Source organism: Apteryx mantelli, chromosome 23, assembly GCF_036417845.1.
Source record: "Apteryx mantelli isolate bAptMan1 chromosome 23, bAptMan1.hap1, whole genome shotgun sequence".
NCBI classification, from domain to species: Eukaryota; Metazoa; Chordata; class Aves; order Apterygiformes; family Apterygidae; genus Apteryx; species Apteryx mantelli.
The window spans coordinates 5,022,713-5,166,076 of NC_090000.1; the positions used below are offsets into that span (position 1 = coordinate 5,022,713).

The 143,364-nt window shown below is 44.2% G+C and overlaps 3 protein-coding genes and 2 long non-coding RNA genes across 5 annotated transcripts; 2 read left to right on the forward strand and 3 right to left on the reverse strand.

Annotated features, from left to right (window-relative positions):
* The first annotated feature begins 23,918 nt into the window (after positions 1–23,918).
* GRAMD1B (GRAM domain containing 1B) lies at positions 23,919–60,061 on the forward strand. The gene is made up of 20 exons (XM_067310332.1): positions 23,919–24,113; positions 25,710–25,730; positions 31,607–31,627; positions 40,419–40,503; positions 41,396–41,499; positions 41,655–41,750; positions 42,230–42,310; positions 44,729–44,844; positions 45,348–45,504; positions 46,222–46,411; positions 46,787–46,930; positions 47,897–48,015; positions 49,502–49,644; positions 50,329–50,432; positions 50,880–51,083; positions 51,295–51,385; positions 53,898–54,005; positions 57,473–57,590; positions 58,375–58,493; positions 60,005–60,061. Exons 1-19 carry the CDS (start codon positions 24,000–24,002, stop codon positions 58,462–58,464), a joined length of 2,106 nt encoding a protein of 701 aa, XP_067166433.1. The 5' UTR covers positions 23,919–23,999; the 3' UTR covers positions 58,465–58,493; positions 60,005–60,061.
* Positions 57,684–59,187, reverse strand: LOC106490240 (uncharacterized). The gene is made up of 4 exons (XR_001293579.2): positions 58,926–59,187; positions 58,326–58,460; positions 58,127–58,222; positions 57,684–57,802 (listed from the first exon to the last, which is right to left on the reverse strand). It is a non-coding gene; the product is annotated as an uncharacterized lncRNA (long non-coding RNA).
* Positions 59,505–66,076, reverse strand: LOC136994059 (uncharacterized). The gene is made up of 5 exons (XR_010886293.1): positions 63,499–66,076; positions 61,864–61,997; positions 60,981–61,124; positions 59,997–60,157; positions 59,505–59,662 (listed from the first exon to the last, which is right to left on the reverse strand). It is a non-coding gene; the product is annotated as an uncharacterized lncRNA (long non-coding RNA).
* A 25-nt stretch (positions 66,077–66,101) lies between these two features.
* SCN3B (sodium voltage-gated channel beta subunit 3) lies at positions 66,102–74,945 on the reverse strand. The gene is made up of 6 exons (XM_067310331.1): positions 74,637–74,945; positions 72,916–73,079; positions 70,954–71,179; positions 69,800–69,938; positions 69,020–69,116; positions 66,102–68,515 (listed from the first exon to the last, which is right to left on the reverse strand). Exons 1-5 carry the CDS (start codon positions 74,689–74,691, stop codon positions 69,053–69,055), a joined length of 648 nt encoding a protein of 215 aa, XP_067166432.1. The 5' UTR covers positions 74,692–74,945; the 3' UTR covers positions 66,102–68,515; positions 69,020–69,052.
* A 27,432-nt stretch (positions 74,946–102,377) lies between these two features.
* On the forward strand, positions 102,378–122,713 carry ATP12A (ATPase H+/K+ transporting non-gastric alpha2 subunit). Its single transcript, XM_067310017.1, has 23 exons — positions 102,378–102,386; positions 104,398–104,589; positions 106,336–106,395; positions 107,277–107,480; positions 108,077–108,190; positions 108,374–108,508; positions 109,028–109,145; positions 109,343–109,611; positions 110,657–110,855; positions 111,331–111,440; positions 112,171–112,305; positions 112,586–112,778; positions 113,232–113,407; positions 114,476–114,612; positions 115,321–115,471; positions 117,593–117,761; positions 118,501–118,655; positions 119,312–119,435; positions 119,794–119,939; positions 120,596–120,729; positions 121,680–121,781; positions 122,400–122,491; positions 122,685–122,713. Exons 1-23 carry the CDS (start codon positions 102,378–102,380, stop codon positions 122,711–122,713), a joined length of 3,153 nt encoding a protein of 1,050 aa, XP_067166118.1.
* Positions 122,714–143,364: the final 20,651 nt, after the last annotated feature.

Consider the following 143,364-nt stretch of genomic DNA (forward strand, 5'->3'; position numbering starts at 1 on the left):
CCTGCATAGCTTTGTCCCCACAGTCTACTCTTGCTACTTCTTTGAAGTCTAGAAGAACAGAGCTGTGAAAGAGACAGGAGGAAGGCGTTCTTCCTTCAGCTACAGAGAATTTGTGCTTGCTATAATACCATAAAGTTACAAATTTGGGTTTTGGGTGGCTGGGCTTCTTGCCATTTACCTTCTTAAATACATAGTGAAACAATGATGCTATTTACATAATTTTTGGTTTTATAGTGATACTGCAGAGACTTAAAGAGCTACCCTGTGCAATGAAAATGAACTTTGTTCTGTTGCATTGTCAATGAAAGATTAATTTTCAAATCAGTTCTTTGTCAATTTATTGGAGAAGTCTAGCAAGGTAGTTTAGTTGAAGTTACGTGGTGTATGATATTGTTTGGGCTTCACATTAAAGGTTAAAACGTTATGTTTCAGTATTATTGTCTCCTCTGTATTCATCCCTTCTCCTGTCTTTGCATCTTTCTTCTCTGTGCTTTTTATTCAGAAGGAAGAAATAGATACTGATAATCTTCCACTAAAACCCATCAAAGATGACCGACATACATATAACTTGCAAACTTGGCTCTAACATTTTGGAAGCGAGAGGCTTTCATTCCTTATAAATTCTGCAGCTGGATCTTAGGAATCAAAATGTTTCAGTTTGTTGACAACACGGTAGGAAGAGAGAACCGTGCTAATATATCAGTCATCTCTGCAGGTATCTAGAAAGTTCTGAAAATTTAACGGAATTTTTGTCTATAAAATGCAGTTTCTTTCTTTTCTCCTTTAGTAGGAATAAATTTGATGATGTTACATCAGATGATTTGGCAAAATCTTTGAGCAGTATCTGCAGATTTATTTTGTAAATGGTTTCATGGTTCAATAAAGTGGTTAGCAGGCATTTTTTTGCAAATTTATGTGGGTTTTTCACTCCTGGGAAGTGAAAGTAAGCAGTTAAGAGCCTAATCCGAGTCCACTAATGTCAAGGAAAGAACTCGCAGGCAATTCACGTGGCCAGACTGTACTCGTAGTCAGGAATTGAGACAAAAATAGAACCAAGATCAACCCATTCCCATTTTTTGTCCTCAACTGCACACTGCTATACTGAATTAATGCTTTCATTGGTGATATGGTATAAAGTACAAGTGAAGTGACTATCTCAGTTACAAAAAAATACAACAGAAGTAGAATATTTGGAAAAAAAAACTGAGTCGTTATGAGGCCCTTGATCTGAGATTTGATTTGCTGTAGCTCTGTGTGATGATAGACTTGCAAAACTACCTTGTTAGGGTTTTTTGTTTGTTATGTGGCATGTTTTTGGTATTGCATTTTGACTTGAAATTTGATAAACATCCAACATTTTATTCTCTAATACTTATGTGCTTTCTGAAATCTTTCTGAAGGCAGCTAAACAGAAGGAGTCTTTGACTGATATGAGCAGAAGATGCTTTGCAGTACCTCCGCTGCCAGCACCCAGTATCTCTTCCTCAGATGTCTACTTGGGCTGGAGATTATTTTGGCTAATTGAATCCCAGTAACTTGTTTCTAAAATTGCATTATCTGCTTATCAGATGGTGAAATCACCTTGCTCTCTGTACAGTCCTTCACCAGCCTCAGAAATGTCAAGTGAAGGGCAACAGCTCAGAGCAGTCCCTGGAGTTCTGGGGGCATCGCTTGCTCAGGGCCTGAAGTTAAGATGAGTGAGGCTTCTCCAGAGATTCTTCTCTTCATCCATGCAGGATGAAAGAGCTTGTAAAGAGGGAAATCCCGTCAAAAAGGGGCTATAGATAAAATTTAGCATATGCTAGTTTTCTTTCTCGGAGCTTGAACATGTTGTTTAAGACTGTTGGTGTGCTATTTAAATGCATGGCGACCTTCAAATAAGAAGCAAGATCCTGGCTATTGGAGCCAGAAGGGAAGGCCAGTTTTATGCCAGGATCTGTCACTGACTTGCTGTATCATCTTCTTGACTCTGCCTCAGTTTCCCCATCTGCAAAATGGGACATACCATTCCTCTCTCCATGCTTTCCTTGTGCTCCCTCACTTAAGCAGTTTGATATTTGCATACGAAATGTGCTAGAAAGGGTGTCTTAAACACTGCTTCATGATCTGTGAGCGTGTGATCCACCCTGTGTGCGTGAATACTTCTATTGAAGCTAAATTTCTGCTAGCTCAGGCTAGACTCTTCAGCAAATGGGCAAGGTCAAGGCCTGAAAGAGCCAAATATTACTGTCACAACTCCTGTGATGCATTTTTCAGGAATCACTGTGTCCTGTTCAAGATCTCTTTCGGTTAATCACATTTTGCCTACTGAAATTCCTTTAAAATTTTTTTTGGACTAATCCAGGGTTCTTCACTTCTCACTCTAAACCAGTTTGTGGTATTGCTTTGACCTATTAAACAGCTGCCTTGTTTATTCTTGAAATGTTCCTTGTATGCCTGTGATTTCAGTCCTGGTTAGAAAGTGTAACATAACGGCAGACTGTCGTTATTATTATAATTGGTATTTATTATGCATGGAAAATGTTAATTTCAGCACTTTTAGGCTGGTAAAAGCAATTTATATAAATTGAGATATAATAGCAAGTGGTATCTAAGTATAAAATGTCTAAGTTTGAGAAAGGGTGCTTCAGACCAAAACGAATGCTATACATAAATTAGAAGCTTTTCTTTTCTGTCTGTAACTTATTTATGTTCTTGCAGAGCCAGCTGAATACAAGATGGTGGAATGTTCTCTAAGCTTCTCCTTTACTAAAGTTTTCCATTTGGCCAGCTTTTGGGCTGTGCTGGTTTTTATACTTTATGTTTTCCAGTAGTTTACTCTTCATAACCATTTCTCCTAGGCAAAATGCTGCCTGTGGCTAGCCAAGTGACCTGGGGATAGACGCTCTGTTTTTTTTCAGCTAGTGCAAGATGTAAAACCCTGCCATCCTCATTTGACAACATGCTGCACCCACTCTGCCCGTATGTCAAGGGAGCACAGAGGAAAGGATTTTTTGTTTTTGGGGGAGGCTGTATGTTTTTGGGATATATATTTTGCGTAATTTCAAACTAGTTGGAATATCAGGTTAGGAAAAATGCAATTTGAACACACCTATTTTCAGGCCTTAGAACTGGAAGGAGTAAAATGGACGAGAAACTAGTTGAGTGAAAAAGACGTAGCGGGGAGAGAAGGTGGTACGTATTGTGGTGTAGCAAAGGTTTGGTAAAAGAAAAGATTATCCATATATGTACGTAACATAAGGCAGCAAATTAGCGGGGGGAACAGGGAAGAGGACAAAGACTTATCTTCGGTATAGAGAACAACTGTCTCTTTAACTAGATTTGTTCTTTTAATTAAAATACTTAGCAAACCTCGGTTTAAATGGCAGGAGGAAGAGAAGGTAAAGTCTGAGGATTTCAAAGAAATAGTTTGCAAGGTCTCATCCCTCGCTCGTGTAGCGATGACACGTGAAGTGCTATGAAGGTACAGGTTTGCAGTGGATACAGAGGCATTCTAGGAAGCAGGTGGAGAGCTAGAGCTGTAATGTTGCTGTATTTCTGACCCTTTAGGGATAGGCATCAAGCAGCTGTAGAGGTCCGCAAAAAGTGTCCTCTGCTTGTGAGGAGGTTGTTGAGGCTGTCCAGCCCTCAAAACCAGAATTTATTTTGTTCAGAGCTGTCAGCAATTAGGAAATAGAGTAGTCATGTGGTGGCCTTCAGTGAGACCTTCGTCTTGGGAATGAGGTTTGTGAGGCCAACCGTTGTTTAGCTGTAGACCTTAAAAGAAGATATGTGTCGAAGAGCTGGAGCTCAGAGAGTCCTACCAATAGTCAGTGTCTGGTTTAAGGCAGTAAACCTATATCATTGTTTCAAATGCCTGTCAAATTATTTTTCCAAACTTTCCAGCAGGAAGAATAGGTTCCCCATTCGCTCTTCTGAGTTTCCTTTTGGATGACAGCTAATGGCAGAACGGATTTTGGAAGTGGATCTGTTTTTAAGATTCTGTTGTGTTACACTGAGAGTGTCTTATGAGAAGGGCTGTGCTGTGCCAGAAGATTTTCATGCACGTCTTCAGAGACAATCTGTGCCCCGAAGAGCTTGCACCCTATGTAGGCAAGACAGACAAAGTGCAGAAGAGAGGAAGTAGTAGTACCCTTGGTTTGCAGATGAGGCACACAGAGATTAAAGGCTTTTCTACTTTTAACGTGTTGGCTGATAGAGTTGTACTAGAAAACTTCCCTGATGGAAACTCTGCTTAGGTGAGAAAAGATGGTTATAGTTTAAAAGAGTTCTTCAAAGAGAACAAACTATACTGATGGAAGAGCTAGTATCAGCGATGTAATCCCAGCCTACCATATCCCCTGCACTTCTTACAGGTGACCTGTCCAAAGTCACAAGCTGAATCTAGATAATTGTCCCAAAGCCACCCATGTTTTGCTCATATTTGGAAACATCGTAATTGTCATAAGGACTTTTGTTCTCTCAAGGGTCACAGCCCAGATTCATGGTCTTGAGAACTTCGGATGATTTTAGATGGAAGTTTGCAGCATTTCCCTTATGAAACTCAAGATCATGTGGATATGTTTCACTTGAAGGTTTTGGAAACAAAAATATAGGAAGTCAAAATTAGCACATAACTCTCTATAAATCATGATGCTCAGACAGCTCCGATGCTTACCTAACGTAATGCAAACTCAGAATCTTTAAGAGTCTTGCATCACTAGGAAACAGCAGTAACCAGAAAGTTATTGGAGTGGGGCTGCATCCTATTAGGACAATTATAGAATCTGGAGACAAAAAGACTACTGGAACCGAGTCATTAATCCGTGCCCCTGCCAATGCAGGAATGTTCCCCGTTATGCCTTTATTAATGATTGTCCAGCGCTTTTTATAAACATGACAAGTGAAGGGGCTTATACCGCTTCTCTGTTTCTCACGACTGCAAGGATTTGACTAACATTCAGCCTATTTTTTTTCTTCAATTTAATTACATCTCATTGTGCTTTGTTATTAAAATCTTTTAATACAGTAAATAGCTTCTCTTTCTCTCCTTGGTATTTGCATTCTTCAAATATTTGTTGACTGCTTTGTTTACCCTTCAAGTTTCTTTTCGTGAGAATCATGAATAGTGTGATTTTTTTTTTTTTTTTGCTTTATTTTGAACTTGTTCCTGTATAGGAATATCTTTCTGATTATATGGCAACTATAATGAAGTTCCTGGTACAGGTTAACGGATCATACAGAGCAAATATTCTATCAGCTACCATGAGATATGATTGATTAGTGTGTGCAGCTCTGAATCGCATTAGTCTCTTCTGCTGCTATATCATGTTGCAGGAACATGTCTAATTTTCTTTGTGCTCTTACCCTGCACGTTGTCTGAACTGTACTGCTTTCTTGCTTTCTTAGTTCTTTTAATCACTGGGCATGACCTGCTGTTTCTCGCTTACGCCTGTTTGCAGTAGGTGCAAAATCAAGGACAGCCACAGGATAGCTTTCTTCGTGCTTTGCCAAGAATCGGAATCAGTCCCAGGCTCTGTTCATTTTTGTTCGGAGGCAGATTTTTATATATATGTTTGTATACACACTTTGAATATGATTTGCATTCTTACCTTTTGCATCTTCTAACCTGTCTATAGAAGATGGTATTTCAAAGAGCTTATATTTGGAAATAACTGCGTGTCGAAGATTAGTATCTCTCCTGTTGCTGGCAGTGTTGCCTGCTGTTGTATTGGGGCAATAAGGAGTTTGTGTCTGCTCAGGTTCAGAGAGGGTGCATAGCCCCTCTCGCTCAGCAAGATAGAGTCAGTATGTCTGTAGAAATGACGGAGTATTCAGAGAAGAGTGTTTTGTGGGAGGAAGGAGGCTGAATTCAGAGGTGTTCAGGCTGCTTAGGTCAGTGCTGACTGCTCCTTCGCCATCACAGAAGTACTCCGGTGCTTCTTATAGGAGGGAGTACAGGGACATTTAATAAAGTTCTGCTGAAGAGTCCCTGTGCAAAGGTGCGGGATGGCAGGAATGCGCAATGACACCGAGAAGCTTCTCCAGGGCGGTAGAACAGGAAGGTGAGAACAGAGGAGTTAGAAAATCGAGGAAGTCCTGAAATTTCATAGCTGTCTTCAGTGGATGGGGTGAGGAGCAGCCAGGGTTAACGAAGCTCCAGTGATGTGGGATAGAGGGCATTCTTAAAGAGACAGCGAATGCATTTCTTCCTAGTGGACCGCAGCCAGTTCAGATGCCAGAGCTGGGCAGCCAGTTGCAAAGAAGCCTTTGTTTCAGCCATGCGGAACCGTTATCAGAGCGGGGAATCTTTTTGTCAGCTACTGTTGAGAACATAAAATGCATCGGAGCAGTGAGATTCTTGTATGGTTTGAGGATCTCTCCCCCAGCAGAATCACTTCTGTCTGCTGTTTAAATGGTGGTTTCAGAATCGGAGAGCAGAGGAGCAGGGAAGGCACGCGGCCGCACCCCGGGAAGTGCGATGCGGTAACAGGTGGTGAGGCGATCGTGTAGTTCTCCGTTTCTCATCTACCAGGAGGCAGGAGGGCTCCTTCCTGTGGCTGCAGGTTCCTTTGTGCTTGTGCGTGTGTTGAGAGGTCTGGCAGTTCCTCAGGAAGAAGGATGCCCTGCCGCAGCGCAGGGCCGGGAGGGAGATGCGGAGGGTTCAAATGAGGAATCTGAGCCTGGGGTGGAAGGGACGGCGGGGGCTCGACAGAGCTCTCGGGAAGCGGCATTTTGCGTCTTCGTGGGAGTAAGGGCCAGACTCGGTAGCTGATCAGTGTTGTGAGCGAGCGCTGCGGAAGATTACAGGAATGTGAGACCATCTTGGAAGAAAGGGTCAGGCAAGGTTAAGAAAGTCAATCAGTGAGAGCGGGGATGAATCCAGTGTGTCTGAATGGGCATCGGGACAGAAGATCAGAGATGGTTCAGGAGGGGTCCATAAGCAGGGATTGGGGAAGTGCTTTGGGAAACGCTTTAGGAGGCTGATTTTGTTCGGGATAAGCATATTGGAGAAGTCCTGAGAAACGGAGAAGCTGGCATAACTGTGAGTGTATTATATGACGTAGAAGCACTCACTGCACCAGCCAGCGCTAAAGAAAGAGGTTGGACCCTTTTAGGGACCCCTTCCTCTCTTCTTTCTCCTCATAAATTTGCTCGGGGGTCAGAGCTGTTCAAGCTTAATGCAACATGGAGTAGGGAGTGGAGAGGTGGTGGTGGAGGGGGTTGAAGGAGCGGGGCATGTCTGTACCAGGAGACTGGGTGTAGCTAAGCTGCTGGCGCAGAACAGCTGATGTGCATTTTGCTGTCTCCAATGGCAGCTATTGAAGCTTCATCCAGATGTCAGGGAGTTCTCTCTTTGTGCTGAGCCTGCAAAGGGACAGCATATATGAGGGTTGTTCCCTCGTTACTGGGAGCAGAGATGGACGTGGCGTCCTCATATTGAGAGTGGTACCCAAAGAACGTGATTTGTATTGTTGGGACCGAGGTGAAGCTTTGCTGCTGCTTGTCCCCTGGTGGCTATGCTCTCAACATAACCGAAAGTACAATGGCACGACATTTAATCTATTCTGAAGGTATGAGAAAAGAAAGATATATAGATAGATAGTGGAGGCAGTATTATAATGTTTCCCCAGGGACCTGTAATTAATGGATGATCTGTTATTGTTGTTGTTCTTTGTGTGCATGATATTCTTCCCTGGTTAACCAGTTGTTTTGCTTTTCTCCTCCTCCTCTCTTAAAGCAGGCCCTAACATTGCATGTGGGATGCACTTACACCTTAGCAGTTGCAGGTGGCTCCCTTGACTGCAGTAAGGTTTGAAGTGAGTGCAGCCTCTTGTCTTCATGCCTGTCACTGCAGGGTTGGTCTTGCACTCTGCAGAGTGAGGGTCCTGTTTCCTTCTGTGTCTGCAAGCTGCCCAGCCCGCAGCACGGTGCCATAAAATAAATAAATACTGGTGTTACTTTTATTAGTGCTTGAGCTGAGAGAGAGTTCTGGCAGCATTACTGATGCTCTTGTTAAGCTGGTTTTCAAGTACACTCTCTATGTATGCGTTATCTGTCAGTGCGGTGCATGTGCCTCTGGGATAAAATATTCAGTAGCTTATCGGTACACTAGAACGGAGCATTTCAAATTTTTTTACACAGCTTTCCCTTCACTGAAAGATTTCAGTTCATTCTGTAGGTGATCAACATGCACAAGAATTTTTCAATGGGAATTTTCATCAGAATATTTTTGAAGTTACAGTTTTGCCTTTAATTACGCTTAAACCATTAGAAATTCAAGATTTCGGATATGGGAAGTTGGTGCAATATAAGAGCTGCATAACTGAGAAAATAAACACCTCAGCTCTTTGTCACATCAGCATTTGGGGGAGTATTGTAAATACACAATTCACAAATAATCATGTTTGGGACATATCATTAGAAATTCAAGATATGGAATTTGTGGGAGGTCAGTTCAGCCAGCCTTTTCCAGTGCATCATCCGAAGCCAGTGGTTTCCAAGCTGGGATCTATTGCTCACGCATAATCCACGAAGCGTTTGCTTTGTGCTGTCCATTTACCCTGACCAGGATACTATGCCTAGTCATGGTGGGATACGATTTTGTCAGACTCGACCTACAGGGCAGAGTTGGGGCTAAAAAGCAAATTTGACTGGTTTACCTTGGGCTGTCCTTCCTCCTTGTTTTCGGATATCACATTGAATTAAAGAGGACAAGAACTGCATTAAATATCCTCATGGATATTACTGGTAGTGAAAGCAGTTACCGTACTTACCGTAGGGATCTTGGGCAATTCCAAATGTGATGTCGGGTGGCTGATGAAGAAGCTGTCCAGAAAGGTACTGGCCGTACGAAAAATGTTTGTCCTATTTGATGTAGAGTCCAGCTCTCAGTGGGACCCTCGCTTCCTGATGCTGAGCCTAACTCCCCCCACCCCTTTTCCTAACATCATTTCACCTTTCCCACTTTTGGCTTGCCACGTGCTGATTCTCTGAGCATGGTGTTGAGGACAACAGGTAGGGCTGTGTTTGCTAGGTGAGGTGGGATCTGCTACTGCGAATGTCTTCAGTTCTGCGTGGTTCCTTCTGTGCAATTAAGGAGAGCTAATTAGCTCCTTTTAGTGCAGTCTCCTTGTGGAGGTAGCTGACCTCTTGTTAATCCTGGATTAAGTTCTTAGTAAGAACTGGCTCTTTGTGCGTCCCAGTTAAGATGTTGACACTTTGTTCTCTCTCTCCTTGTTCTCCTCCTCCCCCTCTTCCTCCCCGTGCCTTTGAGCACATGATTGCCTGCCTCCTCCCTCCCCCAGTACTGTAGGAATCCGTGCACTCCTAGCAGCCGCTGTATCTTGCTCCATGAAAATGCCATTGTCAGTTCAGAGCGCTGCAGGGAGATTTTGCTTGATCCGGTACCTGTCTAGGAGCGCGCTCGCTGTAAAGGGAGAAGGAAGAGTTTTGGCCATGCTACTTATTGCTTAATTGAGTGAGAACAGCGGGGTTTGAAGCGTAGCACCCGTTTTGTACCCTGGAGGGTGGGAGGATGTTCCCTGGGCTGAGCAGGAGCTAGCAAACAGCACGGCGCAGCCTGGTCGGAGACCTGAGCCTGTACAGTGCCGCACATTAGACAGCAGAGCCCATACAGTTGTAGTAACGGGAGTACCTAGGAGAAAAGCAGATTCTGTGCTCTGACAAAGGTATGAGCAACAAATGAAGTATGTGCAAAATACTAATTGCCACCCAGATGTGTCAGTTATCAGTTTCTGCTCATCCTCCTTGCAGATCTTGAGGCTGTAGCACTACACTGAGTGTCTCCTGAGGACAGGCTCTCTGGAGATTTCTGACATGTCTTTTTGAAGACAAGGCCAGAAGTACTATGAAAGTATTAGTCTTCCTCTGTTCAGTTCTGAACTCAGCTGAAAAGTAGAGGTGTTGGAAGAATCTGTTCCAATGGCTTTAAGTTTTCAAAAAAGGTCCTATTAAAATTAGACAAAGAATTATTGGGGAAGGGGAAATGAGAAATCTCATCTATTTTCAAATCCAGGTGCTCATCGCTCACAGATGTTTTGCAGACAGACTTTTCAAGACTGCTGCCTGTTTCCATATTGCTGGTGTGGCTTCCAGGGAGAGTAGGATTGCTTTAGTTGGATATAGTTTGTCTCAAACCTAGTTGTAGCTCTACAGGCCTGGATGCTCAGGTGCTGGACCGTCTCCTGTGTATCTGTCGTCAGCCTTGGGCTTTAATTACTTGGACACTGCATCGTTTCCTGTCACCTGAGAGATGCAATATGTATGAGTAAGCTTGTGTTACGGCTGGGTCTGAGACAGCAGAACAGAAAGCAGCCCTGTCACTCTGGGTCCAGCAGGCAGCGAAGGTAGAGCTCGTCCTGTCAGCGTGAGTGCTGAACAGCCTGCCGCAGACGCGCGAGAGCGTCCTCGGAGGAGCGCTCCTGCTGTATGAGTTTGCACCTTTCTGGAGGGCTCGGTGGTCCTGTGGTATTAGTGCCATGGCATGGGGCCCTACCGTGCCGTGGGTAGCTCAGCAGCCGTGTCCTCCTAAAGCTGTCCTTCCCACATGAAACGATGTCTTACTGCTTGTTTTGCTTCTTTCACACTAGTGCTGGGGCTAGGGCTGCGAGGTGTTTGTGCAGAAGCAAACCAGTTGAGATAAGATGAGAGTTTTACAACTCTTGAACCAAATGGGAACTTGCAGCTTTATGTTCAAAAGAGCTTCCTAAAAGGCCTCTAAAAGTTCCTTTTCTCAGTACAATATTATCAAAGCACCATGAAATAAGCTGTCTGCATAGTAACATGAATGGTGCTCGAAAGAGCCAGAAACGTAACAAGAGTGTCCTTCTGAGAGTTTTGCCTGAATTTTGGAGATCTGATAAATTTTGTGAGGCATTTGAGGTGCTGTGTGATTCTTGAAATTACCCAAAACTTTGCCTTTTGCATGCCATGCAAGATAAGCCAAAGGAGTTGAGAAAACTTTTCTCAAAGTAACTTGTTTGCGTTTTCATGATGGCTCTGTTCAGCGCTTTGGAAAACAGAACTTCCTTTTGATTCATCTTAACTCTTGACAGTCTGCAGAGTGGGTAGACGGTCTTAAACTTGCATATTAGAGCTGTCCTGCTGCTTCATGACCTGTTTTGAGCCTTTGCATGATCTCCACGGTTGAAAATCTGAAGTAGCCATCGTAGTGAATCTCATCAGAATCATTTGGTCAGTGTAGCTCTCATGTGATTATTGAAAAATAGTATCTTGTTGAAACCTTAACAGTCATTCAGACAAAACATATCAAAAGTTTTAGAGGCAGAGAACCACACTCCCAACTGTTCTCATATATCTTTCAGAAAAAAAAAAAATTGGAAGATTCATAGATTGTAAAACCAAAAGATTATCTCTTCTGAACTCCTGTTAGCTGGAAAGTCTAAGACTTTCCTGAATTGACTTCTGTTTGATATACCGCACAGTGTTTAGAAAAACACAAAATTTTGCTTATTATTATTTTCCAGAGATGGATAATCTAGCCTTGAATTAGTTCCAGTGGTTAGTTTTGTTTGCTTTAAACGTGTCCCTCTCTCCCAGTATGAATTTGTCTAGCTTGAGCTTTCAGCACTTGGTACTGTTATACTTTCAGCTGTTGCCTAGTGTTACCAAATTTGTGTTCCAAGTAAATATTTAAAGTTTGTCATTCCTTGACCTTCTGTTTAAGTTGAACAGACTCAGCGCATTGTCTTTTATCGTTCATTTGCTCTTACCTGAACCCTGTCCAGTTTATCTACATTGTTGGTGAGTTGAAGCTAGATATAGTTCAAGACGTAGCGTTTCAGTGGGAATTACACCGTCCTTTGGATATAGAGGTACCGTTGCATCAGACACAGGGAATAGGATGGTTTGTATATTACTGGCCATTTTTCTGTAAATACGTTCTGGAAAATTCACCAGTTCATAAACTGCCATAAACATTTGAAACTTGTAATAGTCACATATACAAATAAAAAATCAAGTTGCAAGTTCTAGTGGCACTGCTGATCGCTTTGGTTTTTCTGACTAGATAATGAGATTTTGCTGTATTCCTGTTAGTGCTTAAGTTTGTATTGCAGAAACGCTTCAGTGTTTTTGGTGAGGACTCCAAGGCTGCTGCTAGTTGATTTCTCCAGTAGCAAAACACACAGAGAAACGTGGTCCAGTGAACCCAAAATTTAAGTCTGGAGAAGAAGGCATCGCAAAATTAACGCGGGGTTCTGTGTGGGTGAAACGTCAGTATATGTGTGGGCAAGACGATGCAGGATTTGGCCCTAATTCTTCACTGCCTGTTGTTACTTAGCTTTACACCTTATCCTGCTAAAGACAGCAGGTTTCCATATAGGTAAAAAGCTCCGTCCTTGTGGGGACGTGCATCGTTAAAGCCTAAAATGAGACATTACTGGATGAATTGAAGTGACAAATATTGTTGCCAGCTCTTGTGGTTGTATTATGAGTTTCATTTTGTTTGGTGCTCTTTGTAATTCTCCAGTGCTTGCAGATGTGTAGTTGTATGAGAAACTTCACTTTCTCATTTTAACAGAAGTTTCTACCATGATTTCAGAGACTATCTTGAGAACTCAGCCTGAATGAATGTGTGGTAAAGGATTTCAGAGGAGTAAAAACAGGTTTGCTTTTATGAAATTAGATTTTATGAGCCAAGTTTATGTCTGGGATGAAAGTTGACTTGTGTTTTGGATGTTTGCAATTGGCAGTACTGTAAACGGAGAACGTGTAGTAAGCAGCTTGGTCACGAGAAGGATGTCACAAAATTGACGTCAAGCTGATGGATCTCTAGATGCAATGCATTTATTAGAATAGTTGCATATACATGGTGAACCCATTTGCACGTATATTCTTTCAGTAATACAAAAGAGATGCTGTTACTGTTAAAGTATCCTAGTACAGATGTGTGCATGGTGATAGATGTTTTCAGTTCAAAAGCCTGCACAGCATTTGCACTGCGCAGTGGCATGAGCCTGCTGGTGCAGAGCGTTGATTCTTAGGACCAGGGCATCACCCACTCCCGTTGATTTTGATTACTGTGAAATGATGGATGCTCAGCCGTTTGGAGAGATGGTCTTTTGGGACATCAGTGCTGAAAGCTGTGGCCGATTATGAAGAGAAGAGAAAATGATCGACCATTTTACCCACTGCGAGGAGTGGGTAAAACGCAACAGAAGAAAGCAATTGGCAGAGCAGAGAGTATTTACATCACTTAACTTCAGGCCCAGCTCCTTGTGTTATCAGCAAGGAGCAGTACGTCCCCCAGGGAGTCATTCACAGTATCTGAATTTGTCTGTAGTTAAACTTGAGTTAGGTACTCTGAATCATACTCTGGAGCTGCCTGCCTTGCTCAGTGGGCAGCACAGGGAGCTGAAGCTCCTAAAGTAAGCGTCTAAGGTAGGCAATGTCAATACAGACTGAAGAGACCGCTGAGGAATAGAATTGGCACAAGGCATAAATTTTTAAACCACTGTAGCCTAACTGATACAGGAGCCTCTCTGGACGCTCACTTAGGCCTACCTATGCTGGAAAGTTATTTCACATTTAAAGCCCTAAAATAACACAGAATACCTTACCACATGGACACTTGTGCTTCAGATCAAGTGTGTTAATAGAGGAAGCTGTTCTAGGATAGTTCTTCTGCGTGATTTCCTTGCACAGACAAGGTCTGGTTTTGTACTGGAAGGAAAAGTGTAAGCTAGTCGATTGTTTTGCTTTCTCCTTTTTCATCCTCCAGCCTACTTAGTCTATGTTGTATTGGAAGAGGTTTTCATAGAGACTGAACCCCCTTTTCCTTATTCTGGCATAAAAATATGTGGGTGTATAGGGATACAGTGGTGCGTATGTCCCCTGAAGTAACGCCATGTGTGCTACTAGAGTTGTAAACTTTCCTTTGCTACGTGGCTTAAAAATCCTAGGCCTGTTTACATGTGGACAGTCATGAAAAATTAAACCAAATTAGCCTCTTGGATGAGTAAGCTAAATTGAGTTGAGCTCACCTTAATTGTGAATGAGTGTGTCCTCACAGTGTTTAATTCAGTTTAGATAATCCACTTTGCCAGTTAATTAGGTTTAATTTTCCTGAGTGTTCCTGTATTGACTTGCTTGCAGGTTTGGAAACTTTCTCCTGTAGGTATGGCAGGTCCGGTGCGCAGACAGGGAGGATGGAGGTAGTTTTTTAACCTGCAGAATCTTAACTCGTAGGCCTTGCCGAGCAGTACCAACAGCATCTAGAAATGACAGGTATAATCAGAGGACCTTGGGCAAAAACCCAGCAGCTCCCCCTCCCCCCTTTCTTCGGGCAGACATGGGTAATGAAGGCGTGAAGGGGGTTGCGTTATGCAAAGCAGCAGCCCACAGGCCGCGTGCACGCGCGCGCACGCGTGTGTGTTTGTGTGCGCGTGCAGGAGCGTGTGTGAAAGACGCCGGCAGCCGGGGAGGGAGGCACCGAGACCTCGGGAGAGCGCACACACAGTCGTAATCACAAAGAGCAGGGCGGGGGGAGAAGAGAGGCTGAGCCATGGCAGGAGCCCGAGCGCTATGCGGGGCGGCTGGGAGAGAGGGCTCCCGGTGCCCGTGAAGAGCCCCGGGCACCTCATCCTCCCTCTTTCCTCAAGGAAGGGCTCTGAGATGGTGCGGGAGGTGAGTACCCTCCCACCTCAGCGCTGGCCCACCCTCGCTCTTCCCCCACCACACACAAGTGCATGAATGAATGAATTCCTGGCTGCTCCGCGCTGCACTACAGTCCCTAATGGCTACCAGGTTAGTGTTACTCTCCTGTTCTTCTGCTGATGCCTCTCTTCCTCTCCCCTCTGCGTGCGTGCTGTCTGCCGGCTCTGAGCGTGTGTGTGCGTGTGTGTATGTTTGCATGTATGTGTGTGAAAGACGGAGCCAGAGGAGACCGGCTCTGTGTGCTGAGCTTTGCACAGGTTTACCGAGCAAAAGCTACCATCTGAGACATACGCTTTCAAGGCAGATTAAATCTGGAGTCCATGTTGGTTGCTGCTGCTGCTCCTTTCTGTTTGGGGGACTTGAAAGCAGACAGCGTGACATCATGTTGCAGGGATGCTTCGTTTCTTTTCCCTTCCACAAGCTGAGTGCTTTTTCTCCTTGTTCTCCCCCAGGCACGCGCCTACCTCTGCTGCATGGCACTGCTAAAGCAGCCTTTTCGATTGTTTGAAACAACAGATGATCAAATCTGACTGTCGGTTGCAGCTTTCGTTCCCCTCACCCCTCCTCCTTTTCCCTCTACGCCTCCGTTTCCCCCATCCCCCACCCCTGAAGGGGCAGTTATTACTCTCTTAACATCTGGATATGTTGAAAAAGGCAGAAGGGGGTTGAAGTTGGATGAACTGGCAATGCGTCACAGAAGGGCAGCTGGAGCTGCTGCAGGGATGTGGTGTATTTGTTTGCCCATGTGCTCCCTGGCTCTTAACAAGGCTCGGAGCATGCACGCTGTCTTGGTTCTGCTTTGCATTCCTCTCTGTGTTTATATATTTGCAGTGAGGGGGAAGGACAGAATTTGTTTTGTGTCACTTATCAGGCTATTCTCCAGAACCTATACAGGTGGGGTTTTTTGTTTGGTTGTTTTTTTGGCAGGGGTTAGCAGTCGGAGATGAAGGCTCATTGCATTGTGCATATTTTTAGGCAGTGAGAATCTGATGAGCCCCCATTCCCTAAAAAAATTCCTTTTTCTTAGATTGCTGGTGACTAGCATTGTCCTGTCCATCATGGAAATCACTGTATTCTTTAAAGAGAATGTATTTGTATCTCTTTGCTCTGCGAGTCAAATGCATTTTCAGGAAAACTCCTTTGGAAGCTGGTAGATTTATAATGGAGCTTGCGGTTTTGGCTCAGTAGGATGGAAGGAAACTTTATGCCAAATCTCAGAAATATATTTTCCATCAGTGAAATGCCTTAGGTTGACCGGTGTTCTGCCAGGGGAAGCTCCTAACTGCTCATGACCCTGAAAACTAGAAAGCTGGATAAAGAAGAGAGAATATGCCATGTGGGGACAAGCCTGAACCAGGCCCTCAGGCCAGTGGACTCTGTGCGACTCCTGCACTGATGTACTGATGCTTTCTAACACTTCACAGTCCCAGCTGCAGCCCTTGGCCTGTCTGTTTTTAACCTTCAACCAGACAGTGCTTCTGCATCAGGTTAGAGCAAAGGAGAAAGGTTGCATGGAGGATATGAGGGGGGTGGTGGGATGTGAAATCGGTGCGTTGTTGTTTTCAGAATGATAAAGTGATGGAACATAAAGGGATGAGCAAAAGAAATTGGTTTGAGCCCAACTTCGAAGACCACAACATCTTTCATTAACGCATGAAAGCTGATGCCGAAGAGCAGCAGGTAGCGAGTGGGAAGATGTAAAGCTCTAGCTTCATCTTCCAGTCCCGAGATATACAATACCCCTATCCACCTCCGCCTTGTCGCTAGTAACGTGGTGTGAGGCTTCGTTAGACATTTAATCTGTGGGTTATAAAACCCCTGCCACAAGACTAGAATGTGTTCGAGGACACTACCTGCACCTACAGAGAAAGTCCTGGGATGCCCTTAGTGTTGCTGAGGTTGGAGCAGGAGATGGGGAGAAAGGAAGAACGCTTGTGCTCCTCTTGAGGTAATCCAGGAATTGTATCGCACAAATACATCCTTTTCCAAAAATTAGTACAGATATTTGTCATAAGATGTTTAGTCTTGTACTGTGAATATATGCACATGAATTGCTGTATAACAGCAACATGGTGTCTCGCAACCACTGAAAGATTTTGAAATAATTAGTTTTAAAATAAATATATTCAGGTTTATTTTCATTTGCTTTTTACTTTTGGGACTGTCAGGTATTCAGACTTTTCTTGACGTCAAAAAAGGCTTAACTTTTTTTTTTTTTTTTTTAACACGAATTGCAAGCTCTCTTCTGTATACCCAAGATCTGGGTGTGGAACAGCATCAGATACTGCAATTCCTGCTAATTACTGGGGCCTCGACTTTGTGGTGGGGAGGAGAGGGGACAAAGCACGTAGGTGTTCCTGCTCCGGAGGTACAGATGTGAGTGAGCAACCCGCAGGTGACAGTGTTGGGGCTTTGCCATCAGCTTCAGAGGGATGTGAAATTCTTGTTTTGCACTTTCTCCCCTGCGTTGCTTCCCAAATTTCATCTCATTGCACATCATAGTGTGGTTTTCTTTCTTCAGAGCAGGTGTAGCTCTATTAATTTGTGAGTGATGGAGAGGTTTAGTATGTAATTTGTAAAGCATTTTGCTTCCATCCAGGTCAGTGATCCTCTCTAATATATGATCATTGTATTATTAGACAATATTATTAAGATCTGTCTGGTTCTATTTTGAAAACACTTTCTGGCTTGTCCTTGGGATTTTTGTAATTATTCTGAGAGCTCGCAAGTTAGGAAGGAAGCAGTGGAGGGTTTGTTTCAAGCACAGCAGAGTGGGAGTTTCTGTAAGATATCACAGCGTTTGTCCCTCAGCGCTGATATTCTTTCTCTAGTGGTAACAAGTATCAGATGATTCAGAGAAAGACAGTGACATTGTTAATAATATATTTGAGCAACCTTGCAGGGCCGTATATGAATAGAAGGCAAATTCCTTCCTAACGCTTGCAGTGATTTGCTAATCCCCTGAAGCATAGTAATTTTATTAATTTTATCTCATGACTATGGAAACATGCTATTGAATTTCATAGAAGAAGGACACCTTTTTATGAAACTTCAAAATAATCAGAGCAATTCTTTGACAATGGTAGAATTCTGCGTTAAAAACTCTGTGGTTGTTTAAAAAAACATGCAGAAAGGTTACTATTCTCAGGTACATTTTTAAAGCCACTGTCATGAAATACTGCTCAATTTCTGTCCAGCCCTACCTTTCTCATTGCTTTTAAATTTAATGCTTTTGTTTTTTTCTCTTTCCTGGGAGATGTAAGTATAGCACGTTCCTGTTGCTTTCAGAGCAGTGGAAAGCTAATGGAATTGGTTGAGGATATATGGAGGTTTTCATTCGTGGATTGTCGATTTGAAGCGAGTGTAGGTTGGCGATGATCAGAAGTTGTTACCATCTGCTTGCTGTTTGGTAGACTGCATAATGAGTTTGTGCAGCTCATCTTTTCCCAGTGATGTCAGACCGTATCACAGAGAAGTATCTTTGTAGGCGTCTAATTCACCCCCTTGCTAGCTGTTTCTGAGGAGAATTAACTCTTTTTGTGCTACAGTCAGGCTTGAGGTGCCTTCTTGACCTTGTAGTTTTGTTGCTCTTTTCAGGACTTTATGAGCAGACCACTGTTTTTATCCCTGCAGATATCCTCTATTATTGTTCAGAAGACGTGTAAGCATAGGCGTGACTTTGTCTGCACGGCCAGTACACTTCTCTTACAGATAGCATAAATATATGCTGAAGTTCTCTGCTAATCTGGGGACGTGGTGCTCAGCACTTTCCAGAATTGAGTCCAGTATTGGCAGTGCTGTTGATGAGCCCTATTTTGTGCCTTGAGGCGTTTACTGTTGGGTAGATGCTATGGGATGCAGGGAGACAGAGATAACTTAAAGGGATTTACTCTTGTAAACCACTTCGTTTGGGAACTGTGGCAGACTCAGAGGCTGCCGATTAGCTCTTCAGATCAGGACTTTCTTCAGGAGGCCTGCGAGGCTTGGAAATACTCTGCAGGAAATGGTGTTGATGCTGATCTGTTTGGGCCCTCTGGAAAGCTCATGATCACAGTGAAGGTAGGGAGCATCGTGCGGCTGAAGCGGCCACTTGCTTAGACGAGCTGCCCTCGTTGTTACGAATCCCTTGGTACTCTTGGTAACGTGGTGATTACTGCTGGCTAAATTCTAATTCACGTTCTCAGCTGGCAGATTCACGTGGGTTTGCTGTGCTTCTGTTCTTAATCTGCGCGTATCACTACCTGAGAAGGAAACAACGAGCCGCGATTTTGTACTGTCGTCCCAAGTGCTGCAGTACTTCACTGTAAGCTGCCGTGCTCTGGAGGATGGCTGCTGAATCTTGTTGCGTTTGTGGTTTGGGAATAGACTGTTACAGGGTGCTTGTCTTAGTCCCAGGGATGGCTGTGTTTTATTAGCAGCAGTGTGATTATTTCAGAAGATCTAGTAGGATGAACAGGCTTTCACATCAGTTCCAGGACTGCTTCAGTGTCATTCATGCAAAATTTATTTAACAAACTCGAACAAAATCAGGTTTCTTCTTGAGTGCTCTGTTAGAGCATTGCAAGGTGTTAGATATGGTCCTCTGGTTCCTTTACAGCTGCAAGAGTCGCAGGCTTAGCTTGTGGAGTACAGACCGTAGCCTTTCCCGAGAGCTGCTGCTTGTTGGAGGGGAGGTTTGCGCCTTGCCTTGCATCCTTGCTTAGTGGAGTGCTCGAGGTAGAGTGACCAGGCAGCCTGTCCGTGCTCTGCCGGATGTTCTTTCAGTTCCCACCGTCTAAAGCAAAGCTCACTTCTGTACTGCAGTGCTCCGGGTATCTAGGCATGTTCTCTGCATGACAGGGAACAGAATTTGGCCTCTTCCTAGCCGCCTCACTGCTGCTCGTGTTATTTATATTGCAGTCGCTCTTAAGAGCTCCAGTCATAAGGGTAGGTGTTTCTGTTGAGGGCTGCACAAACATTAGGAGACGTCCGCTGCCTCCTGTGCTTGCACATACTCCATGCAAGGGTCTCGCCTAGGAGCAGGAGGCTTCATCTTAGGTGGGCCTGTTTGTGTTGTGTCCCTGATTTAATCTGTTGCATCTACTGAAGGCTGTACTGCAGGGGGATGTGAGGCCCTGAATGCTCTCTGGGCAATTAGTTCTGTAAAGCATTATTTATTACTATTATTTTTTTTTCAAAGTGGGTCAGGCTGTTTTGGCATTTCAGGCATTGATTCCTGGTTCTATTGCAGGCCTCGGTCACTATGGCAACTGCAGAAAGCGTTGGTCATGGCTGTTCCTTGGGTCAGATTCAAACTTCGGGGACGGAGCGGCAGCAGCGAGAGTTTTGTGAGAGGCTGGGGGGGGGAAGGCAACTGGGACGGAGCTGCAGCCTTGTGGTTTTTGTGCCCGTCCTCGCTGTAGTCGAGATGAATGCCTGACATAACAGACTTTTCCTATGCTTCATTGTGTGCGCGCCAGTGGAGTCCGCCGTGTGAGAAATATTCAGCCTCATCCAGTCATCAGATAATAAAAGGAGGAGTCAGACCTCTGGAGTCTGGTCAGCTCTCTGCCCCTCACTTAACAGATGGCCTTAGAAGGTGCCCTTATAGCTGTCTTTTTTTTCCCTTATCTCTGTAAAGTTGATCATCTGTCCATGCATAACACAGTATGGATGGATGGATTTGTTTTTCTTAAAGCGTGCCAGAGATGCTAAGTGGTGGAAAATATACCTGTAGGCCAGAGTCTGCTGTCAGAAATTCCCCTGGGTACTTGCAGAGCTGGTGCCAAAGCACAGGGCTACGGTAGTGTAGGCTGAGCCCGGACAGATGTGTCTGCGCCGGCTTTAAGCTAGTTAGTGCTGATGCTGCTAGCCAGGTAGCTGCAGCAGCCTGGGTTTCTCAGCCATGCCTGAAGAAAACACCTTTGGAGGAGCTGTGTAAGTCCTTCAGTGATTAGCTTTAATTGGCCTCCATACCTGCACACTGCTTAGCCATATCTGAGCTGGATGTGTTAAAGCCAGTTTTAGTATGTGTCTGCAAGCTGTAGTGTGGATGTACTCGGACTATGGAAACTGAGAAGGTATTTTCCACGTCAACATGTGAGTGAGGGTATACTGAAGCCAGTATTAGTGTATTTATTACAGTCCACAAGAGGCAGAATTTATCTCATTTCTCATTGGATTACAGTTTGGGTAAAAGAGTACCTGACTTTTTAGCAAGTTTCATCTGAGTTTCACATGCACGTGGTGCATCTGTGCCCAGATTTTGAACTGTTTTTTCTATGCTTTACTTGAGATCCAGGCAAAACTTGGTGCTCCTTCATAACCGTAACCTAAAAGCAAGCAGGAACCTTGGTCTATTTAGAGTTGCTTGAAGCTGAAGCTCAAAGTGAAACTTGCAAGGTTGAATTCACATGAACTGAAAATGAGAAGGAGCTTGTGCATGAAAAACTCAGGTTTCGTAGAGCTGTAGAAAAATGAGTCAGTCTGTTCAAATGCGTTTTGTACAGTGATATGCATCTCGGGAACATTGACTTCAGATTCTTGTCTTGTATTTCTGGGGACCTCTCAAAGAAATCGATTTATGTTGAACCAAGCATGTTGGGGCAAGATTTAGGAAATTTGACGTAATGCCAGATGAACACTTACACAGCGTGGACAGCAGCAGTACAGCTCTTAATAACCATAGGAATGGCTATTCAAAACCGTTTTGAATTCTGGAAGCATTTCTGATACAGTTCCAGTTTTAGTACCATTTCCACAGCACCTCGTGTGCATAGTTCCTGGTTGTGTTTGGTGTTCCTAGATGCAGTTCAAACAGTAAGAGGCAGTGTGCTGGGTGGTTAAATAAGTTTGTGGATCTTGAATTTAGCCTGGAAATGCAGCAGCAGGGAGCAGAAAAAAGGGAAATACTCATTTTAACTGGATCATCTGAAAATCTGTGAAGAAACCTGGTACTTCTGTATATTTCTGTAAGCCAAAAACCCCTGGTAACTTCACTGAATTTCACTTCATCCTGTACCTAATCTATTGCAGACGATGCTGCTGGGAGACGGGTCCAGATCTTCTTTTGCTCAGTTTTTCTTTTGTTTCAAATGTAATCCTGAGGGACGAAACCTTGGACATGGCTCCAGTTCTGTTACACAGGCGCTCAGAGTTCGGAATACCTGTGCACTGAGCCGGTGAAGGGAGGACGCAGAACACTGTTGGCCTATTTCACTCGTGAGACCTGCCGTTGTTAAGCGTGAACTGTGTAGTAACAAGCCAAAGGATGGACTAAATTATTAGGCTGGGCTTTGCCCTGGAGCTAATTTGAGGTTTAGAGGGCAAACCTAAACCTCGAACAAGTTCCTTTTTATTCTTCTATGTCTATTTGATTCTTGATCTATTAAGGAGAAACGTGTAATGGAGCAAAGCCTATAGTTTATTGAATCTTTCTTCCTGCTTGTAGAACATCTTGCAAACCTATTTTCTCCAGTTTGTTCGTTGTTTGTATGAGTTTTCATACTTTATATTCTTGAAAATGCCTTTTAAGGGTTTTTTGCAAAGTATCATGCTAATATTCGTGCCAATTACGAGGTCATCATGTGTATGAGCATGAAATTTGATTTCTGTGAAGGTTTGCATAGGCGACTTTGTTGCATGCTTTCTGGAAGTTGTCTAGTGAAAGTTTCATCACTTATTTGTTAGATTAGAAGGAGCAAACAGAAAGAGGACACGTTATGAGACCAGTTCATTCAAGACAAAAACAAGCCAAACTAAACCTGATAATGACTGGAGAAAATGTATTGCATTATCTACCCGTATCTGCTAACGAATATTTGTCAAATGTTTTAGTATTCTCAGAGGAAAGAGGTGGTAAAATGCTATTTTTATCTGAAAGTGCATGAAACCTCAGGCATATATTCAACTTTTCTAGATTCTCAGGCAAGAAAGGGCTCATTTTAACTGCCTCAATGTACATCCTATTGTATGGAGCAAACTTCGATTTGATGTGTGTAAGCAGGCTGAAGCTGTAGATCTCAGAGTTTGATTTTACTGGATCCTTCAACTCAATCCCCTACAGTCGTAACTCCCTCATCCTTTTTCTTTTGCCTGCTTTTCTCTCAAACGTGGCCACCTTCTCATGCTCAGAATATAGCAGGGTACCATAACAACTCAGCATGGCAGAGCTGACATGAAGTTCATCTTTGGATCAGCCCAAGTTCCATGGCAACCTGCAGACTGCAGAGCAGAACAGTACCAGCCCGAAAAGCCTTCAAGACCTTTGGGCTGGTCATAAAATAAATTTGACCACTGAAGGAAATTAGTTATTTAGTGTAAAATGGATCAAGTATGTGGTGTTTCGAGGAGTCTGGCAGGAAAAAAGGCATGAAAAGCGAAGGAGCAGTAAGGAAATCTGAGTTCCCCTGTCTTATACTGAGATTTGCTGCTCTGCTCTGTAGAAATATGTTGTAACTGGCTTTCTGGTTGTAGGTGTTAGGGCATTCGCTGAAGATGTGGAATGAGAAGTTCCATTCCCCTGAATGTTTCATTATTTCTGTAAAACTCTGAAAGGTCTTACTTTTGCCCTGCTGTGAAAGGGGAACTTTTTTCTTTTTTTAAAATCATGAAAGCTTTTATGAGAAAGGAAAACTTTTTCATACCCTACTGTAACTGGTGTGAGAAAGGATGATTTGATATGGGAAATCATAACTGCACTGTCTGTCACTGGTATCACATCCTCCTCCCCTCCCCCAGGGGCTCTGATGATCTTTACGGGAGTATTTTCTAAGATACGGTTCCATTTCTGTGCATGGGGGTTGGGTGCACTTCCTGAAATACAAAAATAACGGAGGGACAGAGTGGCACTGATCAACACCACACCACCATCTCCCTCATTCCTGAGCACAACTTTAGGTTTTCTAAGCTCGGAGCATCATTTTAAACTCTTAGAGCCTACGGGAGACACTGAGTTTGTTCTCTCATGAATTTCTCTGTGGGCAGATCAGTTGAGGAGTGGGTGGAGAAAGACAGTGACAGGCAGTTAAAGTTATCTTTGCCAACAGTAAATGCTCTCTGTCTATTGCCTAATTTTACTGGAGAGACAAGGGGTGAGTGTGGCACTGGATGCATTACTTCAGGAAGCCAGATTTGGCCAGTGTGTTAGTGGAGAAATCCACGGGTAATGTTCCACCTCAAGCCATGGGTATAGTTCCTCTCTGTTTGAGCTGAAGGTTATTGACTCTGCTCTTTCTTTCTGCAGCACTGCCAGTAACTCAAACCGCAGCACGCCTGCCTGCTCCCCTATCCTGCGCAAACGGTCCCGGTCCCCAACACCACAGGACTCCCAAGGAGACGCCATGGTGGAGAAAGGCTCGGACCACTCGTCAGACAAATCCCCTTCCACGCCGGAGCAGGGTGTACAGCGGAGCTGTTCCTCTCAGTCAGGCCGCAGCGGGGCTAAGAACTCCAAGGTGAGGAGCGAGTGAGTGAGCGACTTAACCCAAAATGTGCGCACGTCCCTGCTCTAAACTCTCTAATGTTGTACACTGGCTTTGTCCTGTACCTTTTTTTCTCTAACTGTCCTCCTCCTTCCCCCGTCACACTTCTGAAAACTCTCCTAACTGGGAGCTATTTGAATAGGTCAGACTTCAGGACAGCTCTGTCATCCTCTTAGTGAACTCAGTTCATGAGCTGCTGATGGCTTGTACTGCAGCTCTCTAATGGCTTTTGTAGGCGAAACTTTTTGCAGTCAAGGCCCTGTTTCCTTAGGAGGCTCTGTGATTTTGAACAAGACCTTGAAAATCAACTGCTGCAATTACTCTTTATCAACTGGATCTTGAAGGGTCATGGAACAAATTCAGACAGCCAGTGAGGGGCCCGTGTATTTCTCCAGTCCCGTCCAAGCCCTACGTTGAGATGAGATTCAGATGGCACTGAATCCTTTTGCCAGTCCTCTGCCCCTTGGCAAATTTATGTTACAGCTGTCTGGCACGTTCTGTGCAAACCTTGGCCAGAGTAGATGATTCTTGCCCTAAAACAGCTATCATGTCTTTCGACTGTAATAGACCCAATAGCAGCCTTGCCTTTGCTGTACAAAAATGCATGAGGAAGCGGGTTTCAGCTTGATTTTTTGTGGGCAGTGGGACCTGGCGAAACACACACGAGGGCCTTGGGAACCAAACCGAACCTTTGATTATGACCCTCATGTCAGATGCTTAGTGTAAGATAGTTAGCTGTCGGGAGCATTTGTGGTTTTCCAGCTTTGTGTAGTGAAATGTTTCAGTCTGAACAACTTCACAGTGTCATAGGTGACCACATAGCATTACTCTAATGCCTTGTGTGAAATGAGCTGGTGGATCCTCTGCCCAATTTATTGTTGGATTGTGTCATGCACGCCATAGTCCCTGTCCGCACCCTGTTTGTTGTCACTGTCAGCAGAGGAAACGGGATTCACTGGGCCGCAGAGGCCGAATTCATCTCTCGCCACTGAAGGGAGTGTGTGTGTGTGTGTGTGTATGTGTTCAAAAGGGGGGACAAAGTGTTTCTAGATGATTATTTGAGACCTATCAGTTCTGAGGTTGTCCTTGAGGTCAGACTTGCTTCCTGTGCACACAGTAATGTACAAACACAGCCGCTGGGCAGCGGGACCGGATGACACTCTCACACGTTACGGTGCCGCCAGGCTCGTTCACGTCGGCTGTCTTCAGTCTGTCCCCAAGAGAAAGCCATGCAGATGGGAGGCAGCCCGGATGCAGAGCACGTTACGTTTACAGCCACGCTGGGGGACACTCTGTCAGGGGAACGGACTCCTTGATAAGGCGGTGTTACAGGGATGACTTGCATTACCATGGCCCATAACGTGCTGTGATTCAAGGCTGTGGGCGTGCAGTTCTGCCAGCACAGTGACTACTAAAGGTGGACGTTAATTCTCAGAGCTTTCCGCAAGGAAGAGGGGGATATAATGCTTTCGGTTGGGCTTGTGGGTTTTCCTTCTCTTGATTTGTGAGGCGATTTCTTTTTTCTTAATTTCTCTCTTTTCATTCCTGCATGCTTTCTCTCCGATTAAGTCACACAAGCGCCTCTCCAAAGTAAGCCTTCTTTTTTCTCTCCTGTGCCCCACTGTCGAATTGTCTCCTCGCTCAGAAACCCTCCCCGTGGTACTGAGCCGTGACCCGACTAAGGCATTCTCCTGGTGCGGCTGGGAGAATGTCAGCGACAGCTCACCCCGCTGCCTGTAGCTGTGAAGCTGGTTTCACTTATGTCACTGGGATCTCAATATTTGCTCACACGGTATGAACACTGGCCCATTCATCACGCTCCTTCAATTACTTCCAAGTAATTTCAGGCTTCATTTTAAGATTTGCTGTTCCTCTCCCTTAAACAGAGCTGCTGTCTTTGCAGAGAAAGATCTGCTGGCTTTGGTAGGCTGTACAGCACTCTAATCCCTTCTCTTTCACCTCTTCTCACTTTATGCCTCTTAGAGATGGGAGTCGGTCACCGTACCTTCTTGCCTGCTTTTTTTATGATGAATAATAGATTTGTGGCCATTGATCTCAGTTTCCTGCCCCTACACATTTCCCTGCGTGATGTAAATATTAGAGATCAGTGATTTCAAATGAACCCAGCTTAAACCCATTAGAACAGACCTGTCCCTAATGAATTGTGAGAATTCATGGGCTCGCTCTGAAAGGTTATGAGTGGAAAATCTCTGTGTGGGTGCTTGGACTGGACATGAGCTCGTGCGAGATTTGATCTCAAATCTCTGTGCTACCCTCAGAAGAACGTAAAAGTCAGAACTGCTGGTGGGGTGCTTATTGGACAAAGTGCAAGACTGTTGACATTTCCACGTGTATACAAGTACAGTTAAAAGCAGAATGGCTTGCATAGCGTCATAATCCACTAAATCAATGTCTTGGCCTTTCCCCAGTGGGTGCCTTGGATTAAGTTCTAGGAAGTTCCTGGTAAGCAGTGACATTTACAGTACTGGCTTGCTGTTCCTCCTTGGTTGTATCACTCCTCGTAGCCAGCTCTGCCTTGCATGATTGCTGGTGTCTGCTGGAAACTCCTTGATGCCTTTCTTCAGACAGATTGTCTTTTGCATGGTAACTGTAGCTTGGATGCTACAAATGAGGATTGTGGGACTAATGTCTCAGGGGAGGTGTGCAACAAGTTTTCAGGAAAATGCAGGTCTGGAGTAGCCGCGAGTCCTGAAAGGACTGCCGGTGAGTGGAGATGTGTGGGTCAGGACAAGTCGCGGCTGGGCTATGGTAGGCCAGAGGTGCTTTGCCTAAGATATGGAGAGATTCGTTAGGAAGGGGGCTGGTGGGAAGAGCATTGGTAGAGAGATGCATGTGTAAAGCGTGTTCGTGGTAGTAATATGATGTGCTTGCAGCCAGCCGCTTGCTTTGTTGAGAGAAAAAGTATTTTAAAAGAATTAGCAAAACTAGAGTGAAATGAAGCTGAGATGAACTCCCGTGCAAGGAAGCCACATGTACAGAGAGAAGGGAATCCCAGGCCCATCCTCCGAAGGCTGCGAGTCAGAGCCCCCTGCCCTGCTCGCTGGGGCCGGAGCGCAGGGTGAAGGCCGGTCTCTCTGTGCGCTCCGCAAGTGGCTTTCTGTGGTATGAGTGAGGTATCTTAGGCCTAATAAGCCCCCAGATTCCCCCCCAACACAGGTGATGTCTGTTCAGGATGGAGAGATTGTGAACAAAGAACTGAAAGGCAAAGATTTTAAAATCTCCTTTCTCAGCCTCTTCTCCTCTCCCCACCTCCTCACCCCCTTCTGCAAGAATAAAAAATGGTCTGATTTTCCAACCTGTCTCGCTGATGAAAGGAAACAGCTTGAGCCCATGAGTTTGATGCTGTGTTTATACAGTTGCTGACAGTTCTGCTTGAAGTCCCTTGCCCTCTTTTGTCTGTTGTGTTAGTTGTCATACTGCAGTGTTGCCATCAGAGGGAGCGTTTCACCAGGAGTGTTTAAGCACTGGATTACATGTGTAGGAAATCCTTTCTGGAGCTTGCTTTTCCATGCTTTCCACCAGGCTGCCATGGACCAAACCACCTATGGGCCTGCATCAGCCTTAGGCACTTACTGGCTAACAAAGGTGCTTCTGAAACAGCTTTCTGAACTCAGAAACAAAGTTTTTTGCTTGCAGCTAAAAATGAATTTTGTATTTTTAACTCTTTTGCTCTTGCCCATGGGTAAAAGTGTTTTCCTCTCCATTGCAAATCCTTCAGAATCTTCCCTCTGTCTGTAGCTAATTACGAATGCTGAGGATAAAACAGTCCTAGGTCAGGTTGGAAGAAAACATGAATTTTGATATAGGCCCTGAGGACTTTTAGAACAGTTTAGGTCAGAAAGGATCCCTGAAGGTCTCTAGTCCAACCTCCTGCTCAAAGCAAGGCTAATTCCATCAGATCAGGTTGCTCAGAGGCTTTTTCCAGGCACCTTTTGAACGTCTCCAAGGCTGGAGATTCCACAGCCTTGCCGGGCCCCTGCTCCAGTGCTTAACCACTCCTGCGGTGAACAGGTTTTTTCCTTCTATCCAAATAGAATTTCCCTTACTGCAGCTTATGACTGTTGCATCTCATCCTTTCACTGTGCAGTTAAGAGTTTGGCTCTGTCTTTTCTTGTACCCTTCCCACTGTGTGGTAAAATCCCTCCTTAGGTAGATCATGAAATTCTAGTTATTTTGGATCCATTTCCATCAGTTTCTTTGCGTTTCTTGGCCGTGGGGGTTCAGAAGCCAGATGACTAGCTTAGATCTTAGAGGTACTTGGATTGGGAGTGAGGGTCTCCTGCCCTGACGACGGGACATGTGATTCACTTGGCAAAATGTTTCCGTTCCCCTGGAAGCAGTAGTGTGGAGGAGTGAGTTACGATCCTGCTCCCAGTAATGCTAGAAGGTGAAACTTCTGTTGGCATCAAGCTACCAGGCTGCATTTCATGTACAATGTGATCCACTGCCTCCCATCCACACTGGAAAGCTGTAATCTTCCAGAACAGTGTATGCAAATATATGGTCATAAAGCTATGAAGAGTTAGATGCAGCTGTGTATTAATTAAAGCCTCTGTGAAACTCCCCCATTTCTCTCCATCCTCAGGGTGTCCTAAGAGAAGTTTTTCCCAGTTACAGCCACCATGTAACTATGAAACCTGTTGTCTGCCCCTATAGCATCGTCTCCGCAAATCAGTGACATCTTTTCCACTTCTGTGTACAACTCCGTTCCTCTGTTACTTACTTACTTTTCTCTTTTCAGTTCTAATGCTTATGATTTCTTTTTCCAGTATGACAGACTTAACCTGCTCAAAGTAAGAATATGTTTTTCCTTTTCCTTTCTTTCTTCCCCCCATTTTATTATTTCTTGATTTTCACAGTTCCCATCCCCCTATATCCCGACTCGGAGTGAGTTAAAACAAACCAACCCCTAAGAAACAATTTGAAGATAGAAGCAAAAAGTCAGATTTACACTGAGGCTTGGTCTCCCTTTGCTTTGGGCTTTCTGTAATATGTGCTACCTGCAAAACACTGGGCTCAAGAGAGAGGGATCTCCTAAAGTTTAGAGCACTTGGTGGAGGCAAAAGATGAGCCTGGGGTCATTTCAGCAAGACGTTGCTGTTTCTGTAATTTCCTCTGACAGTAAAGATGATCATGTGCATTACATGGTAAATAGTGCATAGTAAAAAGGCTCAGGGAAATTATTCTCCCATACAGAATAAACATTTCAGCAGGGTGGAATTGTGAGATGGAGAAGAGCGAAGGAAACATCTGATGGCAAAAACCAGCAGGAATGTGTACACAGATCAGGGAGGCTATCAGTGTAGTTGTGCGGAAGAGGGAAAAAGTGCCACAGAGGAGCCAGGCTTTGGGGAAATCAGCTGTGGGTTACTGTAATTGATGCAGCAGAGGGGAACAAAAACCCATTGCAGCGTGCTGACACCACCACATGTGCAACCTGCTTTAAAAGTCACAGGGACAGCAATGTTTCTGTTTTCTCTCTGCCACTTTTAGTTGATTATGGATTTTTTCCCCAGCTGACTAATGCTTTTTGCTCATTCAGACAGACAGATGGCAAGACAAATCTGCAGGAAAATCACTCTGTCTTAGACCCTGTGCTCCTGAGCACAAGGTGGGGCATACATGGATTAAGCTTAATTCCCCTGATTTTTTTTTAGTATAGCCTGAATTGCATAAGGCCTTTTTCTGTGCCCTACTTGCAGAGGAGAGTGACTTGAACCATACCCTTCCCGAAGCAGTGCACACACCCTCGATCGCTTAGTGCAGCGTATGGCCAGCTGTGGAAAAGTGCGGCTAGTACGAGAAAACTCCTCTGGCTAGGTGACGAGCCATGCTGTGTATTCAGGTTGTCAGTTCATTCCCTTTCCCCAGGATCTGTGGAAGGGCTTTAGGGTGGTGTTCTTTGTAATGTGTAGCTTTTGTGTTTTGGACTGTGCACGTACCGTGTTGCTGTGGGGGTATTCATTGGAGAGCAGTGCAGTGAAACAGGATGCTTTTCCACCTGGCAGAAGTGGCCAAGGCTGCAAGGGGATCCTTGAGAAATTTTGGCTCTGTGAATGAGATCCAGACGCTGGTAAAACTGTCTGTTGAAGTGGCATATAGGGAGTGTAGGAAACTGCGGGCACTGAGGTCTAGGAAGAGAAAGAACGAACAGTGTCAGCAACCACGTGCCGTCTTCATCATCTCTGGTTCAATATGATCTCATGAACACTTTGCACTTACTTTCCCTTTGTGTTTTCCTTCATTTTCCAGACTGGATATGAAGCTGTGAAAAATACTCTGGGTCCTAGGTCAGAAGCAGGGTGACATCAAAGAAAAGTAGTAAAACGCTGCTTCTGTCCTTGTCCATTAGAGTGAACTCCCCCAGTGCAGAGCAGCCGTGCTGGCGCTGGTGAGCAGTGGGCCCGGGCACGGCTGTGTGGCTGCCGGCACACACGGTGCCTGGAAATGCACGCTGTAGCTGCCCACTGCTAACGGTGAAAGGCTACAGTGCTCCGAGCTTCATTGCCCTGAGGTAAATCTGCCCGAAAATGGGGGATGCCTATACTTTCTGACTTTTCCAAAATACACTTTCAGTTCCGCTCAGTGTCCTTGTGTTGGAAAGGCAGCAGCACTTGGTGTGGGAGTGTGAAGCTTGTTTCTTCCTCTCCCTGCGCAGATAGATCTCACCTCCAGCTGAAAATTGCCAAGTGTGGCTTTCCAAGCTGAGCTAGGTTTTCCACATGCTCTAATGTGACATGTGGCCTATCCTCTCAAACCGTCTGAAATGCCATAATAAGGACGAAAAAAAAAATCACATGTGCAGATAATGCAAAATGCTATGCACTGAAGTTTTGCCAAAAAACAGGGGAGCGGGGGAGGCTGCTCAGCTGTTCTAGTGATTTTCATCAGCAGTTTTCCTGTCTCTGTGCGTGTCCCTTTTAAAATTTAAAATACTATTGAAAGTTTTGCCTGATGGCTACTGTGAGTAAAATTGTGTCCCTGCCTCCTGATAGTTCTTTGAAGGCTTATTTGTTTGCGCAGGGTCCTTAGACCACAGTGTGATTTTTACAACCTAGCCAGCAGATATGTGGAAAAATGAAGCTGCTAAAAGAAATGGCTGACAAATGATTAGCTTCTCTGTTGCTAGTGGGCGCTGCTGTTCTGCCAAAGTGATTGCAGCATGCGTGCGCGTTTGTGTGTGTGTGCGTGCATGTGGACATGCACACATTAGCCTGAACTGTTTCCTGTAATAGACTTGTGCTTTTGGATTTCTTCTTTGTTCCTGTGACTGGAAATAACCATGTTAGACCACGCTGTGAAATCCATTGAAATCTTCTGTTTTATCCCACTTTCAGTTGACTAATTATACAAACCAGATTGGACTTAGTTTCTCTGTCCATCTTTCTTTTTGATCCTAAGATCTCTGTGCTAACTAATGCTTCTCTTTTATTTTGTCCTTACAGAAAAGCCAGAGTTGGTATAATGTAAGTACTCCAGTTTCTCTTGTCCCTTGGCGAATACGGGTTGGGTACTTGGGAGGGGAAAGGTGCAAAGGGGCTTTGCAGTGGCACTGTGGTATACTGACCATTTCCAAAAAGAGGAGTTGGAAATGGCTCAGAACTGGCAAAGGAGGACTGACATCCTAATGGGAAGGATGCCAGAGATAGGGAGCAAAAGCTCTGTCTGTTCTGTCACACTTCTGATGGTCTCCACATCCTGTACTTCCCAGTTTCTCAGCAGAGTTTGTCTTGATGTGGTGCCAGAGCTGCCACCATGCAAACCCTTTGCATCTCTCAGGGTGGTTTGGGGTGAGAGAGGAATTATGTTCTGTTGACCTCACAGAAACACAAACCGTCTTGTGCTTCTGCTTTGATCTTATTTTTTGCCCTGCAAGCGTGAGTGGCAGTGTTTTAGGCACCAAGCTGCTGGTTAGCAAATTTCCACAATCCAGTAGTGTCACCTTTGCACAGTTGAACCTCCACCTCTCAAGCGCTTTAAAGTAGATAGCAGCAGTGCAATGACGTTGTAGGCAACTGCGGCAGCCATTCTGTGTTCAGCAGCAGTTCCCATCTTCCTGCAGCCTAAGACATTAGAAGCTGTGATTGTAGCTGACCCGCTATGGTCAGCTTTGACAAAGGCGTGGAGGGCGGACTCATTCTCTTGCTGTAATCCCACTAGCCTCAACTGAAGTTCATTGGGCAAAAGCAATAGCTGCACCAGGGCCTGATCTGATCCTGTGCGCGACTGGGCACTAGCCTTTTTCATTCAACAGTAGTTTCAGAGGATACTCCATGCCAGACGGATGACTGAATGTTTTCTGGATTAGTGCTGCCACTTTAGCTGTTCTTGGCCCGCCTTTCGGAAGTGTCTGTTGTTTTTTGTGGAGAGAGCAGGACGTTTCTGTCCAGTCAAGCGCTGGAGTATGGGTTTGACTTTTGGATACCTATGTAAAGTGAAGCATTTGTTTAAGGGGCTTGCTCGAAAGGCTGAATCCAAACCTCTTACTTGAATGCTTTTGCTGAGCTCTAAGCTCGGTGGTTTCCCAGCCGGTCTGCACTACACTGTAACCGAGCTGTGAGAAGCCCGGTTTCTTTGGCTTCCTGCTTCCAAGATTTCCAAGACGTGTCCAAGAGGGGCTACTGACAGAGCCTGCTCTTTCTTTGTTGCCAAGTGAAGGAGGAGGTATGTTTTCCTTACTCATTTTGCACCTTTCCCTGCTTTGGTAATTATTAGCTCGGATGGGTCTGCCATGCCTCTGAGATGAAATCCCCTTTGAAGATTATTTAAGATGTTAAATGTGCTTGACTTGATGTAGGGATTCTTCGTACTGTGGATGGGAAGTGGACTGGCCTCCCTCGACAAGAGGAGAGAGCGCAAGAACCTTGGAGAGGAGGGACAGATAACAGGGTGAACAGAAAACAGCTGTCCTCCTTGCCGTGGCATCAGTGCAAACCCCCTTTTGTTGCTGGGGAAGAGCCAGTTTGGATAATCAGATCAGGAGTCAGAAGCGTGGGGCAGTGACACTAAGAATGAAGCCTGAACCACAGCAGACCAAACTGGCAGAGAAGTGGCAGTTAAAGGAGCTGTGGAATGAGACGGTTTGGGCAGATACACATGCCTGACCAGGCACGTGAACAGATTACAGCAAAAATGTGAAGTCCATGGCCGCAGCTAGAGGTCACCTTTGCTTTTACACAAGAGCTGCTTCTGACTGTAGCTGCTGAGATCCATACCCTGCTGCATGATGCTTGGCTGTGGTCTGCTTCTGTGGGTCTCCTGTGTTTTCATGTTCTCTCTATCTTATCTTTCTGTTCTCTTGTTTTTCCTCCATGTATTTTCAGCATGAGAGACAGTACATCCGGAGAGTAAGCACTGGCTGCATTCTTTGTGGTTTTCCCCGCCCCCACTTATTTTCCTTAAAACCCAACCAAACCAAAACAGAAAACGTGTTCTAGTTTCTAGAGGCATTCTAGCCGGATAAAAGCAGCGATGTGGAAATGGGGATGGGCCACAAACTCCAGGAAGGCAGTCAATCCTACTTGGCAGTATTATCATTGTCAAAAACGCACTAGTGCATCTCCTTGCTACAGTTTCCCCTCTTTGCCAACCCCTTGCAGGCAGGATTTTTCTGGCACTTGGGCCATTTGGATTGCCCTATTCCTTTCTGCACTGAGAACAGCTCCAGAAGTGAACCTGGGGAGGCTACCCCTCCATGAAGTCTTGCAATTTAGCTTCCCCTCACTTTCATTTTTCTTAAACTTCTGTATGCTCAGAGCAAATGCCCCGCATTGGTTTTGGTGTCACTTTGGCAACGCCAGGTGGCACATACTATACAAACATAAACCAAAAAGATAGTCCTTGCCCAAAGAGCACACAACCCTCAAAACTCCCCAGAGCATCAGTGGTCAGAAGGCCAGTTTTCTAAGATGATAACTTCAGTCTGCTGCTTTTAACTGGTCTTTTTGTCCTTGTAGCACTGTATCCCTCTTTGCCGGTTGGAACCTTTCCCTTTCTCTCTTCAGGATTCCTTTTTCTCTATTTTTTCCTCAAGATGTTCGCAACTTCTTCTCTCTCCTGGTGTATTCTCCTTTTGATCCTACCAATGCATTTTGGGATTGCTATCCCTAGCGGATTGACAAGTGGGAGAAAGGGAGTGAACCAGGGTCATGGTATGGTTTGGCAAGAGACCTTTCCTTTCTTGGTCTTGGTACATTTTCTTCTTTGCTTTCCAGAGGAAGAGTACAGACTGGTCATGGCAGGTGCCCGGTGAGATTTAGAAAAGAGCACCAGTTTGAGAGTAAAGGTACTCAACCTTATGGTGTTTGCTTTGTGTTCGTGTCCTCGTGGCGGAAGAGCACGCATCACTGGGTTGGCGGCGCTCACGAGCAGCAGAAAGGAGAAGCCCTCTGAGGTGTTTGTTGTGCCTTTGGTGAGGAGCAGCAGGCAGGGAGACTCTGGTCTAGAAGAACCGTTACTCTTGGGGACTAAAACTCAGTTTGCTGGTCAGCTGTGCTTTAGGCCCTGCCGGTTTATGCTTAGGTATCAGGATGCGGTTTGAGTGTCTACTTTGGGCTTGTGTGTTTGCATGTTGAATTATTATTTATTATTTATTTTTTTAGAAAAGAATACAGCTCAAAACCAAGTTGTCTCTGTAAGTTTGTTTACTAAAACACCCATGGGCCTTGTTCCACAGATCTGATGTGCTTAAAGAGGTGAGGAATTCGTGCATCTCCTATCTGGTGACTAGTGGGGAAGAAAACAGTGAGAAGACACTAATTGCCACTCTCTGGTGTTCTCAAATACTACTAGGAACTTTTGCTCTCTTTGTAAGACTTCTGCTGAGAAGCCTGGCAGCAGCACAGTTCTACCCACTTGTCTTTGGGAGAACAAAGCCTGCGCTGCAGATTGCGCTGAGTGGGACAAAGCCCTGGCAGAAGCCCTGCATCTGCAGCTCCGCAGCCAAGCGCTGTGCACACCCGGGAACTTTCCTACCCATGGCTCCAGAGTGTGGGTTTGTGTAGGCCTCTGCTGAGCCATTCACAGAACTGAACAGTCAGCTTCTGGTTTCGTCTCACTGAAAGCAGCGTGCGTTTCCCTGTGGTCACAGGTCTGCAGCAGTGGAGGCTCTCTCCAGCTGTAGCTCTGGAGCTGTGTACGGCGTGTCACTCTTCGTACCTTTGCAAAGCGGGTGGGAAAATAACGCTCAGTGAATATAGGAATATTGGGACTGTGCAGTCTGTGTGTATCCTCTGTAACTTTTGAACCTCTGAGCCAGTTTTGGCCTGGCTTGCAGCGGTGGAAGTCTCAAAAATAACTCTGGTCATACGCAAATAGGTGTAAAGGAGGGAGCCCCGGCTCTGGGAAAACCGCAGCAGCAGTGTGTGTGTGTTATGAGGTAGGGGATGGTTGAGATTCCGTGGCAGATTGTGATGCTGTGAAGGGCCTTATTTGTGGGAACCTTCACGCAGAACTAGCAGCTTCTTGAAAACAACGTTGAACAATCACGATGCTGAATGCCGCATGAAATCAGCCTTTGCTGGCCTTAGTGTGGTGTCTTTTTTCCCTTGCAGTACCCTACTGGAGATCTCACAGATACCAGAATGGAGGGGAAATGCCAGCTGTTGGAAAGAGTAAAATATTCCCTGTAAAGTCTGTGAGAGATAAATTATGCATCTTTTTAGAGAAAATATCAGAAACAGCTTTCCAACGGGTGGCAGCCTGAGCCTGACTCAGCAACAGCAAGTGTGTAAACAGAAGGTTCGTTGCAGAAACGCCAGGCCCACCGATGAGTTAGTAAGGTGTCGAACGAACAGCAGTTTTCCCTGTAAATCAGTGGAGTCAGCTTTAGGTTTTGGCAACCATTTTGTCAAATTACTTCTGGAGCAGTGCAAACTCATTGTCTCACAGGTTTTCTCTGCAGGCGGTTCCTTTCAGATTTTTCCCACATGGATTACGAGGCCTGGCATCGTTATTGTGGTTTAGAAGTACTATACTGCAATGGCTTTTGGTGCAAGTTCAGGCGATGCTGAGTTCAAATCTGCTTTCCACTCCAAATTGCCAGGGATTTCTCTGAAGCCTCTCCCTTTGCCATTCATTCACTTAAAAAAAAAAAAAAAAAAAAAAAAAAAGGCAACTTCTCCTGTGGGGCAGGTGGCCAGGGTCTCTGCTGGCATTAATCAGCATCGCAATCCTCTCTCAGTGCAGGTCTAAACTCTCCCAACCAAGCAGGGGCATGTGTTCTGTTCTTTTCAGTAATTTTTGTGTTCTCTCCAGGAAAAACAGAAAATTTCCCTAAAGAGTTAGGAGTAAGGCCATCATTCATGAAATCAGAGAAGAGGATTTTCCCTCCTCCTCTTCTCCTTTCCTCTTGCCATCTCCTCCCTGCTGTTTTCTGCGGTGCGTGCTGTACAAGACTATGCCTTTCTCAGTTCTCGTGTTGTCCTGTCCCATCCCCCAGCAACAGTGGCTTTAGATTTCCTGCCAGAGGATTTGGTTGTGTATTAACAGCCAAAACCAGTGAGATTTTGCCATGGGAGAGCCACCCTTTTCTCCCCTTTTCCCCCACTGAGCCTCTGCTCCCCACCCTTCCCAGTGCCATTCTGTCCTGTCTCTCTGTGTTTGCAGTAGAGTTAATGTTTACTGTCACCAGCCCCGGGTAGCCCTTGCTATCACATGTGCCATTCATGCTCTGTAAAGGGAGGCGGGTGGGTGTGTAGACACAGATCCTGGCGGCTTTTTGGGGAGTAAGTCCGTAAGCAGTTCCAGCAAAGAGGCCCAGTCAGTAAACAGTCCCGGTAGCGTGCACTTGTCTGTAATGCCAATACCTTGTCCTCCCGCTGTCGAGCAGGGACTGCAGCGAGTATCATAGGTTACAGCAATTTTGTTGGTTCTCCCCTCCTCTTGCTGGCAGATGCATATACTGCTTTCCTTCTAACAGTGCTAGCAGAGATACCTGTGAGCTGTCTAGCGCCAGCAGGGCTTTTGTGGAGCATCTGAGGGGAGAGAAGAGGGGAGAGCGAGCTTGTCTGCTCTTCCTGTTGGAGAGCAGCTTGTGCTCACTGGTCCTGGAATGAAACAGTGACTTTGCAGAGTTTTTCCTGTTTGTTTTGTTTTGGAGATGTCTGTGTGCCCACTTTGTTGGGAGGAATTAGGGGTTTTCTTCATATGCTTATGACTGCTTTCTGCAGGCCCAGCATCACGGCTCAGCAGCACTGGTGGTGTGGTGAGGTCTTTTCCCTGTGCGTTTCTGTACTTGAGCAGAGAGGGATGGAGAGTTTGGGTGCCGACAGGGAGTTCCAAAGCTCCAAGCCATCTTCCTGAAACCTGCAGGGAGTTGGTTTGCTGGAGCCTGAAGGAAGCCTTTGCCCTTCCTTTCCAGAGTGACCTGACTAATGAATGAAACCTAGTAAGACCCCTACTTTTTCAAGGCTCAGAGATATGTACAGGATTTGCAGAGCCCCTGAGAACTCCAGCTATTTGGGTCTCGCAAGGCTGATTTCATCATTGCTTTATTCTTTAGACTGGTCTCTCCTTACCGCCCCCCCCCCGCGCCTCCCCCAACACGCACTCTGTCCAACAACTTTCCATTACAGGAAACATCTGCTGGGAGGCAGGGCTGAGCCTGGGTTACTGCAGGGCATTGGCCGACAGAGTTAGCCAGCTACAGTAACTTAAAGCATGTGCGAGTCATTTTGGTATCTCCCCACCCGCTCCTTCCATGAGAAACATTAGCAAAGACTAAAGCTGCCTTTCAGAGAGAGGGACTAGAGAGGAGAGCCTGAGGCAGGCACTGAAGGAATGGGAATCACTGCTTCTCTGGCTTTAAAGAGAAAAAGATAGCTGAAGTCTCTGAGCTATTTACCGTCCTGTGGAGTCCTGAAGACGGCAGCTAGATCTATGAATTACAGCTAGTCCAGTGGGGTGCTGCCTGTCGGAACTATTTAAGTTACTTGCTCTGGCAGTCCTGGATGTCGGGCCTGGGTCGGGAGTTACGGATGCCTTACACAGACCTGCTTTGGACTGCTCAGGCTGCCGGCACTTTTGCAGTGCTCCTTTAAGGGATACCTTCAGCAAGAAGCTGGTGAGAGTGGAGCAGAAGAGTGCAAAGGTTGCTCGCCAGCACGCTTCCCCTAATGAGCCACTTCTTCAAAGTCCTCTGGAGGGTGAATCCTCTCTCAGATCAACAGAGGCTGTTAGGGCAGACAACCTGACTGTGAGCAGGAAAGTAGGGGAAGGCGCGTATACTCCTGCCAGGCTGCTGTATCTCTTTCGACTTTGAATCTAAACAAGAAACAGTGACAGCAGGAACAGGAAAAGCAGAATTTGACTGAGAACACGGGGAGCTGTGCAAGTGCTGAGGGAACACCATGGATTCCTTGCTGGAGTGCGGGGCTCTCTGGGATCTTGTACTGCATCAAGAATTCCCATGCCTGCTCGGGGACCTGGAAGGGCTTGTCGACGTATGCCAAGAATATGTCAGCCATGGATCAGATGAAATTCCAGCTGTGAGTGTCTCTAAACTGAGCTGTTTGTCACTGTAACAGAAGTTCTGGTGCTAAACTGAAGTGTCTGGTAGGATCCAGGTTTTGGATAGGTCAGGACATCCCTGATGCAGGGAAGGGCAGGGAGCATCCCTCCACATGGAAACTGCACTGCTAAGTCTGGTTGCTGTAAGGCATTGGACCCAAAGCTCAGATCTCATTATAATCTCTATTCCTCCCTCCGTTCCTATCCTCTCTGCCTGCCCCAGGAAATACTGGGCTTGGGCTCTTGCTGGAGCCCATCTCTGACCAAGATCTCTATCCCAATATTCAGGCTAGAAGTTTGGTGAGTAAAAAAAAGCTTCTTTCATCTACTGATTTGCATATTTTATTCAGAAGTGAGACACCTTTCTTTGGGCCCACAAGAATGGAGCAAATACCTGAAGTGCTGAGCTATTAAAAAATACTAATTTATTGATAAATCATATTAAAATGTTGATCGTGGAGTGCAGCCGGACTTCAAGGGAGAGTGTTTCTAGTTCATTGTATTGGTGCAAGAAAGAGGGAGTGCTTTTTGTGTGTGTTGGGGGGGGGGTGGTTCTATGTTTCCGTCTTCCGTTTGACAGCATTTGAAAATAGTGTAAGGCTAATGCTAAATAATCTTGATATCCCCCCCATGCCTGTGACCCCACCAATACCGCTTCTCAAACAGAAGGTGCCCTCTGTAATCACATTCATTTTTGAGGGCCTTGCTGGGAGGTATGTCCACCGTTCTGCGTTGGGAGAGTTGTATTGCACGGCTGGAAGAGGTGGGAAACGATTGTAGAGAGAGGAGGGGGAGACAGGGAAGAAGTTGTACCTCAGGTTGCTTCACCTTCCTTACATTTGAGGGAGAAAGCAGGATAGATTAGATGAGAGAGATGGGCCTCCCGAATTTGTACCTGCCTCTATTTCAGTCAGCTCTGCCTCCAAAGGATGTTCTGGCTATTCTGAGCAGCTGTCAGCATGTGCATGGTGTGTAGGAGGCGGTCTTTGGCTGGAACTGTAGCTCCAGAGACGGAGTCATGTTAAAGTTTAGTAAACACCGGGAAGCCAGCTCCTGATAGCCGTGCAGCCAGCAGCACAAGTTTTCTTTGACTGCCTTCTGTGAGGCCAAGCGTCTGCCTAATAACTGCAAAATGTGGTCGAGTCCCTGTGAGAACCTCTTTGGAGCCCCACAGAAGTGTTCCCGCTACCCCAGTGAGTAGCTGCGGGTTCACTGGCTGCCAGGCGCAGCGCTCGATGGGGACAGGAAAAGGGATGACTGCAGAATTCCTGAGCTCCTGATGACAGTGATCATTCAAGCTTCTTGGCAGGATTGCAGCTGTACTGAAGTGCCTCTTTTCTGGGGTTGCTACACTGTTCCTGGGAGTGTTGGGGATTGGCAGCTAACCGATGAATTGCAAACAGAGCATGTGTCATACCTTGTGCACAGTGTAGGATTGCAGGAAATGAGATTTCTCCTACAGCCACAACTTCCACGCAATTCCGCACTGCTGCCTAGCGGACAAAGGCATAGCCCTTCCACTCTGTTCTTGCTCTTTCCTTACGAGTCAGGTTCTCCTCTTCCTCTCACTTAACGCACTAAATCCCAAATCCTCCCATCCGTGTGTCTGGTGTGATGGGAGCTCCTGGCCTCATGCTTTGTAAGTGCATCTGATCCCCTTCCTCCTTACCAAGGTGTTCCTGTTTTCCCACTCCATTCCTCTGTACTCATGCCTGCCCCTCTCTTTAACAGGCACTCTGTTATTTGCAGGTGTTGAGTCCGACATACAAACAACGGAATGAAGATTTCAGGAAACTCTTCAAACAGCTTCCTGACACAGAGCGCCTCATTGTAGGTAAGGACAGCCCCCTTGTGCTGCCGTCTGCTGTGCCAGCCCATAGTCTGGGAGGAAATCCAGCACCAGGGCATGCAGCTTTTTTCCTCTTCAAAGAGATTGCCACCAAAGGAGCTAGCCCGGCATCTCTTTCCTGTGGACGGTCAGTCCCTCTCCTTGCCATTTCTAATGGGTTTCATTCATTTGGCTTCAGGAGAGCAATGCTGATTTGTATCAGCTGCAGCTCTGTCTCCTCGTGATTTGAGGAGGGTGCTTTCCACTGCTGTGCTCCCCCAAACCGGAGAGTTTGTCAGTGCTTGAGCTCTTTTGTCACTGGGTTAGGATGGCACGTCTCAACATGCATGCTGCTGAGCTTCCCCGTTTCTAACCCCTTTGTGCGTGCACCGGGCTCCCTACTCACGCGTCTGTCCTTCCCATATCCATTTAGGCTTTGGCCCTGCAACGGGCTAGTGATTGCCTAGGGCACTGCATCTGTTCTTTTATCTTATGTAACTGGTGATCTCATACCATGTGCTGTGCCGTTGAAAGATGCGCATACTAGAAGAGAAACGCAAATTGTTTGGGATGCTTAAACTGGGAGAGAGATGAACAGTGGCACTAGAAGGTGAAAAGGGTTAAAATCTGGCAATATTTTGTATGATGCTTCAGAATGCCCTGCTAATAAAGCGAGATAATCAGTCAGTAAGACAGATTGCCTGTGATGTGTCCTTGGGAGGAATCCTAGCCTAGCGGATAGAGCAGCGATTGTGGCACAGCACCTTCCGGCTCTGCCTTTGACTTTCTGCAGGATTGTGTCAAGTAGCTTCTTCTCTTGGTGCTGCTGCTTGTCCTCACCCTTAGGCTGTCCTGTCTGTTTCTGATGCTCCTTAATTATCACGTTCTCTACCCACAGATTATTCATGTGCGCTTCAAAGAGACATTCTCCTGCAGGGCCGCCTCTACCTCTCCGAAAACTGGATCTGCTTTTACAGCAACATCTTCCGCTGGGAAACACTGGTGAGGCTCTCTGACTGTCCCACTGGGCGTGTGTTTTATGTCAGCATATTTGCTGACAGCCTTAAAAGCACTCTTTCCATTGCCTTTCTCATCAGTGTCTCTCTCTACCTGCTTTCATTTTCTCCCTTCCCCTTTCTGCATGGCTGTGACTGTAGCTGACAGTTCGCTTGAAGGACATCTGCTCGATGACCAAGGAAAAAACAGCACGGCTCATTCCTAATGCCATCCAAGTTTGCACTGACACTGAAAAGGTATATCCTTGAATCCTCCCTCTCTGGGGCCACACTTGATGGATTTCAGGGGCAGGGGAATATGAAGTGTATTAAGCTACCTCCGAGGGATGGTTCCAGACTGCCTGCTTGTGGTGCCTGGGGGCTGGCGGGAAGCACTAAGGGAAAAAGGGGATGTGTAGAGCTTCTGCAGACCTCAGGCTTGAGCTGAATCTGAAATGTATGTAGCTCTTATGTGGGGTGTGGGGCAGGTAGATCTGAGCTATGCAGTGGCACACAGCTAACTGAGCTGTTTCTGTGCTCAGACTCTCTCCCTCAGGTGAGAGGCACTCAGCTCTCTCCTTCAGTCTGTGCCCAAGAACTGAGCAGCTGTGCTGTTTGGCTCGCTCAGTCCTTCTGTGAGCTGTGGCTGGAAAGTGATCCAAACAGGCTTGTCCCTTCCTCTCCCCTTTTCTGGGCCTTTTCTGAACTGATTTTTCTCTCCACCTCTTCCCATTCAGCACTTTTTTACTTCCTTTGGGGCCCGAGACAGGACGTACATGATGATGTTCAGACTCTGGCAGAATGCCCTCCTTGACAAGGTACAGAGAACAGCACCTCAGTGTTGGGGTGGGATGACAGGGAAGTGGTGAATTGATGCAGAAGCATAATACCGCTGTCTAATTTATATGTGAAGAAAGATGTAGAGACAGTAAGCACGTATGTTTTTAAGCAAAGCGGGTACTTAACTGCAGGTGCAATTATCTCTTTTTGCATGGAATTCCCTTTATGCAGGGACATGTCTTGCACACGTGTCTGTGTGCCTCTGCTGAGGTGTGGAAGCGTCTGCCTCCAGAAGGAGTTTTTGTGAGATCCTTAATTCAAGTGAAACAGGCCAGAAGAAAGCAGTGAAAAACTGCGGCGCTAGTAGCTGACTCCACGAGCAAAGCTCTTAGCAAGTCTAGGCTTCAAAAGGGTAGAGTTCAAGACAGGACAGGACAAGAATGTGCGTTCAGGGCATCCCCCAAAACATATGAGAGCAATGGCAGGTGCAGGGTGCGTTGGGTAAGGGCTCAGTGGGCTGGATTCTAAAATAAGGCAGGGATGTGCACCTGCTATGCCAGAGGCCCCGTGTATCTTATGTCTGATCTGAGCAGCAGTTCCACAGTGCATTCAGTATTTCTGGCTCACTGCAGGAGCGAGACTCATGAACCGATCTTACAGGGCTGTGAGCATTGGAGATGTTCTGAGCTTGAGTTCATACCATACTGGAAGGATTAAGTAATCAAGCACCAGAATGCCCGACCTGAGATCAGGGCAGTATTTAGTATGCAAAAGGATCGCTTTGCATTGGGTGGCTGGTATTGCTCCCATATGCTGTAATTTAATCAGCCTTGCGAAGTTCATAGCAGAATTCAGTGCCCTTGGTTTCAAGGTCAAAGCAAACGGGAACTGAGATTTGGAGCAGTATAGGCAGGAAACACTTAAAAAGCTCTCTTCCCAAATCTAGGGTCCAAGACTGGCAGGACAGAGGGAGGGAGAGAGAAAAAACCTGGCCCCGTTTTCCTGATAAAACATGTGAAGAAGGTGAAACAGAGAGAGATACTCTTTGGACTGGTTTCTCATTTGAGTTTTTCCATGCCTTTGATTGTTACTTTGACAGTGCTGCACTATTAGGAGCTAGATTAAAATTTTCCTAGCTTATCACATGCAGTAACTGCAGGAAGAAGTTCAAGCCAGCCACCTCCTGAAAAAGTTCACTAGATTTGTTTCCCCTCATTATGAAGAAATTTTTGTCACTGGTCATAAATTTCTCACGGGTAAAAAACCCAGCCCTTTTCATCCCTGTGCCCCAGATTTAAGTCATGAGTTCTCCAGCCCTATTTCTTAGGTGCTCCAGGATGCAGTCATATGGTGATCAACTGATCTGCATCCCTAAAGAGTCGTCTTGATAATTCATTTTCTCTTTCTAACTGGAGATACCTACAGGCTTTTCACAGTAGTATCCGGTGAGATAAACTCTCTTGATTTTAAACTGCAGCAGGAAACGTTTCTCTCTTTTTGCTGCTGTTTCAGATAGTTTTAACTGCAGCTGTAATCTTTAGGCAGTTTTCATTTAAACAAGCTTGAGGAAGAAAACTCATAAGGCTTTGGAGTTTGGTATAGTCGGAGATACTAAATAGAGGTACAGCAGAAGAGAGGAGAAGAACCTGTATGGAGGAGAGATCAGTTTCCTAGAAAACGCAGAATTATTGCTCACATTATCACAAATACAGCATCATAGTTCTGCAAGAGCTTATTAAGTATGCAGAAACCCTCGTTTCTTGTGCTGCTCTGGATGTAGCCTCGTGTTTGCTTTCTGAAGGTGCTTTAAATAACATGAGATTATGGCATGGAAAGATAACCAAGTTGGATTTCAGGGCAGAACCTGAGCCGACAGTAAAATCTCGCTTGGCCAAAGTGCCTGTTATCCTCGATCAGGGCACTTTCTAAGTCAGCTTGGCACAAGTGTGGAAGAACACGTATGCCTGCAACCCCTAGCCAGCGTGGAGCTGGGCCAGCCTCCCCATAGCACGCAGTCCACCGCGTAGCACGCAGTCCACCTTGTAGCAGCACCGGAATTCAGTAAAGGTGAGACCATCGGACAGCTCTGACCTCCCATCAGGGGTTGTGTCAGAATCTCTCACTTTTGCTTTCAGGGCAAGAAACTTTATGCTCCTGAGAATGAATGTTACACTTGAGAAAGAAAAAAGCGTGGCATAAGCTTTTTGAATGCCAGCATTTTGGGTTTTGACTCCTACCGAGAGAAAAGTGGTTGGGGCTGGGGAAAAAGGCATCACAATCCTTAGTGCTGTTCACTGCCATGACCTGTTGCCTAAGTCAAACACGAAAATTATTTAGTCAATACCAAATTAGCACTTGGAAGTGCGAGACCCAGCGTAGATGTGAAGTGAGGTGAATTCATTAGCTTTTAGGATTCTCAGGTGGAAACGTACACTCTTCTCTGTTCTCCCCCTTAGCCTCTCTGTCCGAAGGAGCTTTGGCACTTTGTCCACCAGTGTTACGGGAATGAGCTGGGTCTGACCAGTGATGATGAAGACTATGTGCCTCCTGACGACGACTTCAACACAATGGGGTGAGTGAGGAGGAATAAAATCTGGTTGCAATGAGAAAAGATGGCCTCGGGAAAGCAAGAGCCCTGATGCATCACTTGCCTCGAACTGCTGCTGCTTTCTTTCCCGTGAGAGATTTTGGGTTCTGGCCGAGTATTTGACCTTAAATGTGCAATGTCTGAAAAGCTTAAAACATAACACTTCCTCGTGGATGTTAGTAGGAACTGAAATGGCTGGCTCTTTCCTTGCCGAGCTAAATGATCAATTCTGTTAGTTCTTGGCAAATACCAAAATGTCCCAGTCACCAGGCCAGGCAGTGTGTTACCTGGTCAGAAACTGCTGATGTTTGTCAGCTCTTTGTGTAAACGCCCGAGAAGTCTGGGCTTGATATCCCCTGCACTGAGCCATTTCTGCTTCCCGTCAGACCGCCAACTGCATAGAAACTGTCTTACTTGCACCATGTGTCCAGTTGTAGCTGCACTGAGAGGGGTAAACATAAAAACTTGTGTTCTCTGTGGGGTCTCAGCTACTGTGAAGAAATCCCCGTGGAAGAGAATGAAGTCAACGACAGCTCCTCAAAAAGCAGCATGGAGGCCAAGCCGGAAGCCAGCCCTCAGCTGCCAAAGAAATCTGTCACTGCCAGCACGTTGACATCTACAGGAAGCAGTGAAGCACCCGCCTCGGTAAGCGTTCTTCCTCCATTGCAGTGGGAACAGTAATCCTTGTCTCTGGGATCGCGCTGGCACTCCCTGAATGCACAGGGTAACTGTTTACCCTGAAACTCCTCTGCCACTGCAGCTGACCGCAGTCCTTGAGTCACTGATGTCTGTGGGCATGGCATTTACTGAAGAAAAAATGAGCAAAACTTGCCTGTCCGAACAGCCAGTGAATCAAGACTTTCAGCAGCAAGGGTATCTTCCCATCTGTAGTTTTAGATTAAAACAATCGGGGCTTTGGAGAAAGGTTGTATTTTCTCCTCTTCCTTCAGTCATCCTCTAGGAAACACTGTGTGCCTTCGTGGTATCACAGCAGAGCAGACCTTGTTTAAATATAACCTGAACTCAGATTTTCCTACGCTTGTTCAGGGAGAAAAAATAGTATTGTTCATGTTCTTTTCTGTCATTATGTGTGCGCATTGGAAAGAAACAAAAAACCTGGTGTACATCCCAAACTTGAACGGTATGCGCTTCTTTGAGAGGAGGTGATTTAATACATCCCTGTGTTTTACAAAGAGCATGGGGTAACCCTTCCCGTCTCTGTTAGCTAACTTTCTGACGTGTTGAAGCCACACAAACATTCGAAGCCATGAAAATTGTCCCACAGATTTAAACAGTTTACAGAAGGAACCACCACTTTCCAGGTGCTGGTTGTGCCCTCATTATGCTCTGTCCTTGCTGCAGTTTGATGGAGTGCTACCAGAAGAGGAGGAGGCAGTGGTGGAGAGTCCTGTGGAGAAAGACCTGGCTATTGCAAATATCATAGGAGAGAAGATAGAGATCATTGCTCCCGTGAACTCCCCTTCCTTGGACTTCAATGACAATGAAGACATTCCCACTGAGCTCAGTGACTCGTCAGAGACCCATGATGAAGGTATGTTGGAGGAGGGCCACTCTGTTAGCGTTGTGTTCAGCCTTCTACTGTCCTTTCCAGTGAAGGACTGGGGTAGCAATTACCGAACCCCTTTTCTGAGCCCCACGACCTCAGAAGGCACAAAGAACTCCCATTCTGGGCTGCAGAAAGTGAATGTGGAGGGGGGGTAGCTGGAAGGATGTCACTAAAATAACACCATGTGGTTAATTACCCCTTCTGATGTTATAACTCTTGCCTTGGGATCAGTGGAGGAAAAGGGCAGAAGAACCTCCTTTGGGTCCCTTCTTCACTGGGGTTAGAGTAAAACTAACTAAAGTCTTGGTACTCTAAAAGCACAGGATCATGGTTGGGCTTTGCGGGCCTGTTTCCTCACAGGGGAAGTCCAGGCCTTTTACGAGGATCTGAACGGTCGTCAGTATGTGAATGAGGTGTTCAACTTCAGCGTGGACAAACTATACGACTTGCTCTTCACGGACTCCCAGTTCCAGAGGGACTTCATGGAACAGCGCCGGTTCTCTGGTGAGCTGTCTGGGATGAAGCCCAGTGACTGATAATGGGCACGTTCCCTGTGAGGAGCAAAGGCCTGCACAAAAGGAAGGTCTCTGCATGTGGTTCTTGAGTACCTTCCTGGAGATGCAACTTTGCCTGAAGATAAAGGGTTTGGGTAATATTTTGAGAAAATCTTGGGGTCGCTTTCGTCTGTGCTCACAGTAATTGAAAGGGGTTAGAACCAGCCTTGTTCAGCTATCTAAATTATATTTTCTAAAAGCCCGATCTAAGTAGTAGAAGAGTCAGGCTCTTTTTTTTTTTTTTTCCCCCACCCCTAACATCAGCTAAGGCCTGATCCTGTTTTCAAGGCTTAACAGTCCCTAGAAAAATCCACATCAGACACTGGAACAGACTGTGCAGTTGATGACTTTACAAAGAGGGTGTTCCTTGGCATACTGTGGTCTTCCTTTGCCCTGTCGCTCTTGGTTTGCAAAAGGAGAGAGACCTCCAGCCTCTCTCCCTCCCCATACATTGAGAGAGGGGAAAGTATTTCCCAGACTTTGTATTTCTCAGGCACTTCTAAATCTGAAGCCATGCTACAATGAGGCTCTTTCTACAGCTGCTCTGCCTGTCCCTCTGAGTAGCAGACTTGTGGGACTCGAAAGGTCAAGGCAAAGCCACTGGAAAAAAAAGAAATCGTATGTTAACTGTCCGATAGACAGCCCCAGGCACAGATGTCCCCACGTAATCTTGGGAGTGGTAAATACCAGCGGTTATGTCCCTGACTCTGTTGTGCCGATATGCCTCGTCCCTGCAGGGCCGCATTTAGGACAGGAGACCTTTCTTTAGCACTCGGTCTGGCTCTACTGCTTCTGCTGCCAAGCTTTGCAGGGAGGAGGAAATATTCTCTTGAATTTGGTTGTATGATTATGCTTTCCCTAGGGAACTGAGACCCCTCTCCAGTTACTTTGATGGAGTATTGTTTTTTTCTCCCAGATATTATCTTTCATCCCTGGAAGAAGGAAGAAAATGGCAATCAGACCAGAGTGATCCTGTACACTATCACCCTCACCAACCCTCTGGCCCCCAAAACTGCCACTGTCACTGAGACGCAGGTATGTGAAAGGGGAGCAGGGACGTAATGCTTTGTAGAAACAGATCTGGCATTTATTTTCATGTCTCGGGCATGCGGCTTTGCATGTTTTCATTCTCCTTATTCATTCTCCTTTACACCTTTTTCTTGTATTAACTTGCTGCCCAGTATCACTGCAAATGTGAATAGCTAATCTTCCACGCGCACTGGATTGCATTGCAAGGAAGGGACTGTGAATTTTCCAGCAAAAGCAGATCAGTTTGCAAACAAGCAGCATATTCTAATGACCGTGTTTGTTGCCTGTACGGGTGATCTTGAGCCTGTGGTCAGTGAAACAGATGCTGTTCATTAGCAGGACTGGCAAGAAGATCAGATACTGTCAGCTAGTCCTTGCCACAGCTGTTCATAGAGATGTCCAGGCTTTTTACGGGTGAGGAGAATCAGATGACCTGTTTAAACAGGTGAAAAATGGGTGCATCTGCAATGCACTACAAGAGCCAGGCTGGCTGTGTGTGCTAGGGGCTGCAGCTGCACAAGGAGAAAGGGCAGCAGCCTCCATCCGTGTCCAGAGACGTGTCCAAGTGTTCAAGGGTAAAAGCTGTGAGGTAGCTTGGGAGAACATTAAGAGGGAGTCAAGAAAAGATGGGGTGGTTGGGTAGTACATTTCAGAAAGAAGAGAATCTCAGCAGCAAGGTGTACCGTGTAGGGATGGGAGGAACCGTGCTGAAGCAGAGACTGTGTGCAGGGAAGACAGAGACAGAATAGGAGAGTGATGGGCAGAGGGAAGCAGTACACTCTGAGGCAAGCAGGGACATAACCTATTTGATTCTGAATATGGGGTCAAGCACAGAGATGCACTTTGCAGTGTCCTTGCTGCAGAGGTAAGTGGAAGGAGTCTGTAACAAGAACCATACTTCCACATACAAGTCTGCAGTTACTGTGTCTGCCCCCTTGTGAGGTTTGTTTTGGGGCAAAGGAAGAAAGATCGGAAGCACTTAAAAGAGATGAATGACAGGTTTTCTGATATTTAGAATCACAGAATAATTGAAGATAGAAGGGACTTCAGGAGGTCATCTGGTCCAACCTCTGCTCAAAGCAGGGCCATCCCTGGTAGTAGAGCAGATTGCTCCCTCATGAGCTAGTGATCAGTTTAGTGAGAAGAAGTAACACTGATCAGTTGCAGAAGCCCTGAAGAATTGGTACTCATGTGGCGGCGTACGTAACTACATAACTGATACAAAATGCTGGAGGTTGAGCTGCTGGAACATACGCTCATTTTGAAATATGCCATTGGGAACACCCGAGAGGAACTTTTGGTTTTCTTGAATATGCCTGTCAGAAAAGATGAGCTGCTTTTATTGAAAAATTGTAGAGATGGAGCTCAGGCATGTGCATGGCCTCTTATTTGCGGTGGAGCTGTTTTTGTAAAGTGGTAGTGAAGATGCCTATCTACCAAAGCCTCGTTCTAACCAGACTAATAATTGCCTTGCATGCTGTCTTTTATGCAGACAATGTACAAAGCCAGCCAAGAAAGCGAGTGCTATGTCATAGATGCAGAGGTGCTAACTCACGACGTTCCCTACCACGATTATTTCTACACCATTAACCGCTACACGTTGACTCGTGTTGCCAGAAACAAAAGCCGACTCAGGTACACCTCTTGGGGGGTAAACAGCCTTGCTGACAACCCAAAGTCACCTCTGGGAACTGGAGTGGGAATTCTGCTGCTTGGTTAGAAGAGGTTGGGGAGAACTTAACCTTATTTCTTTGACCTTGTTGTCAGAACCCTCCTGTTGTGGGAGAGGCAGCCATCTGTTGTGGTGACCTCGAGCAAACAACAAAATTGCTTCAGAGGAGTTGCAGTTGGACAAGGGACAGGATTTACAGACTTTTTTTGCCCCCTTCTTTGAAGCAGTGGCTTGCAGAGCCAATTGGCATGCACAGTAGACAAAATGCAGTAGGCAATAGGATGCATCTCCAGAGACTGTCTCTCTGAGAAGCATTTGGGGGGACAAGCAGAGGAGTTTGGTACCAGGCAAAGCTATGGGCATTTGTGTTTGACTTGGATAAGTAATCTGTCTGTCTGCCACTTGGCCAAAAGTCTTGGGAGTTTGGGAGTCCTCTCTGCGGAGGCTCCCTTGAGGCCTTCCTGCTGCTGCCGCCTTTGGAAGGACTTTTCATGCAGTGCTTCAGGCCCAGAAACACAAAGGGCTGAGACCATTCCAGAAGTAACAGTGTGCATGATTATTTTTGCATATTTATATGGACAAAGGCTTGTGAATTGACATCATCTCCTGGAAGCAAAATTCAGTGTGGCTTTCCCTCCTTCACATAGGGTTTCCACAGAGTTACGTTACAGGAAACAGCCTTGGGGGCTGGTGAAATCCTTCATCGAGAAAAATTTCTGGAGTGGCCTGGAAGATTATTTCCGTCATTTGGGTAAGAAGACTGGCAATGACTGGAGCTGCAGTAATGTTCCACAAACAGTGGCACCCTAAAGCCTGTGCAGGCTTCCCTGTAAGCAGGCAGCAAACAGTGTGCCATCTGCTTGCCAGCCTACCGGGGGTCAGATCTCAGGGTGGCTTTCAAATGGGGCCAAGCCAAGGTTATTACCGCAACAGTTGGTAGCACTTGCTGGAATTACACAGGTCATCAGATCCTGCTCTCTGGCATGAGCACAGGCAGTCAGGGCCCAGGGCTTGGCTACAGGCGTAAGGGCTCTGCAGCGTTATCTTCCTCTGGCACAGCCCCTGCTAGCCCATGCCAGGATGCTTTGGCTCGGATGGTACTCCACCAAGCGGCTGTGCCATTAGAGGGCTCTAAGTTGATGTCAGTGTGCAAGGCTGGTGCCCCTCCTATTAAACGCTCCTCTTCCTTTCTTTGCAGAGAGTGAACTGACCAAAACCGAGAGCACGTACTTGGCTGAGGTCCACAGACAATCCCCCAAAGAGAAAGTGAGCAAGCAATCGACCGTGCGCCGGAGGAAACGGGCCCATGCCCACCTGCGGGTGCCACACCTGGAGGAGGTGCTGAGTCCCGTCACCACCCCCACGGATGAGGAGGTTGGACATCGAATCAAGCACGTGGCAGGTCAGAAATGTGCGGACACCTCGGGGTTGGGGCTGGAGAACTGGGCACCTCTGGAGACAAACTGGAGCCTTGTGGGAGGGAGGGTTAATGGGAGAGAGCCATCAGGGTTTTCTAGAGCAGCGGATGCATGTGTTTGAGTGAGATGGAGGGGTGCGTAAAGAGTCGCCCTCCCCGTCGGATGGCCTTTCACAGCCTAAGCGCGTCTCCTCAGGTTCCACTCAGACACGGCACATCCCTGAGGAGAGCCCCAGCGGTTTCCACCTGCAGAGTGTCTCCAAGCTGCTCCTTGTTATCAGTTGTGTGTAAGTGATCTTTTCTGCTCTCCCTTCACGGTCCGTCTTTCTTCTTTGGGCCTCTCGTGTCTTTGGCGTTCTGTGCTCCCCTGTGCCAGTCTTTTCTCTCTCTTGTTCCTCTCTGTTCCCAAACTTTGTCGAGGACAGAAAAGCAATGAGAGGCAGAAAAGAAGGAGTTAAAATTTCTCCCAGATGCCCCATCAAATGTTTTGTCTGACTTGATCGCAGCTCTTGCAGACCTGAGCCAGCCACTGATCTGGCTCTGTAGCTTCTTATTTCTTTGAGGTCTCTGCTTTCCCCTCAGTTCTGACATTGCTTTAACCAAGCACAGGCTCCACGTTCCTGCGTGTACCTAGGAGTCCTCGAGGGAGGTCTGCTCTACTGTATGGGCCGCAGGCAGCGTTGTTAGCTGGCACACAAGGCAAGGGGCAAGCTGTGCGAGGAGAAGGGGAGTCAACAGTTAAGGGAAATGGGACAACCAGAAAGAGGCTCTTTTATTTTAGGGACCCAGTTTAGAGATTTTGATTAATTTTTCTGATGTCATCTAAAAAATGTATTTTGTGAACCAAGTCTTTTAATGTCATATGCCAACAAGCTAGCTGTTACCAGGAAAGATCACCGTGCAAAGCGTTCTGGGTGTGACTGAGAGTGTGCCATCACAACAGGGCTCAGTGTTTGCGAGGAGTCTGTTCGCTACCTCTTTCCTCTGAACTGGCAAACTCTGGTTGGGTACTGGGAAATGTGTGTTCCTGGGCAGTGACTTTGGAGAGAGATACCATCCTGGAAAGAAGCCGGACCGTTTAGGGATTATTTTTGTGAAATAAGGATAGGAACACAGGAAGCAAAAGAGCCTGGTGAGATTTCGGTAGCTCAGCGGCAAGAACTAGGTTCATTTTGGGTCCTGTTTCCTGCTACCACCTTTCACAGTTGCTAGTCTTGGACATACTGGATCTGTGCTCAAAATGAACCCCGCATATCCCTATGACTCTGCCGTTAGGCCCAAAACCCGGGAGTATTTATCAGTTCTCTGCCTTTTGGGCTTTTTAGAGCTTTCATGCATTTGTGTTGGAGCTGTTGCGGGACAGGACTTGCGAAGCAGTACAGTCTGAATGAGTGATCTGGATATGGCTGATGTTTCTTTTCAGCACTTAGGGAAATGGAAACCTAATGCTAACCCTAGAAGAGTAGAGGACGTTTGCGCATTCTTTGCTTAAGCTCCATCCACCTTTTTGTGAGGTCTGAAGAAGCTGAGATTTGTAGACTGATGTTGCGTTTCAGAATTTAGCTCCTTTCTGTGTTTCCTTTTCCCACAGAGGATAAAGACTGGATAGGTTTACAGCAGCAAACCAAAAGCTTCCCATCAAATGCAGTTTAGTAACTGTCTGGCATTCAGGTAGATGTGACTGCACATGTAGCAGCAGTGCAGGTGTTTGCGGGAGACATGTGGGCTGTGTGGCAGTTATTTGTGGGCAGACAGTCTGGTGCTGTCTTCTGTGTCTGGACATGTTAGATGCAACTGATGCTTTTGGTAGGAAGGCACGAATGCTTTAAAACAATCTCTGCTTACAGGCTACTAACTTAGAGTGGTCAGAGCACCCTCATTAATGTTTCCAGAACACATCTGGCCAGTTGCCATCTGCCTGAATTGGCTTATAGTGGGCCATTCTTCCAGCAAAATAGCAGCATTATTCAGAGGCAGGCACAAGCGTGTTATTTTGCAATCTATTCCCTGAGCCTGTCAGTGTGGCTCATCGATAGGAGGAGCGGAAATGCCAGTGTGGTGGTGGTGGAGAGGAGCAGTTACAGTACCTGTCTGCTAAGAGGCTTGCGGTGGTGTTCCCATCTGTGGGCGTGGTGTCAGTAGGTAAGGGAGAGGTGCATGCAGGCTGAAATGTGCATTTCCCTATCCGACAGTGCCCCACCTGGGCACTCTCTGTGCTTGTCGACAAGAGCCACCCGCAGCTAATCTTTTGCTGACTCTCACCCACAATTGCAGGCACATGAATATTGTCTTTCCTTCTTGCCTCTCTTCCCACTGTTCCTTTCTTCCCTCCTCCCCCATATATCTTCTGTACCCTCTACGAGCTTTCTCTGCTCAGCCCAGTTTTTCCCATTCTGTGTCAGTTCTGTGTCTGTTTCTAACCTGCAGCTACTCCGTCTTTTCTCTTCCCTGCTCCCATTAGGATCTGTTTCAGGTACTGTCTCTTTTTTTAACCTCTTTATTCTCCTATTTCCCGCCCTTTCTTTGTATTCAGCACAGCCACCTATCCAGCCTATTCTGTCTGCTCCATCTGTCATCCCTGTCTCTCTGTCCTCCTTGTTCTCACATCTCTCCCAGAAGGTGAAGTTTTGAGCTCTGATCACCTGGCCCGTACTCAGATTAAATTCCCACTCCTGTACAGAGTAGCCCTGGGCCCCAGAAACCTTGTTAAAGCATTGGGTGTTTTCCCACGTGGGACTGGCAGGGAATGGAGTTATGAAGTGCTCAGAGTAAACTGACACGTCTCTTTTTTATTCCTAGTCTGGTGTTGTTGGTCATTCTTAATATGATGCTGTTCTACAAACTCTGGATGTTGGAATATACCACCCAGACGCTCACGGCATGGCAGGGCTTGCGGCTACAGGAAAGGTAATGTCACACCTTGTCCATTTTGTCTTTGTCTCTTCTTGCATGCTTCCTATTGACGTTAGATAGAGGGTTTTATAGACTGCCAGAGCCTAGGGTTCTCAAATAGATGGCTTCCCTTCTGTATTTACAAGAAAGGTAAGATTTTTAGACAGATCAAGCTGCTAGGTAGCTGAAGCTGTGAGGCCATCACCGTTTCCGGATAAGTAAGTTTTATACTGTTGGGCAGTTAGATAGAGCAGAAGATGGTGAGTTAAAGGCAACTTCTGCTTCTCCTCAGTCTCCTGTGTAATTGAGGACAGAGGCTCTACGAGCAAATGTTCTGCAACCTTAGGCCAATGTTGTCACCTCCCTCCTTTGATGGCTAAGCTTCTCTGTATTTATGAAAAGCACGTGTGTCCAAATGAGAACTGGAGCTTGTGACACCCAGTTAACTGAGAAGTATTTTGAGAGATCCAGATACCAGCAAATTGCTATAGTGTGGGAGGAGGAGAGCGAGCACTAGGAGGGCACAGGGAGCTCCATAATGACCCGTTCCCTGGAGGTGTGCATGGTAAGCAGCGAGAAGCGACTGCAGATGACTGCCTCTCTTCATAACTGGTAGCATGGAACCTTGTCCAAGGCTTTTTGAGCACCCTGTTACATAATGTCTTACAGAGTGCGTGCTTACTGACACGTGTGCAGGTCTTGAGGCAGTCAGGCAGGGTTTCCATGTTGTCCTTTGCAGGAGGCAGGCTGCCTGCCTGCCTCGAACCAGCCCGAGTTTATTCTTGGGATCAGTCTTTATTATAGACTCCCCCATCTTGTCTAGGGTCAAAGACTGCTTTGCCAGCTGCTATTTCCCAGGATGCCCTCCAGAGCCCTTTCTGTAGATGGCACTTACACCGGTGGCTTGATCTTGTTTGTAATGAGGGCCAGCAGTTTTGTGTTGCGAGTTCCCTCTGGCATTTTGGGCAAATGCTTTCTGTACACAGAACGCTAGATAATCCTGCTCTCCTGCTTTGAGTCGCTATTCTTAGCAGTTGAGGTGGGGAGCATAGAGCCCCCCTTTTTTAAGGTGTTTGTTTTTGTCCCCTTATGCCCTGGCAGTATTTTTGTGTGGTCGCAGTGAACCCCTTGCTGGCTCTTTGCTTTGTCTTTCAACATCTTAGCAACGTGCTACTTCAGTGATGTCTTTTTCTGGCAGGACCTGCCTCCTGTTACGGGCTTTCCCATTTCTCCTTTTCAGGGAGGGCTTGCTCTTTTCCATAATAGCCTCTGTATAGTCTTGGTATTTGGGCTACTACTATAGTATTAGTGTAGGGCTCATGCAGTGCTTGTATGCTTCTTGTAATGTGCATGTACTGGAATTATATTATTCCCTTGCAAAGGTAACCTCATTGTGTCGCGACAGTGATTGCAGAGAGGCTGTGGAAATAGGTGCTGCACTGCACCCTGCTCTGTGAGAGACCAAAACCACCTGCTGGGATCCAAGGCTGGGCGTGCTTAGAAGTGGTCTAAGGCTCCACAAACATTTTCTTCATCGCTGCTTCTAATGAATGAGGCTTAGATTCAGGGTGGAGAGGGGCAGTCAGTGGTCCCCTAGACTAAGTACCAATTCTAAATGTGTAACCTCTCCAGGCGGACAGGGAAAGCAATCTTTATTAGTAGCAGAGTGTTGCTATTTTAGAGACTAGGATTTCCACCATGGGGACTGGATCAACTGTTTTATTGTCATGTTTTTTTTACTGTGTTACACTTTTCGCTATCTGTTGTGTAGCAAATCCCAGGGCTGGAGGATGCCAAGTCAGACAGGTGCCAGCGCTCAGCCACTGATGGGGAGGCAGCCGGGACTGGCTGCCTGCGGCTGCCACTCAGGGGCACGTGATGGGGCTCGGGCAGGTGCCAGCCCGCCCAGGGGGTGGAGCCCGGCTGGGCCAAGGCCAGGATAAAGCTCACTAGGGCAGAGCGACCTAAGGAGCGTAGCGACGAGGAGCGTAGTCAAGGCAGTTAGCACGGCAGTTGGCGACGGCAGGAAGGCGCGGCAGAGGCCGGCACACTCTGCCCTCCTCCTGAGGTAAGAGGGAACAAAGTAGAGTATTACATTGCTAGGAAGGAAAAAAGCAACTTGGCAGAGAGGTTAGTTTGGGGAGCTACTGCTGACATAGGAACTCCTGCAGGAGGGGGTCTTTAGAAGCTCTAACTCAGACTCCAGCATAGCAGGCTGCAGACCAGGACTGTAACTCCTGAAAGACTCTATTGAAGCCTGCAAAGCCTAGGAAGTAAGCAATGCCTCCTTCTGTAAGAGGAGCAATGCCCAAGAGAGGGGGGATTCAAGTACCTAAGCTGGGACTTCAAGCATAAGGCAAAGCAGGAGAGGTTTAGCTATCTTAGCAACAGGTGAAGCTGTTGGTATTGCAGCCTCATGTGAGAAGCTGCAGGCCCCCAAGGGCACCTGCCTCAGACTAGCAAGGAGAACATTCAGCATACTTTCAAAGGGAGACAGCCTGTCCTCTGCTGCGACTCCAGGCAGAAGGCAAAGCAATCTTAGCAACACCCCATGTGAGAAGCTAAGGGCCCACAAGAGCACCCGATTCAGGCCAGCAAGGAGAAAAGAGGCTACCTTCAGAGGGAGAGAGCCTGGGCCGGCCTCTGCCGCGCCTTCCTGCCGTCGCCAACTGCCGTGCTAACTGCCTTGACTACGCTCCTCGTCGCTACGCTCCTTAGGTCGCTCTGCCCTAGTGAGCTTTATCCTGGCCTTGGCCCAGCCGGGCTCCACCCCCTGGGCGGGCTCAGGGCTGGCACCTGCCCGAGCCCCATCACGTGCCCCTGAGTGGCAGCCGCAGGCAGCCAGTCCCGGCTGCCTCCCCATCAGTGGCTGAGCACTGGCATCTGCCCTGAGCCAGCCCCATTCAGCAGCCTCCCATCCTGTCCCATCCCATCCTGTCCTGGGGGACTGTTTGGGCCTCGAGGGAAGGGATTTGTGTCCACACTTACTTACCTGCCATTGCAAAAGAGAGAGTTGGTGCTGCTATGCCTCAGGATAAAGGGAAAGCCTTACGCAGCATGTCTAGAAAAACACAGACACAGTACATGGCAATCTGTCCAACAGCATAACGTTCACTTAAGCACTGCCTTCTTTCAGTACACACACATCTCAGGCAATGAGCGTTAATGCCTTCTGGACTTAGCTTCCCCCCTGGAAACTGGACATTCAGCTATAACCACACTAGGGCACTTCTGCAAATGCAAGTCCGTCTTTGCTATTACCGCGGTTTAACAGAGTAACGTCGGTATCCAATTTAGGAAAATACAAAGCACGTTAGGAGACACTTGCTCAGGGAGGGAAACTGCCTCGTGGGTGGAGAGACTGGACAAAAGCCGACACTATCTATCTATCTATCTATCTATCTATCCATCCCACAATCCACTTTGCCACACCTTGACCTGAGTTTTCCCAGATTCACTCTTGCTCATATTCTGCCTGACAGGTTACCCCAATCCCAAACAGAATGGGCCCAGTTATTAGAATCTCAACAGAAGTATCATGACTCAGAGCTACAGAAATGGCGTGAGATCATCAAATCTTCGGTGATGCTTCTAGACCAGGTGAGAATGCCATTCTGGCCAGTTAGCACTGTGACTAGAAAGGCACCGTGTCCTCTCAGCTGCCTGCCTGCAATCCCACAGCCTTACCTGGTTCCAGTGCAGCCAGTCAGGTAGATCACCTCTGCTCCCGTCTCCCTTTAGAGGCCTCTTCTGACATTGGTGTGTGCAGTAGGTCCCAAGGGCTGGATAGGATGCCACAGCTTCCCTTTCATCTGTTAGGTCCAGGCAAGTCAGGGAGAGAGGTCTGCGTGGCCAAAGCCTAAGACTAGACACCACATCTTGTATCTAGTCTCTGGCATCCCAGTGGGCTCTGTAAAGACCTTGTCAATCCCCATTTGGAATGCAAATTTTTTCCCCTTCTGGCCCAGCTTCACATGCAGCCTGTGAGGACCAAGGGGACGTGCTCTGCATGGGCACTTAATACTGCAAAGTTAGCGGTTTCAGCACCCATTGCCAAAGAGCCAGTTGTACACTGGCCTGCTTCTAATGGGGTTTGTGAATGAAAGGTGCTCTCCAGTATGGAGAGAGCAGCTCACCTTGCACCTCATCCTGCTCGCCGCTTGTTATTTTGGAAAATGGCCTCTCACTGGCTCCCTTTTCAGTCCTCGTTTCTCTCCTTGCACATCCCAGCCCTGAGGTACCAGTGCCAAAAAACAGAATATTTCAATACTTTCTATGGAAGGAAAAGGCAGCTGAAGGCACTGGTGGGGATGGAAAACCCAAAAGCTCTCTCACCTCTTGGATTTAGAGTAGCATCACATTGGAGACATTTCTTGTCTTGCAGATGAAGGACTCGCTAATAAACCTTCAGAATGGCATCGGGTCCCGGGACTTCGGGTCAGATCCAGAGGAGAAACGGAAACGTTTCCACTAACAGGCAGGAATGCAGGAGGCCAGAGGACGGTGTGCAATATGTGTATATAGGATATATAAATATATATATATAAATATATATATATACAGAATATAAATATATATATTATATACAGATTTTAAGAGAAAAAAAGCCTATGTATCGAGAGGAAGGATTGACCTCCAACACTGGCTGAAATGGAGCGTCTCTGGGGTAGTGTGGTGTGCGTGTGGCGGGGGGGCTGTGCTCCCCCAGCACTGAGGTGCGCTTAGGGGCTTGCTGACGTGCACTCCCCTGGGCCCTTGCACCACTCTTCTGTATATTCCTGGCTGTTTGTCTGTCTGGCTGTCTGTCTGTTTTGTTGTTGTTCGTTTCAAAGGGAAGCATCAGAGTGAGTGTCCCTCCCCTCCTCCCTGCGCATGAGGGTCCCTGACTGACTATATAATGCCTACGTATAAAGGGGACACTGTCAAATGTCTTACCTTGCTGGCTTCAGGGCAGAGAGGTTTTGGCAATCACCATCAATCCCTTATGGAACTGTTCAGCATTTGGAGAGGAGGCCTCGGAAGGAATTGCTCTAGGTCTGTAGACAGCGGGTCTCGTTGGCAATCACCTCCTGCAGCTCTTGGAGCAGAAATGCAATTCGCTCTCACGCTGGCCAGCCTGGTTCAGAGAGCAAAGCACAGAATGTAAATGAGCTGAAACGCTTTCTCCAAACACTAATTTGTTTCCTCCTGTTACTGATACTGCATTAATAGCCAGGGAGATGGTGGGGAAGGGGGGATATCTGCCTACACGGTGCTCAGACGGAGGAGAGCCACACCACAGACAGCACACTTCCGTTTCCTTTGACAGTGTCCCCTTTACATTTTCTGTGGCTCTCCGCTTTCCATGTGCTTGAGTCCCCGCCCTTGAGTCATCCCTATGCTCAAGATCTACACCGGTGCTGAAAGAGCTACTTGTGTGACTTCCCACGAAAGGGGGAGTGCCCTGACTTAAAAACAAAACCAAAATTAGTATTTACTTGCAAGCCCTCCTTTCTGCCAAACCATGTGCTATTACCTGTATGTGGGGTGGGAGAGCTAAGGAACTCCACAGAACTGCTTTCGCTACTCTGCTCAGCAAAGTTTTCCTCTTGCCCCCGGTCAGCAAGACCATTTCGTACATACCTCCTAGCCTTCTTCACGGTGGATATTTAGATGAATTACAGCCACGGCATCTATCCATCAGTCCAGAAGTTACAGGGACCAAAAGAAAAAAGAAAGGACTGTCAGTGGGTGCAGGACAGATCTAAGCAAACATCCACAGTGTGAGGCAACTCATATCAGCTGGATACTGAAGCCTTTGCTCTGTAAGCAGGTCAGGTCCTAGAGATGCATTAAAAAGGCAATATGCATTTTTATTTGTTCTGGAGGATAATTTCAAACTCACATCAGCAGCCAAATAAGGGAGAGGGGCAGAGAGGCTATGCTGTGGAATGTACCAACACCGCTGCGACTGGGTGGGATGCAGGGTGCTTGTCTGAGTAATTAATAAATGCTTTCTCATCTTACCCAGCCAGGTAGATTAGCTGCTATGCGAGGCCCTCAGTCTCCACCTTGTTCAGCGCCAGGATTTTTCCACATTCTAAATGGCAGGAGGGAGTCAGCTGACCATCTCCCGTACGCAAATGGTGCAGTTCTAGCTCGCCTGTTGTCTCTAGTTCCCACGGGTGCTGAAAGAGCAGGGGACAAAAGGGTGAGTAACTGGTCCCTATATCAGAGACTCTCATCCGCACACCTGGGGGACAAAGCAAGGGTCTAAGGAAAACCCTCACGAGCTCCTGTTCACGTAGCCTGACCACGGAGAGGTGCTGTTGGTAGGGGTAAGCCGGTGATTTCTCCCACTGTGCCCAAATGTCACGATCAAATGCTAACCACAACGTGTCCCAGGGAAGACTCACATTTGAAGGAGTGAGGATGAAGACAGGTTGTTGAGAAGACATTTAAGAGTGGGAAAGTCAAAGTACAATTGGCAAAAAGCATGCCTGGAAAACTAGGGAGTTGTAACTTATATTTATGACTATTTATTTAATTTAATGCTGCTGACTACTGTACTGCTCCCTGGGTTTTTCCAGTGAGGCTGCTGAAAATGCTACTGTACAGCGAGCCTGAGCTCCTAGCGTCTGGGCAGAGCATTCTGCTGCTGGTCTTGGGACAGGAGGGCACTGGCTCCCCGCTGTTACTTGCCCCGCTGAGAGTGAGTCTCGTTTCCCCATTATTCACTTCCACAATTGCTTGGTATAGAAAAATCCTTTCCTGCCCACCTTCCTCTTTTCTAAAATTTAATTCAAAGCAGCAGGAAGGGAGGTAGACACGAAGACCTGTGCTCGCCACCTTGCCCATGCCAGAAAAGGGAAAGGTTAAATTTTAGGAGAGAAACCTGCAACCCAGCAGACAGGGTTCTATACACAGATAGACAAAGCTCACCAAGAAACAGAAACCCACCTGTCTGAGAGCGTCAAAAATAAATGCCAGTCATCAGAATTATTTTCTTACCGTTTTGGCATTCTCTTGCTAGCGGTGGAAGGAAGAAATCCATTTAGTCATCTGTGTGGCCTTCTTCCTCTGCAGCATTTTTCCAGATTGCCATCTTCATTAGGTTCTGGACTTTCCCACTGAAACAGCTTCCTCGGACTCGGCCTTTGAGGCAGAATTTTGCAAGTTTTGCTAAACTGGCATGAGGCTATGCACAGGCGCTTAATCTTAGGTAGGAACATTCGTTCTGCCTGCACATTACTCTAAACTGGGTTTAACATGTTTGACTGGTATCCTGACACACAGCTGCACCAAGTCCTTCAATGAACACCAGTGTTGTTCAACAAACAGAACCTTGTAACACGCAGTGTCCTTCAGACTGAGGAAGGTTTATCTGCTAGAAGTTAGGTTTCCTTTTCTCAGACTCCTAGTTGATACGCTTTCTTTTCGCCGCTTAGCAGCAAGTCTTGCTTGGAGTTGAATAGGGGTCAAGACCTTTATTGCCTCTTAATTTATCATAGCAGTAATAAAAGGAAAAAAGAAGGCTTTTTCTTTTCTTTTTAGAGGTACAACCCACAATGGCACTAGAGGTGAGGGCATAACCAAAACCACAGCAAGGTTTTTGTCTGGATGCCTTCTTCCAGAGAGTCGAGATAGAAAATATCTCCTACTGCAGTTCAGTTCCATTGGACAGAATAATTCTTTTTGCATCCATAGAAAGTTTTGGCCCTTCACTTTATGATGAAATTTCCTGAATAAATTAGTGATGCTTTCTAGGAGCAAGACTGAACAACCTGAATAATGTTGCAGGAGGGAGTATTTCTGCCTTCCCTAAGCAGTCACAGCCAAATGGTAGCTTGGCTTTCATTGACAGGATTTCACTTTACTTGCCTGTGTTGCTTACCTGTGCCAGAAAACCCACATGGATGGTAGTTCATAGCACCTCGCAAACACGCTTCTCCTGCCGGGTCCTCCATCTGATCCTTCTGCCACTGGTAATCTGCCAGGTGATCGTAGCTAGGTTTTAATTTGCAGAAACTTAACAAATACAAAATAGATGTTTTAGAAAGCATTTCTCCAGCCAAATGTAATGCATACAGATCAATGCCAACAGCTGGTAGCCTAATTCTTGCCAAATACCATGCTACCTACTGGGAGGAGGGGGAAGAGAGAAGGCAAAAGTTTTGCGTGTTCTGACTTTCTGGTTTGTATATCTCACCTGCTTATACAGGAGGATGATATACTCATTAATCCCAGCTTCATACAATCTCATTTCCAATAACTGTCTATCTATCTGCCTTTTACTGCTTACTTTAAAAGAGATGTTTTGGGTTATGCCATCTGGGACAAGCTCAACTTGAATTTGAGACCTGGATAGCAGCTATGGCAATAATGCATATCATAAAATAGATACCAAATGTATCTAGTGCAGAATCTGCATGTCAACTCTGGGAAAGATGAAAGGCTTAAGTTATTTCAGGTGGCAAGATCAGAAACACGTGCCCAAGACAGGGGCATTGCTGGGTCTGCGCATTCCTCGTAGAAGCTAGATAGAGAGGAATGTGCAATGGAAAGAATAGTAGCTCAGCTATTAATTAATTGGACAACCATACTTTTGGGTGTTTATTCAAAAAGGAACTAATAATCCAAGGCATACATCATCCACAGAACTTTGATGTTAATTGATATTACTAACTGATACTAAATTCTCCATAAATCCTTTGGGAGAGGAGAAAAGAAGTAACATAACCTTGATCTCCCCCAACATATCTCAGGTATGCTGCTGACATAGAATATGTATTTACACACAGCTTATACTCAGCCATACCAGCAGACTGCTGTTGACCACCTGACCCCCCCCATTTATCTACTTCAGCTCTTTCTAATAAAGAGAAACCTAAGAGATATATGTCTTTATTATAATATGACCCTACATTGAAAGAGGCAGTGGTTCAACGCGCAATACTTTGCTCGAATTAAAGCAGTAGCATGAAAGCTGCTCTGAAATAATGATGCCTGCATTGCCATAACTCGAGAAAGTAAGTAAGTCTTGCGTGCCAGGCTGCACTCTTTTCTCATCAGACCCCATTAGTTTCAGAAGCTCTCGTGTGTGTAGATGGGGACCAGACTTTAGCCTACTTGTCCCCTCAGCACTAAACTGTGTAGCATATCCATATGTTTTTTTTCCTGCCTTTATATGAGAGGGTGGAGGATTTGTTTTTTTCAAGTAGTGGCTGGAGACACTTTTTGGTCCAGATGCTTAATGAGACCTTTTGGCTAGACTCTGCAGTGATTTCTGTAAAAAGATGACAGGAAAGGCTGCAATACATCAAGGCTAAGCAAAGGACACGCTTGCAAACCTCACGGTATGACTTTCTGCATGTCAGAAATGCTCACTGCCAAATGCAGTGATTTCTGTACAGGTACAAAGGTGACAGGAAAGCCTGCCATACATCAAGGCTGAGCAATGGACATGCTTGCAAACTTCATAGTCTGGCTTTCTGCATGTCAGAAATGCTAACCAGAAAGGAGCACGTACATGCAGGTTCTGGTGAACACAGAGCTTCTGTGCTGTGTAGCCTGTAGCACTCTCCCCTTCCTAGCAGCTCTTCCTTCTCAGAATTGCATTTCCATCACCCTTCAGTGATCCAGAAGCACCTGAAGAGAAAGGAGACAGGGCAGTTTCCGGCTTTCACACCGTGCAGCACTAGGAGAGAGTGGTGGAGATAGATAATCCCAAAGACCAGCACTGCTCTCAACAAATGAGCTTCAAAATAGAGGTTAGTGGCAGACATTTCAGGGGAGTGAACTCACTCCTGGCTAGTTAGATGGGTCTCTTTATGCAACAAGAAATGGGAAAACTTTTGTGACTCCTCATCCTTAGGGTTTATTTATATGGGCACAGTTAGTTAGCATAAAGCTAGCACGTATGACTTAATATATTTGAAAAACCCATCTGTGAACGCTACTACCAAAGCGTACACAGTCTCTAGCCTACTGCAGTGATCTAGGAAGAGGCTCTGTCTGAAGTGAGGGCCCAGTCTCCCCTGAGGGATGCTTTCGCAGTATGTGGCAAACGTGTCGACTCCTACTGTGCTATCAGTCTGGAGATACTACGCTGCCTCAGAGTACTTCTCCATACAATGTCCTTACAGTGTTTCCATGATTCCTCCCAGGTGAGGAATGTATTCAACTAGCCACTTTCCGGCACACGACCAAGTGGTCTTTCAGTGTTTTTTTTCCCCCAGCCAGGACAGAAGCAGACTGCTTGCTAATTTAAAGGTGGAAATTTCTGATTCCCCAGCATGCTATAGGTGAAAAGCACAGTCAGTAACAAAAGCTTTACAGCAACAGTGCTTGCAGCTCGTAGCACTGCTGGCTAGGGAAGGAAGGGACTGGCTCAAGGGGGGTGATTCTGTCATGTTTGCCAAGGCTGCTGCTACCACCCTACAGTTCTTGGTAAACTCTGCTTTCCGAGTTACCTGCTGAAATCCAAAGAGTTCGTTCCAACAGGATCTTTGCCAAGCTTGCTACCACTGAGAAATTCTGTGGCACGGTCGTGGAGTCTGGCTCAGACTTTTCAGAAGGTCTCAGTACTGGTTAAAATATCCAGCAGGGGCTTGCTTAAACAATACTCCAAATAAATATAGAGACTCTTAAACCAAAGCATCTGAGGTAAGTGGCTCACAGAACATTTGTGGCAATGTAGTTTCCAAGATGTGACTGTGCTGATCTTTCGGCCCATTCCCCCTGCCTGCCGTGCTTTGATCTCTCTGATCGCTCTATGCTTTGCAGTTTCTATAGCCCAAGTCTCTCTGTGCCATAATACTTTTTTTTTCTAAAGGTGCACACTGGCCAAATAACACTGATCTCATGTCTTGATCAACTGTTGATAGAGATTATTCCCATATCTAGCCAGAGAGCATGGGCTTCACTGTTAGCACAGATACCCGCTGTCCTGTGCCCTCCTCTCCTGCCCACGTTTTGCAGCGCTTGCTATGGCTCTTCCCGCTCCCCTCACACCTTCGCTGCAGACAATCACGCCCTCTGTCATAGGTGGACTGATGTGGTGCTGTCCCTGCTTGCCTTTCCTTGCTGCAGTCTGTACGCTCCTTAAGTGAATGTGTTTTGTTTTTTTCAGTAAGAAAAGGACTTCCTTCTGCTGAAGGAATTATATTTGCACATGGCTCAGGGAGGCATATCCTCTGGCCGTTTCTGTTACCTCACTCATTTAGGCCAATTCCATTGCTAACATAAATGGCCACCTTCCCCAACCTGAACTCTGAGCTGATTAGAGATGAAAACAAATGTGCAGCTCAGGTTCTAGAGCCACTTGGTCATATCTCAGTTTCAGCCCAAACTGCCCCAGTGGCACTAGAATTTGGGAGAGCGGCTGCTGTGAAACAGCAACATTATCCAGCAAAGAGGTGGAGCTTGTGCCACATGGTGCGTAGTTTCTGTCCTCGAAAGCCGAAAGCCCACCTTCCTTGTAATAGCAGATACGGAAGCACTAACCTGGCTCTTGGCCCGATGAGGTCGGAGGGGAAGGAGGAGCAGCAGAACGTTGCAGCGTGCAGCCTACAACGTTACAACCGCCCAAGCCTGGCATCGTGGGGCTGTGGCGCTTCCAGGATGTTGTCATTCTTCCTGCAGTTCATCCCTCATCGCATGCTCTAGGGCTGGATAAAGCTGCTAAAAACCTGGAGCGTGCTCTCCCCACCCGAGGCCCTGGATCCTGCAATGCCAACTGCTGTGCATAATCTCAAATTAACAAGGATCATCTCCTGTCAGCAAGGATAGGGAAGGGGTCATACAATCACCCCTAGGTGTGCGCTTCCCTTCTGGATTACATCACCAGAGCCCAGGAAGGGGCGGTGCTGTTGGCCAAGACCGATAGAGCCTGTAGCGCTAACATGAACTTTGGGGGGGGCGGGGGAGGAACTGTGGTTCTGTTTTAGGAGTTGTCTAACTGTCATAAACTTTGCGCTGTGCGCAAAGTGTGATAAAAAGATGATGAAACTTACCTGCTAGAATCTAGGAATTATAAAGGCTACACAGCCAAAACTTAATGTAAAGTAGCTAGTAAAATGGAAGTATGGTATAAATTAAAAAAACTATCAAACAAACAGCGTGACTCGTGAGTGCTTTGAGTGCTTTGTTGTTTTTATTGTCCTGCCTATTCTGAAGTCTCTTCTGTTGTTTCCAAATATACAGAGAAGGTCTTTTCAGGTACTGACCAAGACCATCTCTTCCAGGACAAAGCCTACCTCGAACACTGCCCTTGAATGGTTCCAGTTTTTTTCTGTGCAATTTTTGAGCAAAATTTACACACAGTTTTCCCCTACCTAGAACACAGGGAGTCGGTCACATCTGTCTGAAGGATCTGGATAAATGAAAGATGTGTCCAAAAAAGACATCTTGAGAAGATGCGCGTAAGGTACTGGAAGGTGCAGGACTAAAGGACGGCTCTTCTTTACCTCCTGAGGTAGCTCTCGATAAGTTTTCAGTTAACTCGCTTAGCGTTATGACATCGGAGGGTTATCAGTACTTCACCAGGACTGAGAGGGAGCAGAGCTAAAGTGGGAGAGAGGTTATGTGACCTTACCTAAAAATCACCCAGAGCATCAGGTCAGCGATGGAATCCCTGGAGTTACGATCTACTCCCTCCTCTGCTGCTGTGGATCTAGAGTTAGGAGTGTGCCCAAAATTGCCCTGTGGCCCAGCTTAAGCTGGCCTAGGGAAAAGTGAAGACACCCAGCAGATTTAGAAGAGGAACTAATTTTTTCCCCTTTTGGATATTAGGTTTTAAGGAACCAGTACCCAGATTACAAATGTGCTTCATCTGGAAAAAGTGCTCAGATTGCCAGACTTGGCTCTGGACCTGAGAGCCATCCTACTGCGAAGACTGGGATTGTGGTAGTTTACTAAAGTTGACACTCATTTCAAAAAGGAATTTTGAACAACGGCCAGCTGGCGATCTGGCCGGGGCCTGACTTAAAACTGGAGTAATTTCTGCGATTTTAGGAACACATAAACTGCAGCAGAACAAAGCAGAGGAAATTCCATACGTGGGAAGCATGCCTTGATTCACAAGCATTTTATAACTGTGTAGAAGCGATCAGTGTAGCAAAATTTTCAAAGTCTTGCAAGCAGGATAGGCTCCATTGCAGCAGGTATGTAACAACATGTACTATATGCAAAAAAACCCCAACCACCTCCCATTTTGTATTAAGGTACAGTTCCACTCCAGGCTAACGCTTCTGCCTGCTTTCTCCACATAATCCTAGCTGTTGAGCTCCACCTACCTGTATTTGTTGTCTATAGAGGCCAAAAACCAAGTTTTACTTTGCTTTATCTGCTGAAATTTAAAATGTAAGTTTGTATAGGAAACACTGAATTTACAGCATATTTCCTGTGCAGTAGCGGGTCACTTCAGATGAACACTGACTATTCAAACTACAGACTAATTACCACAAGAAATAATTACTACTAAAGAATAAGAATTTCCTGTTTATGCCTCTAGGTGGTGCTACACTATGGTACAAAAACACTACCACCGTTACAGAAAGCGCTATCATCTACGAAGTTGTCTGTCCTTTTCCTCTGCGGGCTATGCAGCCTATTTAATTTGCTTGCCTATTTGCATCACGCTGTCCTCCTTTCAGGGGTCTCCCCATAAACAGGTTCACTGCATACCTTGTCCCACCACGCTTGCCTGCTGTCGCAGAACACCGCTCCACAGGTTATTCCCATCCCTGGGGTCTCTGTGTACTTGAGGAGTAAATCTGCTACACAAGGCAAATGGAAGGAAGTGAGAATTTTGACTTTTGCTAAGTGAAAGGGAGGATATAAGGGATTCTTATACTTACATCAGATAGCCTCCCAAATTAGAATTCAGATTAAGGCTTTACATTCTCAGTTTTCTCCTTCAAAAGCAAGTCTGAACTTCGCACAGGGACTCATCCTTCTTGTTACATATTTTCAACAATTCTAATGCATTATACCCCTCATGCTACTCTCTACATCTGCACTGGCAGCCTAAAGTCCACAGCAACTTACCAAGCAACAACTCGTTAAATTAAATTCTTCCTGTTTAACACCTATAGTGACTGCTTGGGCTGTAACAAATGGAGCATCACCATAAAATGACCTCACTTCCAGTCCTGCAGGTCAGAGTAACGTGACACACCCTTTACCTGTGCAATGGAGAATGAGCATATTTTGCAAAAACAGGTGGTGGTGGTGGTGGTGGTGGTGGTCACAGCAGCTAAGAAACGACACTAATATTTACAAAGCCATTAATGTGATGATGGGACTGAAACTTGGGAAGGAGCTGTGCTGCCCACACCCCTGTGCCCTTTGCTCAGCATGCTTCAAAGGAGAGTCCTTTAACAAATGGGCTGACAGCTCAGAATGGAGTCATGAAGCCAAAGTCAAGGTTGTACAGAGTCCAAGGCAAATGGAAGAGAATTTACACTTCCCCGTATTTCCTCCCGACGGCACAGAGTTCTCCCAAACCTGGCTGGCATGATGGGATCCTTCTGTCTTCAGAGCCCCTGCAAGCGAGAGAATCCCACTCTGAGCGTGAGTCATTTGATCTTACTGAAGTGACGATCATGATATAATTAGCATGATAACTGACAAGAAATGAAAAGATTTTAAATGACCTAGATTTTGGTCTTTTGCACACAAAGTACTTCCTAGCAGACACTCCCTTTGAAGACAGTGCCTTCATATGCCTCCCGAGCACAGCTCCCCATCTGCACGGAGGGGAGAGTGACTATTCCCAACTCCACTGGAATGGGCCAAGGAGGATTACATCATGGCCTGAACGTGAGTGTGTGTGTTTGTTAAGGTTTTAAAATAATCTGATTACACCCACCATCTAAAGATACCTGAATTGCTTTTAAGGTCATTGGGGAAGTTCCAGAGAAAAAGCACAGCCAGACTCCAGAAATCCCCCCTCTACCACTTCTCCAGCCCCACACACCAAACCCACCACAGAAAGGCTGAAAGGTTGACAGACACAAGCAGTAGTTGACTGCTCATTCATCATCTACCTTGCTGCCATTTGTTCCACTGTTCCCTCTCTGCTATTCCTCCACAGGCACGGCACAATTTTCCTTGTTTTCTGATGGAATCGCAAGGTAGTCTGTCCTGCAGTTGGAAGGAAAGTGGAAAGTAAAACCTCAAGTGCCGCTGTGCAAAAAACAGATTCATCTAGCCTTTCAAAGACATGGAATGCCTGTGAGTATCCCTATGGTACCAAATTTCACCTGTAGAAGGTGAAAACCCATAGAAGAGGGAACCCTCCTTGGCATAGTCTTAGGAAATGTCAGGAGCCAGCACTGAGTTTTCCCTGAGTGTAAAATCCTATGCATACATCCTTCTTTCCATGCACAGAGAGCACTGTTATCTAAGTCATGGATGTAGGAAGATGGAAATGGGACAGTACAGAAATTGGAATCTCCTGTTCCAACAGCCAGAACTACCCTTCTCTTCCTCTCTTTCTTAAAAGCAGCATACGCCACAGACTTCTGAGTCACAGCTCTGCAAGTAAACCTTCCAGGAAATAATCTCTGCACAGTTCACACTAGGCCGCTATTGGGATACTGCACACTTTGGCCACTCTTCCTACCTGATGCATTGTCCCTCACTTTGTTAATGTTACTGCATGGCCTCTCTCAGTACTCCTAAATCTTGCAATGCTTTCAGACATGGCAAAAGATCAGTTAGAAACGTGCAATAGCAAAGCTCAGTCGTCTTGAAGTACAACTTGGACTGAGACAGCTGAAGAACCCTCTGAGAACAGGTCACACCTGGGGAGATTTCATACTTACGCATTTTCCTGGGCAGCCTCCTCTGCCTTAGAGACTTTCCGGTAGCAATAGACCATTTCTATCAGTAGCCACAAGGTGAGGAAGACCAGAAGAATATACATCATAATTTCAGAGATGACTGAAGTGAAGTCTTCTCCAGCTGTTAAGAAAATGAAATCATCTCTGATCATTTACTATTGGAGCACAGCAGCTGGATTCACACTTTCCACCCTCATGTCATACTTCCTAACCCACCTTTCCACAGCGAACCAGGCTGCCACCACTTTGTGAGGGGTGAAAAGACAGGGGCCAGGGCCTGCTGCCAACAGAATATGCCAGCAGCGATTCCATTGTGTGCTTCCACAGGAATCAAACATACAAAGGCTTGCGTGTGCCTTGCATTCTCTGCAACACATGCTTTCGTACAGATCGCTCACTGTTAGCCAGTCTCATCTTCACACAGTTTCCTTTGCAGTTCTTACTCCCTGGTGTTACTTGATTGTATTGCACCACCGTGAGAACAGTAATTTGAGAGAGATCAAAGCACAGAGAAGGAAAGGAAGGAAGGGAAGACAGAGCAGGAAAAGGTGAGGGCTAAAAACCTTGCCCCACCCTGCTGTCGACAGCAAAATTCCCACTGATTTTCAACAGGCCAGGATTTCAGCACTGAAGCGGAGAAGAACAAAAGGAGCAGAAAAACAGAGGAGTGCTGCAAAGGGATAGAGGGACTAGGGGGTGAGAGGGAAGCTAGAGACTGCTATCAAAATGGAGCATAAGTTTTGTTCAAAGGGAGAGGGGGCAGAAGCAAGGAAGGAGAAGCCGTGGCTATCTTGGCAAAGGCTGTGCTGTAGCATCCTACAGCCGCCAGGGGAGAAGTGAGGGTTCTGAGTGGAGAAACTGGAAACCTCCGCTTGCACTTCGCGCCTGCCTAGCTGTTCTTAGATGTGGCACAGGCTTTCCTTGCATATACCTTCCCATATTCACACAACCACTCTATGCCTGAAGTGAGGCTACAGCCAGAAAACAAAATGCAGGACCTTCCTCCTGAACCCTCTGTAGGGTTTGCTGTTGGCAAAAAAAGACACAATTATCTGGCAGCTCAGTCACCCCTCTCCTGCAGTGTGCCTGGATGATGACACCCATGGCCAGCTAGACACAAAACACTTCCTTCATACCCTGCTCCACCACGGTGAGATGGATCAATCTGGAGCTTGTGAAGAGAGGTCGGTGAATCTCAAACTCAAACTCCCGGGTGATATTACAGGTGTAGATACCCGAATCATTCAAGGTCACATTTAACACAGTGATGGATACATCCTGCATATCTTTACTCCCATTCCACTGTAGCCGACCACTGAAGCGGCTCGGAAATTCATGATTTGTTTTCCTGTACTCGTAGATCTGTGAGAAAATGCAAAGGGATATTATAATTAATTTATAATTAATCACTGACTAGTATCTTGGACAACAACACAGCATACACACAATAACCACCTTCTCCTCCAGCTACACGCGCTTGGCAAGTCTGTTCTGGGATCTGGCCTATTTGGAAACAGCACGTATTCATAGTCTACCATCATTTACTTCAAAATCTGAGACTACTTTACAAAAGAGAGAAAGCTGAATTACCTCATCATGAAAGTAGAAAAACTAAGGCACAGAAAAACAAAGATATTGGTTGACAATGACACAGAAGATCAGCAACGGAACTAAAAACTGGAATCCTGTATGTCTTAGTTCCTAGTCTTTCAGTTACGGGACATACGATCATCTTCAGAAAGTGAAATGACCTTAGAGACAATCATTTTTAGTGAGCCACAGGATGTTCAGCTGAAATGCAAGTGTTGCAGCATAAATCCAACAGTGTGACGATGGCACGCTAGAAGGACAGAGCTTGGGTAGCTTTCGCAGGCCTAATCTCTTGCGGGTTTCTAGCTGACCACAGTCCACATCACCAAACTGCCTCCCCTCACTCATTTGCATTAGCATTCCTTGGACTGCCATCAGCAAAAACATCACCCAGGTGACTGAATGTGAATTCCCATCTCATTCCTTAGAGTTTTGCTAGTTCTCAATGGGAAATTACTTGGCATCTTGTCTGACCCTACTTCTCAATCATGATGAATCACAAGCACTCATCTAATTCTCTAATATTCAGATACAATAGCTAGAAATAAATGTATGTATTCAAACTTACTTATTCTCAGATTTACCATTCTTTCTTGAATTGTAGTTGCCCCTTGTGTGTAAGACTGCTATTTTAATTCACTTTCAAAACTAACTTTATCTTTTCCTGACACGGATCCAGAGCAACTCAGAGAGATCCCTCACTCATGCAGTGCATCTAGAACTCACTTGATTCCACAGTCAGGATATCACTGCTTCCTCTGGGGTGAAAGGAATTAAATTTTAGTATTGCAGATTTATTGGAACATGATTTAACCTCCAAAGTACAGTTTGGGGGTTCAGAAGCCAACAGGTGAGCCTTTCCCAAGGTACCAGGAGTCATTCCATACTTCTGTTTCCCTTCTTGAGTTCCTTATTTATTAGGCTACACCTATTCAAGGAAAGGCCCTGGCAATTTATCTTCATATACGCACAACCCCAAATCTTTCAACTCAACAATTGGTTCTGGCTCTTCCTGTAAGGAATCACAGAACAGTTGGCATCGGAAGGGACCTCTGGAGATCACCTGGTCCAATTGCCCTGGCTCAAGAAATGCTAGCTTGCTCATGGCTATGCACGGTGCCCAAGTGCTTAGCCAATCAGCTAAGCAAGAAGAAGATGCTTTAGTTACTGCCAAAAATTGGTGCTACAGAACCTCTGGGTGAAAAATGCTGCAGAAATTGTGAAGACCCGCAGCATGTTGCTGAACTCAGAATCAGAAGAGTTCCTTTCCCCCATGATATGAAAGCAGCCTGCTGGGTATTTCTATACTCTTTGAATCAAAATGCGGCAGAAAGCTTCTTTTCATATTTGGTCTCTCTTCTTCTCTCACACAGTCTTCATCAGGGATCCTGTGGTAAGACAAAGCTATATTCTGATAATACCTTTTGGCTTCTCCCGTAAAAGTTTGCTGGACCATGTTACACAGTAACACCTCTGAAAGCAAGAACTTAGCTACCAAACATACATACAGGTTCATCTTTTCCACCCTCAGGCCTATAGAACCACTCCACCACGGTGCTGGCTGTGACCTCTTCCCTCTTCATGCAAGAGATGCAGAGTAGCTTCATGTGTGTCCCTTGGACAGCCTCTGTCTCTGAGGGAACTTCAACACATACGGCAGAACAAAAACCAGCTGGGAAAAAGGAGCAACAGAGAAAAAGTGAGGAGAAGTGCAAGACACAAATAGAGAGAAATCAGTTTTCCACAGCTCAGCATTTACAGTCACATCATCCCCAATGGAAAACCATTTGATTCATTACTAAGCATCCTCTGACAACAGGTAAGTCTCAAATGTCAATTTTTACCAAGCTTTCTTCTGAGATATAAATAATTCATAATAATTAACAGACTGTGATCACTTTATGCAGATTCACCTCTGCAGCATCTGCTTTGCCACAACTTTAATTTTTTCCATAGTAATTAATGCTACTTTAGAGGCATTGTTCATTCTCTCGCACACATATTGAGCATGCTCCTGTTACAGCAATTACTGAGTCTCGTATTAGAGAAAGCCTAGAATTTAAGCACAGGAACAGCTCTGCCTCCGTGCTAAGTTAAAAGGGCTGGACAATCTAGTCTGTGTTCAAAAGAAATTGTGTGGATTCACCGCCCTGTTTCCTGGTTTCATAACGAGTATTTAGGAACCAAGGGGCTTAGCCTCTAGCAAATTTGGCAGCTGGGGGAGTTACTGATTTTACATACCTTCTTCTTCAAAATGCTTCTGATCAGATCAGTGCTAACATTGACAACTATGAAAGAGTGCCCTCCCAAACACAACAAAAATCGTAGCCTGTGAAGTGAAATACTTCTTAGGAAACTAAATGCTTCACCACAACATCTCAGATGAAATCCCTGCTGACATTTGTCCCTTGGGCTAAACAATACTGGCTTACATCTGTCCAGACCTGCCTCCACAGCTTAGAGTTTAGCTCGCTGTGAAGATGCTGACTTTGCTCGCTGCTCCCTCCTCCCCAGCCTCTGAGATACCATTAACCCACACTCTTAAGTACTGTATTATCCTAGAAGGCATGCTGGAAATGGCCAAATTCCAATTCTCCCATACTACCAGTCCATGGGTGGCACTAGCTTCCTGGGAGAAATAAATAAGAAACCACTGGAACATGCTTAACTCCAGTTAAATTAAGGGTGTACATATATATACACACAGCTATAAGTACATATGCATATAAGATGTAGCTGTTTTTGCAAAACTAACAAACCTTTTCTTCATTTCGTAAGGAACACTGAAATTACAATAAAATCATCTCCTCTAGTTTATATAGACTGCATGGAAAACAAGCATTAGTATGCATTGCATACAGGTTCGCACAACCTCTCTGAAGCAACCAAATGTTAAATTACATCACAAATTTCAAAACAACAATGAACTGGAATCACTAAAAAACCTGCATGCATATTAAAGCACACACTTTCTGCCACAGGACCACTTAGCAGTAATGTATTTTCTCTGTTCATATTAACTCCATTATATTCATATTAACTCTGTATGAATGTCATTTCCTTCCCCTCTTGTAAACAAAATTAAAAGCCATTTCTAAGGCAGGGCTTCAAGCTAGTGTTAAAGGACCCTTGCTAGGAAACGCGGCGCTTTAAAGAAGCATCATGCAAACAGCAAGCTGCAGATATGGGGGAGAACCTGGCCGAACACAACACGGAACAAAGCACCTACCCCAGACCACCAACGCGACTGAAGACACTCGGACCAGCCTTGGCAGAGCAGCCATTGTTCTGAGCGAGGAGCGACTCTCAAGCTAGGCAAAGGCTCTTTCGGAAAACGTTCCTTCTCCCCTCCTCACTTGGTACCCAGCGCAACAGGATGCCTCGGGCTGCCAGCCGCTTGGCGCCTGTTGGCTTGGATCCGCCAGCGGGAAGGGAGCTGAGGATGGGCGGAAGCAGCGAGCTCACGCGGATGTTAAGGTGCGTTTCCCTGCGGCCCGAAACCCGCACAAGGGCTGGGCTGGGCTCCCGCGGCAGCACCACGGACAGGGCCCGCGGCCAGCTCCGCGGCTGTTGCTAGCGGCAACGCGGCGGGCGGCAGCGCCGCCTCCGCGCCCGGTGCCGCCGCCACCGCCGGCGCGGGGAGGCCCGCGGGGTCGCGCGGCAGCAGGTGGCGGCGCGGCGGCGCTCAGCCGCGGGCCGGGGGGCGGCTGCCGGCGGCCCTTGGTGCTGCGGCGCGGCCAGGGGCAGCGCGCATCGCTGCGCGGGGGCGCAGCCGCCCTGCGTGCGCCTCGGCCGAGCGCTCTCCGCCGGCAACGTCTGCGCGGAGCCCAGCGGCGCCCGGGCGGGGGGCCCCGCTCCCGGCAGGCATGCGCGGACGCCTCCCTCCCTCCCTCCCTCCCCCGGCCCCGGCCCCGGCCCCTCCGCGGGGCGCAGCCGGGCTCCTCCCTGCCCGTGGCGCTCCGGAGCGCAGCCGGGAGCGGGGAGGGAGCTTGGGGCTCGGCGGTGCCCCCGGGCCAGCAGCTACCTGCACTCTGCCCTTGCCCTCGGGCTCGGCAGCGCCTTCTGGAGTCGCTGGAGGGGTCAGCGCTCGGGCATCCTGCCTCCCCGGCCGCAGGGACGTGGCAGCCTGGCAAGAGGAGCTGGAGAGGGGATACTAGCATCATTCATCCGGCCTCCAAAATAAAGCCAAGGGGGAGGGCGGGGGACGGTTATCCACGGAGGTCACAGAAGGGTCCCCCCCTCTAATGAGTTTAATACCAACACTTGTACAGCTCTGAAGGTCACAGTTGGAAATACTGGGAAATCCTCTCTTCTCATGTTCCAGTCTGATTCCCAGGAGTTTAATGCCAGCAGCAGGCTGGGCTTTCTCTTCCTGGACTGGAGCCACAGTGCCCAGAAGGGCTCTCCTAACTTTGAAGGTCACGGTGGGCATAAAGGAAAAAAACAAGTACTTGTTAAATGTGCTCCCTCTTTTTAAAGCATCTACTCTGATGGCAGCTCAATAAACAGCACAATCAATTGAATTAAACCTGACCAGCCCGAGCAGAGAATGGCACACGAGCCACTTCTAGTGCCAAAAATCAGAAGCAAGTGTTGGACACAGTCAGTACGCAGACAGTAGGACCCACCCAGAGAAATTTGCAGCCTTTAGAAAGCATCAGCTTAGAGCCATGCACGCGTTTTTGACAGTCAGCTGCACAGGGACTCGCAGCAGGGCACAACGCTGCTGAGGAAGCGCGTCTCCAGGTGATGTTTGCCAACACAGCCCTGTGGCCTCCTGGCACTGGGGACTTGGTGCTAAGGGCGTGCACGCACAGTCTGGTCCCTGCACTGCACACGCACAAAGCAGAGAGAGAACAAAGGCAGCAAACACTTTTCCTAGACATCATCTAATCATCTTTGTATCAGCAGGCTGCACTCATTACCTTCCAATAACCATGCGCAAAGTGGCTGCCCCCACGTCACCCTTCATATCCTACTGTGACTTCTCCGCATGCTGCATTTCTGCAATAGCAGGGTAACGTGAATCATGCTCGTGTCAAAGCAGCACCCACATGTCCAGTACAGTTAGGCACCACTCTACTACAGATACATGGAAGAGGCCATAATGTACCTGTGCACAAAGAGTCGTTCTCATGGTTAGGGTGACAAATCCAATTAATTGCTAGCTAAGAAGATATCCCTCCTAGTTCCTGCTCCTGCTTCATTTTACTGACTTGACAGGCTGTACTCTGCCCTGTTCCAACCCATGGCTGACTGCAACCCCCGAAGCCTTTGCAGCCCTCAAGTATTACAGTGCAGGGACTGAACAAGGCCACAACAGTTCCTACACACAGGGGTTTGTTAGGTTTCACTCATTGCCCCCTCTTCTGCTAGGTTTCTTTGGGTTACTCTGCATTCTTACTATCAAACGCACTACAGAAAACACCTATTTAACGTACCTCCAGGAGCCAGGAGCGACTCTGGAGACCAAGAACCTGGAAGTCAGTGGCCCACAGCTATCAGCAACATATTCCCAATTCCCCCCTTAAGAGCCATCCTTCATGAATATCCAAACCATAAAACTTGTTTTTCTCCACAAGAAGACAAAACGGCTGCTCATAATATCTAGAGATCATGGAAGGACATAGTCCACTACATTAAGCCATCTCCTTTTCTCCCCTTGCCACTTTCTAAATACACAATTCAGTAGAGGGAAAGGCAGGTTAAGCCATAGGATTTGCTCCTAACTCTTTTAGAACAATCCAACCTGTGCATTGTGGATGAATGCTGATGGTGGGGCTTTTTATAGACACAGAAACTACTGAACAATGTCCCTGGCTATCTCATTTGACAACCACCTGTTTCGTGAAGTGCAGTGGAAATAACATCTGTTCTCAGGAAGCCAGGTGCACTGCCAGAAAACAGGACACTTGGATCAGCAGAGATGTACTGTTTGTGCTACGGCTGCTCTAATTACATCTATTATGGACAATCCTTCCAGGGAAGAGAAAGAGGGTCTGAGAATATAAGATTAAGAGGAAGCAGCAGCTCTATAACGCTGATTTGGGCAGCAGCCACGAATTGACCCTTCACCCTCTTTACTTATTTCTTAGCACAATCCTGCCATCAGGGCCTTGGTGCTCCCCCCACAAGGTGACCTTGGGAACAATATTCCTGGGGAAGGCTTCAGTAGAAAAAGAAGTCTTTTTCTTCTCTAACCCCAGGCACTCCAGAACTCACCTGTCAACCAATTTAAACTACAGCGAACAAACATCCTAAAAAAGTAACGACTTGTCCTTCAGAACCTGTAATTTACAGATCTCAGGCACTACACACTACTCATCCTGGTGAGAGCGGTGTTCCAACTACCACTACAAGAAGGGAAATTGGACCCAGAGGTGAAGAAAATCTGTGGTGAAGCTGGGCTTGCATTTGGGTGGATTATAACACAAAAAGCCCCAGGCCAGGGAAGCAAATGGAGGTCACACCCTTTCCCCCAGCTCCAAAGAAGTTTATTCTTTACCTACAGCATGTTGCATGTACTACAGACAAAACCAAGGATGATTTAAAATAATTACTTGCAGTCAGTCCACCTTATTGAACTGCCAGGACCTGATTTTTTTTTTTTCTTTTTTTAAACCTGCCTGGAATTACTCAGGGAGACTCTACTTTTTTAGAATGAAAGGATAAGATACTTTAATTCTCGCTCTGATCTGCCCTGAATTGGGAACCACTCCAACAACTCCATGTGCCTGTCCTGAACACGCAATAAACACTGCCCAGCTCTCTAGGAAAATATGCAAATAAACGGGATGTCACAGTGCAGTTTCTGCCACACTGGAAGCTTGTTTCAATCTTCAGCTCTTGTGTGCCGCAGAAAAGCCAGAGCACACATATTCTTCAAAAACCCTCCAACACAAGGATGCACAGCCCCTCTTCCCTGCTCTAACACAGCCCCACAGGCTAGAGGACAGCTGTCATCCTTAGGGCACAGGATGCTCTGCACCACAAAACCCTTTTGGCACTCCAGGGGGGATGGCGAAGGGGATTGAATGTTGAGGGAGATAAATCTTGAATGCTGCAGGAAGCAGCCCAACTTATCATGCAGGGGTTGCTATGGCAACCCCCCCAGTTAAAGCTGCACGGACAAGAAAAGGAAAGGAAAAAAAAAGAAAAAAGGCTGGCACCTTTGCACAAGCACAACAAGACAAGGAGATAAAAATAAATTCAACACCCCCACGCCCACCAGTCCCTCACTCTCATGGTCTCTCGGCCAGGGTATGGGAGTGGCAACACAAAACCTGCATGTCTGCCCTCCCTGTGACAGCAATCTCAGCAATTTCTCTGCCATCCACAATCACATCAGCTCGCTTCAGTGCAACTGTCCTCTTTATTGCACAGCTGAACATTAGCAAGGCTTGTTCCTCCCACAGCCCCTCCCGACTGTCAGGAGCCAACACAGACTCACCACTGGCATCAACCGCTCCGAGTCAATCATCCCAACCTCATGGCCACTGGAGCTGTGCAATGGCCAGGTAACAGCGGAGCAACCTTCCGATGCACAACACGTGCTGGAAGAAAGAGCACAGAAAGGAAAAAGATGAGATCACCCTTTGACCTTGGACACTGCTGCCCTTACAGAGCAGCCTGTGACTGGTAACCAGTAAAGGTTTGCACAACTTCCACACAGCCCCATGTCCACTGATTTAAAAATGTTGAATTTAATAGATGAAGGCATCCTTCCCACGCACTTCTAAAATTATCCTACGGAAATCCATAGCAGGGGAGGACTTCTCTAGCTGCATTTACAGGGTGACTGAAGGGCTATAAAAACTCATTAAATTTTCTGCTTTTTCACATGCAAGGTTTTAAATACATTCTTCATGTATGTGCTGACATCTGTCCAACATCTGGACCCCCATCATATACTCTTCCTTACAGACTTTTCCAGCTATACACTTCATACCTCTGTGCATTTGTAGACCTGCATTTCCAGCTGATGCACACTTCCCAGTGCTGGGGATTATGGCTGCACTCGTCAGGCATGCCCAGTCCCAACTGCATGCCCCTCTCATGCACGTACAGACTGTACACAAGAAGGTAAGTCCCCATCAGTGCTCTCAAGATGTAGGTACCCAGGGTAACTCTGCTGTCTTGCAGTTCTCTCCTATACACACACCTGCCTGCATTCGATTTGCATCCTTCTTTTGCCAGGTCTATTTCCCGCTGTAAGGGAGTTGGGTTCCCCACACGTATACCCCTGTGATTCCTGAAAGCTACGTCCTGAACTGAGCAATCGCTCCGTTTTCTGTAGCACATATGCTGTAGGGCCTCTTTCCACCATATACAGATTTTGTCCGTTCTTGGGCTACTACCACTACCGGAGCTTGCCTTAGCTCAGTATGTGCTTGTGAAAGAGGCCACCTGATCTCCAAGGCCTCCACTGTGGATGGGCAGTAATGCTGGCTGCTCTCCCTTTTTTGATTTCACTGAGGACACCCAAGGCACGGTCCCTTTACCACCCTTATTTCCCAGAGAAAACGCAGATTGTTCAACATGCTGCTATTTATCCTTGTCTCTGAGAATCGTTTTCCTTTCAGGACTAAGAATAAGCAGGGCTGGATATTGCAAAGTCCTCCCCTCTGTGAACAAGAAATAACAGCTCTAGCAAGCAGGCTGCCTGAGCTGTGGGTGAGCCCTTAGCGATTTTCATAGTGGTACTCCCTGTCACAGAAATACTTCCTCAAATGCACAACACTGTTGTATAAGCCAAAGCCTGGGCATGCACAGGGAATGGGCAGGGTCTAGGGGACGTGCACTCTGAAAGACTGGGTTGAAAATTCCCCCTCTGTCTTCAAGAAAGCACTGAGCTGCATTCCTGTATGTCATTAACACTTTGTGGTCAGCAACTAAGCAAACACATTTATGCGCAGCTTTAATACAGGCCACACAATATTTACAGGTGTTACTGTATGCATTCTGGAAATACCGAGCCCTGGTGTTGCCCCAGGTATTGTTTTCTGGGACTAACTGTCAATAAAATCAAGGAGGGTATATGCTTGGCACATAGGCAGGCCTTTGTGTGCCACAACTGAAGTGCTCTTTTACCAGTCTGGAGTCTAATGAGGTGGCACTTTCACGGGAATATGCTTTTAGGCCTCTTCTCACTTCATTCACTTCAGCAGTGGATAAAAATCCATTAGCGTGTCAGATGGCTACATATATTCATTCATATTTGCTCATTTAATTTTTACACTCTTACTGCTAGTAAAATAGTCTAATGAATCAATAGCTTCAATTATTTTAGCATCATGCAATGATTGCATTTCCATAAAGAAAAGCTTGTTCAGCAAATGTTACCATCTTACCTTGACTAGATCGAAGTGCTAGCTGTTGCATTTTTTCTTAAATGGTGAACACAAGGCTGAATCTTCTCGTAGCTGTCAATAAACAGGGATATACATCCTGAAGTTCATTTTCACATTCCCTAGAAGACGGCTGTGGACTACCTCTCAAATGAGACTTGTTTTCATGGAAACCATGGAAGTACAAAGGATTTTGAGATTTCTTTTATGCTGGAGATGTTTCTCCAGTTATGCTTATTTTCTTGCATAAACAAGTTTCCCACTGTGAAACAGAAACTTTTTGCTCTTTGGCTACGTTGTACAACTTCAATCTGTGGGTTTCCATCTCTCTCTTCCTAATAGCATAATCGTGGTTGTCTCTGGAAAGCAGGGTTTCTCTTTCATCTAAAAGAACGAGCATATGTGTAATACATTAGATACCACGCAAGACAAAAGAGAAAACATTTTTTCATGCTTAAATATGACAAATGTTGAAAAGTCTTTCCTCTTCTGACAGTGAGGAACATCTCCCAGGTCAAATTCAAAGATGGTGTGTACAGTAAAGCAAGTTACACAGAGCCTAGAGGCTGTAAGAAGTTACTTTCTCCTTCAAAACCACCATTGGTGGGAACTTCTTGCTAGCCCCTCAAAGTCTAAGCAGGCGTCTTCTCTTGGCTACGTATTCTGCTATAGCTTGCTTAACTTTAGCAGTTATTCTATTAACTTTAAACAAAGAAACAAGCAGAAGAAACAACAAAACCAAACAAATGTAGAGTAATCTTAGATTTACATCCACAGAGGCCAAACTGTGTAGAGGGAAGGAGAGTTTACGCAGAGAGGTCCCAAGGGGTGTGCGCGCGTGTTAAATACCGTGCCTGGTGCTCTGCTGCGAAATCCTAGAAAACAACGGCACTGTTCCTGCAGATCCGGCAGATAGCGCTGTTCCCTCTGCATCGCCGCTGAGCGCTGGCAAGAGCAGAGGTGCTTTCCTCTGTACAAGACGTAAAGCCACGCTCCTCTGTTCAGAGACATTTTTCAGGCAATAAAGATCGTAGAAATAGAGATACTGCGTCACTGTTTCTATGTCCTCCCCTGCCATTCCAGCTGCATCCACTTTTGTCCAATGCATTGACTGACTCAAGCCAATGGAGAACAAAGTTCACCTCAGAAGAGACAGGAGTTGTACAAAGGCCTGGATCCCGTAACAGTGGGACATTTTTTTTCTGGCACAGATTCCTCTCAATATTCTACTGACAAATTGGGCCACCCCTTATTACTCAGTCTCTCTAGGAAAATTCCCTTTAATCCATCTGCACTGCAGAACTCTAGGGAAGCACATCAATTCTCTTAGAGAAATAGGCAGTGCAAACCTACATTGCAATCTCTCCATGGTATCTGTGTCCGGTGGAATTCAGTACTAACTTTTTGTGTGCAGGGGCAAATACAGATCTTCAAGGTGAAAGTGCAGAAGTTCTTGATTTAGCAAAAACATGAAATCCTGGCAACAGAATAGCTATTCTGTTGGAACCTGACAACTTCTAAAAGTGTTTGGCCATAAAGGACGTAAGTGATGGTTCTGCTGGTATAACCGAGGGCTACATTAGACAGACACAGGCCATAACACGCAGCTTATGCCATTTTAGAATTCTTACTTCAGCACAGTGGGAGTTGTAGCCTCACTAAAGACTTCAGAATTAGATTTCTACAACACAATAAAAGCAAGAGGGATGCAGAAAGTCCTCTATGCACTAAACCCTGGAATATAGTACCAAATGTGCTCCACTCAACATTTGCCTTGCCTCCCCAGCCTGCTTCACCTCTTACTGTCTTGCTGTTCACCTCTTTGCTTTGCCCAACTCCTGCCCCTCCCACGGGTACCCTACTTTCTCTGCCATTCTGCCTTGGCTGTACCCTATTTGTAAGCCTTTTCTGCTTTTGCCCCCTCTCACTGGCCACTTGATGGGCACTTACTCGTTCCTTCCTGGTGCCTCTGAAGAGCATGTGGTTTACACTGAGCAGGGAGGACACTACACAAAAATAGACTGCACTGCATGCAGCAACCAATTACAGTGAGTCATTACAAGTTACGGACTATATAAAACACTGGCTTTGGCTATAATTAAAAAAACCTGATGCTCTGAGAAGAATGAATCATTTACTGCTGATATCAGGCACAAAACTTAGTGTGCGCCTGCCAGATAACATCCAGTTACTTAAGATAAATAAAATAATAAAGAAAAAATCAAAAAATGTTTGCAAGATTGGACAAGCTGGAAGCCAGAGAGAACAATTCGATTCCACCAGCAGCCCTTCAACAGAGCATAACAAGAACACCCTTAGGTCCACATGCAGTAGACAAGATGGTCAACTAGCTGAGTCACGTAATTGGCTGAAGGTCACAAGGGTTGCTTATTTCAAGGTGAGCTGAAACTAGGTCATCAGCTCAAGTCTGTATTTTGGCAGGGACTAAACATTAGCACCAACTGTCAGTACAATAAGGAGGATGAAACGTGTTCAAGAACGTTCTTTGTCTTTGATGGCCCAGGTGCCATTATTGCATTCCCACCCTCAACACCTAAGCAAAACAGAACCAAACTTTTTTGGATGGTGACGACTTTGGCAATAGAAACAGTTGCCTTCCAGTGCTGCAGACAGGGCCCTCCAACTCAAGACCAAAGGACACTGTTGAAGCAAGCTCCCCACCTACATGCACACATGCCAAAATAGAGAACTTCAGCACAGTGCTTCCAGAAAGCCATTATTATCAGCAGCACTTCCTATTAAAAGAAAAGGGTATTTGTTTTTACTCAGCTATTAGAGAGAAGCATGCTGTTCTGAAGACAATTAAGTTTTGTCTGCAACTTACACATCATTTGCCTTATTAAGTTATTATTATGCATATAATTGAATAAATAAAACAGGAAACCACTTGGACTGTAATCTCTTTTGCGTTTTTCTTTCATATTTTTATAGATGCAGCATCATAGGATCCTTGTCCAGATACAATTATCCAGTGATAACAACCGATTTTGGTAAAGAGTCATGCTGATCCTATCAGAGAGAGAACACTACACTGAAACACTATGCACACATACACCTCCAAGACAGACAAATATATATATCCCTCTATATAAAAATGGATATGGTTGGAAGTCACCCATACAGTCACAAAAGCCTAGTAAGAATCAGGTGAAAGGCTAGGTATGTGACCCAGTACGCAGCGGTGTGACCTTTTCCATTCCAGTGGCACTAGACATGACCATCAGTCCCTAACAGTACACGAGCTATTAAATTCTGATCACTCATGCACTTAGGCTGCTCCATTATATCTACACCAGCTAGTTATTATTTTTGTTCTGCAATGTAAATAATCCTTGATTAAAAACATTTTTGGAAGTACAATGTTTATTCTAAAAACAGGACAACATTTTATACTGCCACATCAATCTATGGGCTTTCTGGTACAGGATCAGCAGAACTACCATGATACACTGATACCACATTCTTGAAGGGAGGGAATTACAGCAATAAGGACAAGGAGAGCAGTCGACAAAACCTGAGCTTACAAAGAGCACTCTTCTGGACGGTGCAAACTAAATAGGGTAGTGAGTGTTTCTGAAAGGGCCTTTCAGCACGGTATGCAGCTACGCACAGGAGAAAAATGGGGAGGTTGAGGGAAGCAGCGATTACTCTGAAGCCTCACGCGCAGCGAGCAAATGATCATGGGACAAAGGAAGAGGAAGCACTGAGCTAGAAATCTGCCAGAAATTTCATTGCATTAGAAACCAAGCTTTGCACTACACAACACAGTCCTCCCAGAAGTTCTCAGTCAGCCGCACTTAAATGCGCTCACGTCCTGGCAAGGACTGTGCTCTCTCGTCTTCTGCACGTAACCGTTCTCCTCCCTGGGCAGCTATGCCACACTCTCAAGAGAGTCAAGGAGAAAGGCGCTCAGTGGGGTTTCGGCTGCTCCCCATGCACAGGGCAACTCCCTGTGCTTTGACAAGAGCCTCTCCTCCTCCTACGCTCGTCCTGATGCAAACTGCACAAGGACTGACGCCTCCTAACACAGGAGCTGTTTGTTCTATATATAGCCTTTTTCTCACATACCATGGAAATTAACACCCTTTCCCAGCATCTAAGAGCAACAGCCCACAGATAGCACCAACTCCAGTTGTTCCTCTAAGAAACAAAGAAGAAATAAATCATATCGGTGCAACATACTGAAGGCACAAGCCATGGAGCTATGTACTGAGGCAGAAATAATGCAAATTCACACACCCTCAACAGAAGCAGGAAGCTTATTTCAACCTAGAAGGAAATGTGCTTTTTCTCTCAAATATGTAAGAGTAGTTTTTCATTCACTTTCTGGCAACCAGAAATAAAATTGAATTTTTAGACAAACTGTAGCTGGTCTATTTCTTTCTGCCAGGAGAGATTTTACTGAATGTAATCTTTTAAGCTTTTGTTTTTTCATTAACCATAAAGTATTAACAAATATCTAAAACACAGTAGCATTTCTGAGTTGATCCAGAACACCATGAAGGCACAGCGCTCCTAGTCTGTAACAGATTATTAAGTAGGATTTTTTTTTTCCCAACTACTGTGGAGTCCCTAAACGTAGAATTTGAAGGACCATACAAACAAGTAGACCCAAGTCTGCACTCAAATATATCCATGCACTTTCCTGTGATTTCAATGGCTACTGCATACATATGTCCATAAACTAACAAAGTCTTTTAACATCTGAACGCATGAGGTATCAAACTGCCCCTTCTGTGAGGCAGAGTGGAAACAGAGGTAGATTGAGGCAAAGTGATTTGCTTAAGGCCACGTATTAAATGTGGGGTTGAGGTGAGGGCCCTTAGCTTCCTGTTTCCTGTTCTAATGACCAGGCTACGCAGCCTCCGCCTCATCACTGACCCCCATACCTTCATTGCTGTCCCATGATAGCATACTGGCTTCTTTAGCAATGTAAGTCTTTCTCCTTCCTCTATGCAGGTTGCTCAGCAAAATCTTCTCACCTCATTTCCCTTTCTAGGCAAAGCTTTGCCATCCCTTCTTTTCCCCATCTTGTATCTTCCATCATATATCTTGAAACATATGGGTCCCCTCCTCCAGTCTTCTACCAACATGCAAACAGGAAGCACTTCAGTACTTTACAATATCAAAAGCCTTTGCTTGCTTGACAACAGTAGCATCCTCTTAACCTAAATAATTCCATAAGCAGCAGCAGGGCAGATAGTGCAGCAGCACAACACAAGATCCACTCCCCTCACTACTCTTCTATACGAGAGGAAATGAAATACCATGACAGGCAGGTACAGAAGAGGACAGTGGACAGAAGTCCACTCTTTTGATGGAGTTAGCAACATCAGCATGTTCATTTGCTTGTGTCAAGCTGTCCATTTAAAGTATGTTAAGGAGTAACCTCACAGAACCTTGTTCTAATCCTATACAAACTATCATCCAATTATGACCATTTCACATATTCCAAGTTCTTAATCTGACACTGTCTTAATTTGACACATGCCACAAAAATTTCTTTATCCTTCGCTGTCGAGAGAGGGCCCCATTGCTGTAGATATTGTACAAACAACAGACTTGTAAGACAGGTCCTATAGTCCCAGTAGAAGGCAAGAGACAACTGATTACGGCAGAAGGATGGGGGAACAAAAGCAACAGAAGGCCAATAAATCTAGACTAAACCAAATTTTGCCATTTTAACTTCAAAGTGTCCTTGACTGACTAAAATCCAATCATAAAATCTGCTTTCCTCTTGTGATATCTCAGAATGAAATGTTTCATGCTTTTTTATTCTTCTCTTCCTATACTTTTTTTCTTGGGGGAAACGATCACTAAATTTGCAAATAGCTATAGTTCTCTACAAACTGATTTTGTTTCCTGATAATTTACCATCTTCCACTGAAAACAGTCATCAGCCACCTTCATAGACTCTCCATGTATCACGCTCAAAGTACAGTACGCATGAAACTGAGCAATACTGAGCACAAGCTTGGCCTCCACGGCGCAGTTCCAAATGCAGGATTAGATTGATAAGGAAGATCTAATGCAGTTAGGAACATTTCCAGCAGCATATGGATTTTTTCTGTGCATTATTTTAGTCTCAAAGCCACAATGCTGACTCGGAAGGTTGAAATCTTCCAAACACATTTGGAAAACAGAACACAGACAAATGCCATCAATGCATCTACATGCTGCTGTGAGAAAGCACTATCTCCATGACTTGCTCTGGTCTTGAGCTGATTGTCGGCACTGTTACCAAAAGGATCCACTTATGCTAATAGAGGTAGCATTTCCTAGTCACACAGAAACACTAAGACAGAAAATATACGAGCCCACAGCTCATTTTGAAGAGTCTGCACAAACAGTTATCAGACAGCAACACTGTGGCCCAATCTATGGGAGCAGAACTCAGGCTTGGCAATGGAAAATACTGCCTGCCATTTACTGGAGCAGGTAGAAAAGCTGGTCAGCAGCACGTAAAGACTGTCAGCCACTTATTTATTTCCAACTGTTTTAAAACTATTTTAAAAAACAATCGGTTAATAAGTAATCAATATTTATGATGATTTTTACCCCCTGAAAAATATAAAAATTCAGAATTTATAAAACATCAGCCAGTTCCACCAACTGCTATTTCACAGGGTTTCCACACTCCTGAAAAATCTCCCCAAACACCAAACTGCATATTCTTTTCACCTCGAAGCGTACTGAAACAGTCGTATCGTCAGATATGTATGTGATATACAGTATCAAAGTGCTGAGCAGAAGCAGAAAGAAAAGTTCGGGAGAAAAATGAGAAGAGAGTACAAGGCATCAGTAAAGCAGGTTGTTGGAGAAGATAGCACAATTACTGTACCATGAAAGGTGGAGAGATGCATTAAATAGCAGACCCCAATACTCACCTCGGCAACAGGAAAGGAATCTTGGGAAAGGAGATGTTTTGCCTCCTGTGTCCTGTTCTAATGAGGCCAACCCAGTCTTGGTTTCGACTGGAATTTCCTACTGCAACCAGAACAAAAGCTTCCCAGCCCTTGCCTGAAGCGGTCTAGAGTGCAAAGCACGTGTGATAGAGGTTCTTGTTTTTTGGTGCAGCTCTTGGAAGTGGGAAAGAAGCAGCATTCCCACAATCCTTACTCCCATTTCCAGCTGTTTGCTACCAAGCATTTTATCACCCGCTTACTTCACGTGGCTCATAATACTTTCCAAAGGGAGGTTGGCAAGTAGAAACTGGTGAACAATACTAAAATAGGGCACTCAGTCCTGATAAGCATGAAGATAAACAGGGCAGAAAACTCACCGTCAGTTAGGACTTCAGACATATAAATCACACATGCTTTGGTTCAGTGTAAGCATTTAACTCTTTACATACCTTAGCTTCTTCAGGGAAATGAATCAGTTGTTTTTTCCTCCAGCAAATTCTCAGCAGCATCCTGACATGTCCCTGCAGCCCCATCACCACTTATGTAATTTCTTTGATTCTGCGTCCCTCCAAAGTCCTTCCAAACCATTCTTACCATCCTTGTTTCTCCACTCAATTTTCCCATTCCCAGGACCAGTGCTGTCCTTCTCACTGCTTGCATGCAGATTTTGCCCATGTCCTGAATTTGCAGCAAAACCCTTTACCCTTGGGGCCTAATAACCTGCTCGATCCACCATTTTGTTCAGACCTAGGCGTGCTGTTCAGAACCAGCAGGGCAGAATTTAATTGTATGGGAAACATATATGCAAGATATGACATGATTTCTGGCACTGTGACAGTGACCAGACTATGAAGCACATACCCATAGGATCACAGGAGATTTCTGTAAGGTGGCAGAGGATTTATAGGGAAGTAAATGCCTCAGAACTGGGATGGGTTTCCGGGAGCGAGGGAGGCGAGCCGTTGAGCACATGTTGAAGAAACAGGCAGGGAGTCTGAAAATCCTGAGGCAGCATGATGGTTTGGGACATGCTCCAAGGCAGCGTCCTGACATGCCTCACATTACAGAAATCCCTACTGGAACCAGTGCCAAATCTGCTCTCCTCTCAATCCCCAAGAAATAGTCTGAGAACAAATACAGCACACAGGTTAAGAGACAATCAGAAACAATCAGAGTATTGAATAAAGACTGCTTGCTGCCATGGCCCTGCGCACAGTCTGAACCGCAGCTTCAGATGCTGGGAGTGCTGACAAGGGAGCCTCAGAAAAGAAATTATGCCATTTAGTCATTCCAGACATACACAGACTAGGAGGTTGAGTTTTGCTGTTTATCAACATCTAATACAAGAATAGAAAGCAGGCAAGCAACCAGGACATTTCAAATTGAAGAAAACTATCTTTCAGTCCCTTCTTCTGGCAGGGATTTGACTGATATATCTGGTCACCCTGGCAGAGCTGATTTTTTGAGTTAAAAACTAGAGAAACTGTTTGAGCCCTAAGGCTGTAGTGGACTTCCCCAGACTAAGTCAAGTAGCAGTGCAAGTAATTCAGCTTGCAGGAGAGAAGAGGTCCACACCTAAGGTCCTGGGGGCCCTGGGCAGAGGCAAATCGCCAGCTCTGGGTGCTCTGACAGCATCAAAAAAATCAACCCAATGTGCAGCAAAGCAGTGATTACAACACCAGATTTAGCTCAGGCACACACAGCTTTAAGCTATTCTTCCTGAGTGTCCTACATAACAAACCCAAACAAATTAAGGAATGAGTAATGAAAAGGTAGGAGGTGGCAAGGCTTGTTTTGGTTCAGGAAAGAATTGCCATCCCTTGCTTGGAATCTAAACTAGATTCAATTTAGATTAGAGTAAGGCAAGGCCAAACCCCCTTGATGAATGAGTTGCTGCAGCAGATCACTTATATTTGCAGCTGTTCTTCGTTAAATTTAGTTTTCATCTCCTGCTTCTACTTTGTTTCTGATCTTGTCAGCTTCATGCCATGCCCTCCCCTGTTCCTCTGGGTTAGGATATCCCTTATAATCTCTCTTGGCAAGGAAAGAACTAATTTGTTGTCCAGCAGACAGAGAACGTGCTTGGGCCGATAAGCAAATGATCTCCATAAACATGCTTTCTAATGCAACAGCACTCCACACGCTCGTACACCAAGGAAATAATCACAAGCAATGATGCAACATCCATAAGGGAAAGCTTCCTTTTCTGTCTAATATATTAGTATTACAGGCAGTTTTTTATCGAAAGGGCAGAACCTCAAATGCTGATTTTCCCACTTGTTCTTCCTGGGTAATAGGGTTTGTGTAAACCAAATGCAAAGGCCTTCACTGACACTTCCTGCAGGAGGCTGCAACGCTGAAAAGCAGCTGCGTGACCTGAAAGCACTAACTACAGCACTGCCAACGGGAATGGCAGACTCACCTAGAACCTCTGGACACACACCTGCCCTTCCTCCCTCATGCACGGACCACTCCAGCAGCGCTGCTCCAACGTAAGCCAAGCAGTACCTTTGCCAGAAGAAGAAATGGGAAACGGATACTGAGCAGCAGCACCGAGGAAGCAGGAACAGGCAGGCTCTTCCACACCGTGAGCATGCTACTTCAGGCCAGCGTGAGGACAGCTTATCTTGTTGCTACACCTAGATTCCACAGAGCCCATGGAGAAAGATAAAGCCCTAAAGGGCAATTCAGAGCAGGAGACTGAATTTAGTAGGCCTGCAGTGCCTAGGCTCCTAACTTGATTTCCAAGTTAAGTGACTAAGGTAGCTGAGACGTATTTGGGCGAGGGGGGCATACATGAGGAATCCATGAGGATCTTATCTGGGGATGTGGCTTTGTGATCTGGTTCCAGTTTCCTGTGATGGATCAAAATTAAACTGCTGTATTTTGTTGGTTCAGCTTCCTGTGGAAGTATCTCATTTTTTCTACTCTTCCTTACAGGACCTGATTTCACAATGGAAAGCTGCAAAAACACTAAATTTCCTTTTTCAGTGCTTAGATTTTGTTTAAGCATGATAACTTTGGCAGAATGAGTTAACTGATCATTCCAGCAAGAAGAAAAACACGGAATTATTTTTCAGAGTACAAGACAATTCCCATAGGACCTACCATCTATTAAGACTGATTTTCTTTATGACATTGTTTTCCCTTCCTGAACTTCGGGTGGCCCTCATGAACTGTTTCAACATTGTGTTTTAGTCTTCTTTCCTCCTAGTATATCATATAATTCTTCCTTTCTGACATCTGGTTTCACATGCGTTCACTTTCTGATAAAATGATACCATTTTGTAGTATCATTTTAGCAGCTAAATAATACACTTTAGGATGATGCTGCAAGACAAGAATACTTAAATGCAATGCTGATTTTATGCAATAACTCCTCCAAAATAAATATTGTCCTAAGGAGCTTCTCTCTTGAACAGATGCACAGAAACTTCTCAAATTATTAATCTTAAAATACATTATGCTAAAGAGTAATTTAATGTAAAATCCTGCAGTAACCTAAATTTCTACAAGCTATGAATACAAAGCCTCATTGTACCAAATAGCGTAAATTTTCAGGGTTCTGAGCCAGCCCTAAAGAAAGTATTATTATGTGCATATGAAATATCAATGTATCAGCTTTCAATGCTGAGGAAGCAATTACTAACTCAGGTATTATTTTTTTTGTGTGTGTGTGTGTGATTACATGTTTTTGGGAGAGGGAGACGATACACATTTTTGAACCTTTTCTAGTCATCCCTAATGCATTATCTGTCTATGCTGTGCTGCCTGCCCAAATTGCGCTACAATTTAAAACAATCAAATGAAGAGACAAAGACTGAGTTCACTACTGCCAGCTAAAAAGTAGATGCATGGTGTCCAATAAAACCCCAAGTCAGTAGCTAAATTATGCACATTCCCGAATTTAAATTCACATCAACATCAAAAACGAAGAAAACCTCTCAAAAAAACCTAGTATTATGGTACTGAGCACTGTAAATCTCTCATCACAGTACGGCTCTCACATTAAGCAAACCAGAGCATTACGGTTTCCTTGCCTTGCAGGGCGCTTCCTGGAATCAAGATCCCCAAACGCTGCACATTCCTCTCATTAACAGTTCTATAAACTCAGATGGATTCACAGCCCATCTACAGCTTAAAAGGAATAGGCCTGCCTAGCCAAAACCAAACTGAAAAAAAGTACTTGACTCAACCTTTTATTTTAACTTAAATCAAATGCCTAACTCACTAAACAGCTGATAGGTAGTGTAAGCTGTACTGACAGTCTGGAAGCCAACACATTTATCATTTGCACTGAAGCAATGCTTTCGTATTTGCAAAGTACTACGCAAATAACAATTACCGCTGTGATGCAGCAGAGCTTATTAACACAAGCACAGTGCTGACGTGGCTATGCTGCATCCTGCTCTGGAGCTAGCTCATTCGCCAGTAGTCCAGCAGTCTCTGCCCTGCGTCCTGTTGCAGGGTATAGTTACACTCTAACACTCCCATCGCCACCATACTGCCCTGGAAAGCACCTGGAATAAGAATACCGCAAAACATCAAAATTCAATTCCAAAGCACGAAGCTCAGTTTCAACACTTGGATTGCTCCTGATAGCTGTGTTGCAGGGACAGCTTTGCAGACAGGCTATATAGCAGCAAGGAAGTTGAAATAAAGCTCATTTGACAGGATGCTGCATTTATCCCTTCCTTTATCCATCTTCTCACAGGATTACCAAGATCATGCCTATGTTGCACTTTACAGCTCTTTGCCTTCTTTGCTTGAGTCCAGAGCATCTCCTATAACTTTATTCGCTTTTGATTCCTCTCTTCCTCTTCCAGCCAAACACTTAAAGCACTTTGCACTTCTCCCAGTAGATAAACAACTTCCTCAATTCTGGCAATCACCTGGGTCAGACTAACAAGAAGGCTCAATTTGTCTTCCTTCTTGTCAAAAGCACAGTTATCTTGCTAGGTGTAGTTCAGTTTATTTACTTGCTTATACCAACGTTATGCTTATTTGCACGTAACTCCCAACAGACCTCAGCCACCACCTACATACCTGTCACAGAACTTTGCATTCTGAAGTTGGATTTGGTGATACGGGGTGCCTTGGACTCATGGTTAGCTTGTTCACAAGTCTTCTCATCCCAGATGCATTCAAAACAATTGACTCTTAAAGCAAACCTTGACAGGACTTGCAAGATCTTCTCTTGGTAAAATCAGTATTAAAAGCAAATCTTTCTTCATGGCAAATCAGTGTGACAGTCTGAGCTCAATTCTCAGCTTATGTTAAAATTTCAAAATTAAGCCCAAGAACTACACATGCCCATATCTGCGACTAGCTCAGACATGTCTGTACATAAAAGAAAAATCCAAACCTGTCCCAAGCTTTGGAGATGCTTGCTTTTATATTTAAACCATGTCACCTGGACTCATCTATATACATTTGTTCCTATGCACAGGATTCATATTCCCCAAAAGCTAGCTATTTCCTTTGAATTATTCTTCCAGGCTCCTCCTTTTTTCAGCCAGAGAACAGCATGCCTCTACAGGGTCATTCATCCATATAGGTCTAACACAAATGAGACGAATTGCCGCCTGGAGGTGCTTCTTTCCTTCCTGTGATTATAAAGACAGCCTGAGTGACTGGCGTAGCCTCGCTTTCAGAGAGTTAAATTAGGTTAGCTGCATCCTGTCCAAAGCAATTTTGCACAAAGACAGCCCTGTTACATTTTGTAGCTATCATGCAGAGTGTATGGGGAGGTGACGCAAAGCAAGCAAGCAAGCAGAAAACTCAAGTCTCCTCCTTTCACTGGGACTTGGCTATTGCCGCTGACTTTCTTACGGAAGCACCCAGCCTGTGGGGATGGCCAGCTGCAAGAACACGGGAATAGCCTGACACCTCAAGCAAACAGCTGTCCACTCTGCATCCCTTCACAGAGCACTGCTAAGTCCCTCCTTTTCCATCGGTGCTTGAGGTGGCAGACAGTAGACGGAACAGGAGAAAACACTAAATAAGGGGCTGTGACACCGTACCCAAGTTGACAGGATACTGGAGTAGGACCTAGATTTACTGGGTGATCTTGTACAAGTCACTGTCCTTCTGTGACTCAGTCTCTCCATCTGTAAGTGGAGATGATGCTCCTGGCCTCCTTTGTCAAATACTTTTAGATCTACTGATGAGGAAAACCCTACTAACACACACATAGGTATTTTTACTCACTAAATACAGGTATTTGTAAACCTTTAGGTATGATATTAAAGACCCAGTTCTGGGATGTTCCTCAAGCTGAGCACAGTGAAGAAACAGATTCCACAGGCATGATTTTTAAAAGGAAAAAGGCTACAGGGAAAAACCTAAACCCAGCTAACACGTATTCTATTTAACATAACATTTTGAAACTTTTAAATACAAATGCTTCACCAAAACAGGACTGTAAAACACGTAAGTACATGTTAAATTTAACAAAACCTTGCATTCTTTGTATGTACGATAGCTTTTTAGAAAGCTAACCATGCTGTCCCGAAACTTTTTCAAAGCCAAACAGATCACAATAACTGGTGAATTCAAAACAAATGGTAACATCTTCTCTGCATTTCCACTCCATCAAGTCTAGCATCTATTGCAACAGTACCTAATACAAGCTCATATAATGCTGCACAGCACAGAAACACACTTTGTATGCAACCTAGTGGTGACTTGCCAGTATAAAGCATGAGACTGGATTACTTAAACATTAACTAGTTATTAGTTTTAATCAGAGTGTATTTTGTCAGTCTGTTTCATAATTATTTTAGAGGAAAAGACCGAATGAGGGAGGAATGTAAGAGAATGCACTAAGACTGTGTTACTAATGTAGATGTCACTGTGTCAAAAAGCAGACTCCGGTAGCTAGGACCCAAATTCAAGACAAGTCTCAAAGGAATTTGACATCTTTCATTTCCAAATTCCCCTGAGCCACACAGTGCTCTTGAATACATTTTGATGCACTGCGGCCCCCTCTCCCTGCTCCTCCCCAGGAAAGTAGGTGATGTGCAGCCCTCTCGAGCCAAGCTCCAATCGCAGAGGTTGCGATACTCCTTATTCTATTTCGGCGTTCCAATTTGCATTGAACGAGCAGTTGGACTGGTTCTCGGCAGCAGCCTGACAATATCTGTGAATCAAAGCTGACGGCATTTTCCCGAGAGGAAAGTAGGCGAAAGGTTAGGGTTGCTCTTCCTCCAGCATGCGCAGCTTCGACACGCAGAGGGCAGGGGAAACGCGTCCCACGGACGGGCACCCGCTCCGCGCTGGCGGCGGGGAGGCCAGGCAGCGGGGCAGGCAGAGGCGGAGCGCCTCCCGCACGCCGGCTTCGCGGAGAGCTCTGAAGGCACTGCCGAGACTCCCTCCCCTCCTGACAGCCAGCGTTCTCCTCGAGGCCACCCCTGCACACACACCTAGCCAACGCGCATAAAGCTTCCTTTTTCCCTGGATGGAGCTCAGTGGCAGTGGATTATTTTTACCACGATTTTCTGTAACACAGAATCTTCACCAAACTGCCACTTGATCTCGAGCTCCTACTGAAGAGAGTATGCACATTTGGGAAAACGTTCCACTGGGAAACAAGTACAAACCACGGTGTAGGACCAAAACAGCAGCGAGGGCAGGGAGACTTGGCCATGCCCCTTCACATAACTTTGACAAATATGAAACAAGTTTTTCCTGACCCTAAGTATTTTCAGCACAAGGCTGAGTGCAAAGTCTGCACAGAAAAGATTTTGCGCTGCTCTGGGCTGTTCACAAACCCATGTGAGTTTCAAATTCCACAGGTAAAAGGCTGTTTGCAGCTCTGTATCACAACTCAAATACCCAGCTGTGTTACATCCTAGACTATTTCAAGTCCCTTTTCTCTCAGGCTGGAAGCCTTCTCTGGATTTTACTCCCGTGTACAAGCATGACCGCTACTGCTAGAGGACAGACTTTCAGAAGTAAATACAAATGAAAACTGAAATACATGCAGATTCTTCTGAAATACCTCAAAAGATATAAAGAATTGAGCAGAGAATGGTCTTCCTCCCTCCCTGCCTTTTAAAGAAGCCTGTAGAATTTCACAGCAATGATATTGCCTTTAAATGAAAACAAAGGGGGAGAGAACACAATATTCTCCATTAAATTTTGCAACAGATGCCAACCACCTCGCTTGCTCTTTGGCAGCCCTATACAATCTACCCAGTTTTGTGGGAATGCAAAAATGTAAAGGCAAAACTTAAAAACAGGTTGAGATCATTTTTTAGATATAGTTTATTCTTTTCTTCCATTAAGCCTCTGAAGCCCACAGATTTCAATATCCTTTTCAACTACTGGTTATTTAAACTTTACCCCTGCCTGCAAATCCGCTAGCAGATTACAAATGGGAATATCAAGCGCGGAGGTCAGTCTTTATCAGAACAATGGTTACTGGCTGTCAGCTTTTGTAAACCATGAGCCATCACTTTGTCAGTCTCAGCCTTTGGCTTTGCAGGCTGTGACTAAAGATCCTGACTTGCTCTGCTAGCAGCTGTTGCAAGCTGTGAGCCAGCATCTTGGCATTCTCAGCTGAAACACTCACCACTTCCCTGCTGCCAAACTGTCATTTTCAGTTAGCAGAACTGGTGTGACATTACAGCAATGTAAGGCCATCATGGGGTAAAAAGGGATCATCTGTATGAACAACCCACATTCAACCAACTGACTCATTTTTAATCACTTTCCAATAGAGGTCATCCAGATGGTAAACATCTGGCTGTACGCATCTTAGCAATCTTCCAGTGAGAATTATCTTGCTAGTCAATATCTAGTCCTACTGTATCAGATGTTGATTACTTTTGCAGTCACATTCCTGCAATGACCTGCTTTTCATTATAAAAAAATGAAAGCTATAGTATAAAAGTTCTCTAAGCAAAAGAGCATTTTTGCCAAATAATGATTACCTGGCTTCCACATCAAATTAGGAAATAATTGTTGTCTATTCACAGAGTGACTTTAACAAATAACGGACAACATCCTTCCAAGACATTGTGAACAGAAGCCTTTGCTGACTAGAGTGCCATTTCTAGACAGGGTTACTTGCGAACACATATAACCCACAAGCAAAGGTCACTCCAAAGTTTCCTCTCCTACATTTGCATAGGTGCTTTGGGGTAAACTTACCTTGGTATCACTGTCCATCTTCTCTTCCCATGTGCCCAGCTTGAGCCACATGAAGACTCACATTCGCATCCCGTTTTTCATTCTGCCTTATAGCCTAAAGAGTTAGTTTGCCTCTGTCACTTGACAGGCTGTGGGGTCTTTTCAGAGGACTAGATTCAGTCTGTGAACTACAAATTGGCCCCACAAACTCTAGATGTACAGTTTGGCACATTACACCAGCACACTGGATTCCACTTTAAAAGCAAAAATGTGAGGGAATGATGAAAGCATCAAGAGAGCAACTGCGTGAAAGAAAGCCAAGAATGTGCAAATTCCTATAAATCAAATAGGATTGCAAATAAAATGTTGAAAGTATCACTGCATTTAAAGAAGACAGTTTTACTGTGTTTCCACACCAACTTCCAGTTCTGACTGTACCTCTGGGCAGCCCCAGGAAGTTTCAAACAGGAAGAAGATCAATATTCCCTCCTGCTTAATACCATGTCAATAGGAATTGAGTAATTGTTCATATTAATAGCACTAGGAAGTAGGAAGATAAAATAGCAAGAAGAATAAGAAAAGTCCTAGACACAGCATCTGGCTTGTTGCTTCTGTTTTCTTCCTCAGAGACAGCAAATGTCAAGAGAAAACTGTCTCTAAATATGACAACCCCTCCCCCCCCTTGCAAGAAATGTGCACGTTCCACTTCTTTTTAGACTTCCTTTAGGTAGAGGCCAGCTAAATCAGCAGTTGATAGCGTACCATGGAAAAGACACCTCTCCAGCTCGCTGTTTCAAATAACCCAGGATTGTTTTGCGTATGGCTTCTTGATAACCCATGTGAAAGTGCTTTGAACAAACAGTTCTCTATATTAGAAGGTGACAGAATTCAAATTACTACATCACTGTAGAAATCTAAGCAGAAACTCCATAAAGAAGGATAGAGATAACAAGACCAGTTGCTTCCCTCGCACCTATCACACTTAACTCTCACTTCTTCAGATGAAGAGTGAAGAACATGTATGGTGACATATTTTGTCCGTGTTACCTTTTTGTGGATACACAAAAGTCCCCTCAGCACTATACTAACTCCAGAATCCGTAAGGGGCCAAATCCTCTTGTAAAACTGGGACTTACCTTCCCATGAAACACACAGCAACCGTGGTGACTGTGCCAAGTCCCTAGGAATATCAAGGGAGCATGGTACTTGCAGTGACGACAGACTATAGCCCACCATCTAAAATACCCTCTTAGAAAGTGGGAATTAAGCCTCTTTTCTCCCAATAATTTCCTACTCACCTGTGATTAACCAGACAGAAAAATTACAAAAAAGCGCAGAACTTCTTATCACACTACGTAAAATCGAATAAGCAATTCCATAATCATGAGGAAGGCGAGATACATGCTGTAGACACTCAGATAAGGAGTGGTTTAGGAACAACGCCTCAACTATCAGTTTCAAAATACTGCCTTAGTGTTTGCTTTACTTCGGCTCCTGAGAGCTATGTTCAAGTGCTTTGTTCATCACTTGTGGCGTGTGAATTATGGGTTAACATCCTTTAGGCTAAATTAAGAAGGGAACAAGGGGTGATTTAACAATAGCTCTCCGCTGAGAGGGCAGTTTCCCTTCTCCCTGTGCAAGGAAGCAGGGAGTCCTCTCAGTTTCCCACCTCGGCTAACGGATGAACCCAGAGGACATTCTCAGCCCTTTCTGCTTGCTTTCACTAACATGTTGCCAGCCCCTGGACATGGCTGGCTGCATGGCCTTGTTTCAAAGGCTCAGTAAAGTGCAATGAAAAAATACAATTCATGTACATACCTGCCAGTATTTGTCTAGTTCATCTGTAGCTCTATTCCACCTTCAAAAGATGACTTTAACACTACAAAACTATCCCCTGAAGTTCAGGTTTTGCTTTAAAGTTGGCCACAAAGGGAAAAAAGCCCACTTCCCTATAGCTGGAGAAAGGCCTGTACCAGGACATCGAGACACAAGCACACTCTGTTCTCGGAATTCGTATTTTTGCTGGTGCGAAAGCAGCGACCGAACAAAGCAAGCTCCAAGCACAGAGGCTGCTGCGCTCCCTCTGCTGGCTTCCCCTGGGCCACGGCAGCCAGCCTGCTCCACACCTCGGGAAAGCACGCTCGAGTACGGACCTACCATCTGCTCCTTCCTGCCGCTTCAGTCACTTCCAAAGCCTCATAATGCCATTTTTTCCTAACACAGGCCCCATCTCAGACAAAACAGGAGGCACACCAAACAACACAGTAATCTTTCTGAAGTTAAACACCTTCAAGCAGAGAAATGTAGGCAAAGGTCAAATCCATCAGATTTTGCTTCTTTGCTCCAAAAACTTTTACAAACATTTCCACCTTCCCATCACAACCGGAACAACTGAGCTGCATCACAATTTGTGAATCTGAGCATTGATCTCAGTAACAACAAATCTGCCGTCTTCGCACTGCATGTGTTAAGACACATGGTCTCAGTGTACTAAGTAGCAGCAAAACATTCTCCGGGTTGCTTTTTGTAGAACTTGCATGCAGATTTACATGAAGTTAGAATAGAACCAAAGCACGTTTTAATTCTGGTGAAGATATGAGCAAGACACAGTAACTGGAAAGGGACATTATTTTCCTAGGCAGAAATTTAGAATTCATAACAATACTTATTCATTTCACCTTCTAAATAGGGCTCAGCTACAGATGTTGAGACGCACTGGAAGCACACGCAAGGATTGCAACGCTCTGGCACAGACACAACCGTATTCCTGTCTACGCATGCCATGATTCCACACCTTGCCAAGCCACGGAACAAGTGCTTTACTGGCAGCATTCAACAGTGCATGCACTTGTCCAGAACTGCAGCCCGACTTCTCATGCAGGCTCCATTCCTGCTTACCTTTTCAGCAGGGCCAAAAGACAAAAAAAACCAAGAGGACAGACAAGAAGATCAGTGACAAGTGACTACCGTTAACAGAGACCACTCCTCCCAATAGTGGGGTATTACGCTGTCCAGCCATGGTATGTTGGTTCACAGGGAACAATAGATTAGTCTTTTTTACAGTGCTTGCCACCATCATTACTTCATAATTCACAGAAAAACCAGCCATCCATTCAGTGGACAAACTAATGAACTCCCTGACACAGAGCTTTTAAACTATCAATCGTGCACTTTGAATTTGGCAGTTCAATACAGATCATTTGTCAGCAGCGAAACACAGCTCAATGATTTGTAAATACAGGAAATAAATCAAGCGAATATAAAATATTGTAAAGCTACTATACAATCTAGGGAGCTTTCCCAGTTTAATTAATTTGCTACAAAACATACCCTTAAGAAAACAGATGCATCAGTGCAAATACTGCATGTAGACCAGGATCTACAGGGTGCTTTCCTGCCAAACACTTTTCCAATTTGCATTTCTAACATTTGTCTGCAGGCAAAAGTAGTCATGATTTACAGAAGACAAATGCAAAACCTGCCAAAATGACCCAGATAACATTCTAAATCAGGAACTGTTCCTAAGAAGTTGAGGGTAGTTGTTTTTACAAATCTGTGAATAGCAGGATATAATGATACACAGTCTTGTTTTCCATCTACCAATTATTCCTGGGTGCTGGACTATAAATCCCAGTTCCCAATTAAAAACTCTAAATGAGAAAGATAAAGCATGTTAGTCCCTTTCCACATTTTCCAGCGTGCCGTCTCTATTAACAGTTCTTATGGATAACACAACCGCCTTCCTGGTAGGCATTTCACTGTTTCCAAGTCCATATTTCCTTTTACGTATCCCTGCATTTCCAGCCTCAGCAGTCTAGTTTGATGTCAAATGCGCTCATTGTATTTCTTGATCCTCTCAGTTCTAGTACCTTTTTTCGGCAATGGATAGGCCAATCTCAGTACAGATTAACACGACATATGTAGTTTCACTGGATACAGTGAATGTATCACTACTTTTGCATATGGCACATACTGTGAAATCTCCAATGCTTATTTACAAAAGGAAAGGTTTACTTTCAAGCTCTAGGACACAATCCGGTATTCATTACAGCAGAAACTGAACGTGAAACCTTTCCAGCTACGCGTTTCTATTTGTAGCTTGCATAACTGTTCTAACATCGAAGAATGTCACGGAAAAAGACCAGTAAACACCAACTGAGAAGCAGAAGCAGTTACATTTTTTAATATAATCATTGTTTAAGGAGGTATGATACTCAAGTTGCTGGAAACCTGCCCCTAATTTGAATATTAAGTTGTTCTTGCTCCTGTTAAAATAGTAAATGATACTTCTTGGTTGGCTTCCCTAGGCTAACAACTTACACATACGGCTTGAAATGGTCAACACTGTTTATCACTGTTAACACATTATATCTCGCACCGCAATTTGAATCACCAGCTAGCGACTGTGGTTTCTCATAGCTTCTCAAATTATGCAATTTGAAGGTCCTGAATTATATAATGTAAAAGATCAATTGCTGAAAGGCTATGTTGTGCAGTGAGAGCAGTTCTGTCAGATGAAAGACAGTCTTCCCCAAAGTAGTATGAAAATACAAAGAAACTTTCACCATATTTGACTTAATAGTTCCTCAGCCAAACGTCAGGGAGGAGGAGAAGAAAAAGTTAACTTGGCTTCTGACTGATGAGACATGCCAGGTATTAAAAGTGTCATAAATCTTGTTATCATTTCAGTATGGAAGCTTGCAGTTTACACAAGATAAACAATTTAAATAAGCTGTCCAGGTAACTGCTCTTGCTGAAAATACATTGGAAAGTGATTGTTCAGTTAATCATGACAGCTAAAAATGAAACAAATGCAATGCAAAAATAAAGAGTGAAGTCCAAGTTAAGATGTTGGAAGGAGCACTGCTCCGCTCAATTATTAGAAGTCACTTAACACGAGACATACAAACTTACCAAGCCCCCGTTAGTATCTAAATAGCACAGGGATCTGACTTTTAGGGACTCTAGGCAGGCAAAGAGCTTGCCATGTAAACAGGTACGCAAGGCAAAACATATGTAAGACTTCCTTCACCCCACCATATATTGCCAAGATAGCTGGAAATCATAAGGGGGGGTCTGCTGCTGGAAAGTCTCTAAAGGAAACTCTTGGCTTCTAGTGAGATGAATAATACACCTGTTCCTCAGTTGTGAGCAAACACTTCAAAGGAGTAATTAGAAACTATCTGACCTGAAACCCACATGCCCATTACTGTGGTATTTTTCCACCTACTACAGGTGAAACAGAAGATGGGCTGGACCTAGAAGGGGAGGGGTGGAGCGGCAGCGCAAGATGCTGATTTATAAAGCACTAGCAAACACCGCTCTTTCTCCACGGGTTCCGGACAACGAACCTGTCCTGCCTGAAGGATGTCAAAGTGCGAGCAGGATTCCAGCTAACGAATGCTTGCCAGCTGAGAGGGAACTACAACCTCTGTGAGCTTTTGCACTCCAATAGCACAAACTGCTCGGAGCTACTTAATTCTCTGACTGGGTTTTTGGTTTTCATCCAGACACTTTGGCTTGTCTGCTTTACTCCATCAGGAAAGAAATAAACTCACCAAGATGGTAAAGGTGAGTACACTGTTGACCAAAATCGCTGTTCCTGAACATGTGGTTTCTTCTTAAGGACTAGAATTAATTTTTAAGTTTTGATATACATAGGTATATTATGCATGTGCGCTAAGTGAAAAATGGAACTAATGCCTGACACTGTTGTGCATCCAGTGCAACAACTGATTTTTTCACTCCATACAAGTGCGTGCTTCTAATCCTAAAAAGCAAAGAGAGCAGACTGGAGAGAAAACAATTCTGGGAATGGCTTGTTTCTTCTTCAGCAGTTCCATGAACACTATTTCTTTTGCAAATGCCAAAGCCCGACAGTTTCTGAAAATGTGCTTAAGAGAGGAATCCCAGAAGCCCCTCTCTGAAGGCTGAAAGTAGATCATGCATAGGAGCAATCAATAGATTTTATTAACATCTTGCATTTTTATTATTCTCCTCCATCTGCTAAGTTCTCACAACAGATAGTTGTTTTCTTTTTCTCCTGGTCTCCCTACTTTATGGAGATTTGAAAAGCTGAACAGATTTTTGGGTGGGATGGTTAAGGAAGGAGAAGGAGGAGGTGGATGAAGAAAAAATTCCAACAGATAAACCAGATTGTGCATCTTTGGCAAGGCAGAAGAATGAGAACTTCTCGTAACAGAGATGTCCTTTATCTGGGATATGTATAACCGAACAAATTGAAGTGCTTTAGGAGATGGATTTCAGACATTTAACTCCTCAAACTACCCACCAGTTCTTAGCTTTTCCCTTCCCCAATAGACAAGGTCAAGACTTCAACATTCCTCTAATTCAAGAGTATCTGAGGATAAGATGCCAGTTCTGAGTTCAGAAAAATAGTAAGTTTTAAAATGTTTCAATCATTAGAGCTCTCTGGTTTAGCCTGTATATAATGAAGATGTCCACTTTCAGCTCATCTGAAATATTACCTCTGCAGGAGTACAAACATTGACAAGAGTCCTGCAAAACGTACATGTATTCTTTAGACAAACAGCAACAGCATACATGCTCATATATCCCACTAGTAAAGCACACCAGCAGATAAGATCCAGTAAGCATGACTCTGGTGAAGCTCTGACAGTTAATCTCTAAGGAACCCAGCAAGAAACAGGGTCAACCAAATAGCTCTTCCATGGAATGGCATGTGGTTTACAAGATAATTAGGATCAGGAACACTATGATTATAGAAGCCGGTGAATTAACAACACAGCAGGTTTGCCCTTCAGTCTATGGTATTAACTTAAAGTTAGGAGGCAGGAAAAAAAAAACCCATAGGTTATCAATAAAAGCAAAACATTGTAACAGGTCTGGCAGCTTCCCTAGGTTATTTAACAGTTTTATGTATCAGGTAGTTGATCGGCAAAATTGACGGAAGGGTTAGCCACCACCGTGTCAATTCTGAGCTCTGTGAAAAGAAACAGACTTCTTTCTCTTTGGCTACCAGCATGGTGTTTACTCCCATTTCTCACTATGGGATCAAGAGACACTAATTTCATGAGTAAACTGTTAAAGTTGCAATAACATTTGTTTTTCTTGCTTTTTGAAGAAAGATTGTTCACAGTATTATACACGTGTAAATGTTAATTTTAACTGAAAAAAAAAAGTTAGTCTTGAAGTCATGTACTTAGAAAGCTCCAGGAACAGGCGAAGAAAACAGCTCACTAAAATTTTCTTTTTCTTTTTTAATCTTTTGGTTTTACACCAATCTCTTCCTTGGAGCTGATACATGGCTTAATGGTTTAAGCTGGCAGTGCTGAGATCCTGGGCTCTTGTATTCCTACACTTTCTGTCAAATCATAAACTACTAAAAGTTTTGCACATTTCTACAGAAATCACTGTAATTTACATCAGCTGAAGACCTGACCAAGAATGCTGTAATACATGCTGGAGAGTCCTCAGGTTAGGAAAGGTCAAGCACTCTCAGTTGCTAGGAAAAGAGGCAGTAACAACACATAGATTGTCTAGAAAAGTGAATTTGTCAGAGTTTGATTTGTCTGTCACATTTTTTATTGCTTCCTTCAAGTCAAAGCATGCGATCACAAGGCTAAAACCTTATTTTCTTTTACAGAAAAAGTCTGATGTTTACTCAGTTGAGATCAATGGGACAAAAGATCTGGAAAAAACAGAGAAGGTAGATGAAGAGGGTATGTATAAAGACCTGAAAGGCAACAAGAACAAAAAGAAGGCAGAAGACCTTAAGAAAGAACTGGACCTGGTGAGTGTTGCTAAGCTCCCATTTCACTGGGCAGGACCGCATCGAGCCACTGGCTGAACGAATCCTGCGAAAGGGGCGAAGATCTGTTGCAGATCTTAACAGAAGATCTGTTGCACTGGAAGGGTTAATGAGGAAGGATCAGCTTCCTCACACTCTTGAGGTGTGCCGTTCTTAGAAAAGAAGTTGTGCAGAATTAAGGCCTATAACGAAAGAGTGATTCTGGCTTATTTAAGCCACCAATGGCACAGAGCAGTACCTCTCTACTCCCAAAACAGGTCTGCATTTTCCCAGGTGGAGTAACTATAATCAGTGTTTTCCCAGAACTTCAAATTGCACAGCCAGTGAGGAAACAGAGGGAAAGGCAGATGCAAAATGTTTTGTTTCAGAGATTTCCAGTCAGTCTAAAAACATACATCAGCTTTAAGAGCAGGTTCCCCCCCCCCCCCCCCCAAACAAACCGTACTGTACTTGAAAAACAGAACACTAAGCTGGAGCTCAAGAAACCTGTATTTTATTTCTGTTTTGCCACTGACCTGCTGGCTGATCTTGGAAAAGTTGCTTCCTGTCTATACGTTTCAGTTTCCCAATCTGGAAAATGAAGATAATTATACTGACCTCTTTTCTGAATTGCTCTGAGAGCAACTGACAGGATAGGCTATTTATGGGCTAGACGGTATTTCAAAGGCAAGGAAACTCCAAAATGTGGCATCAGCTCACCCATCATCTTTCCAAGATCTATCCACATACCAGCTAAAGAATTCTCAGCGCATCTCATCTTTGCCACCAGGAGATGTAATATTACCCTCAGGTACCTAATGGGAAGCCAAAGCACAGACAAGTTAATTGACGCAGCTAGGTACCAATGAATCATCCCGTGAAAACAACGGTGAGAACTCACAACGTCTTGGCTTCTAAATCCCTGTTTAGCATGAGATATAAATAGGTCAATGACACCACAGAGGTGTCACTGCAGGGAAAGGAGAAAAACTTTCAGATTTCCCTCTCCCGCAGCCTTACGAACTGTGGTTAGAACCTGTTGCTTCTTTCTGCAAGACTCCAGCAAATAATGCCACCTAGCCTGCCTTGTCAGCCAGGTGCAAAAACCATTGTCACACATATTCTGACACCACAGTCTTTCTTCTATCAATATATTGCCTACGGTACTGGATTTTTGGGTCTTGTAGCATGTAAGAATGTAAAGAGGAACCATTTATCTAAAAGAAGGAGAGTTATTTGTGGTAAGCAGTATTAACATGAAAGCATCATTCCGTTCTTGTGACAGATTTGCTGGAGGAGGGAGGTATTTACAAAAGTACTCCCAAAACCAAAAGAGAAATGTAGCTACCATCTTCCAGTGAAATGTACTCTGCTAGCTCCTGAAATCTGTCTATCTACCAAAACTTTTTGCATGTATCAGTTAAGGCTCTTAACTCCACACGAGGCATTTTTTGTTCACATGAGTTGTGAAACCCATTTTATTTCTGTTCAAGTCAAGTGAAAATGACTTGCAAAAAAAATTTTTTTTTAAAGCAAATGGCAGAGTTGAGGATAGAATAGAGTAGGTTCATGCTTTTTGTGAAAAAACATGTATTGTCTATTCATGAAAGTGGGATGTCACAGTAGCAACTGGGCCCACGGTCCCAGACGATAAGGCAGTTGGAACATTCTCCAGACCCTGAAATACAAGTTCCAGCAGCCCGACATTCTTTTTGCTAACTATCATTTTCTCTTTTTTTTGGAATCCAGGATGACCACAAGCTCAGCACTGAGGAACTGGAGGAAAAGTATGGTACAAGCATCAGCAAAGTAAGTCCATTAGGTATCATTAAGAAACTGTTTGAATCAGGTGCTTTAGCTTACCTCTGGCTGATCCAAAGCTTCGTAGAGGCAGTGGGAAAGCATTCAAATCAACATACCATATATATGAATACAATACACAAAAAGCTAATAAAGCCTAAAAACAGACAGCAAGTCAACCAGCAGCACTGACCTGGATTTAGCCTGAACTTCTCTCAAGTTTGAAGGAGTCTGATCTAATGGTTTAAAATCAAAATCCCTGTACAAAACCTGAAGTCAATGTTTTATGCAGGACCTCATCTTTCCTAAAGACCGAGAAAGTTTTTATCTGATATTCAGATGTCACCACAATTCATTTCTCACTAGCACTGTCTGTAACAATCTGTAGCAAGCAAGAACACGGGAAATGATTTTATCTTGAAGGAAACACTAGATCTGAGAAACTGTACACTGAGTTCCTCTGACACCTAACAGCACTGCCTCTGAATATCAAAGCATGCAGCGTGGCCAGAGTACAGAGAAGCAGCCCAAGGAACTCATGAACCACTGACTTCCTGGTGAAACACCAAACAGCAGCAAAAAAACTGATGAAGATGTTTGGTTTTAGTACATGCATATTTGACAGATATCTGTCAGAGAATGAAAACTCCTAATGAACACTGCCCCAAATTCAATGCTCCACTAAAGAAATTGGTGTTTCTTCATAGCAGGTATTAATAGTAGCCACCATGAAATCAGAGAGTTTGGAAATCAAAGATCCAGATTACTGCAGCTGATCCACGACATGAACAGCGTTTAAGGAACAAGCAACATGTGAATTTTGTTCTGAGTTGAGACACAAAAATCTGTTCTCTGTGACTTCATTTTAATGGTGTCATTTACTTTTGCAGGGTCTCTCCAGTGCAAGAGCAGCAGAGATTTTGGCTCGGGATGGTCCCAACTCACTCACTCCTCCCAAAGCCACTCCTGAAATTGTTAAGTTCCTCAAGCAGATGGTGGGAGGGTTTTCCATCCTCTTATGGATAGGAGCTGCCTTCTCCTGGATTTCATTTGGCATTCAGTTTGCCCAGGGAGCTGAATCACCCTTTGACAATGTAAGTATGTGAATAACTACAAAGTGAGTATTTGACTCTTTGACAATGTAAGTAGTTTAAATACTACTCCATAGTTATTCAGTAACCACAATGAGGCATTTTATTCTTTCAGGACTCTCCCTCTGCTACTGAACATTTCTGATAAATGCCCAAATACCTGACATACCACTTCTGCCTAAGAGTGCCTGTGCAAGTTTTTATAACCACTACCCATAATCATAATTCTTGAGTATTTATAAGAGGAATACTGAAGTCCATAAAGGACTCTGGAGTCTTTGACTCCGATTCCCTTTTGAGGTACATTCTGCTGGGAATACAATCTGTTCGGGTTCGTGTCAGGTTTTAGTTTGGAGAAGGCTTTCAGAGAGACAGGAATCTTGCTGTTAAAACCCTTTTTTATACTGAAGGAGCCTTACTTGATCACTAACATGGCAAAACCTGGAAACCTCTTTTTTTTAATTAAATACTTTTAGACTGGCCCAAAATCTCATTTTATGAGTCTCCGGAGACAATAGAGAAGAACTATGATTTATTCCAGTGGAGGAAATGCTGAACACATAATTTAAATTAACTGGATTCCTTCTTTTATTGATCAGCTCTACCTTGGCGTAGTCCTCGCACTGGTCGTTATACTCACTGGTATCTTTGCTTACTATCAAGAAGCTAAAAGCACAAACATCATGGCCAGCTTCAGTAAAATGATTCCACAGGTAAGAGTAACCAAGAAATTCTATTTGAGATAAATGTTTATTCTCATAGTGCACCTTCAAATGACAAGAGCAGGCCTTGAGTGATAAGCAGCCTGAATTCTGTGCGCAAAGCTGAATTTAGCTCTCGGTAGGGCACTTAGAGGACGGGGCAATGCTTACTTTTGTCGTACCTTTGTCTTACAGCAAGCTCTTGTCATCAGAGATGCAGAAAAGAAGGAGCTGTCAGCAGATCAACTGGTTGTTGGAGACATTGTGGAAATAAAGGGTGGAGATAGGATCCCAGCGGACATTCGTCTGATCCTTACTCAGGGGTGTAAGGTACAATGATTTGTAAGGTGTGGGGAGAGGGGAAAAACATGGTTAAGAGGCTTTATTACAGCATAAGAATTTCTGGGCACCCAACAGGAATTATCAGATCCTTAATTAGACACAATGTCTATGCAGAAGCTCTACTGTGATGCCCACCTCATGCACTACTTAGTCGCATCCCCCACCTTCCTGAACACCAAAATAAGCCATTGTGACCATACCATATTCTGGCAATACTCTTTGACAGGGCAGAGGCAGAAATACCAATACAATACTAGGTGTCTCCACAGATCTGGAAGTAGATCTTCATACCATGTTTTCTTTCAGGCTGCTACCCAAAATCCTATTGACAGACACATGACATTGATTGAACTGAAATCCCACAGAAATAGATTCTCTCAGTAACACAGGCACTGAGAGATGATGGCCCCGTGATCTATTATCAAATGTATTGCTGTCTTATCTTCTGGGCTATACATAATCACATATTACTAACTTTAATATGGGCATGTCTTTGTTTTGTTAAAGGTGGACAATTCTTCACTCACAGGGGAATCAGAACCACAGTCCCGTTCCTGCGACTTCACCCACGAGAACCCCTTGGAGACTAGGAATATTGCGTTCTACTCAACCACCTGCGTGGAAGGTGTGTACAGAGAATAGGGCGTTCAGAAATGGCACATGCAAAGGATGCTACATAATACTGCTAACTGATTTTCAGCATAATTCTGTGGTGATGTTTCAGTCATATAAAGACTAAGAAAGATCTCTGTCAAAGCGGTACCGTGTCTAGAAGACAGGATCAATCTCTCTTGGAGTTGACAGCCTGTTATTTCTTTGTAGGCACTGCTACTGGCATTGTAATCAACACTGGGGATCGCACTATCATTGGGCGCATTGCCTCTCTCGCATCAGGAGTTGGGAACGAGAAAACACCCATTGCTATTGAGATAGAACATTTTGTCTACCTGGTAGCAGGAGTGGCCATTTCCATTGGTGTTCTCTTCTTCATTATTTCTGTCTCTATGCGATACAAGTTTTTGGACTCCATCATCTTTCTCATTGGCATCATTGTGGCCAATGTGCCAGAGGGACTGCTAGCCACAGTAACGGTAAGTCTGTGTTGGAATCCACTGGCTGCCACTGTAGTTCCTCATCTCTCCTATATTCTTTACAGTGTAACACTATTTGATGAAAAACAGGACAGGCACTCAATCTATTAAGTGACTCGGCTGAGTCAAGTTTAAAACAGGGGTATTTCTTCCATGAAATCAAAAGGACATAAACATTTCTTCAAATGAATTCTGAAATTCTACACCAGCTGTGAAAAAAAATCTGAACTCAAACTTACTTCACCCTCCCTCTCTGTTTCTACAGACCTTTTCTTTAGCAGTTTTGTAGCAAGCTACAAAGTATCTGCTTTGGCGTTCACACATGGCTTTCTGTCCATTCCCTAAAATCATTATCACAAAGAGATATTTTTCAGAGTTGGTACCTTCCTAGGTCAGAAAAGGGAACTCTGACATAACTGAGCCATCAATCCTAAAAACTTCAGCACAACAATCCTAATGCAGTTCTACAGAATGTTATTTAAGTGCCATTCTGCCTCAATTGCTACCTGGTAGCATGACATGAATCATTTCCCTACAGCCTGTTTCTGTTTGGAAATGAGGCTACTGTAGCCTAAAGGATGTATGGAAATTCTAGTCATTAACACATACAAAGCACCAGTAAAATCCTTGGCTGAAAAGCAGCAGGAGAACCCCCAAGCAGTATTAGCCCTAAAGTACACCCAAAGTGACCAACCAGAAGTTCTGCAATAATGAAGAGAATTAATTCAGGATTCATTAAGCTGGCAATTAGGAGCTCCTCCCAAGCAGGTTCTTTCATCTAGAATGACCTCTTAACTAGATACCACACTTTATTTCCATCAGCATGCAAGCAGGTTCCTTTCAACTTGTGTTCTTTTGCTAGTTACAGCCAAACCTCTGATGTTAATAATGCCATTACAAATAAAAACAATGTACTGCTGTCAACCAAAAGGTACAAGTCTTAAAAAAAGTTCTCTTTGAAAAAAACAGCAAGTTTGTAACCTCATTTTATTGTTCTGTAACTATGCCTTACTAACAGTGAGCCAAACTTCTTTACATCTGCCAGGTGAGTTTGTCTTTGACAGCCAAACGGATGGCAAAGAAGAACTGTTTGGTGAAGAACTTGGAAGCTGTAGAAACACTAGGTTCTACCTCTATCATCTGCTCTGACAAGACAGGGACCCTCACGCAAAACAGGATGACTGTTGCTCACCTTTGGTTTGATGATCAGATCTACTCAGCTGATACCAGCGAAGATCAGACAAGTAAGTATGGGAACAGGGGATGTGGGGAAGGGAAACTAAATGGATTGAACGTGGTGTTTCACACCCACTGGCTGTCAAACTGGTGTCAATGAGGATGTCTTTTGATAACTGAAGTAAATATATCTCCCTTCCATATAAAAATGCAGTCTGCAATAGCAAAGTCCCTTCTTAGTCACGTAGAGATGTGAAGAAAGAATTAAAATTTGAATTCCACTCACAGAAAATAAGTCTGGAGGAGGTTTTAGTCCAGATCCACTTGCCAACAGCAAATTTAGTAGGGAAATAAAGAGTAACTTTGCCAGAACTGTTAGTTGAGGGATGTAAAGGCTTGTGTCAAATTATTTCTCTATAACAGAACCTACCAAAAGAGCAATTTTCTTCTGCAAATAATTCAACCCTTTTGTTTCAAACTTAAGCTTCTACTGCTATCATGTAATATGTTAAAGGATACAATATTTATTTTACTTCCTCACAGCCCAGCCTTTTGATCAAAGTTCTCAGACATGGACAGCATTATCAAAAATTGTAACTCTCTGCAACCGGGCAGAATTCAGACCAGGACAGGAGAACCTCCCAATAATGAAGGTACCACTTACTTCTTATCAATTTATTTGTCTTCCTCTGGAGGAATATATATGGGTTGTTGTGTTTGGCTTTACTAGCCTCTTCAGTTTTAACATACCCATGTTTGAAGTTACTATTTGCTACATACTCACAAAAAGTTTGAAGGGGGGGGGGGAAAACATAAAACCAAGAGCAACTGTCACTATAAGGAAAAAGACAATTCAGGTATCAAGAAACTTTCTACTACACTATTAATTTAATACAGCAAGAGACAGAAAAAGTAAGCATGCCTTGCTTAATGTCTTTACACATGACTGCTGGAAGTGGCATAGCCTGGTGACTAGACTACAGGCAATACAAATCCCTGATCTCTACTGTTTATTCCATCAATGCCTTCCTCAAAGTCATTTGATTTTGTGCATTTGTTAGCTCAGCTGTACCTGCATACTGCTCTCACTCTAGAACTGCATTATAAAGCTCCCACCGAAACCTGAAAGTGATCACAAATCTTGCACTTTCCCAGAATCATACACTAATTTCATCTCTTTGCTATAGCTTCGTTTTAACAGCAACTGTAAAACTGTAAAAATGCCCCAAATTGTTAGTGTAATGATTTTTAGGAACAACTGTTGCTTCATGTAGATTCATTGATGCTTAAACATCTGAAGAATGCTACAAAAGTATACAAGCTCTCTCGATGGAAGTGCAGAAGTATATATACTACAAACCGTTTCTTCTTTTGTGCATACAGAGAGTTGTGGTAGGCGATGCCTCTGAAACAGCTCTGCTGAAATTTGCAGAAGTCGTCTTGGGTGACGTCATGGATATTAGAGCGCGGAACAAGAAAGTGGCTGAAATTCCTTTCAACTCTACCAACAAATTTCAGGTGTGTTCTATTTTTGGAAATTAGGCCAGACCATTTCCAACCTATCTGCTTCCATTACTGTGTCTAACTCAACTATTTGTGACATGTGAGTTTTAATGCGGAAATGCAACGACATGGGAAATTTAAGCTATAATGAATGCAGTTCATGCCATTTCATGGAAAGAACAATATTCTCATGGAAAAGGATAAGAAACATTATTTCCATTCAAAGTGACCAAAACCAGAAACAGATGAGTATCATATATTCTCTTTCAAATTACTTCATGTTTGTGGCACGCAGCTTTCCATTCATGAGACAGACGATCCCAATGACAAACGCTTTCTGCTGGTGATGAAAGGTGCTCCAGAGAGGATTCTAGAGAGATGTAGCACCATCATGATCAATGGCAAGGAAGAACCACTGGACAGTGAAAAGGCAGAAGCTTTCCAAACAGCATACATGGAGCTGGGGGGCATGGGAGAGAGAGTGCTGGGTGAGTACAACTAGAGGGACTGCAATGCAAAATGGGGTTTTAAATCCTGGTACAACCCAGTGCTTCTGGACCTAATTCCTCTTGCAGTGGAAGAAAAAAAGAAAAGCATACAGCCTCCTAAGCAGAGCGTTAAAACCTCACTGATGTGTTTTAAGTTCTCTGTGGCAAGGATCCTCTTACCAGTATATACTGATTTTTGTCCTGCCACACTGCATAGCTAAGAAAAACCTGTAAGTATCTAATCCACGTTGTTGCATTAAATGCTAAGCCTATATGAACTTCTATGTGAAGGCTACAGCAGCAGATTAAAAAAATCCATCATGAAAAGCTATGCATTAAATGCACTGGAGTTTTATAGAAACAAACAAACAAACAAACAAACAAAGCCTTAGCAAGCTCTCCTCTTTTTCCCACCATCTCCTGTTCATTTCATCATCCTAAGTTTGTTTCCAGGTTTCTGTCATTTGTACCTGCCTGAAAACGAGTTTCCAGACACTTACCCATTTGACACAGATTCCATGAACTTCCCCACTTCCAACTTGTGCTTTGTTGGGCTCTTATCTATGATTGATCCACCACGTTCCACAGTGCCAGATGCTGTCTCAAAATGCCGTAGTGCTGGGATCAAGGTAGGGTTTTTACAATGAACTACACAGTGAGTCTACAAAAAGACTCACAATAATAAAACTGTAAGATCTTTCACTGCATTGTCATTAAACACCTTTCCAGAGGTATCTATGAAAAGATGTAAATGCTCAAGCCATTAACACTGTTCTGCAACTATAACTTGAAGAAACTACTTGAAGGCCTGGAGAGGCATAAAAGTTTAGCTCATTTTATATGGGAAACAGACCACAGTAAAGATGTGTGGAACTGAGACTGGATATCCAAATTTGGAAAAGCTCAGATACTGTCTCACTGGATCCATTTCTAAAACACAGAAACCATTGTCAGCTAGAGTTAATGACTTGTAAACAGCGTAAAGTAATAGAAAAAATCTTGTGAAAGTGTAAGGACACAGATCCTAAGGGCTACACTTGTTAAGAACTTTCATGCATGGGAATCACTAAAATCTAAAAACTGTTCAAGCTGACCCGATGCAGCAATTCTAATTTCATTCTGAAGAGACCCACAAGTGAATTCTCAGCTCTAGGCAGAGAGGTAATCTAGCTAAATAAAGCAAAATTGCTATTAGAATTACTGACCCCAGATGAGATGAATCCTGAGTCCCAGAGCTGACGTAATTTTTTGCAGTCTGAAGACAGACATGGCAACTAGCAACCCTTCTTCAAGAAATATTAAGAAAAATCCTTGTTTTACCTGTCAGGACACCTGAGTCACAAGGATCCAGTTTATGACGCGATGCTCTAACACACTCTCACCTTTGAGTATATGTAATGTAAATTCATATATAAAAGCTTCTTTATTCTGCATTATTCTGACCTTGCTACCTGTGATAAATGGTTCCCTTACAGCCCTGATAAACTAAGGTCAACAACAAGAGGTACAGAACTAGTGTCAATATAGAGCTAATTAATTAATAGTCATAATTTGTCTTTGTTATGTACACAATACAGTTTTCCAAGTGCAGATTCTAAAGTGCTTCCTGGTCTACAACAATAGATATTTCATCTTATCTCTCTACATCCATTGTGTATACATTTCTCACTCACCCTAAGTGCTTGTCCCTTCCTCAGGTTATCATGGTCACTGGCGATCATCCAATCACTGCTAAGGCCATTGCCAAGAGCGTAGGCATCATTTCAGCCACCAGCGAGACTGTGGAAGATATGGCTAAGCGCCTCAACATTCCAGTTGAGCAAGTCGATAGACGGTAAGAGCAGACAGAACATAAGGGATACGTATGACTTCATTTTCTGACAGCTATGCCTTCTCCCTCCACAATGCTTTTAGCCTATTTTATACTACAGCTGCTTGGTACGTTCCCAGCCATTGTGTTCATGCAACGTGTCATCTCCACCTAAATAACTATGCATGTAGGTCAGTGCATCTCAGTCTTCACTGGCCCTTGAAAAATCCTAGCAAATACTACTTTGCAGAACATGCTGGACTTTGCTGTCACTGCCAGCCTGAAGAAAAATGCACTTATGGAAAGCAACATCTAGAATCACATGCAATGCTGGACGATGACCTAAAGACCAACAGTTCAAGTTCCTCTTTCACCTTTTAAATGTAAAAATATTAACATATTTAGAGAAACATAAAAGCTTCTTACAGAAAAGAAGTCTCCCCCTACCATTGCTCCACCCCACCCCCAACTCCTCTTTACAATGCATTTTCTGCTAGTTCTGTCTACTCAGGAGGAAGCTTCAATTACTTCCTTCTGTATCTAGGTAACTGTAACAGTCTGGATTTCTACAGTGGCTTCATTCAACACCTGCTGATTAACAACTTAGGCTTCTGAAATTAACTCCATTTGCTGCTTTCCTCAGTGTTGAGCTGTATATGTTGTATGAGTGCACTATTTTTATCTAAGCCTTTTGATTTGAAAATTTACCCAGCTTTCCCATGGCTATTACAGGCAAGCTACAGCAGCAGTAGTTAATGGGATGGAGCTGAAGGATATGAGCTTGCAGCAACTGGATGAGGTCTTGTGTAACCATTCAGAGATAGTCTTTGCTCGGACATCGCCCCAACAGAAGCTGATTATAGTGGAAGGCTGCCAAAGACAGGTGAGTGAGAGATGTGAAAGGTCATACACAGATACGGCTATAGGGCATTCACTAAGCAGTAGCGTTTCCTCAGGTATCACCCCCCAGGTGAGAGGATGGAAGCCAATTTGCAATGCACTCTAAGCCTTGCTGATATTCTTCTCATTGTGCAAGGACATTACATATCAGATTGCCACAAACCGACTAATTACACTCCTGTCTCCTCTGGATAGAATCCAAGATGCTACAATTCCCGTTACAGACTCTGAACTCCTGCTGACAAAATGATTTTTTCCCAAGTTTGAATGGCTTGGAGCTGTACTGAAGGTCTGACTGCCTCTTTGGCACGTAATTCTGAGAAACTGCTGCTGTGATGCATGCAAAGCTTCCTGGGTTAAGACTTGTACGTTCTTTGGGAAGGAGCCTTCCCCCAGGAATTCTTCAAACTCAGATAAAAGCAACATTGTCACCACATCCTCTCATCTTATCTCTCGTGGGCTATTTAAACCTATGCACTTCCTGCCCACAGGAATATTTAGAAGTGAAATAAGGTATTAATCCCACAAAATGTCAAAGCATGATTTATCTAGGGATAAGCCTAATATTTACTTCTGAAGACTGTACAACAACTCACAGAACTTTATGAATATAAGGCAGGATTTAAAGAGGGTTTGTCCCATCTACAGGCACTACTATTACGTAAAGTAGCATTAACTGCAGCCAGCACGAGAGGCAGAGGGAAAGAAATGAGATGTGCTGCGCTCTGAAAAAGATTCACATTATCAGAGGATTTTCCCCTTTGACACAACATTTTCTAAACAGATGCTGTGAACCGAAAGCTACGCGACCGCCCTGCCTGAACTTTGCAAACAAAGCAGATGCAGCACAAACCATTATTTTATTTTTGTAATTACACCAGAGCTGAGCTTTCCAATCACCATTATCAGCTCTTTGGGTTTAAGCCTGAATTGCTTTGGGGGCGGAGGGGGAGAGGATAAAATCTTTCTATTTCACCTCTTTTTCCTTTTTTCCTTCTTTTTGAATGGTCTTTGGCAGACATAGAGTAAATGTATTCTGTACTGCTTAGACACCCACACTCCTAGTGGATTTGACTTTTTAAAGGATAAAGAAGAATGACCCCTCCAATCCCTAAGCCAGTCAGTCTACGTGCTACGTTTAGTACTGAGAGCTTATAAGCCCTTCTGTACATGGCATTATTCATAGGTAATGACACTACGCTAAATCCCCGAAGGGACAGGACATTCAGTATTTATTTTAATCAGTTTGCCAGGCTTTCTCCCACTCACAACACTCTGAATTGCTATTAAGCTATGAATTTTTGCATCAACTAGAAGAGGAACCTTAACTGCAGCAGATGTTTCTCTGGAAAACACCAGAGAAATTGACTTGAGGAATCAGTTTTTTCCATCTGTTCAGCTACTAGCACAATTCTAGCCCAGACTGGCAGTGACCAAGAGACGCTGGGTAAGATGAGAAGTCTCTCTAACTGAACAGTTACGTAATTTACACTTAATACCAAAACTGACTCATTCTATAGACACTTCAGAATAAAGAGAAGGACAGAACATGTCGTGTCAACCGAATCTCCCACAGATGCGCCTGGGTCAACTCAGGCAGGGATAAACTATATATACTGGGAGAGATGTCTTCCTTTTTCATCTCCCTTACAGCCAGAAAGCTGTATAGCACGGAAAGAAATAATCAGATCTTAAATGCATCTACTTCAGATGTCTGCTTCAGGAAGATATAAATCATAGCCCTGAATTTCCCATTTCTCTCTGCTAACTATGAAGGGAGGAAGGCAACAAATTCAGATACAGACACCTATAGCACAGAAGGCTGCTGCTGATGCACTGATCCTACCTATGGTCCTTCTGAACACTGGGTATGTTTTATGTGGGTAGGAAGAAGATTCAGAAAATCATACCCGTATGGTTCACAAAGCACCTTCCAGCTGCACAGATTAACTTTAAAAAGCAATGAAGGAATACAGGAAGTACTCATCTATTCACTCTCTCCTAGAGGTTTAAAGACAGGGAGCATGATAAGAAGAGATCTTCCCTAGTGGAAGACAGCACAGTCTCCTCAAAAAATCACATCTGGATCCTTTGTGTGTTGCAGGGAGCAGTTGTTGCAGTGACTGGAGATGGAGTCAATGACTCCCCTGCTCTTAAAAAAGCAGATATTGGAATTGCTATGGGTATTGCTGGCTCTGATGCAGCTAAAAATGCAGCTGATATGGTACTGCTGGATGATAACTTTGCTTCTATTGTCACAGGAGTGGAAGAAGGTAAAAATAATGTTGTTATGTTGCTATTCACTTTCTTAGTTGAAAGCTACTGACAGCCACACAGGACTTACGGGTCCTTGTGATTCCCATCATCCCCACCCACTCCCTTCCTTTTTCTTTTATCTCCTTCCTGGATTTGGAAATGTGGTTGTGATACTCAGAAAAGTTAGGGAATTAATTGCATTCATAGACGCATGATAAACCCACAGACAGTAAGAAAATCATCCCCCTCTCCCCCTCTCTTTTACATATATTTGTTAAGTACAGCATCAGTCTGCTATCTTTGGTTGCTCAAACTCCAGACAAAGGCACTTCCCATCTTACTTGCTCCTGTACAGTTCTGAGCCTCACAAAGATCCAAATTTTTCCCTCTACATTTTCATTCGGTTGCTTGTTCACACATCATCTTCACCCTGCTCCATCCGTGACACTATCACACTCCACTCTTCTCTCACAGCAAAGAGACTGCAGTTTCCATGAACACTAAAACTTATCATGGAATGGGATTTTTTTCTCTTCCCAAGAATATCAATGAAAGAGATTTTTTATTTTCCCTTGAATTTTCAGAAGGGTGGAAGGAAAGGTAGGGGAATAGCTTCAAAAAAAAAGGAAAAAACAGTATGAGGAGTGCAGACACAAACCATAAATACTTTTACTTTGTTTAGTTAAAAATTTCCTTTTTGTTTTTGAAAACACTACTGGCAATTAGCTTTTATAGAAGTGCTTCTTTTTCTTCCAGGCCGCCTGATCTTTGATAACCTGAAGAAAACAATTGCCTACACTCTGACTAAGAATATTGCTGAGCTCTGCCCTTTTCTCATCTACATTATTGCCAGTATTCCAATGCCCATTGGCACCATCACCATCCTCTTCATCGACCTGGGCACAGACATTGTAAGTTGCCGTCTCATAACTGGTGTCTTATAAGTCAATTACTTTTTACTGAAGTATCATGATAAATGAGGGAGGCTGGGTGCAAACGGATGTGCAGGTCACTGGAAGAATTAGCTGTCTTACCGTACAACCGCGTAATGAGCTGGTGAAAAGGTAGAGGACTAGACTAAAAACTGCTGGGTATGGAGAAAGAGGAGATGAAAAAAACTGCAGAGAGAAAAAAGGGGTGAGTGGAAAGAAAAGACTTTTCTGATCTGCACTGACCAGCAAAACTTTTGGCAGTATCTTTCGACTGGAACATACAAACTGCTGTCAAGAGATCATACAGATTACTGCAGTCAGTGTAGGGAATGAATACCAGACACTTGATCAGAGCCCAATCTGGGAGATATGGAAACCCTTTAATGTTTTCAGTGTCCTCTAGCCCTTTGGATTGTCATATGATCATTAGACCCATAAAAGACTTTCAGCCTTCCCTCAAATCCTTTATATGTGTCAACACAGTGCTACATTAGGCCTTCTTTCATTTGCTCTGTATATACTGAAAAGCCAGGGTATATTAACAGAAACACTTGAAAAGTAAAACTTTTCTGGTGAGCCTCTGAGGAGCGCACAAATTTTGCCAGCAAGATTCTGATGGTTTATTTTTTTTGTAGATTCCCTCTGTTGCATTAGCCTATGAAAAAGCTGAAAGTGATATTATGAACAGGAGACCTCGAAACAAAAGGAAAGACAGGCTGGTGAATCAGCAGCTTGCTGTATACTCCTATCTGCATATTGGTAGGTTGGCCTATTCTCTGAAACACTATATTGCATCAGCATAGCAAGACAGAGGCAGCTTCATTCAGTTTTGAGAGCAAGAGGGGGATCTGAAATTCAAATCTTGCCTCCGATCACAGTTCGCTATGGTAGCCTAGGCAAAAAAACTAGCTTCCTTCTGTCCCTCATTATCTACCGGTACAACGTTTTCTATCTACAGAGGTCAAGAAGCTTAAGAGCACTGAGAGCTGTAAAGCTGTATTAAAAGCCATGTCAAGTTGCACAGCTTAGGAGATTAAGACCAACACTTAAATCCCCCAAATTCCCCAGTGCTCCTAGATTTTGCTTCTTCCTCATTCCTCCCTCTTTGATTTTGCAGGTATCATGCAGTCAGTGGGAGCCTTTGTAACTTATTTCACAGTGTATGCTGAACAAGGCTTCCTCCCTTCCGCGTTGCTTGGCGTGCGAGTCAACTGGGAAAGCAACGCCATTAATGACTTTGAGGATTCATATGGACAGGAATGGGTAAAGAACCACTGAAACACCCTCGCGCTTACCCAACACTTTCTGAAAATTTCCACACTCTTCCAAAATAAAAGATTAGGGAAAGAAAGAAACAGAGCTTTAAATGTATAAATAGAGTTAGTTTCATCTAACGGTCCCTCAGGATAGATTCTTTAGAGCTTCTACCACCTGGCTCCTCCACTCACACTCCATTCATTCATTCTTCCAGAATTTCCCTTCTTCTGACTCAAAGCCTCTGGAAATACACCTTCTTCTCTGGACTTTATGTTTTGACTGTCACAATCTCTCAATCCTGCTTCTGAATAGCACTACTGAAGGACTTTCCAGACTCCCCCTCCTGCTTTCACTCTTTACCCTCTCTCTCTCACCCTACAGAAATCACAATACACAAAAGCTAATAAAAAAATAAAAAAGTTAATAAATCAATATGTATTCCTCCCCACACCAATTTAGCTCTCCAGCTTCATAACTCACCTACAGCAACTTAGCAGACTGGAACAACTGGCCAAAGTCTGATCTTCACACTTCTAAATCTGCAATAATGCTGCATTCACATCTTAATAATTTAAATCCTACTCTCTAGGTTTGCAGTCACTTGCAGAAAATACGAGTGTCTGCTATAACACAGCTATTTGTTGTTTTCCTTTGCTTTGCAGACTAAATACCAGAGGATGTACCTACAGTGGACTGGCTATACTGCCTTTTTTGTCAGCATCACAATTCAGCAAGTGGCAGACTTGATCATCAGGAAAACACGAAGAAACTCCATTTTCCAGCAGGGTCTTTTCAGGTAAGGTTTGCAGGTTCCTTACCTGACGCATGGAAGGATAAATTAGCGTACTGGTAACTTTAGCAGAAGGTTAGCTCAGTGATTTAGACCACTGATATTTAGTCTTTGAGCCAAGACTAAACTTGGATTCAAGCAATAGCAAGTCTCAGAAAAATGTTTTATGACACTTTCCCCCCTCCTCTTTCCTACTTCATAACAGTGGGTTTCGTTAAACAAAGACTTCATACTGTTTCCTCTGAAGATGCATCACCTTAAAAACCAACTCTACGTTCTGTTCAATAAAATGTGTATTTGGTCTTCTCCAAGGGAATCGCAGCCTTCCAGAAGAAGAGGTACCTGCTGGTCAAACTCCCTGGCTGCCCTCTGCAAAAGACTTTGTATTCTTCAAACCCATGAAAGCCAGGGAGTTAGAAATACCTAACTGGACAGACAGAGGCCATGTATAAAAGCTGGCATCTAGTCAAAGTATAGGAGAGCAAATTGTTTTTCTTTATCTGCAAGCACAGAACCTACACCTATGTATATTTTCTTCCTCAGAGATAGGAAAGCAAATTATTTTCCTTTCTTTATCTGCAGGCACAGAGCCTACACCTATGTATATCTTCTTCTTCCATATACATGGGTCACAATGTGCACATTCACAGTGCAACTCAAAGACATGACTAAAGCGTACTGCAGGTCTACCTAAAGCTAGCTTTGATCCAGCTAGGTCAGGAACGGTAGCAGGAAAGATACAGGTGAATGTGATGTACAAGAGTGCTAGAGAGTCTACCAGTCGTTCCATGCTACTGTGCTTGCAAGTGCTCATCATCTGATGCACGTCATTCAAGCTAGCTACCAGACACACAGCCGTAACTCGGAACGTGGCATGGCCTTTGCGTTATGCTGCAGCAGCAGTTTTTCGTACATGGACAGAGGCACGTAACCTTTCCTCTTTGGTTTTCTTGTAGGAACAAAGTCATCTGGGTGGGTATATTTTCCCAGATAGGAATTGCTCTGATTCTTACTTATGGCCTTGGACATGTTACAGCCCTGAACTTCACACCCCTCAGGTGAGTTCTGCTGAGTGCTTACTTCCCTTGCCCTTCAAGCATAAACAGACCTGGAGGTACCATTCTGCCAGAAACAGGCAAACGGGAGCTCAATTCAAAGATAAATATTTAAGAACATTCATTGTGAAGAACGGGGTGAACAATTTCTTAGCCAAAAAGGCCATTATTTTCCACAAAAAAATGCACTACTGTTTTTACTAAATTTATTACCAAGGATACAGAAACTTACTTGTGTAGAATAAACATTTTAATATCTTCCCAGGACATCCCAATATTCTTTAGAGACTAGATAATATTTTGCTTAGCTTAACTCTAGGCAAGCAACTTTTATTTATAACACTTTCAAACTATTCCATTTTTCTGCCATCTTTGGAGACTGCAATTCCACTAGGTAGTGTTTTCTTCTGACTGATATTTGGAATAAAAGAATTCAAGCAACTACTTAGGCTTGGGAGGCCTACATGAACATCATCTTATTTCTAATTCTCCGAAGGCTAAAGTTTAAAAAAGAAAACCCAAGAAGGCCACATTGTCTTTTAGTGACATCAAAAAGAATAGTCAGAAAAACAGTGGAGAGATTAGATGCTTCTGAATAAAAACTTCCTTTCTCACTCCCAGGTTTCAGTACTGGTTTGTGGCTGTGCCATTTGCCATCTTGATATGGGTCTATGATGAAGTCCGCAAGCTGTTTATCAGGAGATACCCAGGAAGTAAGTAGAATTTTCTACGTTTAGAATTTGAGTGTAAGGCGTCCTTTTCTATCCTTTAATTCATTCACTGACTTTAGCTGCCTCGGATGGATGGGCTGCTTAGAAATGGACCGTTTGGTCACAATGATTACTTTCTCTTTTGGGGGAAAAAATAAAGTTACTGATTTTTTTCCCTCTCTTTCTCATACTGCAGGCTGGTGGGACAAGAACATGTATTATTGAAACAGTCCTTATCACTGGTCACCTTCCTCCTTGTGGAGAGCTGCTTCTCCATCCTCATTCAGCCTCTGCTGCTTAAACGTCCTGTCTGTGCAATAATCACTTGGGCTCGCCCCATGAAGGGTTGAAGAAATGTCATGAATTTCATGAAGAAATAAGGACTTAAGAGGCTGATAATTTACCTTCTACTGTACTGTAAAGCTTACACTTGTCTAGAAATTGAAATGCTATCTATTTTTGTAACAAGCACAATTTTCCCTCCTTCGAAGATGAACTTGGAGAGCACCCAGAGAGGAAAACACACATAAAGGAAAAGAAAAAAAAGACAAAAACCCAAATAACATAAGGCATTAACTTGCACTAGAGGTGCTTGTCGATTTTTTTGTTTTGGTGCAATTGAATTACAAACGAGTGCATGCATAGATCAGAATTATGTTACCAAGGGTAACAAGGCTGTATAGGAATAATTTGATAATAAAAGTATTTTCCAGAAAACAGTTCTTCACCTTATTTTCTTGTAAAGACTAAGGAGATCTAAGTGAAACCAAAAAGGATCTAACCTCTGCCAGGGTGAAAGAGGAAAGAAGTGCACACTCAGCTCTCACTGACAGAGAATAACGTACCTCAAAAACCTGTTCAGTTTTGATTAATGCATCATGGAAACCAAGGCACAACCAGGTGATGTCAGCATTTTAAGAGGTTCAACTTAATGCTCATTTTCCAAAGCCCACAACCTATATGGCAAAATATAACTTAGCACGCATCAAAGCAGCACAGTTAAAGTTCTCTTTGAAACCAAGTCTTTAATATGGCCAGTTCTGCAAGAATCAACAGATATCACACCTTGTTTAGAGTACGGCTTTACAAATTTTAAAGAAAACAAGCTAAGTAATGATATTTCACGTTTAAATGCAAGTCTAGACAAGCTTTAGAAAAGAAACAGGGACAGACACAGAACTTCCTGTTGCAGCCAAAGAAAAGGATTACCAATGAGAAAGATATCAAGAGAAGAACCGAGGGAGGGGAAGGGAAGAATGTTTTCCAGCCTAAGCTTGCCTATTTCCAAATGTCCACACCCTTAAATGCTAAAAGCTACTTTGCATTTCGGAAGCCTCCCTCCTCAGAACTTCTCCCTATAACACCCAGCTAGGTATTACACTGAGTATCAATTATACTGGGTATCACTGTTTTTCACATATTGAGATGAAGAAGAGGAATTACAAAAGAAGGAAGAGTGATAGGAATAAGCTTGTAAACTGAATTATGAGGGCGAGTCCAGATTCCAGGTACACGCCCTCACGTGCTCCTTATCACTTGGCAAAGCAGCCCTGTCAGAACACACCAAGAACCAATATGTGAGGTGCCAAGCTGACAATTCCAACACCTCGTCCTTTGTCAGGTGTCGGGACTGATTTGTTTTCTGTTCTGCTTAAAATACAGGAAACATATGAGGAAAAGCTATAGGGGAACAACATAACCCTAGTTCCGCCACCTATAGATTTGGAGTACCTAGCCAAAACTACATGTTCACATTTAGATAGCAAGAAAAAAGAAAGGGGGGGCAGTTTCTGCACAAAACAAGGGGGGCAGTTTCTGCACAACATGGGGGCAGTTTCTGTACAAAACCAAGAAGCAACATAACTATGATTGTCTTACTTCAAGAATAATCAAAAATATATTTTTCTGAGAAAACTCTGGGAAAAGGTAACTGGAGAGGTTGTCCATTCACAGAATACACAAAACCCTAAAAACACTGAGGAATCCAGTGGTTGCTCTGCAAAACCACCTCAGGAGTAAAGAGTCTGCAATCTTTTGCTTGTCAAAAACCTAGATTTGGTAGACAAATTGGACAGACAACTCTTAGAAAAAGAGATTTATCTTGGGCTCTAAATCCTTGTTGTTATCACCTCATACAATCACTCTTGAAGAATGGAAGCGTGCTATCTCTAAACATTGCAAGCTGGGAGCCTGGGTGGCTGCATTTTCTTTCTGGCCTCGCTTTGTCACTTGGAGTACCTCAGCACCTCTGACTACATTCACAGGCCACATCCATTTGTGCTACTAATACAGAACAAAAACATATTCACAGAATTGTATAAACTTTTTTAATTGCATCGCATACGCCAGAATGACATGTGCAATCGTGACCTGTAATCATATATTAAAAAGCACAATAGGTAGGAGAGGGCCTTGCTCTCAAATGGGCAGAAACAGTATAATCTTTTTGCCTTCTTTACTTTTTCCTGACTTTTCTAGAACAGAAGTGCCTTCAAAGACCGATTTTTCCCTTTTAGAAAGCTTACTTTGCAGGTTAAGTAACCTGGAGTTGAGGAATATTGATTAGAAGCACTTCAGATTCAAAAAATCTGAATTGATCCCAACAGAAGAAAGCTGTTACTTTGTAGGGCCAAACTGGAAAGCTCTCTTAAGAGAAGCTTTTTGCTGAAACTGCAAAAAGAGTTTGAAGAAAAGTCCAATAGGTCTTATGACAACAGAGAGAAAAGCATGGTTGTAACTCCGTCAAAATGGGATGAATGTGATGTGTGAGACTGAGGCATGTGGGCTGGAGGGAAGACTATCTGCTCATCGCAATCTCACAACACAGCAGAAGAGACTGATAAAACCACAGAGCCGCAAGGGAGAATTTTTCAAGGATTTCAAGGCCATATTACATCATTAGAACTGCAACAGTGGAAGCTAATCCAACTTCTTCATTATTTTAGTGGGGACATTCTTCCCCTGCTGTATCACAAACCATTCAGTCTTCATCTGACAAAATTTGTCCTTGCAGTGTTACAGGGAACTCTTGACAGATGATGTCCTTGGCTTGAGGAAGCATCAAACAAGGAAATCAGGAAAAAAAACACACAAATTAATGTGAGCTGGAAAAAATTCAGCAGCACAGGAAAAAAAAAGATCTGAGAGGAAAACTTAAATGCTGGATATGATATATCCATTTTTAGCATTAGCATATGCTCCTGACAGAAGAGCAAAAGAAGTCTGTCATAAAGAAGTCTGTCATAACAATATCTCGAAACCTAGTAAATGTACGTCTCCATATCCCTCTGTGCTCAAGTGAGTCCGGTGAACAGCCCAGCGCAGTTTTTTTTTGTTTTTTGGGGGCAGTGGAGTGGGGAGGAATTGCAACATCACAAACTGGCACATGAATAATTGTTTTAGGTTAAAAAAAAAAAAAAGGCCATCTAGAAGATCAGTAACAGCAAAATAAAGCAGCTGATTGTCTGGAGCAGAAACCTCAGATTTAGCAGATGATTCTGATATGGTCTGCTCTCATATTAGCAAAGTCATTTCTGCTTTTAACAAGAATCACCAGCAAATGTTCCTTTGCATTTTAAACACGTCATTTTAGTTCAAAGCTCTCTTCAGAGCCTAAGAACAGTATGTAACCTAACAGCTCCTCTGCTTATGACTCCCTCACGCCAGTACTTTCTTTGAGAGGATAAGATGCACTTAGCAATCTGTTTTATTGTATCCAAATCAGACATAGGCAAAGCAACAAACTGAAAAGGCAAGATGAAGAAATCAGAAGATAAACATCGTTTCCAGGAATGACAAAGCCCAAGAAGGCCTGAAGACAGATTCACTGTTTCTAAATTTGAGAGACTTTCCAGCATTACAAAAGATCTGGAAAGCATTAAGGCAAATGAGAGTGACAAACAGGCCGTAGGTGTGTAAAAAATGACTCCTACATTCACTCACTGGCATACATAATGTTTGCTAGAACAAATGCATCTGGGAATTACTGCATTGGACAACATAGACCATTGCGTAATGGCATGTGTGGGACACAGCCGGGAATACCTCCCGGTCCAGTATAACTGCTCTCCACTGAAAACTAACTGATCTCTGATGTTATGGTATCTGATGCAAGCGAACGTGAAACTCACCTTAACGCAGACCTCATTTAACCCAATAAGCTCAGGGAAAGGTGCTCTCCCTAGCAAACAAAGTTAAGATTACTCACAAGGAAAAGTGCAGTGAAGGCACAATCCAGCAGCTCCTGTTTATTTCATGCAACCGACAAAGAGCAGATAAATCAAAGGTGAGCATGAATATACACACTGCTGCAACTCAAACACCCACACAGGCGTCTTCCCTCCAATCTCATAATGAGTTTGCAAAAATGGCAATATTTATGTCACACATCAGTTCTTACAGTTACCGCTGCAACATTTATTCTATTTCACCTGTTCTGGATCCAAGCTGTCTGCAGGTGAAAGATGCTCACTATGGCATGGCATCTCTATGTTCTAACGGCTCCTGAACCAAAAACGTTGTAGACACTCAGTTCAATTCTAAATGTGGGCAGGATACACACACTATAACCCAGAATCTGAAAAACTGAGCTGGCAGGCTCTTTATAGGAGGGAAGGTAATTTACTTTCCTGGTCAGGTCTTTGACTCTGTGTTTTCATTTAATCTTGCACAGTCTCTATCACAAGCAGCTTTCAACTTTGCAAAGGTTTCTTACTACTACATGCATATTATTATTATTAGTGTTATAATTTGAGGGGTGGAAGCGTGTAGACACCATAGCAATGGGCCATGATCCTCCTGTGCTAAATACTAAAACAAAAAGAAAATGTAATTTCTCCACTCAGAGTTCTTTCCATAGAAATTCCTTAAGTCAGTTCTGAAGCCTCAAAAGGAGTAAGATTATTTTCCCTCAGTCAAATAAGTAGCAATAACTCAAAGATACACAAAGGACAGGAACAGTTTTTGAACTGGAAAGCAATATACCTTCAAGCAGCCTGTCTCTTTTTGGGCTACAACAATGCTGCAAGCATGTCGAGAGTTAAGTTACTAGCTCATAAACTGAGAAAATTTTCTTTAACGCAAAACTGTGCTTTCTTGCTCCAGCCTCAGCCAGACTAGACAGGTCAGAAGCCCCTACTGCTTAGGCTGAACTTTACAGCTTTCCATTACTTCCTTTTGCTCCTTTTAACAACGGTTTCTTTGCAGTTTTTTCTAGTTTAAACTAGCTTGCACCATTTCCCCCCCCCCCCGCCCAAAAAACCAACCCCCCTTAACACCTTTCACCTTTTACATACTATGTTACTAGACAAATCCTGCATTCTGGTCAAGAGGCAACAAGATGAAAATTGAGAACTGGCTTAAGGCAAAGTGCTGCTCCACAGCAAAGGAGAGAGAGAATTCAAGGATGGCAAGAATCTCTGCAAAACAGTGTGTAAAGCCATGTAGACAGGCAAATTGCACGAGTTTCTGTGTCACGAGATCTGCATCTTGGCCCTGTTAGTACGTTGCTACAGACTTACTCACACACCTTTTCTCATGGCAAGACTGGGAATCCTGTCTGTGAGCTCATACACATTTTGTACTATGGCTGGACACTGGGATTTTATATTACACTTCCTAGCACATGGATTTTGAACAAATCAGAGTCATGAGCACTTCATCTTGAGATTAGTCAAGCTTCCAGCAGGTAAAAAATAGTAATACCTTCTGCTATAACTGTGTAAGAGCTAAAGCTCTTACGCATAGCAGGTCTAAATTTTCCCTTATACTCAAATATGCAACTGATTCGGTACTAGTATGGAGAGATGCATGTAATATCTCAGTGCAGTCTTTTTAGTGACTGCTTTATGTAGAGCATACTCCTTTGCGCGTTAATCAGTTTTGCAGTCCTCATGTAGGATACTCATCCCCCCTCAAAACTAATTATAATAAGGAATCCTCAGTATTACATTTTTAACCACATCATATGATGCAAGAGTTTAAGAGTTGTTTGAGAAAGCTTGTGATACTCAGAGATTTCAGTGAAAACTGGAGGACTGTATTCTTACAGGGTGGAGAGTGCCTTTACTGCCATTAACTCAAAGGCAGGGTTCCTATTTTGAAACCAAAACCGTACCCAAATTATATGGTGGAAATTATTTTCGTTACCTTCCGTGGCAGCGGCACCTCTAGAGCAAGGAATCTTCCTCAGAAGACATTGCCACACTGCTGGCCCATGCATACCTCAATCACAGCTAGAGGAGGGAGGAAAACACAGTAATTCTTCTTCTTTATTCCTGTAATTCAAGAGATTCCCACTGGTGCACCACCACACAAAGAACTCTACCCACGAGGGATAACAAATTCTCAATGGCTTTAGTGCAGGTCTATGATATAACATGTAAAAGCACATGTAATCTATATGCAGACTGACACCACTACTCACAAAATATTTTATGGTGCAGCTGTTGGGTCTTGACATAGTCTCAGAAACATCTTTAGTGTTACACAGGCTAGGGCATCCTGATTTACGGACAACCCAATGAATTGTTACAACCCCATCCTCTGACCAAAACACTCGGGCATTGAGAACCTGGATGCAACCCTTTCTTCTGATACTAGAGCTTTTCATGTAGGAAAAACACCATCTCCTAAGTCATGGCTTATTAGACCTGCTTTAACCAGGCTAGTTCATAAACTGTTTGCAAACATTATTTCAAAGTGACTGAAAAACTAGTCCAGACCCACCAGAGTGAAAGACCCCCTGGGAGCAGATATTTTCTGGCAACATTGCACACCCCATAATCACTCAATCCATCTAACTTCTAGGTCACAGCACCAGAAAGCACCAGAAAGCACAATGTAGTTTGCATTCATAATGACACTCAATTTCTTGCTCAGACTGCAATTGAATTTCCTTCAACTTCACATTGTAAAGTGAAGTTTAATTCTAAGCTGAAAGAAGAGATTTTAACTGGCAGGTACAAAATTTGAGGCCATAAATGAAAAACAAAGAAACAAACAAATTCTAGATGCAAAGATCATTTTCTCTCAGCACCGGGTACCTACCAGCCTCTCTGGACAAACCTCCATCACTACAGCAACCTGAGCTACCATTTGTTATCTGTGAGATGCTATCTTCAAAGCTCATTTGGGATCATTTAAATGCTCACATTACTAAGCATGCTATTTAGGAAACAAAGCTCAACTAGAATCAACTTCAACTGGTTTGGTGCTGCTAGACTTCTGTTGCGTTTTCCTAGGAATTTCAAGCAGAAGGCTAAGTACCTCTCTAATAGCAGCATAGTATGCTGGATTAAAGGACAAACATGAATTTCCTAATAGACCCGTATGGCAAAAAAAATAAATCCAAACAGTCTAGAACAGAACTGTGGCTTTTGTACAACATCCTACTCTGAAATATCACTGCATTTTCCAACTAATACCATTTTAACTGGAAAATGAATTGCAACAAGCAAATATTCCTTCTGAAAAGACTACTCCCCTCTTTCCTGAGAGATTTTTGGAATTGGCTGTATATTTTGAACACAGTGTTTCATAAAAATTTCAAGTAAAAATCCAAAACAGACTGCAGAAAACAAAAAACAAAATGAAAACAAGCCCTCTCGCAGCTGTGTACGTATCACAAACAAAACAGTAACTCCTGATACTCTATGTGGGCCAATGGCCCTAGTGAAACACTTGGATTAAGGTCTCCTGTTCCAGGCAAGGCCAAGTCCTTAGTACATGAATTCAGTGAGGCTACTGCAGATGGAAGTGCTGAATTTTGCCAAGACAACTGCAGCAGATACTCAGCTCTTCACCAGGTATCCACATCAAACAGATAGCCAACGTTATCTATTTGGATCTTACCCATTTTCCAGAAAACTTGACATGACTGGAATGATCAAGAATATTTGAATTTACAGGTTTAGTACCTTATAGCTCTTCTTAACACACAGAAACTGCTACAAAGCTATTCATTCAAAACTGCTGCAGTTAAACATCCATTAGAGGAAAATCTCATTTCTAGCTGTCAGCCTCTGTACTTTTGTGACAGAGATTATTCTGCTGGCCTTGAAACAATCTTAAGTTGAAGGCCACAGTTCCTGTTTCAGATCAGGATCATTTCCTACAACCTGAGCAAATTTTCTCTAATAAAAGTTGATCCCCAAGCAATCCCCAAGTAAGGCAAACTGACTGATGCCAAACTGTGCCAATCATATTCATGAGGTTACTCCACATGGATCTGACCAAATCTCTGAAAATCTCTTGCTGGTCTACTAGAAGGAAAACTGGTTCAAATCTGCACCAATTCCACTACAGAGAGAAGTCTTTATACATGAGAAATTTGATTCAAAGCCCAAGACGACAGGTATTTTGTTTGACTGTAATAAACTGCAGGTTATGCTTTGGTCAAGGAGGCAAATAAAAAGGTTAGGGGCTTTGGGACTGCTTTGTAATTCTGCATTACTGCATCCCTTGAAAGTTCAACTCTTACCTTTCAGCTGGCTTATAATTATATGGTCATAAGGGTCTGAGTTCCCAGGACTTGAGAGCACTACTTTGGAAAAAAATAGTAATAATTGCTGCCTTAGTCAGCCAATTCGGTCCAAAGCAATCATTGTCAGCTCTGGAAATACAGCACTGACTGGGTAGGAACAAATGACAAATGGTACAGTTCAGTGTTTGTTAGTATCCCATGTAGCCAGTGGGTTTGCAGAAGGTGCTCAGCTGAGAACCAATTGAAATAAAAATCTCATTTTTACCAAGCAAGGCTGAAAGCATGACCTGTTACTATAAAGCATATATCAGATGTAATAATTAAAGTTCAACCTGCCTATTTTAAGGTTTATGTGGTTTGAAATTGGAATGCTTTCTTTAGAAAGGAAAGCCCCATGACCTTGAGCTGGTGTATCATGACTTCCACAAATGCTGATTATCTGTAGCTCCCCAAAGACTTTAAAGGGGAATGAGAGAACTAACCAGTTCTAAAGAGAGGGAAATCTATATCTATGGATATAAATCAGCCTCCAAGATCTTATTTTCGCTTTCTAATTCTCAGTTTTATTGCATCACTCGGAAGAAGAGGAATATATATTATTGCAGTGATCAGTGGGTTTCCTTTAAAGCTCCACCCTGGAGCCAATACAATGGTTTTCATCCAGCTTTTCTAAAGAAACCTTTTGGTCCTCACAAATGTGAAAAAGCGCTTACAAGCATAACTGATGAAGGGTCAAAAGCAGTAAGATATCCTACCTCCAAGTGTTTGTTATTTTTAAAAATTGCTTAGGTTTTCAAGCCAATCACCACAGTTAGGAGGTGACAGGGAGAAGACATTTTTAAGTTACACAGACTAACAGAACTATTAACTAAGTAAGACTTTGTTTATGTTGGAGCTTAGCTATCTCTTCAATGCAGTCATTGGAGTAGCTGGTCTACCAGAAATGGCATTTTCATGGGCACTGCCTGGAGTTTGTCACAGGTGTTACTTCAGCAGTGGCCAATTCCACACAAAAACTGCTTTCTTTGCACTGACAGGCTGCATTTCACTAGGGAAGATAAAACTGCAGCGAAAACAAAGCCTTCTGTAGCTCTCATGAGAGGGAGCTGGTGGAGTTAAATACCATCTCCCACAGCATCTCTGTCTCTGACCACTGTGAGGAAGGAATGGTCTGATGGTCTCTGGCCCTCAAGGAGCTGCACCAGCTCAGAAGGGGAGCCGAGCCTGCTTCCTGGCATGCTTTCTCCCCCTCTACTGGCACCTGTGCCTCAGAGAGACACAGGGGAACATGGCACAGGCCCAGTCTGAACGCTTCCAAGGAAAACACCTTGACCCCAGAAACATCACGCACGCAGCTGTCTGGTGGCTGCCCACCTTCCCCAGACCCAACAGGGGTTCAGGAAGGGGTGATGGCTCGCATTAGTCATGGGTAAAGTCATTATACAACCCATTTTGCTTTGCATTCATTGATAGGCAGAGAAACAAGGACCCCAAGCTCAAATGGACCACAGCCAGTGTCTCACCAACAGCACCCCGAGGTGGAGCTCTGCTTCAGCACCCCCACCCTCAGCACTCCACAAGCAGCCCCTCACCACAGGCAGCCTCCTCCACCCCCAGCCTCCCAGCAGTGGTTGACGGCTGAGTACTTACACCAAGCACAGCAAAAAAAAAAAAAGCAAAACCTCTGCAACAAAGTCAAATATTCCTCACCCACTCAGAGATACAGCACGAGGGATTTAGTCCACGGGCAGCACACGGCTCCAAGCCTGCCCAGACAACAGCCCTGCACACCTGCACCCAATGCCTGCTGATGAGGCAGTGCACAGCTGGCTGCAAGCTGCTTGTTAGGGTGGGCTGCAGCTCCCCAGGCCACTGCTGTGCTGGCCTGGGAAGAGTGCAGGAGCGGCACCCAGGGCTGACCGGTGCAATCCTGCATGCACTGCATTGCGGCAATTTTCTCAGTGACTTCAGGGACGCGCTTTCCTAAACAAATACATTTTCCAACAGACATGTTCCAGTATTTATACTCCTAAAATGTCCACATTATTAACCAAAGAAAGATAGGCTTTTATATCTGATACAAACAAAATATTTCCTTGAATTAAGAAGCAGTATGTCTAAGCCTATTCCAAACATCAGTAAGAACAGAGCAAGATGTGGAAATGCTGCTGATCTGGGCAACAGGAAAATGTAGTGTCCGATTCTGCAGGTGCTTCTATTTAACTTCCTGCATGTGGATAACCCTACCGAAGCTGCGCGCAAGCACAGAACTGGAGTACATGCATTGGCCATACTTACAGCCAAAAACCAGACCGGCTTCTGTGTTCCCATAAGCTTCCAAGATGAAAATGATAAATGTTCTTCAGGACAAGAAATACATATTTCTTAAGAGTACAACAGGCAGAGCAGATAAAAGCCAGTAAAAATAGTAATAGATGTCTCTGTTGAATGAGGTTGGGTTCTCTTCCCTGCAAGCCAACAAACTCGCATGCTGTCATACTACCTGAGGTCTCTTCACTGTAACCAAATCTTCTTTAAACAGAAAGAAAAGTAATGATCTTATAATAATTATGATGCAAATAGCATGGCCTTGAAGCTTTACACACAACACAAATATGGCTAAGCCTTTGTTTCTCCAAAAACAAATCTGTAACTCATCCTTTTGTACATTATAATGGAACACTGCTGGTAAAAGTAATAAAAATTTGGCCCAGTCTCATTCTAGTCTCAATGGGAAAAGCAAATGTACTTTATCAGTAACCTACTGTCAGCAGTCAAGAAATGCCCTAATCTGAAACTATTTTGACAGTAAAAATATTGCAGATGATCGCCTTATTTATTTTTCCAAGCTGTGAATTCTTCAGTCTTACAGCACTTCTGTTTTGTCCCACTGCTCCAGCCCTACATAGTCTCCATACTTCTCCAGCCACTACTCTTGCAAAACTACAAACAGACAACTTCTTAGGATACGCAACTGAGAAACTACAAGAAAAACCACATTGTTCTGTTCAGGCCTAGCCTCTTCAGAGGAAATTCCTATATTGTCAGTTTGCCAGGTTTGAAGCCCTATAAGACTGCTTTACACTGTTCCAGACCAGGCTTTAAGATGGGGCAGCTGACACCTACATGGACTGCTTCCTACACTGGCTGCAAGTATCTCTGCTGCTGGCCTTGCCTGGACCTGTACCTTAGTTTGCTTTACTTATTCAGTAACTTCTCCCATTTTCTTTCATAGGTAGAGGCAATGCTTTTCAGGGTCGCGTCCCTCTGGGATCTCTGTTCTGCCTCAAGTGAAGCATCAGTGTATATGCTATACTGTGGATTTAAGGAGGCACCCCAAAACTGTCAAGATCTGCCACAGACTACACTTTGATGGCAACAAAACAGCACAGTAGAGTTCTGAAAACCTTGCATGAGCTTTGAGTGAAGGGTGTACAGGATCAGGCCACTGTATAGGAAACTGAATAGGAGAAAATACACCGTATTTCATCTTTGTGAAAAGATCTGAACACCAAGGACAGCCAAACAAATTCCAAACAAGCATTAAGTATCTAGATAAGAAACTTCTCTCTTTTTTCTCAAGAATCTCTCGCTTAGCTCTTCTCTTTTCCCCAGATGCACTGGGCTTCAGTTAAGACTGCATAATGTTAGACTGGCTGCTCTAAGTAATATTTGCACTGGTTAACAGCATACAGAAACTATCCCCTTTGGCCTTTCTGCAGAAAAGGTGACAGGGACAGAATAGGGGCACAGTTCAAAGGCAAGCTTTTGAAAAGGTGCCCACTAACAGGTCTCCCTCAGCTGTAACAGCTGGTGCAACCACTGTTCCAACTAAGTAGAAAAATAAAGTATACTGCGCCAAGGGGGGGAAAAAAATGCTGGTACCAGCCTGAACCTGAGTAAGGAGAATGCGCTGGTACCAGCAGGGAAGGAGAGACCGTCTGCATGCACAGATAGATTGCACTCTCCCTTCTCTGCTGGTACCAGCAGATTCTCTCAGCTTCATGTACCACTGCTGCCCCAGGCTCTCACATCTCTCTGGTCCCTCCCTGTCACGCAGGCTGAGTCAGAAGAGGTGAGGTTCCCAGCAGCACAGAAGAAACCTTTACAGCTACAGCTGGCAGACAAGAAGACTCTGTGTGTTAAGTAGGGAGGTAAACTAAGCAAAATGGCTCAGATAAGTCTGTGACATTTAATTGTCCACCTTCAGTATTATAATCATGGTCTTAGGGAGAGAACATGAAAAATGAGAACAAATCCATTTATCAGACCAATATGGCTCTACTGTTTCACAGATTTTAAAGGCCTTTAAAGGCCTGAGGATAACTCAGATATTTTCAGTAAGAAGCTGAAAAACAGAACTGAATTAGGAAAACACAGGACAGGGAAGAGAGACATGAAGAAATGGAAAGAGACATGAACTGAGAAGAAACGAAAGTGAAATGAAAGAGCTGAAGGAAAATAAGGAGAGGACTGAGTTACCTCCATATCTCAAGTTACCATCTAAGTAAATTTACTGCTGGTAGACCTCCTGGCATACCTTGTCCTGTCTCTAGGCCTATTTTCTAGGCATTCAGTCAAGATAGCTCCCAATGACTTCCCTAGCAGTCTGAGTGGTCTGAAAATCAGGAACAGGCTTGATCTGTGAATCCTAAACAGAGTGGGAAAAAAACAACTTCGCAGAGTTATGGTAGCAATAAGGAGGCCAGGAACAAAGATGGACAGAGGGATGAACGCAAAGGTGTGCTGAATGGATGGACTCAGAGAAACAGATCAGCAGCATATCAAAAGTTCTGCACATATGGAAAACAGAATATATTGAGTAAGAAAGTAGATAAGATTTGCCAGACAAAGTACAGGGAATTCCCCCAAAGCAGAAAGCCCAACTGCCTGAAGAAGCTACCTTTACTTCTCCTAGGGGCAAAAGCGGTGCCAGAAAGTCGGAGGAAGGGGGAGAGTCAAAGTTCAGATACAGCTTACAGCAGTGCTTTGCGTCTCTTTGCTATTGAGCTTGGTTCTGTTACTTGCCTGCAGGGAGAGCTGGGAGGAGGAAGGAGCCATGGAGATACACTAAAATTATATGACAGAAGAAGAAAAAAAATATAGAGCTATTTTTAATTTTAAAGATGCCTACAGTGCTACTTCCCGGTAGCTTTCCATTTTCTCAAAGAAAAAAATGAAACAGAAAAAAGGAAAGGGTGTTGTGGTGGGAGAATTTAGATTTCCAAGTACTGCTTTATTGAGATCAGAACTGTAAGGACAACACTGCACAGATCTGAACAAGGGCAAGATCCAAAGCAATGGCAAACTGAGGCTGAGAGGTATGCAACAAAAGATCACAAAGATCAGAATAAAACCTTTGAAAATATCACCAGTCTGACTCAAAAAAAAGAATCAGGTGGTTAGACCTAGGTCACACCTGAGCTGAGCTGAACTGTGGCTTGGAAGAAAACACACAGTCAACTCTGAGGTGTTTCTCATTAACAAACAAACCAACAAGCCAACCAGGAAAGTAAGGGCATAGTCTGGGTGCCAAGGTTCCCATAAATGGACACATTTGAGTGCCTATATGTCAGATTTTTGCTTAGGCTCCTCTCAGAAATAAATGAAGTTAAGATCAGCTCCACAGGAGAATTTCTACAATGGGCTTTATACCTGTTTTGCAAAAACAACTCAGAGACAGAGAAAGCTTTTGCAAAGCTCGGCCACTGACAGTGTTAGCAGCAGATCTAGTTCCTTACTCTAAACAACAGAGTACGGAGACAGCCCATGAAAGTGCTGGGACATTCTCTTATATTATTCCACTCTCAAGGCGCTAGTTGCTAAATTGCAGCAATTGTGTAACTTCCCTTGGATCTAGTTTGATTTTGTTTGACAATCTGCACTGTTCCTAGTAAATGGAATCTATTTCCCACAAAGACCTTCTTTTTTGCCAGTGCAGTTCCATCAAAAAAAAAAAGTCACCCCAAAAGTGTGACTTAAGGGCCAAGTTCATTTCCAGTGTAATTTTCTATGGGATTGTAACAGACAATAATTGAAGTCCTGCTAGGGATTTTATCCCACAAAAATGCTTCTATTTCTTCCTAGCACACAAGTGCTAGGAAGTCCAGGTGCTTTCTAGAATTGGAGGCCTGAATTTCATCAAGATTTGAAAAAGCAACCTGATACAATGCTCTGAACTGACTCCCTATTACCCAAAAAACAGGTGGGGAGAAAGGAGAGTATAGATCTATGCTGTCAATCTGAACAACCTATGTCCAATTATTCAGGGAGGTTCAAAAGGCTCCCAAAGCACAAACATTAACAGATTTGCCCCGAATCATTTATAGTCCCTGGCAGAATCAGGGAAAGAACTTGCTTATGGCCTTTACATATTCAAGTCCCCATGTCAAGTCAGCAGCAGCACATTGCTCTATTCCAATTTCATTTTAGGCATCCGGGTCAGTCATCCTGTGAAAAAGTGGAGTTGCTTCTTTAGATATCACAGCCAGGATACCTATAATGTCCCAGCAAGATGATTTCTCAGTAGCACATACACCTCCAGCTCAATAGTGTACCATTCCAGTCAAATTAAACCTTTCCTGAATTCACATCAGGGCTCTTCTCTGCACAATCAGCTCTGGCTAGCTGTGTCTGACCTCATTCTTCCTGGGATGGTGGGGTCTCAATTGTCTTTCTAATTGAAACTGAAAATTGGGAAAAGGTGACATTCCTGGGAAAAATATCTAGCAAAGTGAATTGCAGATGATGGCCACATAAGCTGCTTTAACGCTTCCTTGAAAATACAGGGCACAGTAGGCCTGTGAAACTCATTGCCACCAGACACAATGGAGAGTAAGTGTCTAGGAAGATTTCAGAGAGAAGAAAAAGAAGTCTCAGACACTTATATACAAAACAGACATAGAAATAACAAAAGCATGCAGAGTTATAATACAAAAGCACACCAAAAAACCCCCCATGGAGAATGGCATATCACTATGCTTCAGGAAAAGCACCATATTAGTGAAGAATTTGGTGCCGTGCCTTGGCGTGACAAACCACACCTTCTTTCTACCACAAGGGAAGTTACTCATTGGTAGAACTTGGTTAACCACTTCTCCTTATAGTAAATCACTGAAAGTATTTTGTGAGAATCTTTGTGAACTAGGTCACGGATAAAACGCCTTCCATGTCACTGTCACGAAGGAAACACACACACAAACCAGAAATCTTTGGTTTTCTCCTGGTGATCTCTCCTGAAAAAGTAAGGTTGCCACAGACTATTACACTACAGACAGAAGGATACAGGCAAGATTTGGAAGAAGCTCATTTGACTTGGGGAGGAATGCAAACCACAAACCTGGATTGCAAAACACCCTCTCAACTAGGATGGCTGAAGTCAGCCAAAGATCTTAGGAAAGGAATGCAAACCTTACAGAAGTAAAAATTAATATACTGCATCACAGACCCCGCTCTGCTGTCTAGAATGGCAGCAAGTACCTATGGCTCTGCTGTCTACTTTGAGATAGACTGTTTGGAAAACCAAACTGGCCTTTGCTGCTGAAGTCAGGGTGTGTGAAGTGGCAGCTTTTGCTAGGAGAGTAGACGGCTTCTCCCACACAGGCAGTACTCCTCAGGCCTCCCCGAAGGAGCACAAAGCTGGCACGTGTAGGGCTTTCCCTGTCCTATCTCTTCCCATTCCATTGCCATGCCTTGAGCAGCCTGGCCCTGGCCTAGCACCAGCTTCTCCTCTTTACTGTGACAGAACTGAACTTTGTTTTTAATTCCCAGGAGCCTCAAGCCAGCTCTGCTAGATTAGACTTGAATTACTCTATATTTCTGCCTGGAATAGTCAGGTATGAGCTACTCCGGAGGAAAGTTCATTACATCCTGAACGGACAGGACAAATCCCCTCCCAATTCCCAGCTGCCCAGCTATAATTGAGCTTTTTTAACAGGGTACACACGAGGGCAGGTTAACTGGGGTGCAGGAGAGCTGTAAACCTCTCCCCCACGCACCTAGCACCACCCAATGAAGTATGAACTAGTAACTCAAAGGGGAAACTCGCTTGGCCACACAGCCTCCTGTTCAGTTTGCAGCTGGATCGAGCTTGCTCGTTACTGTGATCAGACTCCTCCACAAGGTGAGTTTCTCCTTGAGTCCAGGATATACACCAGAGTCTCAAATTCCTTCCCAGTCCAGCAGGTGAATGTGGCAGGAAGGAAAAAAAAAAAAAAAAAAAAAAAAGCAGAAGAACAAACCTTCACGGGAGTAATTCTGCAACATGAATACTTCCTTTTGGAGCTTGGCTAAGAGTTTCGAAACTGCAATTTGCTAAGAGAGGGCAGAGAAGCCAAGGTAAGCAAAGGATTTATAACACTTCGAAGTTTTCCTCATTCTTATTTACTGGTGACCAACAAAGCATAGGTAAATACGCTACAGGAAAACTGTTTAGGGTGGTAAATCATTGATGGGGGATATTTGCTGATAGACTTATTATGGGTCAAATAACATTTACATCTTAAGTTTAAAATTATTTCCCCAGGAGAGATCTAAGTTCAAGGACTGTTAACCTACTGTAGAACACTTTTGTGCTAGAAGAGAAAAACTTAACTCTGACTTATCTGACAACAGAAAAACACATCCTGGCCCCACTGAAAGCAAAACAAATTCAAATTTCATGCAGGTGAGGTAAATCCCAATTTTAAAGCAGCATGTGATAAAAGAGGACCGTGTCTTTATATTGTTCCAATTTCCAAGTTCTTCAGAAGTGTCATAATGTAAATCCAAACCATGAGTATCCATTTTTATCTCTGATCTCTCCCCTGCTATCAACTTTTAGCATAAACACTATGTGGCACTTTTCCCAAAAAGCAGTTAGCCCATGATTTATGCTTAGGACTGTCATAATTCTCCCTTCCTGCTTTCTAACTTTGCAGTAAAGCTCAATCTGCTGATCCTAAAGAGCGGGGTGCTTCAGGCAAGCTGCTTTTGAGAATGGTTTCTTACACGTGTTAGAAAGCAACTGGCCTCAATATACGGCATTACAAGAGGCCTTCGACTGTGCAGCATGTTGCCTTCCTTGTTCACCACAACCCAGTTACCAGCTGGTACTAGCAAGAGCCGGGCACCTGAAACTACCAGCTTTTTTAATGCCTACTTTACCACCTTATTCACTTTATCTATGTTTGGTTTGACAGATTTGCTCTGAGAAATAGGCTTAGTAGTGGCTTTTGTCCCAGTAAGAATATCACAGGCGTACACTTGGTATGCTTAGGCAACTACAAAAAATAGAAATTTTTTTTTGTTGCTCAAAAGTGTAGAAGCAACAGGCTGCAGCAGAGTTCTCACAGACCACAGTGAATCCTTTCTGCTACTCTGGACATTGATTTGTCAGAAACTTACAGTGGCTGACAGATGGGTGAGGGGGAGATGGTGAATTAAGGTCCGATATTTTTGGTGGATTAGAGTGGTCTCTATTTTTCAAGGCCTAAAATTGTCAGTCAGTAACAGGCAAGAACAAAAACAAGTTTCCTCTTGCTTAGTTCAAGTTACTTCCAGTTTTTCTGATGACTGAAATGGATACCTGACTTACTCTAAGACAAGGTTTTCCCCCTGCTTAATTTACAAAGTCATTTTGTCTAGCTGCTACTCTTTCAAGGATATCTTTGTTTTCTTTCCTAGGAAAAGCTGCCATGAATAATGATTCCCTTGATCTGATTTTCATTTTCCCAGATTTCTGATAAGAGTGAATTCTGCATTTTCAAGAGAAAACAGGAAGAATTCCCACTAAAGTAACTGTCCATTATTTCTGATGCTACTTTACAAAAATGCTGTGTCCTAACAAACTTTATATCTCCACAAATCCAGAGCAGACACTACTTTCACATTTCCAAAATATCAGCACAATTTCATTCCACAGCTTGACTGCATCATGCCTCTGGCAACTGCCATCAGCAATGCAGCACGTCAGTAACATGACTGTAGTTATCAGTCCTGTATCACCACAGTATTACATATCTTGATATTTCTGCAAAATTCACAAGAAAAAGATGCTACCTACTGTATTCAAAAGTACGCATTAAAATTTGTCAGAACAAATAATTAGACATACAAGGCAGGCGTTATACTGAATGGATTTAAAGCAGAGGAATGTAGAATGTCTGGAGCCAGATTTCCTCCTTTAACTTAATGGAAAAGAGCTGCAGCTTTTATCTGAAGCCAAGAGCAGGCATTTGAATTGCTGAGTGACCAAGATTTTCCCCTGAACATTGGTTCCTTGTGCAGAACGTGGATGATACTTTCCCTGACATGAACAGCTAAATATATCCAAAACTGGCACATAATACTCCCATAAAGAGACACAGGTGAATTCACTGTAGGGTCATCAGCATCTCAAGAACCTTACTACAGAGTCCCAACAGCCCTTTTCTTTCTTGGGGCCACTGTTAATAATACATGTATTTCTGAGATCCTTTTGTTTAATATGAAATATTTTCAGCAATGAAAGATTTCCATAAGACTAAGTGTTGCAACCTTAAAACTGTGAATTTATCTTAATTCTGAGATCAGTGTGTCAACAGGCGTTTTACAGAAGAAAGTTACACTCTGATTACGTTTTACAGCAGTTTTTTTTTTTTTTTTTTTTTTAAGAGGAACCTTGAAGAAGAAAGGTTACCCTATTGCTTTTGCAGGATTATCTTAGCTACTATAAGCAGTTTTAATATGTTTCTCACTGTGCCACGTATAGACAAGTACTTAGTACAGCAAATCAGCAGGATTACTACTAAGTGAAAGACGTGACAGGGTCCATCCCATGCAGTTATGACCCATGTGAGGAGCTGTAAAGTCTATTTATAGAAGTTGGTCAGGTAAAAGTCAATATAAAAGTACTAAGGACACATGTTAATTGAACTTCAACAATTCCAGAAATAAATGCACTGTTAAAGATGAATCAACTACAAGACTGATCCTACAAGCAGACACCTGGGGCTGAACTTTGCCCTTCTGCCAACTTCTGTGATACGCCATGAAGCCCAGTATGCGCAGGGATTTCAGTGGGCCCAAAGCCAAAACTGCAATTGTGACAATATATCATGACATAAGGCACTCTAATCCCAGAATTTTCCAAGTTGCAACTTTTTCACAAGAATAAGTCCACCAAGACAATGGGGTACAGCTTCCAAGTAGCCAAGCCCCATTTCTTCCTGCAGAAAGCTAATTTTCTTTTCACTCATAACACAGTAATTCTACCTTTATCTAATGCAACTCCACTCACATCCCTCAATTACTGTACAGCGACGAGAGTGCTGTCTTCAGAAAATGTGTTAACTCATACGGCATCTGCTTTCTGTGAGGTAATTATTAAAAAGTCAGCTGCGCCTGGTAATCACAGTAAGCCAACTAGCGATCCCCCCTTCTGTACCAACCTGTTCTAAGAACCAAGGTTCTTTGTGTTCTTCCTTTCTGAGCTGCTTAAGCTTAAACTTCCAACAAGACATGAATGCTGTCTTGCGTGGACAGACTGTGCATTTCTTATTCTAATATAACCTCATTTATTTTTTGGAGGCTTGAGTTGCATTTTATAACGGATACTACATAGCCTTGTATATCGTTGTATTTTTGGTTGCTTTACCAACCTGTCATAGAAATTTTCTACATCTGCTTTTCAATCAGATTAGCACCTTTGTTTACGTGAGCCAGGGTACAAACTACATAAAACAGAAACTAGCCCAGATTTTTGGACAATGTTCTTGGCCCGCCTTTTGAGAAAACCATACTAAGCAAACATGATGATCCCGGTGTTAAAAAAAATCCATGCAACAGCAAAGGCTGCCAGTCCTCACATTTATGAACATAACTGGGCTCATGCCTTAAAACACATAAAGAAAACTGCTAAAACATATCTGACTGTTTTGAGAGCTCTAACTGTTGTTGCCTAGAGAAGTATTTGCTTTCCAATCACCAGGTTATTTCACTTTTTCCTAGCATTGTTCCTTTTTCAATTATACCAAATATTTTCTTAGAGGAGTCAACTCTTTACAAAATTAAAAAAAAAAAAAAGGTTTTCTATTAGTAAAAGCCTTCTTTCTTTTATGTAAACAAAAAAGAAGCAAGAAAACTTTTTCAACCAACCATAATTCTAATACAGCAAATTAGTAGTCAGAAGCCTGTAAAGGAAAGTACAATTCCTTCCTTACGCACTGAAATACTCAGCGTTAAATTCCAGTCCATGATTTCTGCCTCGTACCACACACATAACTGCATACAGCAAACCCTACAGGAGCTTCATTCACACAGTCACTGTATGACCACGGCTTCCGGAAGGCAGTCTGCATCCATCAGTTGCCACAGCAGCATATGTGAGGATCTGAATGGGAGTTGCTGTATGTCTTACTCTTCAGAAAAGCTGATC

Bases quoted from the DNA above. Each gene is read 5' to 3' on its own strand.
- ATP12A (XM_067310017.1), top strand. The intron at 104,590-106,335 runs GTGAGTGTTGCT...TTTGGAATCCAG, and splicing joins TTAAGAAAGAACTGGACCTG to GATGACCACAAGCTCAGCAC. The intron at 108,191-108,373 runs GTAAGAGTAACC...TTTGTCTTACAG, and splicing joins TCAGTAAAATGATTCCACAG to CAAGCTCTTGTCATCAGAGA.
- GRAMD1B (XM_067310332.1), top strand. From the start codon at position 24,000: ATGGTGGAGAAAGGCTCGGACCACTCGTCAGACAAATCCCCTTCCACG. The intron at 46,412-46,786 runs GTATGTTGGAGG...GTTTCCTCACAG, and splicing joins GTCAGAGACCCATGATGAAG to GGGAAGTCCAGGCCTTTTAC. The intron at 49,645-50,328 runs GTACACCTCTTG...TCCTTCACATAG, and splicing joins AGAAACAAAAGCCGACTCAG to GGTTTCCACAGAGTTACGTT.
- SCN3B (XM_067310331.1), bottom strand. From the start codon at position 74,691: ATGGCTGCTCTGCCAAGGCTGGTCCGAGTGTCTTCAGTCGCGTTGGTG. The intron at 73,080-74,636 runs GTAGGTGCTTTG...CCTTTTTCCCAG, and splicing joins AGTCGCGTTGGTGGTCTGGG to CTGGTTTTTGTTCTGCCGTA. The intron at 71,180-72,915 runs GTATGTATGTTT...ATTTTCTCACAG, and splicing joins AGGGTGGAAAAGATGAACCT to ATCTACGAGTACAGGAAAAC.